Genomic DNA, 143,518 nt, shown 5'->3' on the forward strand with positions numbered 1-143,518 from the left:
GAGGAGGTTGACTGAGAGAAGCGAACTTGTTTTGTATGCCAAGTGGTAAACGTGCAGTTTACAATGCTCAAAGAATATTCGTTTCGGGAGACACGTGCTTCGCAGCGCGCCTTGAAGCTTTTAGTGTTTCATTGTTTAATAATTAAATTATTTTGATATTTTTGGCATCTTATTTTCTTTTTCCATTTTATGCAATTAGGGAAATGGCTCTAATGTTGGCCTATGGATCTAATATTGGGCCCATCGTTAAAATTCTGCTATTTATCAATTTTATATAGATGAACGGTAATAATGGATATTTTTGGTCGCTATTGAAAATTTAGTCGATTGCTGAATTTATGTATGGGTTCAAATTAGAGGCCTTTAGGCCGACATTACATCCATTTCCCCTATGGGATCGATACAAATATTATTGTGCTTAGAAAACAAAGCTCGTTCAGTTAAGGTATGAAAATCGGTATGATTATCGAAATTAAACAACCCTGAATAAGTATTTTTTAGCTGAAGATGCATATTTTTCCTGGATAAGCTATTTTTCTGCTTGCAATGTTTGTTGGGCATTTCAGATACTCTACCAAACATGGTTCTAAGTCCACGCGTCATTCGAAAACTCCCCAATGCTTGCAGGTCCTCCTCGAGCGTCGTCAATGTCTCGTGACCGTACACTCAAAAAATATTGAAAGCTAAATAGTATAAAATTTACGCTAATTCGCAACTCTCCGTGCCCACGCAAAGGTCAGTATAAAGGAAGAGAATTCAGACTTAGTATAAAAATGATTTATGCCTGCCATAGTAATAAAATATACTTGCAATGCAAACATACGATTTATTCGAGGGAATGTATGTTCTGCTTCTTTTTCGTTTCATGATTAATATTATTGTTTTCAAATCAATATTCAAATTTGCCTTAGGAAGTTTTCTTAATTATTTTCATTTTATAAATATTTATTATTATGAAAAATACGTTCGTTTTTGAAATGTTGACCGGATGATTCGTCGGGCGGCAACGTTCCGAGCGAAGGCAGAAAATTCGATCTTAACGGAAATTCAGAAATATTATTCATGTTAAAAGGTAAAGGTGTAAATTCATTTTGAATAAGTATACTCATTGTCGATCTTCTTTGTTTTCTTTCGATTTGATCTTCTTAAAATTGGCGAATGTAGTGCAACTGTATCTGGAACGGGTTTTAATACTCTGGGATGCAGTTCGCTACTTGAAGGCAAAGGTGGATATGGGCTAGGCGTAAATCCTAAAAATTCATCATCGCTGTTTTCCAATTCTTCGAATCTTCTCTTCTTTCCACGTCCAAGGGTTTCACTCCTCTCCACTGAACCTGGTACCGAGTTTGAATTACCATGTACGTAATTATCCTTCTGCGACTGGAGCGTCAAATTACGCCTTCGTCCCGTCTGACTCCGTATCTTCACCTGCCCCTTGTGGGCCGAGACGAGGATTGACCGCACGGCGATCTGTAATACATTTTGAGAAATTCTTTTAATAAAAATTGCTTCATGCCATTTTTCAATATCTTTAGGGTTATGATTCTTGTAATAAACCTTATCACCCAACTTCAAATTAGCATAAGGATCCTTTGTATCATCTTGATTATATTCATATTTCAATGCCAATGGTTCGGCTAACTGCCGTTTGTAGCTATTTCTAGGATTGACCAGTTTTTGGCTTAAAGCTCAAAATATTCTCGGAAGGATACTTTCCCCCTTCAGACAAGCAAGTATTTCTGTAGTTGAAAAGAAAATAATTTATTTTATCCTGAAGGTCCATATTTCTCGTCGCTGGGTCCAAAAGAAATTTTTTTAATACATCCTTCGATACTCTAACCAAACGTTCCGCTTGGCCATTGCTTTGAGGGTGGTATGGTGGACTTTTAAAAACCTGAATACCTTGTCGTTCCAAAAAAATTATGAAATATTTCGAATTGAATGGAGGACCATTGTCTGTTACCACTACATCCGGAAGTCCAAAGCGAGCAAACAAACCGATAAATTATTTAACTACCTTCTCTGCATCGGTACCATACTTCATCCAAATGATTTCTAACCATTTTAAAAAGCTGTCCACTATTAAAAGGCAGGTACGCCTTTCAAAATAAAAAAAAATCAGCATGAACTCTGCTTAAAGGCCGTGTTGTGCCAATCCATTCCGATGTTTCTTTTTCATTCGACGCTACAGATGTTTTTACACATACTTCACAATTTTTGACAAATGATTCTATGTCACCATTGATTCCAAACCAATAAATACTTCTTCTAAAGGGTGATACGGTCAAAATTCGGTCAAGGGAAAACGCGTGTAAATCGGTGAAATCGTTTATTTAAAAAATCAAATTAAATTTCTTTTTCAAGTTCAATTAGTATAAAATTCAGGAAAAATATTCAGTTAGGCTTCCGCTTTTCCAAATCCGAATTGCCGGGCCTTACGCTTGACCCCTGCCATCAGATTTTGTACAGCCACCTTGTCCACCTTTTTCGCCGCAGAAAGCCAGTTTGCCTTGAACTGCTGCTCACCCTTAGCAGTTTTTTTGGTCTTCTTTAGGTTCCGCTTGACAATAGCCCAATATTTCTCAATTGGGCGGAGCTCTGGCGTGTTGGGAGGGTTCTTGTCCTTGGGAACCACCTGCACGTTGTTGGCGGCGTACCACTCCATGGCCTTTTTACCGTAATGGCAAGATGCCAAATCCGACCAAAACAGTACGGAACAACCGTGTTTCTTCAGGAAAGGCAGCAGACGTTTATTCAAACACTCTTTCACGTAAATTTCTTGGTTGACAGTCCCGGAAGCTATGAAAATGCTGCTTTTCAAGCCACAGGTACAGATGGCTTGCCAAACCAGATATTTCTTTGCGAACTTTGACAGTTTCATGTGCTTGAAAACATCTGCTACCTTTCCCCTTCCTTTTGCCGTATAAAACTCCTGTCCATGAAGCTGCTTGTAGTCGGCTTTGACGTAGGTTTCGTCGTCCATTACCACGCAGTCAATCTTTGTCAGCATCGTCGTGTACAGCCTCCGGGATCGCGCTTTGGCCGTCGTATTTTGTTTATCATCGCGATTTGGAGTCACTACCTTCTTGTAAGTCGATAGTCCGGCTCGTTTTTTGGCTCGATGCACGGTTGTAGACGATACACCCAGCTTATTTGCGGCATCTCGGAGAGAGAGGTTAGGGTTTCGCTTGAAACTACCGGCAACTCTCTTTGTCGTCTCAGCGGCTTCCGGTTTTCGATTTCCCCCGATCCAGACTTCCTGGTTGTCGACAAACGTTCCCCAAACACATTTGTAACGGTTGATTTGGCAACTTTTAGCGATTTTGCCAACTTTGCGTGCGAGTAGCTCGGATTTTCGCGATGCGCGAGCAAAATTTTGATACGCTGCTCTTCTTGCTTGGACGGCATTTTGACAACTGAAGAGTGAATTCCAAAATCAAAATAGGAGCAACATTCTACACACACACACCTTCAAAATGAGGGGTGTTCAGGTTTTTTAAATGCAAAATTGAAAGAAATACGTCAAATTGATATTGACCAAATTTTGACCGTATCACCCTTTAGCTTGTTGTTTCATCTTTACAATGCCGGTGTGGTTTGCATGAAGGATTTGCAAAACCTTCTTCTGTAAAGAAACAGGAATAATCACTCTATCTTGAAATAGCAAACACCCATCAATGTCTTCAATATCTTGATGTTGCGAATAAATATTTTTAAAACATTGATCAACTCGTTCTGGCCAACCATTTTTCATAAACAATATAATTTGTTGCAAATAAAAATCATTTACAGTTTCTCTTGCAATATCAGTAAAATCCAAAGGTAAATCTTGAGAAAAATTCAAATTCTTGACATATTGCTTCTCTAAGCTTCTGAGAACTTCTATTTCCAAAGGGAAACGTGAACAAAAATCAGCATTAGCCATCTTGTTTGCTGGTCTGTATTCAATATTATAGTCATAAATGGCTAACTCCATAACATAACGCTGAATTCTTGTTACTGAAATTGAATTTCGACCTGCTTTTCCCAATATTCCTAATAAAGGTTTGTGGTCTGTAAAAATAGTAAAATTTTGACCAAATAAAAATTTGTGAAACTTTTTTACTGTTGATACCACTGCTAACGCTTCCAGATGAAGTATGGGATAACTTTTTTGCGCCTGATTGAGCGAAAATGATGTGAACCAGATTGGTTTTTCCATTCCCTCTATAACATGTGAAATAACTCCACCAAGACCATAAGAGGAAGCGTCAGTACTAACCACAATGGGCTTTTTTGGATCATAAAATGTCAAAATATTTGCATTTAGTAGTTTTTCTTTGCAACCCTTAAAAGCTTCTTCACATTTAAAATCCCACAAAAACCTAACCTCCTTTTTCAGCAAATGGTACAAAGGACTTAGAACTGTTGATAAATTTGGCAAAAACTTTCCGTAGTAATTTATTAACCCCAAGAAAGCTTTCAATTCAGTAGTAGTTTTGGGTATTTGTGCCGAATTAATAGTTGAAACCTTCTCTGGATCAGGTAAAAGTCCATTGTCTGTTATAATATGTCCTAAGTATGGCAACTTATTCACAAAAAAATTACATTTTTTTAAGTTAACTTTAACATTTACATCAGATAATCTGTCTAGCACTAAAATCATTCGTCTGTAACAATCGTCAAAGTTTTTTCCAGCAATGAGAACATCGTCAAGATAACAATAGACGTATTCAATTCCCTGTAAAATAGTTTCCATTATTTGTTGAAATATGGCTGCGCTTGAAGATGCGCCCTGAGGGAGCCGATTGTATGTGAAAAGTCCCTTTATTGTATTGATAACCACAATTTTTTTTTGAATTTTCAGACAACTGCAGTTGTGTATAAGCCAAATCCAGTGAACAAAAAACCTTACAGCCAGCCAGGGATGCAAACAAATCCTGAGCTGTTGGCAAAGGATAGGTGTTAGCTATCAAAACCTTGTTTAGAGATACTTTGCAGTCTATAACTAGCCTGATATCGACATCTTTTTTGATGATCACCACAACTGGGGAAGCCCATAAACTGGTTTTGATGGGAGTAATTATTTTGTCTTTTTCTAGCAAAGTCAAATGGTCCAACACTTTATCTCTTAGTCGGTAAGGTACTTCATACGGTTTTCTAAAAATTGGTTGATAATTTTTTAATACCAACTCCGCTTCAAAACCAATGATAGGCGTCGAAAAATCTCTGTTGAAAATGTTGGAATAACGATGTTTTATGATGCTCAAAGTATGTTCTTGATATTCCCCAATACTGTTTACTCCACACGAGCTGAAAGACTTTGACCGTCCGTTTTATTTAAGCATTCCGCTAACAACCCAATTTCATTACTTCATTATGATGGCTACCAAGCCTTTGGGATTTTCCTTATTAGAGAGTTGAATAGATTTTTCTCCTTTAGCTTACTTAAATCTTTGGTTTTAATTAGTTAGGTAGGTTCCGATTCAACACATTGTAGTTTCATTTATATACCTGTGATCTTGACTTTTATACCTAGGGGATGAGTAATTAAGGGGGTTAGATTTTGATAAGTTCTTTAGTGGGAATGACACTGATGAAGACTGCACATTGTAGTCGAAATACGTATCTGTCATGGATACCAAAATTAATTAAGTGGAATTAAATGGAAGATAACCTTTTTTGCTGTTTTACTTTGATAATCCTTTCTGCAGATCGTAAATTGAGGTCCTCTTCATTTAATAAACGTTTTTTGTAATTCCCTATTGTACACTCCGAAAACCAACTGATCGCGAATAGCAGAATCACGAAATGCGCCAAACTCACAAGATTCGGCCAAAAGCTTTACCGCTAAACGAAATTTTCACCACTCTCAGTAGGATTTTGTTTTCTACAACGAAATTTGTATCGTAACATTATTTCCGAATCGATTTTGTCAAAGCTTCTCTTAAGCGTTTTCGTTATGTCCACATACTTTAATGTCTTTAGATCTGTAGCCGGGTATAAAAGCTTTAACTCCTCAAAAACCGTTAGTCCTGCACAGCTCATAAAAATATCTTTTTTTTTTGTCTTCCGCAATATCATTTGAAGAAAAGAAATATTCAATCAACTCTACATAATTTGAGAAACTGGTGCCGGGCACATACGGATCGATTGTGCCAATCAACGCCATTTTAGCTGCACCGAATCAAAAAATTATGTGCGCACTTTTAATCACCAATTTTTTTTTTTAATAGTGAAGGAAAAAAAATCACATACCTTGAATTTTACTGCAACAACTTCCTCTAGATCCGCCCGATACAATCCAATAGCAATCAGGAATTGTCCGTTTACCTTGCTGCAGCCGGCTACCAGCTAGTCTCTCCATTGGGACTCCGAAATTAACCTAGGCAAATAATTTCACCAACTCAAACTTCTATTTTTCAAACACTATCTTTCACAATGTCTACAATAATACATCGGCGTCCTTATTGGCGTCGCTTCTATCGACCGGCACTGTAGAAAACGGCAATCCACTCTTGTTTTACGGATCCCTTCTGATCCCGCGTTCAATAAATAACGACAGTCCTAATTTTCTTCTTACCACCAATCGCAAATTGCCAACTTTTAGGCCACTAATCCGCACGCAACCTTTAACTACTTTCTCCTCGTCGTCAAATTGTTGTGATCACTACTTGTTTAAATAACTTGAAACAGGACTGTTTACGGTTGCCACTGGTATCCAACTGAACTCAGTGGTCTTTATTTCAGGAACTATATATTATTATAGCAGATCATAACAATAAACAACATTCAATAATCATCTGTTCTTTGTTTGTTATATACTATCACCACAATATATTCATAATTCGATCGGCGCCGCCGCCGGCTATGTTCACTTGCTTCTGACACTGAAACGAATGTAACCAAGAATGTTACACTATCCTGGTATACAAGTCAAGCTATGCAAAAGAGCAGGATTGGAAATTAACCACTTCATTCGAGCAGATAAAATGACGTTTACTACCACTCGAACTTTGAAATGAAACATTATTTTGAGATTTTTGATTTTGAAAATTTGTGCGTTTCACAAAAAAAATAGAAATTAGTTGGTCCAGTTTTGTGAAATCGCTGGTAGAAAGTCACGCCAAAACTGCTTAACAAAGTGGTCAATTGGCAAACAGTTATAATTGTAATTGTATTTATATAAAACCAGGGGGACCATATCCCTGTCAACTACATACAGATGCACCATAGCTCACTTGATTTTGACATTTTTGGACAATCTGACACTTTTGGGCATTCTGACAGTGGTAAAACTAACGTAGGTACGACAGAACAAAACAGCTTACTCTTTCACACTTGCATCACAGTGCTGAATGCTAGAAAGAGTAGTCTGTTGCAGACATCCTCACCCACTATATTCATCACATTGATGTGAGCTTCGCCGAAAATCGTTATTGTTGCCCCCGTGTATAAAACACTAAACGCACGGCACCAACGCGAAATAATAGCAACAACAAAATAAATACGAACTGAAAAACAAAATTTTCAGTATACAGTGACCGAATTCCACTCCGAGACTCAGATTTAGTATAATTTTGAAGAAATTTTTAATCGTAACAATATATAAATTTCGATTAACCATAAAATACATAAAGTTTAATCATTATTCGTTTTGTAATATTTTGGAGTGAAGAGAACTACTGGTCCTATCAGCATTTTGTAGATAAATGTAATCATGGTATATTTAGGGTTGGGCTGATTTTTCATAGCTCCGTGACATGTGTTCTCATGCGAAAAAATATTATTGGGACTAATTAATGCATCTATAACAACAATATACACTTATCGAGTGTTACCCCAGAGAATTTTATTAGATTTACTGATGAACAATTCAAAAGGTCCTATCTCCTTTGATCGATTATCTTAATCAACTTTCTCTTTTGATAACCACAGCTTTAAAAACAGATTTCACGCTATTTATGCAACATAGTTTGATGAAAGATGATGATGATGGTCCCACCTCTTACCCCTACAAAGGTTTGAGCTGGACGATTTATCTTTAAGATAATTATATATGACATTTTAACCAGGTTGGCAAACAAAATCGAACTGATTTCAGTTACAGATATAAATTCCCTCTAGAGTTTACAGTTGCTTCACAACGATATAAATGTGGAAAAGCTCAGGCGTTCACCTCTTAGTTCGCCTTTTTGTCCACCTAAATTATTCATAAGTATTACAAGCAATCAAGAGTTAATGAACAATCAACAAAGCATCCTATTACACTAGCAACCCAGCAATCTGATGCTATCATAATTTTCAGCAATGTCAGGAATGCTCACGAACCCCCAAAATTTGCCAGAAAACAAGGTATCTTCCAAATAAGCTTCAAAATTGCATTTTTTTTATCAGATGTTAAATTCAGTCCTCTATATCCGTAATACGCACGCGAGACTCAAACCTTTGTAGACTACTTTTTTAAATTAATCTACTATTAAATCAAATATTAAAATTCCATCATCACCATCGTGGCGAACAGAAATAGTTTTTGCAGTGCTACAATAATTATTAAAAAAAAAATGTCGTTATGACAGCTATCTATCTAAAATAATCCGTTAGAGATAACTTCGTCAAGATACATAATTTGTCAATTCATAAAAAAAAATCACTGGATAACTGTTCAAAATACAGTTTTGACGTGTGAAATACAGTGTCTTTTAAATTCTGTAAGTGTTGCTGATCGTTTGATATGTCTAGGCATCGAATTGAAAACATTTATTCCTTTATAATATAATGAATTTTGTGAAGCACAAGTCAAGAAATGTGGTGTTCTTATTTCAACCGCGTGTCTAGTATTATATCTATGAAAATCACTTCCTCTTTCAATTCGATCACACAAATATCGAGGCAGCAAACCGTTAACTATTTTAAAAATGAACACCATAGTCAAATATACAATTCTTTGCTTCACCGACAACCATTGTAAGGCGTCTAGCATCAAAGTTGAGGAAGTGAATCTATTACATCTCAAAATCATACGCATTATTTTCTCTGCAAGCGCTGTAATCTCGATATCTGTGGTGCATTGGCCAGAAATAAAATGGAAGGGCAAAAGTCAAGATGAGGAGAGATGATTGATTTGTATAGCTGTATTTTACTGGCAATAGTTAAATCGTTTTTCAGTCGACATAGGATTCCATACTTCTTAGCAATTTTCTTGATGACATTGTCAATGTGAGAGTTGAACTTAAGTGTGTCATCAATAATCACGCCAAGATATTTAATCTCCCGAACGCGATCAATAGTCTCATCATCAATTACAACAGAGACGTTCTTATTTACTCGAATCCGCGAAATCACAATAAATTTAGTTTTACTTGTATTCAATTTCAACTGCTTATACTTCAACCATCTACTTAGAGAACGCAAATCTTCATTCAAGTGTAAAACGGCATCATCTAAGTCCTTAGCTGCAATGAATAACACAGTATCATCTGCAAAAAGATTAATGTCGCAAAATCGTAAAACACATCGCAAGTCATTAATATACATAATAAATAACAGGGGCCCTAATACACTTCCCTGGGGAAGAAAACAGAATCATTAAAAACAGTCAGTTCAAACCATTTATATGCAGTACTCGTAATTCCAAAGCGCTTGATTGATCTTAACAATAAGAAATTGTTTCAAAAGCGCGTTTAAGATCCAAAAAAAACAGCAACAATCGTATCTTTACACTCTAAGTTATTTTTCCACTTCGTTAATACCAAATTCAACGCGGTTTCACACCTTCCCGATATCCCAATTTTGACTTTCCCGATATCCCGATTGTTCTGGTATCAACAAACTATTACTAATTTACATACTCCAACAGCTGGCCTTAAACAACAAGTTCTAAAATTTTCTCTAATGTGTGCAACATGTTGATGGGACGAAACTCTTCGGCTTTAATCGTTCAAGCAACTTTTTCAATAGGAACCACTAAGGATTCCTTTCAAATTTGTGGCACATGTCCAGTTTGTAATGATTCATTAATAAGGTTCAGCAACATGTGGTCAATGACATGAAAGCAATCTTGAATAACTCTAGCATTAACATTATCTACTCCAGCCGATTTTCCTAATGAAAAACAAATAACTCTAAGTTCATCTAATGTAATTGGGTGAAAAACTTCAAATGTAAAACTACTATTAACTGGCTGTTTTATTTCGTCATGTTCATCGACCAATTCAATGGATTGATTAATCAATCAAACACTGTCTACAAAATAATCATTAAACTTAGCTGCAATCACTTGTTCTGACTGTTCTAACGTGCCATTAAAAGTTATGGACCGCGGTTTGCAATTACTAGGTTTTATTAAAGATTTCAAAATTTTCCATAACTCTTTGCTGTTGTTTTGATGCTGATCAATCTTGCCTTGAACATATTTACAACGAGTTTTCTTTATCGATTACTTATTACGTGCGATTGTGTACCTTTCCCAATGATTGTCATTATTTGTTATTCAAAACTTTTTGTACCATTTGTCTCTTTTCCGTTTAAGACGCAAAATATTCAAATTGTACCAGCTGTTCGAGCTCTTCAAAGAAACAAACTTTTGCTCAACTAGTTGATTAGTACACGTTTTTAAAGCGTTATTAAGAAAAGCTGTAGATTCATCTAAGTTACCGGCCGCGAATGGAAAATCCACGCTCCTCTCAACAAGATTCGAAACAGTTTGCTTCGAATATTTCCTCCAGTACTTCAATTTTACAAAATTTACGTTATCGTTAGCATGGTCTAAGACATTAATCACTAAGGTCTCATAATCGGTTATTTTCAAATCAGTATCCGTAACTGAACTGATTCTTTGACATAAATAGCAACACCGCCAGTGTATCTAGAATGTGATAAACAAGCAGCAACAATATATCCCGGAATACTATACTGATCAAAAGATTCGTTTTCTACAATATGAGTTTCAGATAATAAAACTAAAAGAGGACGTTTTTCCTCAACAATCTGACGTAATGCTACGTAGTTTGTTGACAACCCCGCAACATTAAAATATTAAAAATCGAATTGATTCACATTCCTGGAACTTGGCTGCTATTTATTGAAACGCAAGCTGTTTTTTTTTCGGATCAACAAGTCTTTTATAGAGCAAACATTCCGAGCTAAATGCGGCATGGTTGACGTCCAAGTTCATTTGACGGTCTTTATTCATTTTCAAACAATTAATACATTTCAATACAGTTGTCGTACACTCCGACGTTTTGTGTTGTTGGCTGCACCTAGAGCATCTATCACAATTTTTGCAATCCATGCTCTTGTGCCCAAATTATCCACATTTGAAGCACCTCAACACATTAATCGCGGGAACTATCGAGCACCGATCAAACCCTACATTTACTTTTTTCGCACATAACAAACATTTAAACGTATCGACATCGACTTCAATTACAACACTAAACTTGTTATAAGTGAAGCGTGGAATTTTAAACATGTTAACTACTTTTACATCATTTATAGCGATGTCTTCATTTTGACTTTTTAAGTAGTCAATGAAGACATCGGAGGAAAACTGATCGCTCATGCCCACTATTTTCAATCTTGGCACCGAAGTGGGAACAACAGCACTATATTTTTCACCCAGATTTCTTTCAATACCATTTTTCACATCATTTAGATTAGCTCCTGTTGCACACTCAACAATAATGGAGCCATTTTTACCATTCCTGAAATTACTGATTTTGTGTGTTTTTGGATCTAACTGTGTTTTCAAAAAATATACGAGTATCTTCGCAAGCTTGTTAGGACTCTTTTGGTTTGATCACAAAGAGATTTTCATCAAGTGTCCAGAACATCAAATTGAACAGGGAATATTTTAGTAGCTGAGTTATTAACGAAAGAGAAAGTCCATGGAGAGAATCGATCAAAGCAAATAGGACCTTTTGAGTTGTTTGTCTAGATTTCTAAGGAGAATTCTTTCAGTATTTTCAAGAGAATAATCCAAACTAATGTTCAAAACTTTTACATCATTAGAAACCACAGTAATCTAATGTTTGGCTTCAAATTACATGAGAAAAGTTTAACGCGACGATTCGAATTAATATATTTTTTCTTAGTAGAGTAGCGACAGTTAAAAATTTGAAAAATTTGAAATCCAAATATGAGAAATCAGTTTAGAAGGGACTGGTCCCTTGAGCTTAGGTTTTCAGATCATGCTCCACGCATACCTACGAGCGTATAGGACAGCGGCGAGCATGCTGAGCATGGAGAACCGCGGTCTGCAAAACACTGTCCCAAGGTACCTTAATTATCTACTAAACGAATTTAATGAACAGTCTCACTTACTTCCCAAGTGAATTTTGGAAGCAAGCGAAACTGTCCATTAAATTCGTTTAGTACAGTATTAAGGTTCCCTAGGTCCCACTAAACTTATTTCTCATTTTTGGACTAATTCATGCCCTTTAAAGATCCACAAGATTTGCTTTGTTGCTACAAAGTGAAGCTGTTGATCGACTTAAAGTCGGTAAGGTATTGCAAAAATTCAACACACAATTCAAATTCAGCTAAATTTCATCCATCCTTTGTCTCTCGATTGCGACCCGGAGGGCTCAACACAAATTGCCATTTACCACTTTCATTGATGAATGGAACACCCGAAGGGCCACAAATACCACAGCGAAAACGAACTTCAGAACCACACAGTCGCCCTTCTCCGCACTATCCTTATCAAAGGCCATAAATCTAACCCTGTGTGAAACCGCACTCGGTAAGTACAATCTATTTATTGCTGCATCCTACTGTAGCAGACCGTCACAGCGCTGTGGTAACAGAGGACGCAGAAGAACTCATGTAAGTTGGTATATACCGACTCGGTAAGTAAATTTATTGATTTAGGACCACCGCACAATTGTACTGACATTCCCTTTGCTCTAAAGGTCCATGCATCACAGAAGTAGAAGGATGCTCTTTCTATGCACAAGCGATTTTCCGTCCTACCACATGACAGGACGATCCCAATCAACTGACTCGCATGTCCTTTCAACAGTGTTTTTTTTTCGTCTTGCGTCCATTCCTCTCTATAAATAGCTCACAACATAGAAAAAGCAAAGTTTATCCACCCTGTTTGATGGTCTTTTCTCGACAGACTCATACAGTGTCATCATCTTGAGCAGCACACTCTCAAACACACCCGACATTACATTCCAATCTACTCCACTCCTGATGACAACGCGGCGTCCCATATGTGCATTGTATAACCATAACCGACTCTCTTGAAGAAGCTCATAGGGCTGAAAGTAAAAGCTCCGTCCGAGAGGCAGAAAAATAACAGTTTTCTCACTCTGCCAATTGTGCAGCTGTTTTCCTTCCTCTAGGAGTTTTTTTTTTCCTTTTCACCTTTGTTCTCGTTCCACACGCAAAGACCCAAGCGCGGGGCCCGTGGACCGTAAAGCCCTGCTGTGATTCATTGTTATGCATTTCCGGTTTTTCACATGGTTGGCTTGAGCTGCCTATATAGGGTAAGTTGGCCTTTTATGGATCCTTTATGGACCACTACTGAACCGATCGACGTGAAAATTTTTATGCAGGGGTTTTGGGGCCGGGAAAGGTTCTTATGATGGTTCGAACCCCTCCCCCTCTGTAAGGGGGGGCTCCGATACAAATGAAACAGATAAATATAGCATGCTTTATTTTAATCGGCGCATAAACTCAAGCTAATATTGAATCCCGAGTAAGGCTGGGCACACTCAGCTAGTGTAATATAAAAATGAAGCGATTTACCGGTAAATTCCACCGGATAACACCTTTTACAACTATAACGAGCTGCATCGCATCCTTGGAAAATATCAAATCGAACCATCAGGACCTGCGCCATGAGCTGTCAAATAAATAATTGTTCAAAATTAGGGCACAAACATTGAATGCTACCTTTTAGTGGACGATTTGTTTTCAATGAAATTTTAGTAAAATGGTTTTGTGGATTAAATTAAATGTAATCCAACAACACTATTGTCTCCACCTTGAATAAAAGCACAATTTTTAAGTGGAATGTGAATTTATTCTAGACGGTCCATCATTCGTTGCAAACAATCCTATAATGGACCCCAGGTAAAGATAACATCAACTTGTAGTGCAGATTTTCTTGGATAAAATTAAGACTTTGCTCATTTACTTATTGTTAGTATCAGTCATACTAAGTAACTTGGACTTAATTGAAAAACATTGCTGATACAATAATTGAAAGGTTGTGAATTTAGTGTTAATGGCTAAAACAGCTACTAGGGGGTCCATAATTGGCCAATTTGCCCTATAGTATGGTGGTTTGTTTGTTGTTTGCTTGCTACCCGCCAAACGATAGGTATTCAGCAGAAGAACCGGAAAATATGGCGCGGATTCAGAGTAGCGATTACGGGAAGCCATTTGAGGATGAACGACAGTATCTGTTAATCTTAAGTAGAAAATTGGTTGGCTCGCTTTACGGTAAAGTTCATAGCGGAACATCAGAGATTTGCTGGATCACTGGACTGCGTCAAGCATTTTTAAGGTGCAACGCACATTTACGTAGTACTGCTGTTGACAGCAACATAATTTGCAATGTTTCGTGATATGAACAGATTCTGTACTGTGGTCGCCGGAAGGTTTTTGAAATTTTGTTATTTCTATTAATGGATTATTTTTCGAACCAAGTTTCGAACAAAGTTTGTTTCCCCAAATTCATTGCGTCTAGAAAATCATCTGGAGAAGGTTCCAAAATATGCGAGCTTTTACGCTGTAGTTCATTGCAAGAACTGCCATTACATTTGTTGTATGAAATATATGCAGAGGATTTAATAAATTCAACATTATATTGGATGTAAGAGAAATTTGTTTTGCGTGTGCAGAAAGTATTGATGATGCCTTCGCTGGTCACATTCCTGCTTTGGTGGAGCTTCCAGTAGATTATATACTCTTGCGTTCGTACATCTACTCCCCCAATAGGGCAGTAGCAGTGAAATCTCCTCCGATGTCGATCGGTCTCCGTCCAATGAGCTCTTCGGTTAGTCCATCCAGCTTAACTGCTTCATTGTCCATTTTAATGAAGTGAAGTTTGTTTTTTAATTTGGAACCATTTTATAAATCAACCACAGTTCTTCTTGGTATTCTTTTGCAATTCACCTAAGAAAGTATTTTGATTTTTTTTCTTCTGAAGAATTAAATTGGAATTTGCCTGGAACTTATTGATTCATTTTCATAAAATCGGTGGTAGAAGGTCGCACCAAATTTTCAATTTTCAATTGCTACTTTCCACTAGTCTATTGCTCATTTTCAATAGCTTTTTACTCCTGACCAAGCAGGATTATTGGAAATTTCACATTAAACTATTGGAGTTTTCCCACCGACAAACCGACATGACACTTAATTCTGACTTATGCCCGAAAATCGTAAACGTCCGATTTAAATGTGCAGTGATCCGAACTGTCAAAACCATATGATTTTTTGATCTAGATAAAAATAATGTGTCCAGAATACATCAGACACTAACCAAGTCATAACTTTTGCATGCGGGTTCATGGCTTAGCTAAATATTTCCCGCGAACACGGAGCCAGATGTCAGTAGTGTGCTTTGGTCAGACATTTTATTGGTTTTGCTATGGTCATTCATGTCGGTTTGTCGGTGGTTTTCCCTTCTTTTAGTGAGCGTTTAATAAAATTCCACTCCTTTATCCTCAGAAATTCTGTTAAACTCTCTAAGATTTTTTTTTAATGATTTTAAATTGGAATTCCTATAGAATAAATACTCAGGTCGGCCATGAATATTCCGATAGATTCTTTTCACAATTTCCAAAGAATTCTCCTCAAAATTTATTTAGGATTTTAAACAGAACTTTTTTGGAATCTTTTTTTTCTCCATTATAGTCACTTTAACGCTCTTGGGTCATTTGTGATTTGTCCGGGGGTGAGATTTGAACTCGTGACTTTGGCGTGAGAGATATGGATGCTAACCTGTACGCCGGGGTCGCCCCCTCTTGGAATCTTCTTCTGCATTTCTTTGAAATTTTTCTCAAATTTAATTTGGAATTCTCTCCAGGATACTCTCCCAAAATTGGAGCTCATATGGATGTGAACTCATACTGCACTGGCCCTCTGAAGTCTATATGGAAATTAGTTTGGGAAAACTGAACTATTTGTTCTCATCGTATTAGCACTTAGCACTGCAGACCACTTTTTGATTAGACATCAAGGTAATTAGTTATGAATTGATTTAGAAGCCGATAACTTTGCCGATATGATAAATTGACTGCTTTCAGGGCAACACTGCATCTAGCACTTACGACATAGTAGCCTGGATTTTTGTCCTATTGTTCGTGCCAAGCACACTAATGCTACCTGATGAGCAGTTGATGAAGCATGTCAGAAGAATATAAGCTTCCTAAGTAACTATTAGCTAATGACTAATGATCCTGACTTTCAAACAAAATGCGGTTATAGCTGAGAAAATTTCTCATCAAACTTTTTCGTAGATCATTACAGCAAAAGGCTAGAACAATGAGAACAAAAAGTTCACTTTTCCCATAGTAATTCCCATATAAACTTCAAAGCGTCAGTGTAGTATAAGCTCGCATTCAAATTAGCTCAAATTTTGGAAGAATTACCATGACCCGATTTAAAATCGATTTTGAACATGTTTGTATGGTGAATCACAACTCTCTGCTACCCACTGCTCTTTCGATCTGTATTGAGGTCTCCAAAAACTTTGCTTGATTTGAATGAAATTGGTTACGATTTGGATATGCATAACAAACCGCTGTCAAATCCATTTTGACCGATCGAATTACATACATTTTGAGGTTGGCATTAGGAAAATAATAAACAACTTTACACGGTGATGGATCCCCCTTAGTGTGCGTGCGTAAAACGTCACTAGTCTCTATTGGTGATTAATCAATGATGTCAATAGACTGCCATCTAGGAAGATGACTTCCACACCTTGACCCGATCGTATCAATACGTGGCCCAGGACCAACAATTTTATTTCCCTTCCGAAAGAAGACGTGACCAGAGATTTGTTCGCCTCAGTAGAATCCCAACGACCTCTGCTAGGATTGCAACCAGACATACTGGGGTGAAAAAGCAGTCACGCTTACCACTCAACCATCAGCGCCGACTTGTATGGGGAAATTAATGGGAAACGTAGCATTTGATTGTAACTTTTCTGTGACTTCTGTGTGAAATGTAGTCAATCTTTTACTTTAGGCCAAGTTCTCAGGGAATACCTACGTGCTTATATGTACGCCTGAAGTTATGCGCGAAAGAACTTGACCTAAAGTAAAAGATTGTTAGCTTTTTAGAGAGAAGTCGAATTGATTTGAAATTCTCAACAAAGTTTTTCCAATCCAAGTATCAATAGTTTGCATAGTTTTTCCAATCCAACTATCAATGTTTGATTTAGTTTCAATAAAATTAATCATATTGATTAATTTTATTGAAATCAGATCATAACCCAATTCGTTCAAATTTGGCACAGTTGTTGAGGACCTCAATGCAGATCGAAAGAACAGTGGAAGCAGGGGGTTGTCAAGTTGACGCACTATAATATATACATGGAGCATGGAGCAGTTCCACGCCAAATGACGAATTGGAAAAACTTGACCTTGCTCGATTTGCAGGAAACTTTGCATAATCGTTTGTTATGGACCATGATTTACACTTATAGAGAACTAGAGCTTTTGGTTACATTATTGAACTTTTTGTTAAAATTAATTTTTATTTAATTTATGTTCAGAAATCAATGTACGAGGCATTTTAAATAATTTACTATTTAAACATAGCAGCTATGCATATGCTAACAAAAAGTTCAACATAGTTGGAGATGTGATGCATATCAGATTTAAAGTGGACATTTTATACGATAGATGAGGAGATGAAAGTATAGAGTTGATAGTTCTGTTATAGTATGGCATAGAGAGTGTCTAGTATAAGAGATGGGTGGACTTGTTGGTTATGAGTAAACGAACTGTCAAAGCCAGAGCAACGCCTAGAAATCACCTAGGCATAGGTTGCCATGGCAGTTTGTTTTGAATCCGCTCCTCTCTAATAGCGAATTCGTTTATTATCGGGGTTGGAACCAGTTCCAACCCGTGCGAACCCGAACTTTTTGTCAGTGTGAACCTCGACCCGTGCCAGGTTTTAAAAACAAACGATAAAACTGACGTTTGCTAGAAAACAAGCAGACCCAATCTTGATACCCCATCCAGGTTGGAACTGAATAATAAACGAATTCGCTATAATACAAAATCCTCTCTAATACTAGATCCTCTCTAGTATGGCAGTGTGAAAATTGTATATTGAGAGTAGAAAGCGAGCAAACGTCAATTTTAAGGAAGGCACTAATCGGGTTGATTTTCTGCTACACCAAACTCCCCTGTTGGAGAGGGATGGTGAGGGTTATCTTCCCCTGCCAACACAAAAAAATGATGCAAATTTTATTTTTATTTTATGTCACTCCCCTCCTTTACAAAATCATATAATATTGAAGGGGAAAAATTGTTAGCCCTACTCAAAAATGTCATTGTGTGCGCTTTTTCCTAAAACAACACATTTTTTAAAAATGTATTGTGCATTAATTTATTAAAGACCTACTGCTCGTCCCTTGAGATTTATTTTTAAGCGCCTTTTTAACCTATTTTTTAACCTTTTAAACCTAATTGAGCAATATTTGCATCAGCCTTATGCTTTGAATTCCGATTGAATTCTCTACCATTAATTACTATCTTAGTTCTTCTTAGAATTCCTTTGAATGTATCCTTAGAACATTCCATTAAATAATTTTCAGGACTCTAGTCAAGGACTATTCATAAACTAAGTAGACCGTTTTTGAGAGATTTTAGACCACCTCCCCACGTGTAGACAATTTTACAAGCATATTTTTGAAAATTTGTATGAACCGTAGACAATCGCAAACCCTCCCCCCCATCCCCTAAAATGGGTCCATAGTTTATGAACAATTGGAATGCCGCGTTGTGAATTGGAACGCTGTAAACCAGAACGCACTGTCTGTCGCATTATGGGAGACTTCGAACCAAACTTGGGAAAACACCCACCGGCACTGCGAGCCGTGCAAGAATATTGCTCCCCGTTCAAAGCCACCGATACGAACAAGAAACCTGAACGCGGAGCCGATTTATTCGGCTTGGTGCCGCGCTATGGTTATTCGGTGCGCTCCGTGCCAGGGTCCGGTGCCAGACAGAATACCGTGCTTCTTCTTCTTTTTTTTTTCTAAAATCGCAGTCTACCTTTTTTTCGTTCCTTTTCTGATTGACCTTTCCGGCGATACTGTACCTCTTTACTCCTATAGGAAAACCCTACAAACAACTGTCATTCTATGTGTGAAGCAAGGCGGGCTGTTCCGTACTCTGTCGCTCAAATGAAAAATCTCAAACGGGCTGTTCATTAACTACGTATACAGTTTTTTGGGATTCTGGTTCCTGTCGAGAGAAATGACAGACGCAATTAAGAACGCGTTTTAAGTTTGCTTCGCACCATGGATTCTTATGTAAAGGGAAAACCTGCTTGCCCATTTTTCTAAACTATGTCAGAACAAATTTCTTGAGTTGATCGAGTATGATGAAACTATGAGCTACTTGCTACCACTTCCATTCAAAAACTCAGTTTTGACAGAAACGCAAATGGGACCGAGTATAGCGCATCACCAACAACGAACGATACGAAATCCGTGCCGCATGGTGGCGACCCTAAGCCCGTAGCACCGCGTTCGGGTTTCTCTTTTGGTTCGGTGGCGTGCCAACATGTTGCACCGACACCAGGTGCTTTATCGAAGAAACCCAGTGGTGTGCATACATGAGTAGGTTGCCACCGAGCCGCACCGAGCGGTGTTTTTACCAAGTCTCGCGAGCTGTTTCCCGCCATCAACGTCGTTCTGGACCTGCGGTGGTGGGGTCTCCCAACCATCGTCTTCATTCAAGTATACGTTAGTTAGAGTAATTTTCCTGATCAGCCTCAATTTTCAAGCATATGCCCTCTGTTTCCAGTTGAGAAGCACTTCTGATACTGCTCATTTACAACATCCGCTTTACTGTTCGAACAATTCTAAATAATCTCCGGACGCACAACCCGAGCAGGAACCGATAGCTAATCGATAACAAATGAATATCTTAATGTGGATGATATCAGATTTTGGTATGCTTGTGGTATAAAACCTTGTTTTGATATTATTCAGCTATCGAAATATTTTGTAAAATATCAAATGAATACCAACATACCAAAATGTGATCTTTCAGTTTTTAGACAATAACACCTAAAAGAGTTATTGAATTGGTATTAGAAGACCATCTAAAATCAGCGTCAGCGTCTGTTATCCGTTTGTTATTGTAATAACTAAATTATTTATTAGTTCGTTATTCGTAGAATATTTTTGAGGTATTATTTTTGGTATTTTACCTCTTATGTCAGCCTCACTAATACCATATTTAGGTTGCCAGTTATGCTATTTTCATACCTGAATTTGGTATTAATATGTTATTTTTTCCTGCTCGGGAATAGACCGCTCTTTGGAAGCTCCTGGTTCCTCCAGCCCAGTCGTGCCGATTCCTGTCAGCGCTCAGCATAGTCATCCTGGACCTGTGACTGGATATGAATCAGGAGTCTTCCACCTTGTTTCGAGAGGCAAGTACAAGCAATGTATTGACTATTCACTGCCTGATGCCGATCAAATTTTCAACAATTCGGACTCTGAAAAAGAAAAGAAAATTAAAACACAAAACTCTACTTTAAACACAAGTCAGTACTTTTTAAAAATGCGTAAATTAATCTCATAAAATCGAGATCACGGCAAACCAGAACGTCTCTAATTGGTATATTAGGTTGTTTTCCTCGGGCCCTGAGGGATTCAAGAAGTTTGGATCTCGCCACATGATGTGAGGTGCAGGACCAGACAACATGATCGATGTCGTGGTAGTCGTTTCCACAGGCACACAAACTGCTGTTTACCAGCTCTATGCGGTAGAGGTGTGCGCTTAACGAGTTTGGACAAGAGACTGGACATTACCCGGATAAAATCGCGATCCACGTCCAATCCCTTGAACCAGGGTTTGATCGACACCTGTGAGAGGATTGAATGTAACCATCTTCCCAGATCACCATCATTCCACTTTTGTTGCCAGTTTATGAGGACTTGCTGACGAGCAATTGTGAAAAATTCATTGTAGGCGATTTGTCACTCGTAAATAACGTCTTAGCCAGCGAGTCCACTGGCATTGCAAGCACTCAGTGACGATCGTATGTCGTCCAGATAACGGCGCCGGTGGTGTAGTGGTAAGCGTGATTACCTCTCACCCCAGTATGCCTGGGTTCAGTCGGCGCCGCTGGGATGTTCTTGAGGTAAAATATCTCTGATCATGCCTTCCTTCGGATGGGAAGTAAAGCCGTTGGTCCCCGGTTCATGAGTTGATGGGTCGATAGGTAGGGTCCAGGTGTGGGAGCTGCCTTCCTGGCACGTCGGTAGCATTGGTGCTCAGCACGGAAAACAAGATCGACGGAAAAAACAAACCAAAGGTATGTCGTCCAGGAAATACGTTGAGTTCTTCATCGGCCTTATTGAAAGCATAGTCTCCAGAGAACTTAGACTATCCGAAAAAATGAAATAGTTATCAGGGGGAAGTGAGGAAATCTGCTCTAACGCATACAATATATGTAGCTACTAGTTCCGCAACGTATACCGAACATGGTTTTTGAAGCTGATATGAGGCGCTGTGAAGATCATTGAATACATCAAAACCAGTGGACGCATTTATTGTGGACCCATCAGTGAAAAATCTCTTCTCGGCATTGACGTGGCGATATTTGTTCGCAAAGATGGATGGTACAATCAGGGAACGATGGGGCTTTGGTATTCCTTGAATTTCCTCCCTCATTGTGAGATCGAATCTTACGGAAGAACAACTGAAATCGTGGGATACTTCATTGGTATTGAACGAGGAGCGGCTGATTTCCAGAGTCATGTACTCGTAGTACAAGCTCATGAATCGTGTTTTCGGATTTCGATCAAGCAGCTTCTCAAAATTCTCGATCACCAACGGGTTCATGACTTCACAGCGGATAAGGAATCAATCAGATTTGATGATGGTCAATTATTGCCTGATGATTGTCAGAGAAAACAGTCGTTCGATTCCTTGCCGCAAGCAGGACATCGTCATCTTCTACCAAAACTCCGGTGGAATGATTTATGATGTTGAAGAGTACCGCCTAGCTGTATCGGATCGTTGCTACGATGTAATTGTCCTGTGCAAAACGATGCTACGATGTAATTGTACTGTGTCTTTGTAGCTGTCCATGGAGGGTTTGAGGCAAAGACCATCGAGAACGATTCATGGAACTATGTGGAGCAGTTTTGGGTAGCCATCAATCTGGGTGATCGCACACTATTTCTATGTATACACTCTGTACATTCCACCTGATCGAGTCTGGGACAATGAACTATTTGATACTCACTGTCGGTCAGTTTTCACCGTTATCGAAAGTGCTACTCTAGAGATATTCATTTCTGGTGACTTCAATCTGCCAAGCGTTTCGAGGAGTCCATCTTATAGCGGATTCCTGTATCCAGATCCTAAAAGCTTCACATTTCATGCAGGAGCTATTAGCCTTCTTGTTAACGAAAATAATCGTAATTTAGACCTCTGCTTCTTGAGCACTCATGAAAGGGCTCCTTTAATTTCCTCGGCTCCTTGCGCACTAACTAAGCTAGTTTCACATCACCCTCCTCTTATTGTCACAGTTGAGGACAAACTCGTGCGTGATTTCGACGATTATCCTGCTGCGGTAGCACCGTAGCATCATAGATGTATTGTCTAGCATGGTATGTGAAATTTGCGCACAAATTTGTCCACAAAAAGGGAAGAAAACGAGATGTGGATAACTATCGAGGAATTACATATTCGAGGGAAGGACAGATTACGATTTCTTACTATAGTTGATAATGTTAACACCATTGGGACTTGATCGATTGATGTAAATGATGTAAAACAACAATAAACAATAAACAGCCTCTCAAAACTACCTAGGAATTCTCCTTAGTTTATCACTAGAATTCTATTTAAGTTTTCCCATAATTTATTGGGAATTCTCATCAAAATTATCATGAAAATATTCTATATTCACTTGTTTTTTTTTGAGTTTCCACCCAATTCCAATTAAACACATTTCTAGGATATTTTTTAAAAATCCTTTAAAGCTTATTATAACATGCGGATTTTGTAGTTTTCTAGATGGATAAATAAAAAATCTGTTCAGAAATGACGGAGTTATGATAGTTTAAGCATTTTCAGTATCAGGCGTTGGGGGTTTGAGAGTTATGTGCCATGTAATTTGTTTTCTTATGATGATGATGATGATATGGAACTACCAGTCACTGTATCAAGGCAACTGTCAATAGACTGTGGACTATCCTTGCTGTTCGACTTAATCAAGTTTAATAACCTCTAATTGTACTCAGTATACCATTGTATTAAGGGTAAAAAATGGTTTAGGTGAATGCATGGGCAACATCGCCTACGTGCATCCACGGGATAAATGAGAATCTCCTTCCAACAAAAGGATCATACAATCGGTCAAAAAACAGCTCATCCAACAGGAGAATGCCCCAGTGAGTGGGGAGAAGAGTCCGCCCTCTATTGAAAAAATGTTAAAGGCAGGGAGTTGGCATTTCCACTCTCCCCATCCACTTCGCTTCAATCGGAATGAAAGGAAAGATCTCATCCAATATGTTGAAAAGGAATCCACGGCATCACGATGATTTCGAAGAGCTATCATAGATATGCTGCCGCTACTTCTTCAACCGGTGTTAAAAAAGCACTCTCGCCTTTTCTTCCTCACACAGCAGCGGAAACCCCCATCAACCATGAATCACATTCTAGCTGATCCGACTAGAGGGATCCCAGCAGAGAAAAAAAGGATTGCAACCACTTTCCATCACGAATCACTCGCGACACAACGGCTTCAGGTCACCAGTCTAGAAGATGCAGCGCCAACTCGCGACCACCGCCGAAATCAGAACCGACAACTCTAGCGACCGAAAATAAACACGTCTGTGCCTTGCAATTTTTTGAAAGGTCCAAAATCATGTTTTTTTTTTAAATCTAGAATTATGAAAAAAAATCAACAATCTTTGTTGCAGAAAATCGTGAATTGTAAAAATTTGTCAAAATACCTCTTTTATTCATTCGCCTCTCCTCTGGCACCTCTCCTTAATGAACTTATTAAGACAGTTTTTCACAATTGAATCACCAAGTTTACCAGCAGCGATACCACCATATACTTACTTTACAAATCTTCAATAATCGTTCTCGTCATCATTGTCGCTATAGTGCTGCAATTTTTATAATAATCCCGCAAAAATTACCAAAGCATTTGTTAAACCAGTCCACTTTATCAACCCTACCCCTCCGGAAAATTACTTTATCAACTATTGCTCATCTATAAGCAGCAATGCATCGAAGCCCAGAGAAGAACCCTTTCACGCTGATCAAACTCGAAGGAAGATTGAAAAACTTTTCCTCACGCAGCCGCTGGTGTTTCCGTGTAATGTTTGCCAAGCACGCTCAATAGATGTCGCAGCAGCACTAGGAAGTGATGAACTACCGGCACCTTTTCCGTCCTAAGGAAGCGACTCATCGCGGATAAAGTATGATGATGATATAAGGAAAAAAATAAGCTAGATACTCTGCAGCAACTACCAAACTCGAAGTGCTAGCAGACTATTAAAAAACTTGTTAAAAGTTACTGAAAAATTCATAGCAGTTTGGATGATTGAATTGCAGAAGAAACTAAACATTTGCCGTGGCTTGTTGTTTTCAGTTCGGTTATGTCGCCGGAAAATTGGAGCAACAAGTTTTATTAGCATTCTCACTCTGTACTTGGGCAAAACTTTTATATTTCCACAAAATAACTGTCGTTTCAACTCGGGAGTAATTGCCAATTTTCTTTTGTTATAATGTTCACCCAAATTCTTTTTTTCTCAAGTGGATCAAATAATTGCATATTTGTAGCACACTCAACGGTCCATTAGCAAGCGAATTGACCGCTCCGTCATCGATTGGCATCCCCACGGTGGGGAATTTGCGTCTCTTTAAAGGGCCATTTGGACCCACAAAAAAAAAATCACACCCCCAGCCCCAGCAACAAAAAAGAAACTGTTGTCGCAAGATTTAGCCCATAAAAGTTGATGTCCTTTGAACCAAGTCGCGCACGCGAGATGAAGGACAAAAGCAGTCAAACGCAACCTAGAAAAAAAAAAAACCGAATCCCCAAAACCCATTTTGGTCATCGCATTAGGGGACGACGTTCAAGAACCCAAAACACCCGATTGGAATCATGTTGGGAAACCGATGTTGCATAAATCCACCCAACATCCATCCCTTGAGGACACCCGGGGGAGAAAGTGGGTTTAGGGAACTCGTACCCACCCGAGGATGGATGGTGATAAACATAAAAATCATCGTCCCACGCGTGTGCACATACAGTCAGTGCCTCCAGACGGCGATGAATGGTTGAAGGATGGGGGCTTTGGCCGCAAAAATAAAACGTTACGACAAGCGATATGACTGCCTTCCTTCATGTGAATGACGGGAAAGATGCCATCATCATCATTGTCGTCGTCGTCGTCGTTTTCGTCGTCTTGGTCGTCGATTGCCATGTTTGCCCCATATTTATGTTCGATGCTGTGTATGCTGCGCTAGACAAAAGGCAAAGTGGTACTTCTTGTTGCGATGTGCATCTAAAACACCAAACAGATGCCTGGAGGGGGAATGGGCTGAATGGTGGAAATGGAGAAGGGGTGCGTTATCTCGTACATTAGATATCGATTTGTCACCAGAGATATGGGTTAAGTCTTTAAGGACTGGTAGACGGTTATGGGCGGGATTTGTGTAGTTTGCCAGTCATTCATCAGGATGCTTGGCGAGGTTGTTGGGATAGAATGTTGCAGCCGGAGGGCAACAAACGGATACGGGGTATGGATCTGATGAAGTGTGAACAAAGTTTCTTTGTTTTGACTGAATAGTTAATCGTTACCGGAAGGAAACATTTATCTTCCCATGAAGCCATTAGTAAGACTAATATACGTCAGTCGAAATGTGAAATATTATTGTGTGTGTCTGATACTCAAACATGCTAAAATGCTAGTAAATATAGAATTAAAGAAAAACTTATGAAAAAAAAAACTTTTCAAGTTTACATTTTTAATTAAATGTTGTTAAATTCTATAGATTTTTCATAAATGCATAGCAATGATAGAATATTTCTTTTGACAAATTTACTTAAGTATTCTAGCTGGCAGCAATCAACTTCGCATTGAGGATGATTCCAAACATGAATTTTGTCCTGAAAACTGCTGCAGCTGTTTCTGTGGTTGCTGATTGTTGAGCTGAGGGGCTGGAGATGCTAAAACAGTGACTGATGACGCATTATCATTCGCCTTGCAGTAATTTCCGTTGGTTTTGTCAGCTGAAATAATCAACGATCAGCAAATACATCCCTACGGATCAAATTGAAAAAGAAACCTACCGCTCTTAGTCCGCATCGTGCTCTCTTGCCGTGTGGATCTATTTGAATTTTGCTGAAGGAAGTGTTATTGTTACCTAAATTTCGGCTGTAATTAATGGACTTAAAAAGTAGATAATGTATTTAAAGCAGAGGTTAGCGGAATTAACTTAAATACATTAGTGGCCTGCGTCAGACTTAAAGGTTATTGCGTGCTCCTAGGCAATACCGGAAGGTCGATATTTTGTGGTATTTTTTGTCCAACACTAACCAAATGTTTTTGCACGTAAATTATGAGAATGTGATTTTTTTTTAAATTTTTGAAATCTTTTTCCAATATTTAAAAAAAAAATCAAAACGCAATTATTTTTTCGTAGTGGTGAACCTCTCCTGGTAAAATTTGGATCACTTATTCTGAAAAAAAAAACCAAGAAACTTGCTCCCATATCTTCAGTTTAGGTCTCACTAGTCCTATAAGGTAAGGTTAATAATAAGGTTGCTCAGGATTATCTGAATATTTTTTCTCGAGAACATATTTTTGATGATTCCTGGGGGAAGTCTTTTTTACACGGTTTTTTTACGCGGTTTTTTTTTAACGGTCATTTTTACACGGTTTTTCGCGATTTACACGGTACGTTTTTAACGATTTCTTGACAACGATACAACCTATCAACTTGATTCCAATCACATTATCCGTTTCAAGCTATAGGTAATCGAATGACATACTTAGAAAAAAAAATCACAATTTTTGGTGTGAATACAGAAATTTTTAAAATATGTCTATATGGACCATAGCATGCTATAATTACAAATGGCATCAAAATCCGATTTTTTAAAAACATTTAAGCATGTAAAAAATCAAAATCTCGTAGGTTTTTTTTACACAGTTTTTTTACACGGTACGTATCCCCCGTGTAAAAAAAGACCTGAGTGTATGTAACTAAAAAAGTAAGAGGTTGTATCCAAGACACGTAGGACGTAGGATTACAAGCTCGCTATCAATATTCGGCGACTGTGTTAGGGAAACCACTTTTTCCCATCACGGAAACGCATTTTCGTGCACAAAACGCACGGAGTTTTTGGATTATTCAATCTATATATACATATTAAAATGAATTTCTGTCTGTCTGGCCTTTATAGACTCGGAAACTACTGAACCGATCGGCGTGAAAATTTATATGCAGGAGTTTTTGGGGCAGGGAAAAGTTCTTTTGATGGTTCGAGATCCCTCTTTCATCTGTAAGGGGGGCTCCCATACAAATGAAACAGAAATTTCTGCATAACTCGAGAACTAATCAAGCAAATGGAACACAATTTGGCATGTGGAGGACATAGGGGGTAGCCCCTTAGATAAGAGGGGGGGGAGCTACATACAATATAGTATGCTTTTTTGATTGGCGCATAAACTCAAGCTAATATTGAATCCCGAGCAAGGCCGGGCACACTCAGCTAGTAGATAATTAATAAAAAGCAAAAATGGATTACAGGAATTTCTTGCTTAAATTTTCCAATCGCTAGATATTCGCAATCAATAATATAAATTCGAGATTTTTTTGCCTTTTTCTAGCGTCCTGGATAAAATGTTACCTTAACTCGAAGTGTTTCTGGTTAACTGACAACCCAACTAACAATTTTAGCTGCAGATTAGTTTATACAGCTGAAAATCTGCTTATACAGCTAATTTTTGCCTGTATAAGCTAGTCTGCAGCTAAAATTGTTTGTTGGGAAGGTCATGCGGTATTCGATCATTGGGAGAATTTTTTGGTAAAAACTTCAATACTGTTACGCATTTGATCACAAACTTTTGGTTTCTGAGTACATTATCAAGCTTTGGGGGCGATGTGGCTAACAGCAATTCTTAAACCACAATAATTTATTATGGTCCTGAAAAGAACCGTTTTGTCGTGATGGTTGAGTAAAGCTGAGCTATTAGGGTGTTCAACACGGATGAGGCTGGCGAGCTGTATGTTGTTTGGAACGAGGGTGACGTGCTTGACATAGATGACCCACAGCGGCTCCCGAAGAGTTACTGAATCCGATCAGTAGCGGTGCGGCTTCTTCCTCCTTCTTCGGTGCATGGACGCTCATGTGGACTGCAGCTCGCTGCAGAACAATGTTCAAAGCCATGCGCTGAAAGCACTGCTGCTACTGCTGTTGGCGATTGAGCGGACACCCGCCCACATGATGATTAAATAAGCACCGTTCGGTGAGATCGGATGGAATTTGATTTTGAAATCTGTGTTAGGGAAAACGCTTCTTGAAGGCAATCGGTGATAATTTTGAATAGTGACCTGATAAGATTTGTATAAAAAATTCCAATCGATTGGCTTGTTTAGAATTAAAATCCATCCGAACATCCAAAACATTTCCTCCCAAGACAACATACCTGTAAAATGCATTATTTCAATGCACACCATTTTTTTTGTAACGCAATTCCAAGCTTTAGATTTCGTTTTCCTAAGCAATCAACTGACTTTTGCATGTATCTGTGCGTAAGCATGCTCCAGGTTTAAGAACAATGTGATGTGGAACCCTCGCACAAAACAGAGAAGCGAAAAAAAGCCACACGACGGGGCGATCCATGAATGAATTAGCAAGAAAAACCATCAGCACCGTCAGCAGGATCAAGCTCGCGCTTGACGTTTTCCATTCGCAATAATTGATGCATGTGGTAAGATATCTATTGGTATTTCAATTGACCACTTTGTCAAGCAGTTTTGGTGTGACTTTCTACCAGCGATTTCACAAAACTGGACGAACTAATTTCAATTTTTTTATGAAACGCACAAATTTTAGCTACTTTTCAAAAAATCTCAAAATAATGTTTTATTTCAAAGTTCGAGTGGTAGGAAACGTCATTTTAACTGCTCGAATGAAGTGGTTAATTCGAAATATTTTGCCAAAACTATCGATTATTGAAAACGGATGCTATTCGTCGATATCGCAAGAGCTCAATTATGAAAAAGCTTGAAAATAAATAGTAAAAATATTTCTAAATTGAGAGTATTTCTAAGTCGTGTTGGAAACGCGTGTATTTGTGAAATAATAATAATAAAAAAAAAATCAAGTGTGTGTATGTGTAACCTAATTGAAGGATACTCTGTGAATGTTTCAGCCTATTTGATGGAGGTTTTCTGATATATCTGGATATTTTTAAAGATAAATGGAACTATTTTAGAAATCACCCGCCTTTGCTATTACTAAATGAAGTATTTTTCAAATCAAAAGGTTCTTCAATTTTCACATGTTGTTTCAAAAGTATTTGAGGATATTCTGCGAAAATTTCAGCCTATTTAATGAAGGTATTCTGTTATTTCATGGTATTTTTTAAGATAATTAGATAAATTGAACTATATCTTCAAATATTGTAGAAATCATCCACCTTTGCCAATGATCAATAAAATATTTTTAAACCAATTTGATCTTCAAATTTAACAAGTTATAACACAAGCAGGGTTAACTATCCCATTTCCGGCCTATTATGCACAAATTGCACTTAGTAATAATACTTAATCAAGCGCAGCATAGCACCAAACAGAATGTTATTTTTACTGATGGCTTCCAAATTTATTTACATTTCCGTACGTACCGTAAGATTTGATAAAGAGAAACCAATCGTTGAGATATTGTCAATCTAACACTGCTTCTTGACGCCAAACTTGGCCTACGGATTCTAAACTTGGCCTAACGCATTGAAACGCCATTGAAACGCCAATGAATTCACTTCGGCCTATCGGATGAAGATAAAAATTGATTCGGTCGGAGCGCTTCTTATGTTTTTGAGAATAATGGGAGCAAACCTTCATATCACGCGTTCTCATTGACTTCGTTCGGTAGCTTATTAGCTAAAGTATCGTAGCAAACGCATAATTGACTTGATAACTCTGAAATCATGGATTTATTTGAACTTTTCTGCGCCATAGGCTCGAAATAGGCGATTAGGCCGAAGTAGTGAGTATATTTTGTAAAAATTTCGGCCTTTTTGGATGAAGGTATTCTGATATATCTTGGTATTTTTAAAGATAATTAGATAATTCCACGAACTTCGGCATAACTTCGCTGAACTTCGGCAGAACTTTCCTGAACTTCAGCAGAACTTTTTTGAACTTCGGCAGGACTTCGCTGAACTTCAGCAGGAGTTCCCTGAACTTTGACAGGCCTTCCCTGAACTATGGCAGGACTTCCCTGAGGTTCGGCAGGCCTTCCCTGAACTTCAGCAGAGTTCCCTGAACTTCATCAGGACTTTCCTGATTTACGAGAATTGAAATTTAAGGACTTCTCTGAACTTCAGCAGCCCTTCCCTGAACTTCGGCAAAACTTTCCTGAACTTCGGCAGAACTTCTCTGAATTTCGGCAGGACTTCCCTGAACTTCAGCAGGACTTCTCTGAACTTCAGCAGCCCTTCCCTGAACTTCGGCATAACTTCTCTGAACTTCGGCAAGACTTCCCTGAACTTCAGTAGGACTTCCCTGAACTTCGGTAGAACTTCTCTGAAGTTTGGCAGGAGTTCCCTGAGCATTGGTACGACTTCCCCCCTTCGAAAAAACTTCCCTGAACATCGGCAGAATTTCCATGAATTTCAACAGAACTTCTCTGAATTTCCATAGAACTTCCCTGAACTTCAGCAAGACTTCCCTGATTTACGGCAAGACTTCCCTGAGCATTAGTAGGGCTACCTTGAACTAGGAATCTTGGAATTAAAGTTGTCATTTCAGTAGTAGAATTATTTTAACTATACAATAATATTTTGTTTACGAACATGTTCAAAATTTCAATACTTTGCATTTTTCTTATTTGCAATGCTTGTTGGTATTGGTGTATTTCAAATTTGGGTGTGGTTTGAACGGGTTAGGATTCAGTATCAACGGAAAAGCATTAACTTTCACCTTAAGAGTTACCAATTTAATTCGTTCAAACCAATCTGAAGGCTGCTCAACTGGAGTTGCTCTTCTAGACATGGAAAAAGCATTCGACAGTGTTTGGCATGAAGGTTTGTATTCCATGTCCCACTATTATATGTTTCATACGTTTTCACATACTTTAACTCGCGTTTACTAAACTCATGCCCGCGTTGCGACGAGGTGAAAGTAACCGACGGAGACCTTGAGTCGTGCAGCGATGTTAGCACCCTGGAAGCCACCAATTCTCTCACCACAGTCGAGGCATTAGTGCCACCGTTCTGCAGTCGTCCCGGACCTGTGTGTGAGTTGAAAAGGTGGTCTTCCAGTCTGTTACGTCAGGCAAGTATCATCTGTTTCTCGACTAGTACCACTCCTGATTCGTTCATTGCAGCGCATTATCAGTCATCAATCATCCGTCACCTACCGGTCGCCTAAGAACTCTGAGATGCATTGAAGTTGGCACTGCGGAAGCCCCTTCTTCTCCCGCCACAGTCGAGTCATTCCAGTCATCGTTCCGCAGTCGTCCCGGACCTGTGTGTGGGCTTGGAGAAGGGGTCTTCCAACCTGAAATTCAAGGCAAGTATGATCGTGTCATGATCAGTCCCGCTCATGATTCGTCCTGATTCGTCCATTGGTACTACCAAAATGTACGGGATATTCAGACAAAAATTGATGATCGAAGTGCATACGACAGATGGCGGTAGGGTTTACAATGATAAATGTTGAATGTGTTGTGTCTATTTGTCTGTGATATAACATTGAGGTAACATTAGGATAAAATCAAAACATTGAGAAATATAACGCATCACTTTAAGAAATACTTCAATTCTAACCGATGAACCATTCTGACGGCCATATGAGTACCCAAGTAACCATAGAGTCGCAATATAGCTTGAGTATGGTTAGTTGGGGAATCTGATGAAACTGTCTCGTCTTGAAATGCGACCAGCGACTTTGGACGTGAGCCTCGTCCCAGATCACCATGGCAATTCAGTGACAGATGGTGGACATGGTGGAATCATGTTAGCACCAACCAAGGACGATCTACGAAGGAAATTGCCGGTGAAGCACGGAATGCAATACGAAGCGTTAGAGAAAAAGTCCAAGGGATTTCAAATGAAGCAATTTACTGCGGCGGAAGAGCAAAATATGGTAAGAGCTGTCCAATTATTATTTATAAATTAAACATCAAAATTAAACTAAATACGCGCTAGGTTTGAAAAGAATATTATCGAACCTGGAAGCGTGTATATATAACCAATATCCATTTGATAACGGTGATGCATACAAGCGGGGCTTATTGTGAGTTAAAGTAACCTCGGAATGGGCGTGAGTCCCCAAACATTCTGAAATGGGTTGCTGGATCTGCAATAGAGCTATCACCTTCTAACACCCGGACTAAAGCTGTCTACAATGACTATAAATGTGACATTGTAGAGAGAGTTGTTCCTTAATAACAATGCCCACTAGCGGGGGTTAGAGGGAATACACACATACACACACAAAGTGGTTTTTTTTTTAATTTTTTGAACATAAATTGATGATACTTAAAGGTACGTCAATCATTTGACAAATCTTTCTATTTGGTTTAAAAAATAATCGATTGAAGAATCACCTAAAAACAAGGAAAACAATCATGTTATTTCTGAAAAACGTGATCATTTTGCCCCATATTTTTCAATTCCACATAATTTTATCACGTGTGATAAACTTCAAACAAGCTAATGCTTACTCTTCTCGTTTCAAAAGTAATTTTGAAAGCAAATATTCACTACCTCTTGAAACACCTCTTTCGCGAAAACACTATATAAGTAGCCGCCTTCATTATGAACCCAAATAGTTTATCTAAACCAATATCATTTAGTTCTGCACCATTTTGCCTTCGCCTATGAAAATGTTAACCATGTTTGTGTAAACAGAGGCACAAAGTCAAATATTTGCCTAGCCACCATCGCGTAGCCGGGCGCCTCTGGCTGGTCGGAAGTCAAAATGAATGCGCTTTAATTTACATCAGATAACGACGAACGAGAGTATGGGTCTCTAAAGTTTTTAGATGAAACGTGCCCGCCATATCGAGAGGCAATTGTTTGTTTTCTTTTCTTGAGAGAGCGGAGGATATTGTTGGGCGCCAGGCTGGGACGGAACTGTTCGCCTCTACCGCCGTGGCATAATCGTGGTCATTTTAAAAGAAATTAATTGTACCAAAAACGTGCACATCCTTTGCACGCTTGGCTGAGGTAGAGCTCGTAGGTACTAGTAGCCAGGCTAAGCGCGCAGGGGGAGGTGGGGGAAAGAGTTGGATATTTGACCAGGGAACGACGACGAGCGCGATTTTCCCCGCGGGAAGAAGCTTATCAAAAATTAAATACTAAACGAGCTCCGGAGTACGGTGGACGCTGGATGTTGGCAATGGAATACAAGTATGGTATGTACATAACGACCAGCTCCCAGCTAAGGATAACGACCAACATTGGTGAGGAAGAAAGCGGAAAGAATAAATTTTTAGCACCTGGAACATAATGTAAACGATACTCTGTTGTAGTGGTTTGCGCTCTGTTTATGCACGCTGAGCGACTGAATTCGATGTTATTCTGCGCGTGATTGCACTTCGGTGGTAATATTTACAGACATTTGTGGTCATTTGCTACACACCAGTTCTGGAATGGAAAATTAATTTCCAAAGTAGATACAGGATAGATTCATCAGCGTTTCGGTCTCATTTGGAGAAAAACTGACGCGGTGATTTTGTGGCGAAAAGCTTCTGAAATAAGAAACTAATTACAAGATGTTAATTAAAAGATATTCAGCTGATTTTTTTCGTGGGATTATAGAGAAAAGAACCATCGAAGCTGAAGTTAATTCAAACATGCTTACCTTAGCAAACATCGCCAGTTCTCACGTGGGTTTTGATTGTTCTTTTTATTGCTCGCAGACACTCTGCCAATGAGGCAGATAACCGCCAAAAACTCTCTTCTTTCTCGTATGTTTATGTTACCCGTATGAATTTGGGGGAGCTCCCCCCAGGAGCATCAAATTAAGGTGTTTGCCAAACCTCCAACTTTTCGTAACCGAGTTCGCTTGTTCATCTCGCACCTCCCACAGTGGCGTGTACCTTTCCTCGGTACTTGAAGAGAGGTTAATTCCTTGGAGAGCAATAGATAAAGTTGAAAGCGAGAAATCAGCTCTTCTTCCTGGCAAAGTCAGCACCTGAATTGGCCTTTTTTCACCTGTGTGTAGGAATGTAGTTTCCTTGGTGTTACCTCTCGCTCTCTAAAACTTTTACCTTTTTTGCCAGTCAAACTTTGACTTGGGTAGGGAGAATGTTTGCAGTTTGAATCGACGGCAAAAAAAAAGGAAACATCGCAACATATGCAGGTAATGCTCTTGGCATAAAGTAATGCACTTGTAGCAAAATGTATGAGATTTAATCCGTTCTTACATGTAACGGCTTTCATGGTTAGTGGCAGTGTGAATTGAAAGAGTGAGAGTTGTCTGATAAAAGTGGAAACTTTTGCAACACACAGAAGTTGACAGGCTTTTACTTTTGGGACTTCTCTTTGCAGGTGTGGCATTACCTAGGAAATGTATTCAGTATGTACAACTTTAAGGATTAGAGTCAGAGTTGCCCAAGAGGCTACTGTCGATGGGTTGTCTATGAGATGGAATTATTTTGTATGCAAGGATTCTCATTACAAGGGTAGGATAGTTGGCTGGAAGCTGATAGGTGTGAATGTGTTGAATTGACTTGATAATCTTTCGAACTAGTTTTGCTGGATGAGCAAGAGTTAGAGTGGATTGGAATCTTAGATCCACAAATTGATTTTAATTTCTGGGTGCAGGTACGTATTTACGGTAGGGCTAAGATGGACTTAAGCCAGACCCCTTAGTAGGAGGGGTGCCCAAACGGCTGACACATGAGACATGATCCTAGTATCATCAATTTTAAAGTAATTTTAAGCATTCTACCTAATCGAATGTTGCAATTATTGAAAGTACAAATGTCTTAATATAATTTTTTGATACATGTTCAGTTATAACTTAACGGTTGTTCTGAGTAATTTCTAATATAATTTGCAGCAGAGCACTGCTAAGCGTAGGTGATAGTGGAAAGTTGAGGAGGTTTTTTTAATGATGGCTAAGTGTGGTTCAGGTTATATTGAACTAGCTCAAAACACCTCAGTACAACAGTACAAGATTTGGACCCGTAAATGGTTATAAGTTATGGATTATGTTTAACGATTGATAGTAATAGGATGCTTTGTTGATTTTTCATTAACTCTTGATTGCTTGTAATACTTATGAATATTTTAGGTGGACAAAAAGGCGAACTAAGAGGTGGACGCCTGAGCTTTTCAACATTTATATCGCTGTGAAGCAACTATAAACTCTAGAGGGAACTTATATCTGTAACTGAAACCAGTTCGATTTTGTTTGCCAACCTGGTTAAAATGTCATATTTATTTTTCTTAAAGATAAATCGTCTAGCTCAAACCTTTGTAGGGGTAAGAGGTGGGACCATCATCATCATCATCATCATCATCATTGATTGAGATTGAATCTGTATCGAACAAGCGGCTAAACCGTAACTGCCTCAGACCGCTACAATTTATTCAAATCATGTTCCTCCGAATCTCATAGGATAACTCTAGATAGAGCTGGAATTAGGGCCTAACAGCTTTTGTAAACAATGACTTCTCTCGGTAATTTCTCGAAAGCCATGGCTCTCACTGGCAAATCGACATCACCATCGAGTAGGGGAAGAATTTCCCTACCCGATGGATATGTTGGTTTGTGTAGGCGTGCCTTGAATTTCTAGAAATCAACGAGAGAATTCATTGTTTACAAAGGCTGTTACGCCCTAATTCCAGCTCTATCTAGAACTGGTTGATCAGCAATAATTCCAAAGACCTTCAGATGATGCAATACCTTCATAAAGTCCTGTTCGTATTTTTCAAGTGTGCATATGGTACAGACAGGATTTGTTTGGAGAAGGGGCTTATAAAAATAGCTTGATAAAAAAAAACCAAAATATCAAATCACTTTTCAAATCATCAAAAATCACTTTTTCAAATTCTAAGAAATCTAGTATAGATATTTTCTGGAAAACAGTTAAAAAGACGTACTAAAGCTTGAGTCATTTAAAATTTGGACGCAGAAAAACGGATGTATCTCGGAACCATCTTAATGAATTAAAAATGTTGAGTTCTCAATGATCTTCATCATGTATAGCACTTTAAAAGAAAAAAAGCAAACAAAATTATTCCGATTTATGTTTGATGATATCTGGAAATTTTTTTCGTATACCACTCATGATATTTTGGACACTCTGTTGGCTAACTTGAGCGGCCGTTTTGTTCCACTATCTCATCATCTCTATCACATCCCGAGTCACCTTTCCACTCTTCTTGAACTTCTGTTTGACAACGACCCGATATTGCTCAATTGGGTGGGATTGAGGGTAGTTGGATGGATTGATGTCCTTTTCGAAGAAATCTACCCCGTTGTCTCGTTACCAATTTAGAGCTTCTCCGCTGTAGTGGAAGTTTGCCAAATCAGGCCACAACTTTACAGGTCCATTGTGAGCCTTAATGTACGGAAGAATACGGCACTCCTGCTTGTACATTTTTGGAATCCATAGTCTTGTTTGTCACGAAAACCTTGGGACATCACCTCGACCAGTGGCTTTATAGAATTTTTGTCCGGGAAGCTGCCTATAATCCATTTCCACGTACGTTTCGTTGTCCATGAGGATGCATCCTTCGTACTTTGTAAGAACCTCATTATACAACTTCCAGGCACGTTTTTTGGCCAATAGATTCTGCTTCGGTGTCCTGTTTGGATGCTAACTGGCCCAAAAAGATCGAAATCCTTCTCGCTGACGAATACTTCTGACGGTGCTTTGGCTGGCATTTAATTTCATGGCGATATCACTATCCGACAGCCCTGGGTTTGCCCTAACCGTTCTAAACACCTTCAAATGCAGCTTCCGATCCTTAGTTCAGCTACGACGCTTGCTATTTTCCTGACGATCGACAGTATGCCATTCACGGAAACGTATGAGAGCACTGTACACGGTCGATTTAGCCAATTTCAACGACTTCGTGATTTTTGAACCTGGCCTAGTTCGGCCTCTCTTAGTTCAGTCGCTAAAGGCGCAGCTACAAAGCAAGACCTTGCTGGAGGTGGCTGGGTTTGATTCCCGGTCCGGTCTAGGAATTTTTCGGGTTGGAAAATTTCTCGACTTCCCTGGGCATAGAAGTATGATTGGACTTGCCACACAATTATAACAATGCAAAAATGGTACAGGCATCGAAAGCTCTCAATTAATAACTGTTGAAGTGCGTCTAGCACACTTAGTTGAGAGCACGCAATAAGCTTATATGCGACATGCAATAAACTTGAAATGCGAAGAAGAAGAAGAAGAAGAAGAAGAAGAAGAAGAAGAAGAAGAAGAAGAAGAAAAAGAAGAAGTTAGATTTTCCAAGTTTTTTTCCAAAATTAATTTTAGGGTCGCGGCTTCGATCAAGGATAACTTGTTTTAAACAAAATGAATCGTAATGAACTTTTCAGCACTGAAAAAGGAAATATTTAAAAACAAACTGCTGTCAAAACAATCCAAATCCGACCGCTAGGAGCACTGCAGTAGAAAGTAACTTTGTGTAAATTTCCAGCGGAAACTTATGAAAATAAATGGAGAGGTTGGGAAGAACTTGGAAGTCGGAAGAAACTTCCAGAGCAAGTCTGAATGAGCATTCGGGGGAAGTCATATGAAACTTTCAGATGAACTTCCAGAGATAGTCTGCAGACACTTTCGGAGCCGTCAGCAAGACTTATGGTGTGAGTAGGAAGGAGCAAGAATTGTAAGGAAGTCTGAAAAAAAAATATGGAGAAAGTGAAATAGGGTTTATTTCAAAGATTTTTAGGCGATAAAAATCTTCATGAAGTTATTTTTTTTTAAATTTTTCGAAACATAAGGTTGATCAAATATTATTCTAAAAATCTTCATATCGGAAAATTTATCGTTAGCCGTAAAATATCCGTGCTAAAAATATCTTTTAATTGTTTTAAAAATCTGGATGAATCGCTGAAATGATATTTGGCTCAGTATTCACGCCCAGCAAGTATCTGTACAAGATAACTAGGATCTCTTTGAAGAATACCTCCTTGAAATTATAAAATAAAATTCAAACATCTGTTTTGATTTTTTCTCTCTTCTCTTTTTGTTGACAAAATAAAAAGAGAAGAGAGAAAAAATCAAAACATCAAATGATCAATGTAATATTTTGAAAAATAAAAAAATAAAAAAAGGATTTCATGATGATCTTTGATCATTGGAATAATCCCTGATATACACGCTATTTTCTGAAAATATCTAGGAAACATTGTTTAAATTCCTGAACATTTGAAGGTATTCGGAATAATACCTGGTCAACCTGAAGTCTTGAAAAAAATGCTGAGAACTTTAATAATATATTTTATCCCCTAAAGGTATTTGTAATTATCTGATCAATCTTCGAAGTTCTGAGAATATCTAAAAAGCATGATTTGAATTCTTGGACATTTGAAGATTTTCAGAACGATACGTGATCAGCCAATGCACAATGGTCCAGAATGCAGATTTAGGTGGAATGATATGTTTTGAGCCTGAAATTGAAACTTTAGACTAAAAGTCTCTTCTACAAAGTTGTTCCTTATAGCTAGGCCTTCATTTTTATGACAATGAATTCTAGGGTGGTTCTTCTTCTTCTTCTTCCTCTTCTTCTTCTTCTTCTTCTTCTTCTTCTTCTTCTTCTTCTTCTTATTCTTCGCTTTTTAAGCTTATTGCATATGTGTGTGTTCTAGATGCACTTCCACAGTTATTAATTGAGAGCTTTCGATGCCTGTACCATTTTTGCATTGTTATAATTGTGTGGCAAGTCCAATCATACTTCTATGCCCAGGGAAGTCGAGACATTTTCCAACCCGACAAAATCCTAGACCGGACCGGGAATTGAAACCAGCCACGTCCAGCATGGTCTTGCTTTGTAGCTGCGCCTTTAACGACTGAGCTAAGGGAGGGCCCTAGGGTGGTTCTTATTATCATTAAAATCAAAAATCTAACTTTTTGTTTGAATAAATTAAGGTATACATTCTTCGGCGAAGTTATAGCTTAGCTGATTTTAAGCAACTTCGTTGTTTCAAATTTCTCATGAAAGTCATCTTCAGGAAACTTTTAAAACTCCTTAAGACAAATGTTTTATATCGAGATTTGTTGTCTGTATCTCTTCTAATAAAAAAGATATACCCAAAGATAGTAAAAAATATCAATTTATTCCAATTGATTTTATACGAGTTAAAAAAATAAAATACCTGAAATTTTTTCATAATATTTAGAATTAAATACGCCCTTTCAAATGCTGTAAAAATACTTTTTTTTTGTTTGCCCCTACTAGGGATATTAACATTTGAAAAGTGCATATTTTTAGTAGAAAAACGTCAATAACTCCTGATCGGCGAAAGATATTGACAAGCTTTTTGCGGCAATTATTTGCGCCTTCTAAAGATCTAAAAGTTATTACAAGACACCTTTGCTGAGAAATTTGAAATAAGAAAACTAGAGCAAAACAACTGTTTTTTTAGAGCCACCCTAACTCAATTCAAGAAAATAGCTCTAAATCGGCCAATACAAAGCCAAGATACAAAAAAGTTGTGTTTTAGAGCCACCCTAACTCAATTCAAGAAAATAGCTCTAAATCGGCCAATTTAAGAGATAAAAAAAATGATTTCTACAAAGTTGCTTGAAATTAGCTCAGCTATAACTTTGCCGAAGAATTCATACCTTAATTTATTCAAACAAAAAAGTTAGATTTTTGATTTTAATGATAATAAGAACCACCCTAGATTTCAATGTCATAACAATGAGGGCCTAACTATAAGGAACAACTTTGTAGAAGAGACTTTTATTCTAAAGTCTCAATTTCAGGGTCAAAACATATCATTCCACCTAAATCTGCATTCTGGACCACTGTGCAATGTAATATCTGATCAATCTGCTATTTTACGAGAATATCTGAGAAACATTAATAGAATTGTTGCACAATTGAAGATCTTTAGAATGATATCTGGTCAATCAGCTGTCTAGGAAAAAAACAAATCCAGAGGGCTTTATAGGGATATTTGCGATGGTCTTCGGAATAATTCTTGATCTACCTTCAATCTTCTGGATAATTTCAAAGTCTGCAGGTCGACTAAATATTATTCTGAAGATCTTCAACTGTTCACCAATTCTAATTATGTTTCTCATACATTCTCGAAAGATAGCACGAAGAACAGCAACTATTCAAAAGACGTTCAGGTGTTAACATATCTTGATAAAGTCATAATTATTATTATTATTATTATATTGAAGACCTTCAATTGCCTAAAAATTCAAATAATGTGTTCCAGATATTTTCAGAAGATAGAAAGTGAATCGGGAGTTATTCAGGTGTTTAAAATCGTCTTAAATTTCCATAAATATTTTTTCAAGACTTCAAGTTGATCACGTATTATTGTGATGTGAATGCACCTGAATTCAAATATTGTTTCACATATGTTCTCAGAAGAAAGATCTCCATAAAGCCTTTTCGGATTTTTTAAAGTCTTTACGTTGATTACGTTATTCTGAAGACATTCAAATGTCCATGATTTCAAATCTTGTTTATCAGATATTCTCAGAAGATAGAAGGTAGAACAGGAGTTATCCCGAAGACCTTCAGGCGATCAAAGATCTCCATAAAATCATCTGGATTTTTTTTCAAGAATGCAGATTGACCAGATCGTATTCTGAAGATATTAAACCAGGCCTGCCCAACCTTCCAAAACTTGTTTTTTAAATGGCTGTCTCTATTTTCGATGAACATGTTTCTAGCTTTATTTTGTTTCTTTCTCATTTATGCTGGGCTGAAATTTATAATGATGAATAAAATTGGATTAAAATTATGCCATTTCTGAGATCATTTTTGTTTTTCAAAACTTTAGCTTGATGAAGTATTATTCAGTAGATTAATTAATCATCAGTCGTCATATCTTATTGCCCAAATATCTTTTGATGATATTCCTGACTATGCTGAATGAATCAATGACATTATATTGTGCTCAATATTTCCATTCCGTAAAGTTTTGTCCCCTTTGCTATCGGTGATAGACAGCGGCAGTTGCAGCAATACAAATTATCACCCTTTTAAAGATTGGACACACGATAACTTCCATACTCTTCTCCGGTAATAGCTTCTCTCCCAAAATCTTGGTTTCCGTACCGGACGTAAGTAGGGTAGAGAACTTCTTCGGCTAATCGTCCATTTTGGGCCTATCGAGCAGAAAACTTCAAATAAATCCATAACTTCAGAGTTAACAAGTAAATTATGCGTTTAGTACTATACTTTAGTTAATAAGCTACGGAACGAAGTCAATAAGAACGCGTGATATGATGGTTTGCACCCATTATTCCCAAAAACAAAACAAGCGCTCCGACCGAATCATGTTTTATCTTCATCCGATAGGCCGAAGTGAATTCATTGGCGTTTCAATGCGTTAGGCCGAGTTCAGAATCCGTAGGCCGAGTTTGGCGTCAAGAAGCAGTGTTAGATTTTTGACAATATCTCAACGATTGGTTTCTCTTTATCAAATCTTAAGGTTCATACAGAAAGGCAAATAATTTGGAAGCCGTCAGTAATAATAACATTCCGTTGGGTGCTAAACTGCGCTAGATTAAGAAAGACTTAGTGCGGAATGTGCTTAATTTTCCGGAAATGGGGTACTTAACCCTATATAACATAGCGATTCTATTATTATTATTTTTTTTCGATTTGTTTTCCGTACTGAGTACCAATGTTACCGACGCCAGGCCAGGGAAGCAGTTTCCACACCTGGACCCTACCTATCAACTCATGAACCGGGGACCAACGGCTTTACTTCCCCTCCGAAGGAAGACGTGATCAGAGATTTCATGGCTCAGAAAATCCCGGCGGCGCCGACTGGGATTGAACCCAGGGGTGAGAAGTAATCACACTTACCACTACACACCCGGCGCCGCTACTTCTATAATCTTACACCTAAATTGATCTTGCCTTTTTCGACAACCTTGTTCGGTTAATTAGGGACTACTGGATGCTGAACAAACCAGATGGATATCACCAGTTGTTACTGATTTCTTCTCTTCGTCGTCCACCCACTAGATCACCCACGCTCACTTGTCCCGTCTGCATGAGCACTTCCAAGCAGCCGAATACCATTGGCTGCTCAATTGTACGCCAAGTTTTCATCTACTCTTTTCTCTGAGTGCCCAGTTGACTCTTCTGGCCCATGACCGTCCGTTCTTATTCTATAATACCACTTTCGGAAACACCCACTGCTCTGGGCTCAAGCTATTCTTGCTGGATCTTCAAGCTGTCGTGTGCTGAATCACCGTCATAGTTTCTCATTCCAGAACTGAAAACGATCGATCCCAACCAGCCCGCTAATCGCCCTTTATAATGCGACTTTAAAGCACTGAAACCCTATATTAACCTTATATAGCAAAAAGCAGTGTCAACATTTCAAAGGGGTGTAATTGCTTTTGTAAACAATGGCTTCAGACGTCGATTTCTTGCAAATAAACGCTCACCCCTCCAAGTTAACAATGCTAGATAGTAAAGGAAATATTCCTCTACCTGTTGGCTTTATTATTTTTTATAAGTGAGCATTTATTCGCGAGAAACTAAAGACTAAAGCCATTGTTTACAAATACAATTACGCACCTTTGAAATGTTGGCTCTGAAAGGGTGATTATCGGGTAGTTAGTAGGCTTGGCGATTACTTGGGCTGGTCATCGACTAGAAGGTGAGACGCAAAATCGCAATGCATTTATTTCGAACATCAAAAAGACTCCGTCTCCATCTTCGGATGATAAAGATGTGGTCGATTTGATTCTCGCTATGTCTATTACGGGAAACCAACGTAATTTTGTGCACCATTTTTGCGTCATAGACATTTATCATCGTACAAACTATGCCGAATTTGGGCCTTTTAATCTAATGATGACTATGTACAATAAACATTGCGATACTATTGACTTTTGTAACCAGTTGGTTACAATCCGTGGGTTTTCGTCTGTAAGAGTTGTTATTGTTTGGAAAATTCACGTATTTTAATAACAAACCCAGGAGGCGCACACAGTGGAGAATGAAACAACCTTCAAATGAGGAGGCGTCCATGTAGACCAGTTGAGTGTGAAGTGCAGTGCAAATAGAATACAACCCCTTTGGGTTTGGGCTGGAAAGCCTGCCTCCGTTTAGGACCTCGTACCGTAAAATAAAACGGTCTCACACGGCTCGGCTCGGAAGTCAAGATGGCTTCCGCGCCTAATCGGTAATGATCCTCGATCGTCGCTTAGGCCGCTGGCCTTCATTGCTAAGGAGGGTCCCGTCTTGGCTCGACCAAGGTGGCCTTGCCACGGTCAGCCGATGTTGTCACAACGGAAGATGCCTGCCAGCCAAACGAGCCAGCAACGCTTGCTGAGCCGTGTGTGGCTGATGTTTTGCCACCAGATCCGCCATTCCCCAAAGCAGCAATAACATTGTTTGCAGCTCGCGCCGCAAGTTTCCGGCCTCACGGTAGTGCAGGAGCAGCCGTGTGGGCCAGCGCCAGCGTCGCGACGCCGTAGTAGATTCCACTGCAGCAATGAGTACTAAATTTTAGACCCTCGCAAACACGCCACATGAGATCAAAATCAACTTTATATTTATTTTGGATAGACCGAATGCTCGACAAAGTTTGAAGAATTGGAGAATTTATATGAAGTAACTTTGCTGAATAAACCAATTTACTATCTCTAATAATTCATGATTTATACATTTTTCAAATAAATAATAGAGGTTTAAAGTTAGCTATCTAATCATTGATTTCTTCTGCATGATTTTTCTATCTATTTTTATAACTTCCATGGCGCATACTTGGTTGAGGCAACTTGGTTGCAATCTAAATTTTGTACCAAAGTTAAAAACGATTGCATAAAAAATAAGCCCTTTTCACAAGTTAATTAACTGAGTTAAAAAATACCTCCATTCACGAATGAAAGTACGTTATAACAGTGCGGGGTAAGATCGTCAAGCTTATGGGGTAAGACAGGCACTCTTTACCAAACGAGCTTCTTGCATACTAAAATTTGATTAAATTATATGTTTTGCGGGGCTTAGTGAATCATGATGGTATTCATAATGATTAAGAAAGCATTCATTAGAATCATCGTCGCTGGCTCGCTAACCTTATATACGTTTGTAGGTATGTGCATACAACTTGATTCATATATATTCAGCTTAATTGGTTAGCTTACTTTTTGCACAGTAGTTGAATTGATTGGCAGTGTTCAAAAAAGTTATTGCATGGGTTGCCCAATCTAAATCTCAAACATATCTAATGTTGAGAAAAGTGTGAGTTTGTGACAAGCAAATGCATATTTTCATTTCATTTCCCTTTATGTTCACATGTTATTTTTAATTTCAGATCGCAAACCAAATGCCTTCAAATTTTGCACAGCTGTTGGCGGCTTCAATACAAATTGAAAACGCCATTGAGAGTGAATATTTGTGACCCACCCTTACACCGAAAACTCCAAATAGGGTGACGGTCTTACCTCACTTAACGAATGACGGTCTTACCCCTATTGAAATTTCTCCAAAACTGCCTACGTAGTATATGGATAGCTCCTTTGGACACAAACTGACATGATCCAAAACCTAGGAAATGACACACGAAATGACAGTATTTAATATTGAGTAACCAGATCCACAACGATATCATGCCAAAAAAAGCTCACTGCAGATTAGAGCATTTTGGCCGAGTTTAAGTAAGTAAGAATTGTCAGATCTGACCTTGGATCACGGCCACGGTGAGTTGGTCCACTTACAAAGAACAATGTTCCTTACTTTGACATATTTTCCACGGCTTCAACCTCTCCTGTGCGCTCGAATATGCACTCGGACAATTTGCAACACTTATGCTAGTAAACGGATTCTGCTCTCCGAATGGCGGCCTAGATTTGGTCTTGTAGTCTAAAAACAAAGCCTTTCGTTAACTATTTATAGGACCACTTTTTTTTTGAAACGATGTTGTTTCATTTCTATTTTCAAACAACACCATGGACACTGAATCTGATATTCGAATTACCAGTATAATATTATTATTCCTGCGACCCTGACGGTGTCAGTGACCCATTTTCAGCCACCACCCAACCACCCCTGTCCGAGTGAACTGAGGCATCGTTTTCATGCATTTGACCAAATTATGTACGCCTCTCCTCCTTTTCCGTTCTGTCTTGCTAGACACAGCTATTTTAGTGCCAATCCGGAGTGGATGCATTATTTAGTTCTAACTTGGATGATGCCGTCAGTTGCCTCACACTTGAGAGCAAAGCAGTAAATCATACATTCGTCGATCCGTCTGGAAAATATGCGCATATGGAGATGTAGAATTGACTACGGAACGGACAGAGCCCCATTGTTGTATTCTAGTTTGTTCCTTCTTTCCTTGGTCTGTGTATTTGTCGCAAGAAAGTAACTTTTCAGTGAAACCATATTCATTCAGTCCTATTTTCAGCGAAACCGACGACACAAAAACCAACGCTCTGCTCTACAACAGAGTAAGTGATAACTTTTCCACAAATTTGGCATTGACTCCATGAATTTTCTTGCAATCAAGAAGAAAACCATGAGAAATATGTTGGCACGTTTCGTATTTCCTGCCAGTTGATAAATTTCCTACCCCTTCATCTGAGTCCCCCTTTCCTTTTAAGGGAAGTAGAATACTTTTCTTTTTCCAGCTGAAAGATTTTCATTGTACTTCGCTCTACCTAACCTAGAATGCTCTGACTCTTCGCGCTTGATTCACCAACACCTAGGAAGCGGAGAAAAATCAGTTGCACAACAAATTTCTCAGTTTGCCCTCTCGGCTGACGAATCCTGCTGTGTTGAACCCAATGCAGTTAAGAAGAGATTCTACTTCTCTAAGTCGGAGACGAGTGCGTCACTTCATGTAGGGCAAGCAAGGCATGGAGAAGGTGAACAGAAAAAAAATGTATGTACATATTTGAGAGATATCTGCTTGGAAGTGGGTTCTAATTATCATAAAGCAAACATCGGCTATATATTGGCCTCCACGGGTTAAATCTGGTGACAGTGGCTTGCCAAGAGCGTTCAGTGCTTGAGGATCGTTCGTCGCGGTAACACAGTGGATTGGAGGTGGATCTCCAGCTTAGGTTAGATCCAAATTGTTGGAAGTTTCTAGTTGGTGAATTGGTGAAATGAGAAGTGATTGATGTTTTTTTGGAATATAAAAGTGAAATGTATTGTGCTTAGAACTATTAAACGGTGAAGTGAAAAGAATTTTCCTGCTAAATGAAGTGGAAGCTTTTGAGCCTTGAAAACACGTAATCTCTTTTGTGAGGGTTTCAGCTTGTGTTTCTAGTGGTGTTCAATATTTCTTGCATGGTGCTGCTTCTTGGTTCAGAATATTTTCTAGTCTGTTAATTCATTCACTGATTTGATAACAGTGACGTCCGTAATGTTCATTTAAACATTTTTAAAATTTTGCCCAGATGTAGGAAGTTTATGAACAACTTTCTATTAGAAATAATAAAATAATCGTTAATTTTCGTTTCGAACATAAAAGTAGGAAATCTTAAGGTATCGCTCTTGAATATGGAAGCTAGCAATTTTTTATTTGCTTCGTTAACCGACGTAGATTAGTTGACATACATATTCAGTTTCTGTTTTAAATATATAAAAGTACAATTTTGTCTTAATACTATAAAAAATAAAGAATTGAATAAAAACTAAGCAGCGTCTGCTCTCCTTTTTTTTCTTCTTATGAGTTATGATTCCGTATGGAGGTAAAATATTGTTTTAGTTTATGCCGAGATGTTGTACAGTCAATGGTTTCGCAGAATTTATTGCAAGAGGCCATCATGCAATTGAATGGCCCATATTTTGCATAATTTGTGTGATGATGGTTGTTCATTTCGATTTCGATTTCGGAGTTAGTTTCAATAAAAATTCTGTTGCGTTAATGCGTTGCGATACGATATCGTTTTCTATTTGAACCCTTTGTAGAATTACGAATTTTGAACACTCGTCGTTGAGGTGGATTAAAAAAGAGCGTACGTAAATTTCGTTCAATTTATTAGTGTGTGGATAAACAATAAATGAAATTAGATGGTTTTTATATTTATTTTATTAATTAAATTTAATATATTTCTAGATAGAGCTGGAATTAGGGCGTAACAGCTTTTGTAAACAATGACTTCTCTCGTTGATTTCTAGGCATTAAAGGAACGCCTGTACAAACAAACTGCACCACCGGGTAGGGGAACTCTTCCTCTAGTCGATCGTGACGTCGATTTGCCAGGGAGAGCCATGACTTATGAAAAATTATCGAGAGAAGTCATTGTTTACAAAAGCTGATTCGCCCTAATTCCAGCTCTATCTAGATTTGATTACTGAATGGATTCAGCTGACTGCATTGAACATTGTTGTTGAACAGAGTAAAAGGCATTGATTTGTCAGTTTATTGGTTTTCGTCTTTCTCGTACACCGAAAGGCTATTGAAAAAAAAAACAATTTTGATCTAAGGCTCGGAGGGTCAAATGACTCAGCACAACAAGTATCTACGAGAAGAGTAGAGTAAATGGAACCTATGAACGCAAAATTTTCACCAAACCATGCCCTGAAATGTGATGCATACTCATACAAAAAATAAGGGCTTATGGCCTTCATTCATTGCCGATAATAGGCAAAGGTATTGAGGTGCGCCAACAATTGCAAATATTTAAAACCTGTGCCCAATGGTTTCAATGGAATTTCATTTTAAAATTGAACTAATTGTCCAGATGATGTCAAAATTGACTTCATTGCTATTCCTATGATATAGTCGGAGACGAGCCAGCCAACGGCTGAAAGTCTCCTTAATAAAGATATATAAAAAAAAAAAAAAATATTCCTATGATTTTATGATATTGATCCACAAGTTCACACTTTTGTTCCTTTCAATTGGACAGGAATCGTTCATATTATTTGAAATAAAATTAGGGTATTTGATTCTGGTTGGACCTATCCAAAAACTGATGATGGTTGGACCTATTTTTTCAATCGCTAGTTTAGTCAATCTTCGCTAATTTTTTTTTCAAAGATCACTTTACTATCATAAAAACTCTTTTTCTTCAAATTGCATGGGTGTTTTATTGAAAAAACTTCAAAACAATTGAGTTTCAATGTGTTTTCAAAACAGTTCACTTTCCACGCATTAGCTCGTCATCATGCCTTACTTTCAAACATACAAAAAAGGAATATTTTTTACATTTATTTTTATTTTCATGCAGTAAAATACTGCTTTAAGGTGTAAACAACACTCTAGTACGCCATTTATTCATTGGTTTCACTAAAATGTTTGAATAATTGACGAAATTCGAATAGATAAATATGATCATGGTTGGACCTACGTATGATGATGGTTGGACCTATGTGTTTCCTAAGACGGCCGCTAGGTGCGCTTAGGTTTGTCTACATCCTTCATGCGCAGCTGATTTGAAATACGATTTCGTTTTGGCCGAGTGATCAGTTTCTGAAGTTGAAAAAATGGCTAAAGAAAAGAGTTATACGGTTGGCCAAGGCACTCAATTTTGTAATTGATCTTGTTATAAAATTTGGAAGTAATGTGTCGCAAGTGTCGCATGATAGGTTTTATTCCTTCCGTGTCAAAATTGGGACCATGTTCCATATACCCTGAAACTTGTTCCGGCCATATCTCCGGAACCAGTTGACCGATTCCAAAAATATTCGATAGCTTTCAATGGGAGCACAATACCTATAGTTTGACGTTAAAAATTTTCCAAATCGGGTCAATGATTTCCGAGAAAATGAGCCATGATGAATAGCTAATGCGTGGAAAGAGAACTTTTTTTAAAAACGAAGTTAAACTCAAATTTCTTGATTTTTTTAAATAGCAAATTCATAAAAAAAAATGTATAAAAAGGGTTTTTTTTCATGATACCAATAATTCTAAACAAGTTTTTGAACAAATGCTAAACTAGCATTTGCAAAAATAGGTTCAACCATCATCATTTTTTAGGTCCAACCATGATCATAATTCTTTGCTGAATAAAATCGTTTTATAAAATCATTTGTTCATAATATTTAACTTTTTATGTTTTTATTAGAAACAAGGAAGGTAGATCTTTCCCCTAATCACGCATTTTTCATAATTATATGTTGAATTCATAAAAAAATACGACATGAATGTTGACGTCGTGTGAAACTGGCCCAAATAGGTCCAACCAACATCAGTTACCCTATTTGTTTGTTCAGTGTTCACTCGGCTGTCGACAGAAGCAGACCACTCTCAATGTGTGGCATGCGATCGTCTGTTTACTCGGCAGCAACCATTGTGTGGTCCTCCTCATTGTTCTTCATCAGCAGTTCTTTCGGTCGATGCGTCGTTGACTTTGGAAAGCAACCGTTTCGTGATAAGTGTGAGTGCTGACCACGTTTTGCGTCCTTTGCTACAATGGAACCGCTCTGAATAAAATTATTTGGTGGTTGTTAGAAAGATTTTCAAACTTAAAAATGTTCTGTTGTTGATAACATGCAATAAGGTACTGTTCTGTTTTTGGCTACACGCTTCTCGTTTTTTAATTGTGAAAAATGGAATAATTTTTGCATTTTGAATATTTTGTATTAATTGACTGCACTGAGCAGATCATGGTGAGGCCGAATACTATTAGGCCGGAAGTCATTAAGTCGAATGGGTTACTAAGCCGAATGGATAATTAGGCCATTATTTTAATAGTTGTTGGCTTTTCATAGTACCCCTAATAAACTAGTACCACACACGAACCATACCGAAGAGGTGATTAGGCGCATCTTATGGTTATTTTCTTTGCGGGACGGCTTTAATATTGTTCCAGTATGAGAAAAGAATGAGTAGCGTACAAAGGCAACATTATGTTGATGAACAGTTTATCCAAGATGTCAAAAACCATTACCAAAATATGCTCGAAAACAATTGCTAATTATTAGAATAATGAAAAATGCACTATTGAAAATCTTAAACTAGATGTATCCTGAGATGACATTTATTGAAACTCGGAAGAATTGCTCATATATAAATGAAAGAAAAATCAGCTTTGAAATTTTCTAAACTTGAAATGTCTTCAGATTTAGAAATATTCTTCACTTTGTTAATTTAAAATTGAGCATTCGGCATATTTAAGATTAGAATGTTCATATTCTGGTCGTTTGGCTGTTGACTGTTGGCAGTTGTTCATGTTTCAAAGAAGGAGAAATCCTCTAAGAAAAATCATAGGCTAAACATTACTTAGCTGGAAATAAACGAGATCTTGAAAAATGTTCCAATTATATGTTCTTAAAACATTTTAAATTCACTTTAATTCATTTTTCATCATGTTTATCGAAGTCCTAGAATCCAGGAAAATTTAATAAGTCGGAAATCTTAGTGCTAAGCTCGTACTCAAAATTTAATTATGAGTGAAATTCGATTTTTTTTTCCTAGGTCAAGAGTATGTAATGTCTCAGGCAGCGATCTATGTTAAATTCATAAAGTCCTAGAGTTTTGGAAATTCTCTGAAGAAATAGTCTTAGTTCAAACTTTGATTTTTCTAAATTCGGCCTAACATCTTTTAGATATTGATCACACAGGGGAAATTGCGCTAATGTTGGCCTATGGATCTAAGATTGGGCCCATCGCTAAAAATCTGCTATTCATCAATTGTATCTAGATGAACGCGTCATTGGGACGGTACTAATGGATATTTTTGGTTGCTATTGAAAATTTAGTCGATTGCTGACTTTATGTATGGGCCAAAATTAGGGACACTTAGGCCGACATTACATACATAAAACAACATACTACGTTAGTTGGTTTTATTTTTATCTGTGATTTTTAATTGTTTAAAATTGTGACGAAATAGTGTCAGGTTTTGAACGCTTATAAAATGGTACTTTCTGAATGAGTTTCAATTTTAATTACACTATTTGATTCAGATTGAATGTAAGATATGTTTGGTATACAGATGATAGTTGTTGGTCAATGGTTATCTTTCGAAAATTGATCGAACTTTTTAGCGGTAATCAACCAATCACGTGCTCGCTCGCTATGACTCTCGATAGAACAAAGAGACGAGCAGATGGCGCGAGGTTATAAAAAAGCGTATCAGGATGTTTTGTATCAGTTAGTCTGCGGATGAAACGGAGGACACTCGACGCATCGCTTGACATTATTGTATTTATTTTGTACTCAGATCTCAGCAATACTCTCGTTTATTAGCTGAATATCGGCATGTTTTTACTGAGGCCCAATAAAATAAAATGCCGAACTACACTACAATATAAACTATGTGTATACATTCTTCTAGCGGTGGATTGTCAAAACATTGGAATTCAGGCACAAAATCTACAATTAATAAGCATGAGCATGAGCACCCGTGGTTTGCTACTCCGTTATTGCCAGATCAGCTGTAATTAAACATAGAACCAATAGACATTGCTACTAGTTGTCAGTATTCATACTCAATGGGTAAAAATTGGTGATCTCAGCACCGGCCATGTTCGAATGCAGATCAATAAAGGAATTGGTAGGAATGTATTGACACTCGATTAGATGGAACCCTAATTAACAAATACCATAAATTGACGATAAAATAAATAGTAGAACTATTCCAAAAATGGTTTGGATGTGACCAAAGTGACATTTTAGATGAATCGACACTAGGTAGCACTAGTTCAAATTACATGCTTAACATGACTTCTCGATTAAATTGAAGGCGTGTTAGGAAAAATTGTTCAAATGAATAGTAATGTTTGGATGAAGAGCATCTCAGTTCAGAATTCGCTCACCAGCCAGTGCTAGTGTACCATTTAGATTCAAGTTGTTTGCGTATCTTGACATCTTGGCTAGAAAAAAAGTGATTCAGATTCATAAGGCCTATGGGATAGTCATAACTTGTGTAAAATTTGCATCAATTTCCATTTGATTCTAAAGGCTTGCTTAAGCAGTCTTCATTTCGGCTAGATAGGGGGTTGCTTTCTTTAGAAAGTTACTCAAATGGATAAGACCTATTGTATACCGGGCAAGTCCGATCAGTATTCTCATATATGTCAGCGCTTATGTACTATTTGACTTCTGATTACTTGCTTTAACTTGGCTGCTCTGCTACTTAGAACGTTGCTGTCTTTGGAAAAGTTGTTCAGATGAATACAAGAAATTCCGAATTATTGCTACGTTCCTGCCTGGAATTATGCCTCTGTCTTCAACTTTTCATTATATTTGCTGTTCCCAACAAACAATTTGACTTGATTAACAGCTGAATAAGCAATTTTTTAGCTGAAAAAGGTTATTGTTGCCTGAATAAGCTCTTATTCTACATTCAATGTTTGTTGGGTTATTTAGGAAATGGTGACAACATAACCACAAATAATATTGTCTTGTCAATATCTCACGATGTATGCAATTTGCTTGGAAATCTTTCTCAAAGGCAAGAGGACAAATAATCATGAAAATTATGAAAACTATACTTATAACTAGAACTAAATGTTGTATGTATGGGGTTTTATTCATTCGATTGGGAGTTTAATATGCTACAATGAAACAAGCATTTTGACATTCCATTTACAACGTTTGATATTTTATAGATTTTTAATTGAGCTCAAAAATAAGTTAAATAAGTTTCAGTTCTGAAACTATAAGATTTGTGATGTAAGGTCAAGGGGTGGGTCACTTCGCACACCAATCGGATTGGGGATGACGCGGGAAGTGGCGGGTATGTGAAATTTTGGTGTTTTGTGTTCGTAGGATAATAAAAGTCGTATTTTTTAGGGTTTTATAATGCCCTCAAAGGCAGACCAGAAACCTAGTCTTTCGGGATGGGAAAAACAACGGTCTATCAGCGGCTGGAAAGAGTTAGAACCGGTGGGGAACACCGTTGGAGACCATTTATAGAGGATGATGAATACACTTCTGTAGTATGTTTTGTGTGATTTGCAGCATTATTTGAATTAAGGGTACTAATAGGGTCTGATTAACTGTCTCTTTCTCTTGAGCCCATTCTAGAACCTATTTCGTATTTCGATCTATAAGTGAACTGCTGGTCTGAGTTCATCTGGTACAATCAATTAGAGGATGTTCCTGAATATACAGTCAAACAAAACGTAATTTTGTGAATAACATCAATGACAGTTGTCCAGCAGTGCTCCCATTTTATTTACAACAATCCAACGCCTACGATATTGTGCCGAAGGTGTGCCGATGGATGTGCACAAGCTGTGCCGAATCTAATTTTAGAACCATGTGCTGAGTGACTTACTAAGGTGCACTTTGATTTCTAAAGTTGATTTGTCATGACAATTAGTAAGTTTACGTGGTAAGGTTGGGTGAACATGTTTGGAACCTAATTATGAATAATAAATGAACTGTTTGCCTTAAGTTAACTTTTGATATTAATATATTATTGAATGGAGCAGCAAAAATAATCTATGTCAACCATGTGGTCGTGCTTTGGATACAACCATTAGGTTTTTAAAGTTATTTTCTTGTGAGAAATGCTTTAAATATATATTTAAATTTTCCGTCATATACGTAATGGAACCTCTGTAGAGCACCATCTGCACACTTAAAAAAATTCATGTAAATTTAGGTGCTCTGAGACTGACATATACGAGCGTCATTTTTGACATAAAATTATGTCGTAATAGACGCAAAACTCAGCTCAATCAAACGTACTTTTCGTCGAGTACCGAACTTTTCAGTCTCGGAGCACTTAATTTTACATGAAATGTGTGTTTACGTCTCATCCTTTATGTCAAAGATGAATTCCGTCACATGTAAAATTAGGTATTTCTAAGTGTGTGGCTATGCAGTCCTCACGTTTATTCCGCGGTATTGTTACTATTTTTTGACTTAATTGAATCAAAATAAGCTATCTCACTCACGTCAGTCCACATCCATGATAGCTTATAACAAAAACCTCAAGTTCATGGAAAATATACATCTCTCACATCTTTCTAAAATGCGCAAACATTAATTCGATACTTATACCAAATCAATTTCATCGACCACACTCTATTTTTTGACAATCGGAAGTAATCTAAAGTTTGTTATAAATGAAAAATAAAATATGGTTAAAAAAATCTTTTTTATTTGAAAATTTTGGAAGAAAAACATTAAAAAATTATTAAAATACCTTGCAAAAATGATTAAAATTTAAACGCAGTGATGAGTTGTCGAACTTTTCCAAAAAAATAATGAATTTCAATCATTTTTGGTGAGATTTCAATGGCTATATGAGTGCAACACAGAATAAGCTGTCAAGAATTGTAAGTTAAGTTAAGTTAAGTTTTCTTTATTAGGGAGGCTTTGAGCCTGATACTGGTTCGCCTCCAAAGAATTGTAAGTTCTATTAAGAGGCCATCAAGGTATTCAGAGGTTATCATTTGGCACAGTCCGATACAGCGAAATTTTTTAATCAGCTGGTATTTTCAGTGAACTTAACGATTGCAATTAAAAACTCAGAAAGCCTCAGAAGACATGTACAATAGACCAATATCAGAAAATTCATGCTTTAATAGTTTCACTTCTTCTATTCCATGGACATTTATTAAACTATGGAAGATTTCGGATACTGCTATCAATACGTATTCTCCAGAATAACCTTCATATCTGCATAAAGGCACTTTATTAAAAAAAAAAACAAAGTGATTAATTTCTGATAGACCACCCATCTGTTCGAAACATAACCAATTTTTAAACAGGTTCATATTTTGAGATTATGAATCGAACTGAAGTGTGGCCGATCAGAAATCCATCTTAAAATAAATTGGAAAAAATCCATAAAATTTATTGAAAAAAAAACCAATGTGTCAAAAGTGTGTCACTCAGTCACTCACTACCCAAGTAACAACCAGGTCCACTAATCGTCCTTTTTTTTTGCAATTTTAGGCTAATGTAGGGCTTCCAAACTTTCTATTAATTCCTGATGAATGTGGGCGTCTTAGTGGAATACCTGTATAGAGAAAGGGAGAAGGATTAGTAATTTCCATTTTACTCCTCTACCTTCAAAGTGAGTTTTTGCTACTTCACAAGTGAAGTTTACGATTTTCAGTGTTGGAAAGAAACGCTATAATAATATCAACATTAAGCTTTAGTCCGATAATTTATTAGCTAAAGAAAGTTCTGAAGAGGATAGGTTGATAGTTCCACTAGGATACAGCGTGCAGTGTGAAAGCTGAAATTGAGCGAAAGGCCGACCGTACTAGCCAAACGCACACTCCCTTACCTTTTTTTTCCTATGTTGGGGACATAATACCACCGCGACCATTACTTTGATCTATTGTGGTGTATCCTCTTTTTATTTATGCCATAACGTAGCGGTAAGCCACTATTGTTTGAGTAACTACCACTACTGTTGTAAGCAATCATCCCAAGCAGGTAATACATTCCTTATGAAATTTATTACCTGATTGGGAGCAGCAGCCCAGATTTCCCAAGGTCTCATCAGACCCTTATCAAGATATCTGCATCGTTTATGAAATAGTGCAACACAGTCACACAGCAAATGTTCAGAGCTTTCACTCTTTAAAGCGTTATTTATCTTCATGAAGTTTACCAATGATTTTCAGGTGATATTTACAAGGACAGTGTCCTGTTATCAAACCAGTGTATGTACTCAAATCTTTTTTTGAAAGATTAAGTAACTTTTGTGTATGAAAAGCGTTCGGCTTTATAAAACGTTTAGATTGCCGAGAATTTAAGGTACTGGTCCAGTTGTACTGTACCTTTGTTTTTTCCCATTTTTTTAGCTCCATTTTTAAAGCACAAAAAGAAAGTCCAAAGAATGGTTCAGGACCGATGAATTTCGTGGATGACCCTATTTTTGCCAATTGATCAACTTTTTCGTTTCCTTCGATTCCACAATGACCAGGAACCCAATAAAGGTTAACCGTATTTCGACAGGACAGTTGCTGTAATAGTTTAGTACATTCCCACACCAGTTTTGACGTGTACGTTTTTGATTTCAAAGCATTCAGCGCCGCTTGACTATCTGAAAAAATGCATATATTCGGATTTTTATAGTTTCTTTTTATGCAAATCGCTCCACATTCTAAGATGGCATATATTTCAGCCTGAAATACAGGGCCGGTAATATCATCATATCATATTATCTTGTTTCGAGCCATCTGTATAAAAGATTAATGATCCAGGACTAATATTCAGTCTTCCTGCATCCCAGTCAACGCGAGTCACACCAGGAACTTGGAAATTATGGTTGAAATAATGTCGCTTTAGCATGCAATCTTCGTTCATCAATATTAATGGACTTCACAGCAAAAAAATAATTTTGATATCACATCAAAGTGAATGCACTACAATCATGTCGAAAATTTCATGTAATTTTTTATGACCACATAAATAAACAAATGCAGAAAAAGCAGCGTAATGTCAGTTCATGCATTGTATTAATGATAATTTTGTCCTTTTTAGCAAGTAATATTACACCATATTTTCGACATGATTGTAGTGCATCCACTTTGACGTGATATCAAAATTATTTTTTTGCTGTGTTATCTTAAACTCTTTTAGAATGCTCAAATGTCCAATAAGATCTCCATCGTAGAAATTCATGGACCGTTTGAGCCTTAGAGCACTTTTCTCTGCATCCAGTTGAATAAATTGATGAAGAGGAAGGATATTGAGTAAAGCATCCAAGGCTGTAGAGGGAGTACTACGCATTGCTCCAGTTATGGAAATAGTAGCAAGCCTTTGTAGCTTGTTTAGTATGACTTGTGCCGTTTGTTGCTTAGTTTTCGGCCACCATATAAGTGAGGCGTAGGTAATCCTGGGTTTAACTATAGCCGAGTATATCCAGTGTATCATATTTGGCTTCAGACCCCATTTTTTTCCAAACGTTCTTTTGCAGGTCCAAAAAACATTTGTTGCTTTTCCTATTTGTTGATCAATATGTTTGTTCCAGCAGAGTTTACTATCTAAAGTTACTCCTAAAAACTTTACTTCTAAAGATAGTGACAGCTTTACGTCTCCTAGTTTAAGATCATTGATAGAGATTTTACGTCTTTTAGTAAAAGGTACAATAGTTGTTTTTGTAGGATTGATATTCAATCCCTCATCTTTGCACCACGATAGTGTGAATTTTAATGCTTTTTGCATTCTTTCGGAAACAACTTTATCGAATTTTCCACGGACTATAATGACAATGTCATCCGCAAACCCAATTATTTCGAATCCTTGGTGCTTTAGTTTTATAAGAAGGTCATCAACAACTAGGGACCACAGAAGGGGAGAAAGAACACCTCCTTGAGGACAGCCTTTTACAGCTGTTACTTTCACTACTGAATCTCCTAGATTAGCTGATATTTCTCTTTTGGATAGCATTTCTACAACCCAGTTGATTATGTTTTTATTAAAACCACGATTTCTCATGGCGCTTATCATCGACGTGAAAGATGCATTATCAAATGCACCTTCAATATCAAGAAACGTTGCTAGTAGAATGTCCTTAGCTGCAAAGGATTTTTCTATTTTATTAATAAGAGTATGAAGAGCTGTTATTGTTGACTTGCCTGGCTGGTAAGCAAATTGTGTCTTACATAATGGTTCCTTGCTTACCTTGCTCATACATTAGTTGATGAGGGGACTCGAGGTATTTCCTCAAATTCACAGGCAAAAGAGTGCACGTTTGACTTCCTCATATACTGCTCATTGTAGGCGAAATGTGCGTATCTGTAAAGGATAAGCAAATAAGGTAGTGGAATTAAATGGAAATCACGGACCCTTGCCTGAAGCATTCCGAATCTAATCATCTAATCACAAAGTACAATGTACCCAATAAAGTCCCCGAACCCCGTTCATAATTGTTGTTTATTAATTTATTTGATAAGGCTCATTCGAATTAACTTTATAGAGCCGAGATTTCTTGTTCGCTATACATTAAGGCTCCTCCATCAGAACGGGATTGAATGGCAGTATCGTCAACGAGGGGCAGAGTAGGGTAGGATGGTGCAAAATGCACCCTTTAAGGAAAATCGTCAATGGCTGGCGAATGGAAGCTAAAATCAAGAAGAAAGTAATGGCGTTTGGTTCATTACCGTGTTTTCTACAAAGATCGAGTTATTTAGAACTACAAAAGGATGATTTTCCATGACTTTCAAGGTATTTTCTAAATTGCTTCCAAAATGATAGCGGGGCAAAACGCCTGATTCATGATGCAATATGCACCACAACATTGGGACAAGACGCACGACAACAATGGCCAAAACGCACCACAACATTGGGGTAAAATTCACCCCATGGTAAACAAACCTTAACCCCTGCAAGTAGATAATGCAAAGGGTGCGGTATTTCAAATGATTATTTCTTTATGTTACATCAGAAATAAGGTCTCAAAATCTCAATAGAATGTTAAACTGTGATTCATCAAGTAAAATATCTAAAAAATATACGAAACGTAAATTTGTTATTTTTTTTTTTGTGATATATGATGTTAAAAGCTTAATTTACAGTCGATGATTTTAACAACTGTGTCCTGTTTTGAACAAAATGTAATTTTTTAAGGAATCAGCAGGTGATTTTATTTTATTGTCATGATTTTATGATCAAGAATTATTTGTGAAACCTCCAGTTGAAAACAATCACAAACCGTTACCCGGAAAATGCATCTGAGGAAAAGTTATCGCTGTTTTTCTAAAAGGGGGCATTTTACCCCAGGGGTGCATTATGGGCTGTTCTCCCTTACTTCCATTGCAGCAATGGACGCAAAACGTGGTCAACACTCACACTTATCACGAAACGGTTGCTTGCTGCTGATGAAGAACAATGAGGAGGACCACACAATGGTTGCTGCCGAGTAAACAGACGATCGCGTGACACACATTGATAGTGGCCTGCTTCTGTCGACAGCCGAGTGAATACTGATACCCGTCCATAAACTCTTCCAGAAATTTTGTAATCGGATATCACTGAATTCCAGATCCTTTTTTCTTATACTCAATACTGTTTTTATTTGGAATTCATTTTTTTTTTAATTTGGTCCTTATGCAGGGTGAGTTCATACATTTCAGTTGAAATAGTTTTCGTTGAGTTTTTTTTTTTCTGATTTATCGAAACAAATAGCACTAAATTTATATATTTAAATTTTCTAATAACCAGGGCATCACAATATCAGCTTCAATCGACAAAATCGATGCGAAGATGAAACTGCTAGCTTTCTTATTCTGTTGAAGTCGATCAGCATCGCAACATTATAGCACCTCAGTTGGCGTCTACAAACAAATTTTCAATCGTTTGTCTCTCATTCTCCCGTCACTTCATTTGTATTTCTATTAAGCTTCGATGAAGCGGACTAGCGAAAGAGCGCTCGATTTTGATCTGTTCCTCTTTCATAAAACATATAAACCGAGATGAATTAGCCTGAGGCTGAAAATCTCGGTAATAAAGTTATAACTAAAAAAAAAAAAAAAAAGGCTCAGTCCTTCAGATATTTGCTCCCAATGTAAGGTTTTGAAGGATTTTTTTTTCTGCGTACTGGAGAGGGTTCAGTGTCGCAATGTCCTGAAAATGCAAATTTTGTTTATAACCAGATATCACTATCATTCCAAGATGCTTAAAGATATCACTATCATTCCAAGATGCCCAATAGATTAAATTTACCCACTACATCATACTAGGTGGGGTGAAAAGTAGCCTCCTTGAGGATGAAAACCATATTTTATTCAATATAGTCCCCTTTTAGGTCGATACACTTATTCGAGCGATTTTCCAACTTCATGATCCCGTCCGAAAAGTAATTTTCCGGAAAGTTTGCAAAATACTCCTCCGCGGCGTCAATGATTTCCTCACGTGAGCTGTTTTTATTTTTTATTGATGAGGTTTGGGAAGAGATAATAGTCTAAGGGAGCCAAATTGGGCGAATACGGTGGATGCGGAAGCAATTGGAGCCCTAAGTCATTGATTTTAGCTATGGTTGCGATGCTCTTGTGCGCCGGCGCATTGTCTTGCAAAAACAATTTTTTTTTCGCATCATTTTGTAGTAATTTAGGCCTTCAATCGCTCCAATAATACACAGTAATACTCGCTGTTGTTGGTTTTGACATAGGACTACGTCTTTGATTTCTATATGGGGGTACACTTTGTGAAAACCGAAAATGGAACATGTAACAAATTAAGAAAGATTTTGAACGTTAATAATTCAGCTACCCCTGGTCCAATTTCAATAATTTTACCACCAATCGATCAGAAATATGGTTACGCATTGATAACAATGCTTCCGAATGTTGATTTTCAACAAGAAACTATTGAAAAACTGGTAAATGATCAGCATTGTCCAAAAGCGTCGAATTAACTAACAAATCCACCATTTACCTACATGCATATGCTGCTTCCCCACCACAGTCGTCAGAGAGTAGTAAGTAGACGAAACAAGTCGAAGTGGCATTCGCCTCCGATCCTCGGGCGCGTGTGAATAGGGAGGATCGAATTGCGTAATATTTTACACACTCATCGCCATGTTCAGAACCAAACGCAAATTCTTCGAGATAACCACCATCCGTCGTCTGGCTCGCCGTGGCGGTGTCTGACTTATCTCCGGTTTGATTTACGAGGTGTGCTGAAGGTGTTCCTGAAAAATGAGATCTGTGATGCTGTCACCTACACTAAACACGCCAAGCGTAAGCGGCCATGGATGTCATCTACGTTTTTGAAGTGACAGAGACGCACTCTGTTTGGTTTCAGAGGTTAAATCATCACCAACATTGGAAACAAAACGGCTCTTTTCAGGGCCACCAAGCTTATTACAGTAAAGAGTAGGAATAGAATTCATCTGCCTGTTTGTCCATATTCAGAACCACCGACCACACAAAATGCTCATGTGATCAAACTGGAAGCAGGGATACAAATTGTTTTGATCAACCTTGATCAACTTTGAATCGCCACGGCCGGATATTTTCGATGGAAGAAGCAACAATCTAGCATCTAATTCGACGAAGACGGCAGGAAACATTTCTGGATCAACAATAGAATAGGGCCCATCAGCATTTGTAAACAAACCGTTCCAAAGCCTCACAAATCGAAGGCCGCTCACACAAACCAACACCAACATCTTGTAGGTAGAAGTTTCCCCTATCCGATCATGGTGTTGGTTTGTGTGGGTGGCCTTCGCTTTGTGAGTAAACGGTTTGTTTACAAATGCTGATGGGCTCTTTTCTATTGTTGATCCAGATTTGTGAAGCCGAGTTATTTACGAAAGAGAGTGTCGATGAAGAGAATCGATCAATGTAGATAGGACCTATTGAAAAGTGACGCGAGATTTGTTTTCCGTACTGAGCTCCAATGCTACCGACGCCAGGGAGGCAGCTCCCAGAGATGTTATGCCTTAGAACATGCCGATGGCGCCGACTGAGATTGGGCCCAGGCCTGCTGAGGTGAGAGGTAATTACGCTAACCACCGGCGCCGATATCTATCACGGCGAATGAGAACGACCCGAATTTGAGTTTAGTTATCTCAGAAATAAGTACAGGACCTCAGCGATGAGTAAATATTCCTCATGTTTTCCCAGGTTTTTCCAGGATTTTCCAGGGAAAAATTCCCGAATTTGAGAAAAGTAAAGATTGGATTGACTCAGTATATTGGTAGTACTCCGAGACTGAATAAAATTTTCGTCAATTTCCTCATTTTCTGGCAGATTTTTTAGGTTTTCCACAGGAAATCATGAGACAAATTTACTCATCGCTGAGTTCCTACACTTTTGGCGATTATGAGTGAACTAAACTCAAATTTGGGTCGTTCTCATTCGCCGTGTACGCAAAAAGAAAATAGCCAGTGTCGCTACTTGATAGCAAACTACTCATAATGGGAGGAGTCTTTGTAGCTTTTATACCACTTGGTTGCACATCATTCTGCTTTAACCTGAAAAGATATAAAGCAGCGCTGCAGCGGAAGGACTACCATCGAGTCAACTGGGTCCAGTTTCGACGCGTGGTCGACCGCCACATCGACGACAACCCACCGCTCGATACAGTGGAGGACATCGACCGGGCCCTGGAGGGTCTCCATCAAGCCATATCCGTGGCTGACGAAGAGTGCGTTCGACGAGTTCCTGTGAGGGGTAAGTTTCAAGCAATTGATTCCCACACCAAACTCTTGATTCGGCTCAGAAATGTTCGTAGACGCCAGTTTCAGCGGACTGGGGATCTGCAGCGTAAATACGAAATGGTCGATCTGAATCGGCAGATCGCTTCCAGAATGGTCTCAATCCGGAACGAGAGTTTCGGGCGGCTCGTTCAGAACCTGGACGACCGTTCCAGACCATTCTGGAAGGTTGCCAAGGTGCTGAAGTCTCACCCCAAGCCCATTCCACCACTTAGAGTCAATGACGAACGGCTTATCACCAACGAAGAGAAAGCCAATGCGATTGGGGAGCACATTGCCCAGTCGCATTTGCTTGGCTCCAAAATCCCAAGTCCACTCGAGAACCAGGTTGCGCAGTGCGTCCAGACGTTAGATGCCTCCCCTTGTGCCGTCCCTCCAGAAGAACGGATTACAGAGGAACAAATTTGCTCAGCGCTGAAATATAGTAAAAACATGAAGGCTCCCGGGTTTGACGGAATATTCAACCTAGAGTTGAAAAATCTCAGCGCGAGGGTGCACTCGCTGCTGGCTGCCATCCTCAACAGATGCTTGGAGCTGCACTACTTTCCAAGCATCTGGAAGGTGGCAAAAATCATCCCAATCCGCAAACCTGGGAAAGACCCTTCACTACCGTCAAGCTACAGACCGATTAGCCTGCTCTCAGCGCTGAGCAAGCTGTTCGAAAAATTGATCCTCAGCCGACTAAACAAGTTTGTGGAGGAACATGACATTCTTCTTCTGGAACAGTTCGGGTTCCGCAAGGGGCATTCCACCAATCATCAGCTAGTGCGGGTGATGAATAACATCCGAAGTAACAAAGCTGTATCCAAGTCCACAGCCATGGCCTTGTTAGACGTCGAAAAGGCGTTTGACAATGTCTGGCACGACGGACTTATATACAAGCTTTGTAACTCTAACTTTCCACCATACCTTGTGAAAATCACCCGTAACTATCTCCAGCAAAGGTCGTTCAGGGTGTCGTTGAATAGTTCCCTTTCGGGACAATTTTCGATCCCAGCAGGTGTTCCGCAAGGGAGTCTGCTGGGACCACTGCTTTACAGCATCTACACGTCGGACATCCCTCCTCTAGGAGACGGTTGCGTGTTCTTTCTGTTTGCAGATGACACCGCGATAGCCGTCAAGGGTAGGATGCCTCGTGAAATTACGAACAAGCTCCAACGATGCCTTGACACCTTTACTGATTATGCCACCACGTGGAAAATCAAAATCAACGCCTTGAAAACCCAAGCGATCATGTTCCTTCACAGACAATCATTAAAACTTAAACCGTCTCCCTCCTGTACCGTAATAATGGATGGTACAAGGGTCGAGTGGTCCACTGATGTTACTTATCTCGGGATGTTGTTCGATGAGAAGCTCCTGTTCCGCTCGCACATAGAGAAAACCCTAGTTAAGTGCTCCGCCTTGGTTAGGTGTTTGTATCCGCTCATTTGCCGCAGATCCCGCCTCTCAAGGCAAAACAAACTGGCTGTTTACAAACAGATCATAGCCCCCGCGATCTTCTATGCCGCCCCGGTGTGGGAATCGTGCGCTCAGACCCACAGGAACAAAATCCAGGTTGCACAGAATAGAGTGTTGAGGATGATCCTAGATCGTCCATTCGACACAAGAATAGCAGACCTCCATCAAGAGGCAGAAATTCCCAAAGTAGATTCCAAAATTGATGATATGACAACTAAATTTATTCAAAAATGCAATCTTTCTGAACATGCTTTAATAAGCAATTTGTACATAGTAGGTTAAGTGTATATAGTAGAGTAGGTTAGTTGTAAGCTGTAAATAGTAGTATTAAGTAGTTTCTCTTCAAATTCTAAAAACAAAACAAACCAATCCCACCAAGGTGGTCGACCGTGTACTAAGTCTAGGACTAATTCTGTAAAACAAATTTTGAATTTTGCCCATACCTAAAGATGAAGAAAGCAATTAAATCACTTAGTAAAAATTTATATGGTAATCGTCCAAGTTAAACTAAAATAAAGATCATTTAAACTAAAACTGGTATCAGCTCATTTTCGCTTCGGACGGCGTGGTGAGCAATAGTAGCAGTAGGTCGTGGCAAAGGAGGTGCCAATCGTCATCGCAAATTCTTCGAGATAACCACCATCCGTCGTCTGGCTCGCCGTCGCAGTGTCTGACGTATCTCCGGTCTGATCTACGAGGTGTGCTGAAGGTGTTCGTGGAAAATGAGGTCCGTGATGCTGTCACCTACACTAAACACGCCAAGCGTAAGCGGCCATGGATGTCCTCTTCAATAAGACGGCCCTTTTCAGGGCCATCTAGCTTACATCAGTAAAGAGTTGGAATAGAATTTATCTATGCTTGTTTGTCCATATTCAGAACCACAAGCCCCAACGACCACACAAACTTGGAAGCAGGGGTGCAAGTGATTTTGATTGATTCAGGGTGGCCAGCAAACCGGGAAATCCGGGAATACCGGGAAATATCCGGGAATTTGGAAAGTAACCGGGAAAAACCCGTGAATTCTGCAAGAGAACCGGGAAAATAAATTAACCATATCATAGGAACAAATTTTTACATCAGAATTTCAGAATAAACCATTAAAACAGAGTGATCCTTTAGCAAATGAATGTCTTGTTCTATTTGTTGCATAATTTTCTTCAGTATACCGTCTTATTGTTTTTAGAATTTAATCACTCAGCAATATTGCAAATTGATTTTTGTCGTTTCAATTTCAGATGTAAAGTGCATGGTCCTCTAAAGAAAATATTGAAGATGCTGGAGTTTGGAAACAAATATTTGTAAAAACCGAAACTGAATTATTCTTTTCCGGGGTTTTAATTTTTCATTGTTCAAAATTCTCATGGTGAATTCCAGAATTAACTTGGAATTCTGCTCTGAATTATCTTGAAATTGTTCTGAAATAAACCAGAAAACACTCCGCGTAATAATTACCGTTGAATTCTTTTAGGAATTTTCTTCCAACCCCTTCTAAGAATTTATTGGAATCCTTCATATAATTCCCGTTCCCGCCTATCCGGAGACTTTGATTCCTTTAAAAATCTTTTCAAACATTTCTTTTAACTCTATTCAAAACAAAAGAAATCTTTCGAAAATTAATTTATAAACCCCTTGGAGTATTTTAAAGAATTTCTTTCTAATTATCAGCAAATTTTTTGGAATCAATTTTGTTTGGGTTATGTGATGAATCATTCGCACTAGGGTTGAAATTATTGCCAGAACATTTTAAGAACTCTGTTTCTTGTTGAATTCCGATCATAATTCTCTTGGAATTCTTCTTAAAATTCATCTGTCATGTTCCTCACAATGCCCATACAAATCTCATCAGAACCACGTAGGAATTTTCTGCAATGTTTTATTTTTATTTTCACAATTCTTTTTTAAATCTACTAAAATTACCTAACAGTTTAATTTAGAACTTGCATTCTTCTCCAAAGAAATCCTTCCAAATTCATCTAAAAATTTCTATGGATTTCATGTAAGAATAATTCTGGAAATCTGCTCTTCTCCTTCGAAAACTGTGTGGGAATCCTTCTCAATATTTGTTTTTAATCAACACTTTGAATTCTTTTAAATTTTACTAAAAATTCCAAGGTTTGTCCGCCAGATTCTACATATTGCTATGTAATTTGTTGTTACCCTTAAAATGCTTCCAAGTCTCAGAGCGTGACAATTATGACTCCACGACTCATAAGTATGATGTTTTTTTTTTATAAATCTGTGATCTTGAAAAAAAAATCAAAATTTCACTTTTTATTTATTGTTTCTCCAAATCCTGCATCACGAAGCATGTTATTAATCACAAATTTTGAAGAAAAGTTCTAGTTTCAGACTCTACACAAATTTCAAAGCTCCAGAATCTTGGGAATCTTCTTAAATCACATTTTTTTATCCTATCAGTAAATTTTGTTTTTTTTTTGTTGCATATTAACAACCGGGAATTTTTAAGATTTGAACCGGGAAAACCGGGAAAAAACCGGGATTTTCAAAATGAAAATTCACTGGCCACCCTGTTGATTTTCGTAATCAACTTTCTTTTTGAAAAAGATTACTACAAATTTGGATCGCCTACAATTCAAAACCGGAAAGAGTTGAGATAATAGATATTATTGATCAATTAACCACTTCATTCGAGCAGATAAAATGACGTTTACTACCACTCGAACTTTGAAATGAAACATTATTTTGAGATTTTTTCTTTTAGAGCCTCGAGAAAAGCAGCCAAAATTTATGCGTTTCATAAAAAAATAGAAATTAGTTGGTCCAGTTTTGTGAAATCGCTGGTAGAAAGTCACGCCAAAACTGCTTGACAAAGTGGTCAATTAAAAGAACTTAATGCTCTTCACATTTATTCCGACCACTAGCGTTCCTACGTCAAGCTTCCGTTTGTGCCCTAGGCACAGACCCTTCTACTTTTTTTCTTTTTCTAGGTAGTCCACGAAGAGTGTATGCCATGACAATCCCAGAAAACAGACGCCATAACCTTTCCGACCCATCGAACCTCCCTCGGTCGCTTCGAGGCGCTCGTGCCGGCTTCAGTCCATTGCCGGGCACTCATTCTGTTCTGTGGGGTGTAATAGTTTACCCAGGTTGTTACCAATCGACGCCAAAAGTTCGCCCGATCAGCATGTCCAAACACTCTTTCGAAGTGCTCTTGCGTTCGTGTTTTTGGTCAGGAGTGAGCTTGCGCGGCACCCAGTGGCAGGATAACTTTTTCATATGCAGAATCTCTCCCAAAATATGGCGTGTGCTCTTAGTACTTATCTTTGTGGTATCTTCTAGTTCGCGCACCTTCATTTTTCGGTCAGCCAAACCCATTTTATTTATTTTTTGACATTGTCCTCTGTAATCGCATCGGAGGGCCTGCCGCTGCGGACTTGATCGGTAGAGGAGTTGCGGCCACCACGAAACTCTCGAAACCAATATTTGACGGTGTAATCTGACAGAGCATTAGCCCCACAATATTTATCCAACTTTTCTTTTGTTTCCTTCGCCGTTTTGCCTCTCAAAATAATGTTTTAGGAGAGAACGAAAATCGTTTTTATCCATACTCAACATGATGTCAAACACGTCAACAACAATCAGCTGTCAAAACAAAACTAAAGACAGTATTGCACTGAAATTTGGCATTTCTGCCTAAATATGAACGGACAAGAAGGCACCATAGCCTTTTTGCAGTAGCAGCGCATTCTGGCGGTCAAGGATGTTACTTTTATCCCACCTATTATATACAGAGAGGTACCGTTGTTTACGGATGGAGTTTCAGCCGGTATTATTCTGTTCTGGATTCCTTGTTACTGGTTTGTGGTCAGTATTCTTACTACCAAATATCAGGCAGCTAGGAATTGGGAAAAAAGTAATACCGGCTGAAACTCCATCGCCAAACAACGGTACCTCTCTGAATCCTCATCCAACTACTGCTGCCACGCTACCTACTGGTTGAAGGATAAAATTTCAACAACCTATCGATTCAAGACGACGTACAAATTTTGATGAGCAAGTAGAATATCAAGATCGCTCCAGAATAATTTGGAAAACCAGAAAAACTATTTCATTGCAACTACATAACCCGCTGAATGATATGGGGACATCACGAAGCTCTACAGATTCATAAATTTAGTCAGGACAGTTCGTACTATCCTTCAACGAGTCTGTAGAACTCCTACAAAGATAAACAACTTTGTCATCCCTACCCAAACTGCAGTCTCTTTCCTATAGAACACGCAATGAAAAAGCAGCAGCCTGCGAAAACCGATAAATCCATTACAAGTGCAACTTTGCTTCATTTCACTGACCGACCCTAACTATGTAGGTACCTAGCTCCAAACATGAAAGGTAAAGAGCGCAGCATTTGCTAGTCGCCGGTATGGGTACATTGATTCCGCTTTTATAGAAAACTTTTTGTGCCCAGCGACTTACATCCTCGGGTTGTACGTGCTTTCCATTCCTCAACCTTGACCAAGTTTACGATAAATGGTCATGAGCTAGAATAAATATCACGAGCGAAGAATCGTTGGCAGAACACGCGATCCTCCTTCCAGCAGCAGTAGCATCATGTGTGGAAACTGTGAGTGTCGTTAGAAAGTGGCTCCTAATGGACGACTAAAGACCTGATTTTGGCGCTACATTCATGGGTCGGACGTTCGATTGAATTTTTAAAATTTTAGACGCAGGAAGGAATCGCCCGTGTTGTGCAGTGTGAAACCAAAAGGAGCAGAATCAAATTGTGGTTTCCCGGACGGAAAGCGAACTAAATGGGATTCCATTTCAGGACTGCTTATTGGATTATTGTAAATTGAATCCGGAGGACAGAGGCCAAAAGAAGCAGGAGCGAGAAGAACAGACAGCGTAGGATCAGAGCTGGACCGGCTGAAAGAGTTACATAATTGTGAAAAATGAGTGAGTTTTGAGACAAAAAAGGATTTTTCGTGGTGCTGATCACTGCTGATAGTGTAGTTTTTGTGCTTTTGTGTGGTAAAGTGACGAAGAGTGGAGGTGAAAAAATAATCTCGATAAAGAGTGCTTTCGCCACTCTGGGCTTATGCGGTGTGTTTGAAAATAGAATTTGGCTGGTGAAAGTGATTGTGACAAAAGGATTTAATCTGATTAGAGTTAACTGAAAAAAGCGAACCGTACTGGTTGAACGACGACAGCGATATGAAGGGGAGAATAACGGGATTGGTGCTGCTCATTTGCTACGTGGGATTGGTGCGGTCGGAAGGTGAGTTTTGATTGATTTTTGATATTTTCAGCTATTTTTAAACGAAAGTTCTGCAAAATCTACTAAATTCAATGTAAACACATTTCCGAATCCTATTTAAAGCGAAGCAATTATACATATACTAATCCACTTATCCACCCGTCCTGCTAGGATGGAGCTTGTAGCAGTGCTAATGATGCATGCTAAATGCACTGCAGCCTCTTCCCCCTGTTTCAGATCAAGCTTATACGGACACGTCCGCCGGGCAGTGAGCATATAATGAATTTTAATTTCTAAAATCCAGTCTCGTGTAGCAATTATTAATGAGTTCGTTTAAATTATTCATGAATACAAGAGTTCATGAATGATGCTGGGGCTGCGCGAGTGTTGAATGTACAATTGCCTTTATGTTATGTGGAGGCCTCGTCTCATATGTCACCATTCCACGGAAGAACCGCTATCAGAATAATCGTGGCGAGCCTCGAAGCATGCCATTTTCCAGGACGATGTGGATGTTGAAATTCTAATTCTGTTACCATATAATTAATGTCAAAACTCTCGCACAGCTGTGGCGGATCAACTCTGATTTTGCAATGGGAGGGCACGGATATATTTGGCGTAAGCTGTCAGATTTATAGGATAATTTAGCAAGGGTGCCACAGTAGGTGAATTACGAGGCCAATAAACTGATCGCAAATTTGGTGAGTGGAGCGGTCCATTAGGTTTGCGATTTGGGCAACTGCGTGCGGTTCAATGTTTGGCTAAATAGTCCGTTCGTCGTCGAGCATATACAAACATGTCGGCATTTTGTTTATAGGCTAGGGTGGTGAAATTTATGAAATTAATTATTTTTGTTCCGGGTAATTAATTATTCAGAGTTGTTTTTCATGGCACAAACATTAGGAATTGTTAGGACTGGTGGTGGGGGCAGAATCAAAAATGGTGTCGAGATTTATGAATGCAATCGATTTTCTGTCCTACTGTATAACAATTTAAATGAGAACAAACTAGAGTGTGCTTTGCATATCTAACTATTGCTGAGCGAAGGATTATTGGCGTCTTTGACGTCAGTTAAAGTAAATGTTTGCTTGTTGCCTTTTTGTACAAATTTGGCCAATTTAAAGTTTTCACGGTTTTGGCATTTTAAAGGTTTGTTTTAGAGTTTTTACAGCATTCGGATTATTTTGGCGGATCGAAATCCATTTTATCAATTTTATTTTTTATGTTTTGGCATTTTAAAGGCATTAGCCCTTTTAACCGTTATGTATCCGCGTATCAATCTCCCATTTGAATAACAGGGTCTAAAAAAATAATAAAAATCCAACCAACTAAGATCATTTCGTCTTTTAAAAGCCACGTGAAAAGCAATTTTGGTATTTTTGTTTGAACATATTCCCGTTTTAATTGATTTTTTTGTCCTTTCTAAGAATATACACCCTTGGAAAAATTTGGAACTTGGAAGTCGATAGAATCACGATTTTGACATAGAGGATACAATTATTTCAACGGCGCCGGTGGTGTAGTGGTAAGCGTGATTACCTCTCACCCCAGCAGGCCTGGGTTCAATCCCAATCGGCGCCGCCGGGATGTTCTGAGGCATAACATCTCTGATTACGCCTTCCTTCGGATGGGAAGTAAAGCCGTTGGTCCCCGGTTCATGAGTTGATGGGTCGATAGGTAGGGTCCAGGTGTGGGAGCTGCCTTCCTGGCACGTCGGTAGCATTGGTGCTCAGCACGGAAAACAAGATCGACGGAAAAAACAAACCAAAGGAAAAAAAAAAAGACAATCATTTTTCATGACTTTTCAATATTTCTCGAGGGAGGAGATTATGGTGCAGGGAAGCTTTTGTTTTACGGTCGTGAGATGCGCGCATGCTGAGTAGATATAAAGAAGATTGATGAGGTTTTTTTTTTAATTGCAAACTGGTGGAACACGATGTGAGTGTAGGTTTTAGATGCGATAAATGATACAAAATTTTTCGAAGTTGGGTTTTTCTCAAGAACAGTTGGATGAATAAACGAAGAGTGCTGTGCTTGTAGATGGAAGTGAATAATTTTCTTCCCGTCAAATTTTTGGTTTTTGCGTTGTTCCGGATTTTTATAACAGTAAAATGATGCTGGTGACGAACGGATACTTGAATTTCCTGAATCGGGTTCCACAGTATGCGGATTAAGTCGGATAGCCAAGAGGTGTTTCAAGACTACATTCGGGATATTCCGTGCAAGCTCTACGACAAACCGGATTACCCCGTGAAGCGAACAGTCTACAATTGCAACTTCCCCTCTAACACATCAGGCCAGCTTGTTGGGTTCACTTGGCCAGATTTGGTGAGTTCGTTCCATGTTGTCCTTTATAATAGTTTCATACTTAATTTCCGAGTACTAGTACTAGTACTAGTGATACTACAAACATTTCAAGACCAACAATTGAAAAGGCCTCAACTCCATTTCGTAAACAAACCTTATAAGGCCATTTTCTCGCGAACCGAAACCTACATTCGCAAACCTAAAACACAAACGGGTAGAAGGGAATTTCCCCTACCTGTTCATTTTTTTGATTTGCGTAGACGGACTTCGGTTCTCGACAAAATGGTTGTAAGGTTTGTTTACAAATTGGAGTTGAGGCCTTTTCAATTATTGATCTTGATTTCAAACTCATTAAATACGCGTCAATCAAGCAATGCAGCTTGATTGAAAGTTCCAGTACATTGTTAATGATTTTCACATTGAAATGTATTGGAGCGGGGTTTATCGTATACGAAAAAAGCTTAGGAATGCTTGCGTTCTTGAAATGGGATTTTGGAGTTTCTATAGAGCTGTCACATTCTAACTCCTGGATTTAAATTTCTTGCAATTAAATAAAACAGCAAAAAAGGTTATCTTCCATTTAATTCCACTTAATTAATTTTGGTATCCATGACAGATACGTGTTTCGACTACAATGTGCAGTCTTCATCAGTGTCATTCCCACTAAAGAACTTATCAAAATCTAACCCCCTTAAGTACTCATCCCCTAGGTAAAAAAAGTCAAGATCATAGGTATTATTAGAGAGTTGTATAGATTTTTCTCCTTTAGCTTACTTAAATCTTTGGTTTTTATTAGTTAATACATACCATACCATACATATCAATCTCTTTGAATCATCAACCTGAATTCTTGTCAACATTTTTAAAGTTTTGGGATTTTATCTAGTTTTCTCTTAACATTTCCTCGATAAATTCCTTGGAATGCTCTGCTGAAAACAGTAATTGATCAGTGGGGTGTAATTGTAACTAAACCTTACTGATCACTTGAACCCTGCTATACGGTATTTCACTCTTAAGTTATGTTTAATTACTTATGTATATTTACAAGAAACTTGCGTCAGAATTCCCTGAATATTTTCCATAAAACTTCTTTTGAAATTCTGTCAGAAAATCTATGAAATTCCCATTGTCAGATGTTACTTGAAATTGAAATTTGTATCAGGATACCTAGGGGCATCCCACTCTAAGCTTTGTATTTATTATGATGTACATCTTATTCTTCTTCTTCGCGTTTCAAGCTTATTGCATATCGCATATTAGCTTATTGCGTGCTCTCAACTTAGTGTTCTAGATACACTTCCACAGTTATTAATTGAGAGCTTTCGATGCCTGTACCATTTTTGCATTGATATAATTGTGTGGCAAGTCCAATCATACTTCTATGCCCAGGGAAGTCGAGAAATTTTCCAACCCGGAAAATTTCTAGACGGACCGGGAATCGAACCCAGCCACCTTCAGCATGGTCTTGCTTTGTAGCTGCGCCTTTACCGACTGAGCTAAGGGATGATGTACATAAAAACATTTTCAAGAATTTCACTTCTCATTTCTATTTCTGAGGAATAAGTAACGAATTTTTTCCTCATTTGGCACTGATTTAGGAAACGGATTGAGTATTGCGATGCTTTCGTATTTGCTATGTTATTTAATAAGTCAGGCGAACCGGAAATTTGAAGAATTTTCGCTCGATATGCTTTGAACCTTAAGCATTCAGAGTGTCACATATTGCAGCGTCGTAGCTACAAGTCAATCATATTTATCTCGAAGTAGACAAAACTTGCTCGAATTTGTAAACGTCAACGCTCTTCTACTAAATGGCTGGACATGGTTGAAATGACGGGGATTTTTTAATTTAATGCTGCAACTGTATTGTCATTGATTTTATCGTATGTCATAAATGGTTGTCTATTATTGAAACATAATTATTATGCATGCTGTTTATAAAACGGTTAGGGTAGAGAACTACTTCGGCCTAATCGCCCATTTTGGGCCTATCGAGCAGAAAACTTCAAATAAATCCATGATTTCAGAGTTAACAAGTTAATTATGGCGTTTGGCACGATACTTTAGTTGATAAGCTACCGAACGAAATCAATGAGAACGCGTGATATGAAGGTTTGCACCCATAACTCCCAAAAACAAAAGAAGCGCTCCCACCGAATCAATTTTTCAATTCATCCGATAGGCCGAAGAGAATTCATTGGCGTTTCAATGGCGTTTCAATGCGTTAGGCCGAGTTTAGAATCCGTAGGCCGAGTTTGGCGTCAAGAAGCAATATTAGATCTTTGACAATATCTCAATGATTGGTTCCTCTTTATGAAATCTTACGGTAGGTACGGAAAGGTACATACATTTGGAAGCCATCAGTAATAATAATATTCCGTTTGGTGCTAAGCTGCGCTAGATTAAGGAACACTAAGTGCGGTTTGTGCTTAATAGGCCGGAAATGGGGTATTTAACCCTACATCAATTTAAATTATTCAATGTGAGATTTGTATAAATACTTTCCAAAAGAGCAAAACGTTTCGGAACAATTATATTTTCCTTCTTGGCAATCTTGGTTTCTCCTTCTCCGTGCTACGCGTTTCATTTGGTTTCCTATCCTCAACCAGCAGCATCGCGTCCTTGGAGGTTCCGAATCCTTAAACTGGAAAATGCATATTGATGGGCAGGCATGGAAAATCATTTACATTCATTTGCCTCTAACTTTTTTCATAAACAGCATTCCGCAAAATGGTTGCCGAGAATACGTAAATTCCCCTAGTTCTGCCCGCTCTAATTCGTAATGCATAAGAGATACGGATTTGAGTTTTTTACAAAAGTTGTAGCTAATAATAAAACCTACAAAAGCTCCATACACCATTTTGCGGAACTCTGTTGATGAAAAAGTTAGGGGCGAATGAATGTAAATGAATGCAAATGATTTTCCATGCCTGTTGATGGGAAAAGAAACCTTTGGTTACTACTTAGAATGCCCGATTATCTTACCAGTCGAACGTAATCCAGCTCAAAATACGGCGTGAAACTCTTGCTGTAGCTGTACATTATTCGCTTCAAAAATCGTACCTCACTGGTAAATGACCATCGTAGCCACGATATCCTAGACTTGCATGATCATAGTTAAGAGCTTCTCCTTTTCACACTCATGCAGCTTACTGAATTTACGTCCTGCATAAGCTAGGTTTGTTTAGGTTGAACGGGTAGGTGAGAAATGCCAGTTTAATGTCCTTCAACGTCTCTGGCATCTGGCAATGACAAATTGTCTGTTCGACGATACCTTCATAAATACAAGCGTCCTCCATACGTTCTCCTACCTTGCATTCCAACTTAATTAAACAGCTCAAAACTAATGTCTCAATTCACCAGATCTTTTGACACTTGTTAAACATCTTGACTCTGTCACCTCGATGAATCGAAACCATCGGCAATTTGAATCGGATAAATTCTACGGTCTAACAGATACGCTGCCAACTGGTTCGCTAAAAAATATGTGTTACACTATTACATTAGGAGAACTGAAATACTGACTCAATGATATAATTACGGGCATCATTTCAATTATAATGTTTCAAAACTAAATATTTATTAAATTTGATGCGTGCCGAACAGTAAAAAATTGCCAGAGAATACAACAACAAACAAGTAGACTAGCAACCGCTCAGTATGATGGCGATAAGACAAGATTAAAAAATCTTAAAAATACTTAAGGATACTAATGAGATATTTAAAAATATTAATATAATATTAGAACCAATGTTGCTGATTGATGAGAGAAGCCGCGATTTGAAACCGACAATAATCTCCACGGGAGAGAACTACAAACCAAAACTGTCTCTGTTCATCAGTCACCTACCGCTTCAAGAGAAGAGCAAAAGAGTGCCCTTAAGGTTTACGCCTTTATCCGTTCATTCTATGAAACGCACAAATCCAAGCCGATACCGAGGAAACTCGGGCACTGAGTGAGTGCCGCTCGAGTTTCAGGTGGCTTGAATCACTGATTGACTGAGTCAATGGTTGAGCAAGATTTTACTGATTATTATGTACGGATACGGAGACACGACAAAGAGAGAGAAAGAAAGTTTCTTTTTCTCTCTGCCTGCCGCAGTCCGCGTTCTGTTTCATTGGTGAAACACCTAAATTTTGCTGCGGGGAGGCGAAATAGTTTGCAACAAATGGATGGTTTTGCGCTAACGAGGCAACTTGAGTTCAGTGAGGGAAAGATGGTCACTTTCTGTTTTAATTCAAAAAATAGTGTCGCATAAAATTGAATGTACTAAAATTAGTGCTTTAGCTCACGAAGTGCTCTGTTTTTAATTTATGAAATGTTGCCCACATGCAGAGTTTATAGTTACCGGAAATCCGTATATGTCACGATGCAAATCAGGGCTAGAGATTGTTTTTGGATTTATAAACAATATTAATTAAATAGGGGCTCTTCATTAACTACATGGACTGTTTTGGGGGTTCTACACAGTTAACGTTTTTAGTGCATATTTTTATTGAAAATTGTGTGAACTGTGGACATTTGCTATATCTCTTGTCCTATAGATAACTACAGTAGTCTGGGGGCAAATAGATCACCGGGGTAAAATTGATCACAATGAGATGTATTTTTGGTTAGCTTATAGCAACAATCAATACGAAACTAACGATTTTAAATTGGCTCACCACTTTAGTAGCCTATTGGTCCCAAGCAAACGATTAACGTACCCTATTCTAGTTGAAATTCTATTACTACACTATGTTTGTTTTGATTCGCTATGAAAGTTTGACAGATAACATCAGGGGTGTGTGGATTCATGCAGAACATGCAGGGGTGAGTGAAATAGCTTGGGACTGCTTGGGACCGTTGTTCTGGTACTGAGTGAGCCAAAAATAATAATGATTTTCTTCGGGACCCAGTGGTCTTAGAGTTACCTCTATGCTTATAGTATATTTTTGGTGGTAGATATCAAGACAATTCTGATAGCATTTCATTGTGAGACTCCAATAACTGCTTTGACGAGTTTTTCAAAACATACATGTTTTTCTGCATAAATTTCAGATTTATTGAAAAGATGTAAAAAATCATCAAATTTCATCACTCAAACAAGTACAATAGAAATTGATGCCACTGCACAGTGTTGCTTTTTGCCGTTTACGTGCGCTTTTTTAATAACTTCTCAAACATTGATTTAAGAGGTATAGATTGTTCAAAGATGTTTTTGCATATGTTAATCCACTTCTTTTGATGTAGACGGTTTGGTGATTAATCTACCTTGAAGTGAGATCAAAAAAATATTTTTTTATCTGCTTTAGATAGAGACTTAACGTCTTGCATAAAGTTGTAGCAAATGTTATTTTAAGCAACTTTGTTTAACACTCAAAATTTCTAGCTCTTATAAATTACGAGATAAAGGGCGAACACGAAATTATTGCGACACATTCAACAGGGCATAACTTTTTTGCCATTAGGTAAAAATCAACCAAATTTTGCATACTTTCTCATTGATGTGTATTGTGTACATGCTGTCAAACTCAAAGTCGTGTTTTTCGATTCAACGAAAATGGAGGTGAACCAACGCGAGTTGAGAGAACAAATTCTTTCCAAACACCTGGAATTTCCTGACCTGTCGCACCGGCAGTTGGGAAAAATGTTGAACATTCACCATTCAACCGTCTCCAGAGTGTTGAAGCGGTTCCAGGAGCGGTTGACGTTGGACGACGGCAAAGGAGCTGGAAGAAAACCGGGACCGGAGAACAAAAAGACGGAGGGAAATGTGAAGCGGATGATTAAAGCAAATCCCAACGTCTCAAGCCGTGATTTGGCTAAAAAGATCGGCATGTCGCAGAGCTACGTCCAGAATGCAAAGAAGAGAGCTGGACTACATACATACAAGATACAGAACTTCCCAAACCGCGATGAGCGGCAACAATCGACGGCTAAAACTCGGGCACGGAAGCTCTACGAGAAGATGCTGACAAAATATGGCTGCTGTGTGATGGACGACGAAACGTATATAAAAGCCGATTTTAAGCAAATTCCGGGGTTGGAGTTTTTCACCGGCAAGAGCAAGTTCGATGTGGACGACAAATTTAAGAAGAAGAAAATGTCGAAGTTCGCCTCCAAATATCTCATTTGGCAGGCCATCTGCTCTTGCGGACTGAGGAGTGAGCCTTTCGTGACAAAGGGCACAGTAAATGGCGAGATCTACAAATCTGAGTGCCTCGAGAAGCGCCTTTTGCCGTTCTTGCAGCAGCACGACGAAGCTCCGCTATTTTGGCCAGATTTGGCATCATGCCACTATTCTAAAAGTGTCCTGGAGTGGTATGAGGCCAATTCTGTCCATTTTGTTCCAAAGGACATGAATCCGCCAAACTGTCCGGAGCTGCACCCGGTGGAGCAGTACTGGGCAATAATGAAGCGGGAACTTCGGAAGAGCAAGAAGACAGTCAAAGACGAGAAGGACATGTTAAGAAAATGGAAAAAAAAACTGAGAAACTGGTACCGGATGACACTGTAAAGACTTTGATGGAGGGCATCAAGCGAAAATGCGTTCGATTTTACACTCAAGGCTCCATCGATTAACTTTTCTTTTGATTTTTGAAGTAAATATATGTATAAAACTACCCTAAAATTTTGGTTTGATTCTAAACATTATAAAAAAAATTGGCATAACATTTTCGGTGTCGCAATAATTTCGTGTTCGCCCTTTATGTATCATTTTTCGTGAAATGCGCCTTTAAATCATACTTTTTAATATAACTGATTTTCTAGGCATCCTACAATTTTAGTTTCTTCTACATTTATATTTTGCATGTTTAAACACATGCTTTTGCTGAACATTGTAAATAATTATCTCTTGAAACAAAAAAGGTTATTCTTGTATAATCGATATTTTTAGGGGTATTTGCTCCTCAAATAACTATTTCCGGCGCAAATTGGCGCAAAATTCTAGGAAGGATTCTGAATCTATACTTATTTTACTGCCGAAAAGTTTTAAAAACATGTGGCAGCACGTGATATTTTGAGTGTTTTTTAATAACTAAAAAACTCCTGCAAATGTCTAATTTTTGAATACACTGGAGTCGCTTTTTACGTGGTTTTTTTTACACGGTTTTTTTCACGCGGTTTTTTTTGCGGATTTCGGAATTAACACGGTTTTTTTTATCCGGATTTCTGAATTTACGCGTTTTTTTTGCGCGGATTTTGGTTTTTTTACGCCGATTTCAGAATTAACACGGTTTATCGTTATACACTAGAGTCGGTTTTTTTACACGGTTTTTTTACGCGGATTTCGGAATTTACGCGGTTTTTTTACGCGGATTCCGGAACTTACGCGTTTTTTTACGCGGTTTTTTTTACGCGGGACGTATCACCCGCGTAAAAAGCGACTCCAGTGTACATATTTTAATTTTAAAAGATAGCATGTAACAATGTTAAGCAAAAATATGTATTTTTTTTTCCTTTGGTTTGTTTTTTCCGTCGATCTTGTTTTCCGTGCTGAGCACCAATGCTACCGACGTGCCAGGAAGGCAGCTCCCACCCTACCCTATCGACCCATCAACTCATGAACCGGGGACCAACGGCTTTACTTCCCTTCCGAAGGAAGGCGTGATCAGAGATGTTATGCCTCAGAACATCCCGGCGGCGCCTACCGGTATTGAACCCAGGCCTGCTGGGGTGAGAGGTAATCACGCTTACCACTACACCACCGGCGCCGTTTGAATATGTATTTTTGTATGGCAAACAACTATGTAGAATATGTTAAATATTCAGTTTTCATTTCGGTGGCACTCTTGTTCCATCTGACCCTATTTTACCGGCCCCCTATGTAATAATAAGTAACGAAAAATCACCCTTTCCCTTCATACGTTACATAATTTGTAATGCAAATCATAAAAGATTTTTTTTTTCTTTTTCAGTTTTAAAAATAATTGTTTCTGTACCTACCCGAATGAATAATTTCAACATTCTCATTCTCATCCATGCATTGTGCGTTTATTGCAAAAATGTGGCGACCCCGACATGACACTGAATCTATTTTCAGGTTCAACAGTCGCCCCTATGCACGCTTACTATAAAGTTGTTTTATTTCCCTTGCCCCTTTATCAACGTACCCAGGTACATCTGCTTCAACGAACATGTAGACTCACTCTAACTCAATTTGTCTCTATCAGCACACTCTGACTCAGACCTCGAGTTAGAAGCATGGTGAATCAGAACGACTAAGCTCAATTACTGAGAGAGAGAAAGTCTGGTTAGATGAACACATTCTCAGCATTTGTCTGTTCTCCCACTGAGTTGAGTCGGAATATTTTTGTTATTGCCTCTGTCCTATTCGTAGTGAGAGCCTGGTTGGAAAGTGAACATTGTGAGTTGTATCTCTCAAATAATGGTACTGAGTTTTCATTGATGCGAAAATTTGCAACATTGATTAGAACTAACACTCTATGCTCCAATTCGCAACATTCCTAGACCGGACCGGGATTTGAACCCAGCCACCTCCAGCATCGTCTTGATTTGTAGCTGCGCCTTTATCGACTGAGCTAAGGGAGAGCAGTTTATTCTTCAGGGAAAGATTATATTTTCTGTTCGGCTATGATCACAATGTGTTTCATATGTATGGCTAAAGATCACGTATAACCCTCGTCTATCCACATTAAAGTGTGTTGAAACTTTTGTGGAATGTGGACATTTTTAGAAACGAAAACCTATTTAAATAAAACAACTGGTTAATGTTATCGACACTTTACTTCAGGAGTTCAAGAAACATATTTTAGTCATCATTTTCTGTATATTCAAGATATTTGCGTAACTTTTTTTTTAAATGTTGGTCCAATGTAACCTCGTCTTACGGCATTTGTTACATTTAGCATGAATGTCCTCAATATGATCTTTAATAGTTAATTTTTGATCAAGTACTATCCCAAGATATTTCACTTGACATGATCAAGAAATTGTAATTTCGTTCATAGTGACATTGTGAATACTACTAGGTTTCAAAAAGGAAGCTCTGGGCTTATGTGTAAAAATAATAAGTTGAACTTTGGAAGCGTTGGGAGAAATCTTCCATTTTTGTAAATAAGTAGAGAAAATATCTTAACTTTATTGCAGCCTTCTTTTTCTGATTCTCAATAAGACTAGTAAGACACAAATTGAAATTAAGGGGCATTTTTTACAATAATCTTTTGGCAGATGATATTGCAGCAAAAGATTTAGAAGATGACATTTCCCAATTGAATGAAGATTTACGTTCTATAAGAAGATTGTTGACTGAAATATCTTTCAATTTTCCTTATTTTTAAGAAAAAAATTCCTGGAAAATTGAGGAAAATTTTACTCACACACTGAGTAACACACATTTCACCGTTTAAGTTTTATAATTTAAAACATTGCTTTCAATTAGCCAGTATTCTTACTTTATTATGTGTAAATAAAGTGCAGTCCAATCCATGTCCGCCTTTCTTGAAACAGCTTATTTACTGATGCTGTCCTCACTGAATGAAGAGTGCAATATAATATAGTAACGTAGTACCCAATAATTCAATTTATGGATATTGAACATTTTCCACCTTGTCACGGGTAATAGCTTCCATCCCGATGAGAAACTATTACCGTGTTCAACAAGACGGAAACCGGAAAAGGAAAATAAAAAGCACCATCTGGAAAACGGCTTCAAGACACTCCCACACTACCTACACTGTGGGACATTCAGTGTTGCATCATCACCCTCGTCGTCAGTTCCATCTCGACAACCAATAAACCGGTTCCATTGATGGTGGAAGGTGGAAATTGGATTGTAATAAAACATTGTTCTATCTCACTTTTGGCTTCACCATTTTTTATCGGCCCAAGAAAAGATGACCTCGGCTTGATTCCGGATCGCGAAAAAGCCAATTGAGGCATCCATTTTATTGACACATATTTTCTGTTGCACTCCATTGCCATTACAACGAGCATCACCATTTCCATCCACTTATCAGTATATCCCTCATTCTTACGAGATTTAGGAAGTCGTAAAATAGTTCCATTTCGTAATAATGATGGCCTTATTACGACTTTCGAATGGAAATAGACATTAAAATGGAAATTACCATTCGTTCGGTGCCAAAAAGACAGGATATTCATAAACTCATCGACAGCTTTTTACGATTTAATGTTCATCCGTATATCTTGCTCCCTAAATCAACCCGATACAGAACATATTGTGAGAGGCGTTGATGGGAATAAAATTTCAACATCCTCAAAGTACCCTTGATGAATAAATATGAGCTTACTTAGGCGATAATTGGTACTAATGTGTTGGGCCGTGTTCAACATAAAAAAATAACGCTAGGATCATGTGTCGAGAGTAACCCAATCCACGCATAATTCACTGCAGCTGGCTTTAATCCGATTGACTCCCGCCAACACGCCAAAATTACCATATCCAATGAAGAATTAATTGGCCCGGGCCACAAGCAGCGATATGAGCAAATTGTTGATGTAAAATTTATTACCGACAAGAAGCGAAATCGGAAATCACATCGCCACGCTCCCACTCGTGTGACCGGATGATGGGAAAAAGCAAAAATTGATTAATTCACGCTGATGCATGGCATATTTCGGTTTTTGTTGTTGGTGGCAATCAATGGAACAACAGGGCAGACAACAAAAAATAAAACAATTTTCTGCTGACCCAAACCGCTCAAAATGAACCATTTTGTCGATGATGACATTTTGAGCAAAAACCAAATTCTATACAGCCAATTAACACGTTTTTTGGCGGTTGCATGCTGGCCGACATCTGGTGCACGTAGCGTGGCGTGACTGTATTCGACAAATTGTGCGGACACGGTTTGATTGTTGTAAATGTTGGCCTATGAATTGGGGAATTTTCAAAACTGTGCGAAATAGGGTGACCGGATTTGGTTGAAAAAATTGGAACCTAAACAGGATGAAAGTGTCAATAAAACTCAACGGTTAGGGGGTTACGACATTGTTCGAGTTCATTCCAGCGTCTGTTGGAATTGGTTCTGGTATCCTCCAAGTCGTGCAGCGATCATTTGACATCACGTAAATGGATAGCTGCACAGTAGGGTACTTCACTTTGAAAAAAGTGTTTGCAATCATTGCAGCCACAATTTAGTTTGATTCATTACCTTGGAATATTAGTCTGTGTGAAAATGGTAGAGGTTCATGAACGGTAAGAGGGGCGTAAAAATGGCAAGAAGGGGGTAAATTAGTAGGTTAATATGTGCCTGTCAACAGGATTGTCAACTATTGGTATTGAAACCGCTTACTCAAATTTGACAGCATTTGAAAAATCAGAGTGATATTAAAATCTCCCATAGTGATTCACTAAATTTTCCATTTTTAAACTTCAAAACTTTTGAGCAACCTCGTAAGTGATACGGTCTGGAAACCTTTGTCCTGATGCTACTCCGCATTTTCCGGAGTACCGTGAACGTCATAAAGAACCTCGTTTTTTTTTACTGCAAGCATTCTTTAGCATAGAGGAAGGATGCCATCACCAAGACAATTCTGCTACCGGTTGGCTCAAAATAGTCATCCAGATATTCAGACTGATCGGAAAAGTGGCCAATTTCGGGAAGTAGTCCTAAAGCTCCGTGTTTAAAATAATGTTCTACCGAATTCAGAGCAAATAAATTATAGATTTGTACCTTTAGTTAAGTGGAAAACTGATATCAATATCCCAACAAACAATTCAAAGTAAAAAATAAGCATACACATTGAATAAATGCTGTATAAGAGTGTACAATGCTGAATAAAACAGGATGTCAAATTATGTGCTGAAAAAAAGCTCATTGAGATCGATAGATGCGCATTTATTCCACTGTTTTCTCTGATCTGATTAATTTCCTCATAAAAAGCTGTAAAAGATTTAAATGTCTTCCCAATTCAACGCCAGAAGTTTGATCTAATAACAAACTGAATAAGTGTTATTTGTACATACATTGACACTTTAATTCGACTGTTTTCAATTGATTTAATAACATGCTTTATTAGACGTCTTTTAAATGTTCTCTAGCTCCATTTTTAGATTTCATTGCATTGCTTTAGAATATTGCGTTGGAGGCGAACCAGCCTCAGGCTGAAAGCCTACTTAATAAAGATAAATCAATCAATTACAATATTGCTGAATAAAGGTGAATACAGTCAGCATAATAGCTCTTATACCACTATGCGTCCATGTTGTAATCACATGATTTGTAAATGCTTTATAAACGACGTATTAGATTCATTATTCGACAACACTGATACAGTCTAACAACAAGACGAAATCAGTAGAGTAGTGGTTACCGTTTCCGCTTTCCAAGTAGAAGGTCTTGAGTTCAATCTCATGCTCAACCCTTATTTTGTTTGTGTTCTACGTTTGATTAATTTAAATTGTAATCATCGATCACATGACTCACGACAATGACTGCATTGATCTAGTTTAAAATATAACCGAGCATCTTTTCTTTCGACTTGGAGAGGTGAAGAGGTAACATCCCGAGGAGAAAATAACTAATGAATACCTTATTCTGACCTGATACCGAAATTTGGTATTGACCAGCATGACATAAGAGTTTAAATACCAAAGAATAATATCAAAAAAATTACATGCAAAATACTTTGTAAATACCATACTTATCCATACCAATTTAAGGTATCGAGATTTTCGTTCCTGCTCGTTATTGGTCTCATGTAAAACAACTCACATCTCCTTGAATTAGCTAGAGTTACGGCAGGTAGTGGTGATAGGTATCCAGATTCAAGCTTTTATTGCTTATTTAGCAGCCCTTATGCTGTATTCTAGGATAGCTCAGATGACACGGCAAGTGGCTGGTGATCGGAAGGTACATGGTTCGAATCCCATGCAACGACATGTGACATGTATAAGTATTTAAAAAAAAATCTAATATCTGTGTGGTGCGAGCCACGTCAGAAATAATGAAACCCATCACTTAAGAAACACACCCTTCACTGTCCCCGTCCCTATTATTTTCGGGTTAATTTTCCCACAGTTAATGTTCATTTATGTTCCCAATAAATGTATAATAATGTCTAATGAAACGTTACTTCACATGAGAATCAACCCAGATTCAGGATCTGTTTTACGATAATAATTTATTAAAAAATACAATTGTTGCCTTACATTGTTTAATTTATTTTGCGAATACTATACAATGTGTGATATAATACTTAATTGTACACAGTTTAAAAAAGAAGTGTAAATTTCTGTTCATTATGATGCACATAAATGGAGCGTCACATATCATATATAATTACATTATATATCATGTAAAGTTCTGACACATTTCATGCAATGTAGCAAATATTGTATACAAAAGCCCATATTTGTAAACAACATTGTTTGCAAGTTGCTCAGTTGCGTGAAATGAAATACAAGTGTAAGTGAATGATTGATTACATCACAATTAAAATTCAGATTTTTTTTTTGTAATATTTTGTGAAAATATGTGAGGTTTTTCCGCCATTTTGAATCAATTATGCCAACTTAGAAATGCTTTTCCCCGCCCCATATTTAATTTTAATTGTAATGAATAAATAAATTTATATACACCTCGATGTTATGTAAACTCAATTATGTTAATTGATTTGGGGTGTAATTGATCACTTTGACGAAAAGTTTTGATGAACCTACAACAAACAAATTGAACAAATTTTACATTCGTAGCATCACCAAGCAGATTTGAACATATTTATTTATTCATTTTCAAAAAAATTGTATAACTTCGATAACTTAGCTTCGATATAACGTACACCCAACCGGTGGATGTAAGATTCGCTTACAATTATGTGGGATTCATCATCAGAGGATGTAAGTGGAGACCGCATGGACCGAGGATGCGATATACCTAGCTGCGGTCCAATGCAATAAAATTGGAGACCGAAAAATCTAGAGTGTATTAGTGAGGTAAATTAGTTATGTCGAAAAAATAGGAATCCGATTGCCGACTGAACTCGAACCAAGAACGCTTCGATTATCAGACCTGTGCTTTCTTTACTACTCTCCATGCTCCTGAATATGGCTAGCCTAAAAGCAAACATGAAGCGCTCATTTTCTCGCATACTCGGCTTCGTATGCTTTTTCTGCTGGAGAGATTCGAGGCAAGTGTGTGCGTCGTTCTACAATGTTCTACAATGTGCGTCGTTCTACAAGCTTACTGGTATAGTCGAAAGCGTAGATAGAACACGAAATGAAAAAGACAAAAAAACATTACGGAACTAACATTCATTGTAATGGAGGCATTCGAGGGAAGTGTGTGCGTCGTTCTACAATGTTCTACAACGTGCGTCGTTCTACAATCTTACTGGTATAGTCGAAATATCCACGCTAACACGAAATAAAAAAAGACAAAAAACCATTACATCGCTTGCATGGTCAATTCCTAACATTCGTTGTGATGTTCATGAACAGAGGATGTTAGGAAACGGAACTAACATTTATTGTAATAGATTTTTGGTTTGAGTGTAGCAAATGAAAAATTGAGCTACTTTGTATCGAGGTATAAGTTTTTCTTCATCTTTGAATGGAATATATCATCAACATTAAGATTGTTCTGCTGGATGGCCAGAAAGTGGTTTGCTGTATTCACCGAAAAATTGCCATTTTTGAGAAGTGATTCTAGCGCTCTTTGTGTGTTTATAGAATGCATAGAAATCTGTTTAAAGTGGAGATATCTCAGAATCATATATCACCCCTCCAAATATTCAGATTCATCGAAAAAATGGTTCTTGGTCCTAGGACATGGCGTTTTTTTACAATATGTTTTGAATACTAAACATTTTGAATATTTATCAGCATACACATTAGGATGGTTCAAGTATGTATTGCGGATTAAAACTTTCTGCTCCCACCTGCGCTTTCAATCTGTTCTGTAGTCTTCATTAACTGTGCCAAGTTTGAATGTATTTTGTTGTGGCTTGATTTTGCAGGGGAGAATTCTAAATTTTGATAAGAAACATTCTAAGAATTCAATAATAGTTCAATTTTGGTCAATAATAATGATAATAAAATTGTGAAAGAAGTTCTGAATAAAATATAAATTTTGAAGTTATGGTCACATTATTTGAAAAAGAACTTTCTGGATTAATAAAAAAATGCCAAAAGTAAACCATAATAAACATAATTATTTTATAAACTCATCTTTTCAATATATCTTTTGGTATAATTATCAATTAAACAACAATGCAGATCGTAGATGAAGATGATAATTTCAAATAACAGACTAAAGTGGTAATTTTTATACGAAAGATGAGGAGATGAAAGTATAGAATTGATAGTTTCGTTAGAGTACGGCAGTGTGAAAATTGCATATAGAGAGTAGAAAAATTGCATATAGAGAGTAGAAAGCGAGCAAAGACAACTTCAGGAAGGTACAAATCGGTTTGATCATCTCTCTTTACCAAACTCCCCCGTTGGAGAGGGATGGTGAGGGGTATTCCCCCCACCACCACTGGCAAAAAGAGATGATCGCTAACTCACCCATGTACCGACGATGTGTTTGAAACAATGCAGATATCTGGATGACTGTTTTCCAGCAACCGAATCAGATTCCAGAATCGATATTTCGAGATTTTGGCATATTTCCTCTATGCTCAAGATTGGCTGCAATACTGAAAAAAAAATCAAGCTATGTTTATTTTCAGGGGTTGAACATTTTTCCAGTGATTCCGAATATCCACAGAACCGTTTCCCAAACACTCGATAGCAATGGAAATGTTAATAGCTTATTTTCCTCTATACTCATGATTGTATGCAGTTTAGTAAAAATCTCGGATTTCCAGGTCTACTCTAAATTGAACATTTTCCCGATGATTCGGGATATCCAGAGGACCATTTGCTGGCCATCCGGTAGAATAATCGATATGGTGATGGCATATTTCTTATATGTACATGATTCTATGAAATTAAGAAAAAAACGTGAATCTCTTGGTCTACATTCATGAATTGGCCACCCGGCAACGGAATCAATATGCTGATGGCAATTCACAAAAAATCGTGGATTTTATCGGTTATTCCGGATTTGTTGATGGCATATTTCTTATATACTCATGATTTTATGCAATCAAAAAAATCGCGGTCTCTAGGACTACTTTCAGAAATTGATCATTTTACTAGTGATTCCAGAATGGCTACCATTTTTGGCTACCCGGCAAAGGAATGATAGCACATTTTCAATATTCTCATGATTGCATGCAATTTAGAGAAAAAAAATAACGGATCTCTAGGTCTACTTTCTAGAACTGACCATTTTCCTGGTGATTCCGGATATCCACAGGACCGTTTTCTGGCCACTCGTTAGTAGAATCTTTATGTAGATTGTATATTCCTTTATGCTCATTATTGTATGTAATTTATAAAAATCACGGATTTCTAGGTCTATTTTCATGAATTGACCATTTTTCCGGTGATTCCGGATACTCATAGAACAATTTTTTGGCCACCCGGCAAATAAATTGATGTGGTGATGGCACATATTCAATATACTCATGATTGTATGCCATTTAGAAAAAAAATCACGGATCTCTAGGTCTCCTTTCAAGAATTGACCATTTTCCTGGTGATTCCAAATATCCACAGGACCGTTTTCTGGTCGCTCGTTAGTAAAATCTTGTTATGGAAATGCTTACACCTTCATTATCATTTACCTTGGCTTTTATAAATGAGTTTGTTTCACCCTTCACTATATGTATCTTGACATGAATAAAACTCAGTCATTGTTAACCCGTCCATCTGACTACATTACTACTGCGTAACATGGTGTCAGAATAAAAAGCTACTACGCAATTAGCAAATCGGTCGGGAAAATAAGTCGAAAAAAAAATACATTTCGGTCGCCGCGAAGATAGTATTTTCGCGAAACGCAGCGTGTTTTTGGTGGAGCAACAGTTTTAAACACAGCAACTAGCACAGCAAGCAGCGAACATGAGCTTGCCTCCAAATCCGGATCCAGCGCCGGTACCGGCGGTGATTGCGGCAGCACCCGCAATGAACAGCAACATCCCGTTCCCGGAACAACTGAAGCTTACAGGGAACATGAAGGAGAACGTGGATAATTTCAAGGATTCGTTCGAAATTTACCTCATCGCGTCTGGGCTCGAGTTGCAAGAGGAACGAGTCAAAATCGCAACTTTCAAGGCAGCGCTCGGGTTGGAGGCCAGAAAAATTTTCAATTTGTGGCCACTGCAACCGGAGGAGCAAAACACAGTAGCAGCCTGTCTGGTATCTTTTTCCCAGTACATGGTTCCACAGAGGGACGTGAAATTGGCACGGTATGAGTTCTACCAGTGTCAGCAGCAGTCTTACAGCGACACCGGCGAAGAAGAAAGTATGTCGCACTTCATAAACCGAGCACGGGAGCTCGTCAAAGACTGCAATTTCGGCGCATTGGAGGACGAAATGTTGCGTGACAAAATCATCACCGGAATCCTCGACGTGAACCTCAAGAAGCGGTTTATTGGAGAACAAAACCTTACGTCTGCGATGGTTATCAACCAGTGTCGAACAGAGGAGGCCACGAAAGCAGAGATGGAGCGCCAACACTTGCTGCAACCGGGCCCATCAACACAAACCATAAACAAGGTGGGTAACATCCAAAAACGAAGCAGGAAGTGTACATTTTGTGGTAAATCATATCACCAGAAGCTGACGGACTGCCCGGCCCGCGGAGTGGTTTGTAATTACTGCAAGCAAAAAAACCTTTACGCCGCTGTGTGCAGGAAGAAGCAGGAGGATCAAAGTGAGCAGCGATCAAGCACAAAGTCGTCGGGTCGCAGAGCAAAGCAGGTACACATTGTCAGCGAGAACCAAAGCGAACAAGAAGACAGAAGCGACGAAGAGTCAGTAACCACCGTGCAGTATCTCTACACTATCAAGCACAGTCAAGATCCGATGTTGAAGAGTAGCATTACTTTCTTCAATTTGGAAAAACAACCGGTGGCAGTCAGCTGCATCTTGGACTCCGCTGCATCATGTAACGTCATCGGGAAGAGGAACGCCATGCAAATTCTTGGAACGAGTCAGCTGCAGCTGGACAATCATCGAGCAGTGCTTAAGGCCTTTGGTGGAAGCTCATTGAACTCGCTGGGTCGAACAGTAATCGCCTGCACTCACGGTGGCGGGCAATACAAGTTAGTGTTCCACGTCGTCGATTTTGAACAACCTCCACTGCTATCCAAGAACACGTGTATGCAGCTTAAGTTGATTCAAGTTTGCTATACCGTCTGTAAGCAACAAGCATCGAATGCAGCTAGGCAGATTTTGAATTAGCACCCGGAAGTATTCGAAGGCCTCGGAAGATTGGAAGGAGATGTGCACTTGGAGATTGATAGCAGCATCAAGCCAGTGATTCAACAGCCGAGGAGAATTGCGGTAACTCTACGGGAGGAGCTTCGGCAAGCATTATCGCAAATGGAACAGCAAGGTATCATCGCAGAGCAGAAAGAACATACAGACTGGGTCAGCAACCTGGTCCTAGTAAAGCGGAATAACAAACTCCGGGTATGTATCGATCCAATCATCCTCAATAAAGCTTTGAAGCGTCCCCATTATCAAATGCCTACAATGGACGAGTTGTTGCCAGAGTTGGCAAAGGCAAAGGTGTGCACAACCGTGGACGCAAAGAGTGGTTTCTGGCAAATTTGCTTGGACGAGGAGAGCTCCAGATTAACCACTTTTTGGACGCCTTTTGGACGGTACAGATGGTTGCGTATGCCTTTCGGGATATCGCCTGCACCCGAAATATTCCAGAAAAAACTTCACGAAACGATTCACGGTCTTCGCAACGTTCGAGCTCTCGCAGATGATGTACTAATCTACGGCTGTGGCGAAACTGAACAGGAAGCAATGCGTGACCACAATGCAAATTTGAAAGCGTTTCTTCAGCGAATGCACGAGCGGGGAGTGAAGTTGAATAGCGAAAAGGTCAAGCTGTGTCAAGAAAACGTAAAATTTTTCGGACACATTCTCACTTCAGAGGGAGTGAAAGCAGATCCAGATAAAATTAACAGTATTTTGAAGATGGATCCGCCGAAAGACGTTCCATCCCTACTTCGTTTCCTTGGGATGATAACATATTTGACCAACTATTTACCCAGTTTGGCTTCCGTAGCAGAACCTCTACGTCGTCTAACCAACAAGGATGAACCATGGGCTTGGAATCAGGAACAAGAGGAATCCCATCAGCAGCTGAAGCGCATGGTTACGTCAGCGCCTGTTCTACGGTACTTCGATATTCAGAAAGACGTTGTTATCCAGTGTGACAGCAGTAGCGTTGGACTCGGCGCTGCACTGCTGCAAGAAGGGCATCCCGTGGTGTATGCTTCGAAGACTCTGAGTTCAACAGAGCGAAAGTATGCACAAATAGAGAAGGAGACGCTTGCAATCCTCTTTGCTTGTCGAAAATTTGAAATGTATATTATCGGGAAGCCAGTGACAGTTCAAACCGATCATCAGCCACTGATCAGGATTTTTCAGAAACCTTTGGTTGAAGCTCCCCTGAGAATCCAACGGATGCTTCTAGAACTTCAGCGGTACAACACTACTCTCCGGTTTACGCCTGGCAAGGAGGTCATCATAGCCGATATGCTTTCTCGAGCAGCAATCGCCGACGGCGATGATACAAGCAAGGAAATCTACGACGTTTACGCTTTGGAGTATATACCGATCTCCGACGATAGAATTCAGCAGATCAAAGTGGAATCGAAGCAGGATCCAGAGATACAAACTATCATCCAGTTTGTGATCGACGGTTGGCCGAGCAGGTCAGAGGTACCGGAGTCACTCCAGGTGTATTGGCCGTTCCGAGAAGAATTCAGCACACATAACGGATTAGTGTTCCGAAACGATCGAATCCTAGTTCCGAGAAGCCTCCAGAAAGAAATTCTGGAACGCTTGCATCAGTCACACTCTGGAATAGAGGCTACTACCAAGCTAGCTCGGGACACCGTGTTCTGGCCTGGTATCAACGACCAAATTCGTCAAAAGGTACAACAGTGTGACATTTGTACCAAGTTCTCGCCCAACCAACAGCCACAACCAATGCAAAGCCACCAGATACCAAGTTATCCATTCCAGAAGTTGAGTATGGACATATGTGAAATTGAACTAGGAGGAAGGAAAACCGTATATCTCATCACAGTTGACCATTTCTCCGACTATTTCGACATCGATGAGCTAACGTCGTTGAGCTCTGCAATGATCATCAAGGCATGCAAGAAGAACTTCGCTAGATTTGGAAGACCACAGATTGTTTCAACGGATAATGGGGTGCAGTTTGTCAGCGAGGAGTTTCAGCGGTTTGCATTGGATTGGGGATTTAAGCACACTGTGTCTGCACCGTATCACCAGCAAGCTAACGGCAAAGCTGAGTCCGCCGTGAAAATAGCAAAGCTGTTACTCAAAAAAGCGTACGAGTCAAAGAAGGATTTTTGGGACCTGCTGTTACAATGGCGAAACACTCCTAACAAGTGTGACAGCTCTCCTGTCCAACGTTTGCTGAACAGAAGAACGCGATTTGGTGTACCCATGTCAGAGAAGAAGTATCTACCCAAAATCGAAGAAGGTGTAGAGGAGAAGATAAAGAGAAACCGGCAGGAAGCGAAGCTGTATTATGACCGCAAAGCAAGCAGACTTCCACCGCTGGAAATTGGACAGCCAGTATTTGTGAAGCTGAGACCAGATGACAAGGAGTGGAAGAACGCAACAGTGATTGAACCTGTAACCGACCGCTCATCGATAGTTGCTGTTGGTGACAGGGAATATCGTCGTGACAATACGTTGATTAAACCAGCGCAACCAAACGCGATGATTGAAAGATCACCGCATCGTATCAAAGAAGAATCAACTCAGAATCGGTACCTATCACCAACAACTTCACCAATCGTTGAGGGACTCACGCGACCACGGCGTGCCATCCAGGCTCCGAAGAGATTTGAAGATTTTAAGATGTTCTAAGTTGCTTGAAGAAGAAGAAAAGGGAGATGTTATGGAAATGCTTACACCTTCATTATCATTTACCTTGGCTTTTATAAATGAGTTTGTTACACCCTTCACTATATGTATCTTGACATGAATAAAACTCAGTCATTGTTAACCCGTCCATCTGACTACATTACTACTGCGTAACAAATCTATAAAGAGATTGCATATTTCCCCTATGCACATGATTGTATGCAATTTAGAAAAAAAATCACGGATCTCTAGGTCTACTTTCATCAATTGACCATTCTTCCGGTGATTCCGGATACCCAAAGGACCATTTTTTGGCTACTCGGTATATGAATCGATATGGTGATGGTATTTTTCTTCTATGCTCATGATTGTATGTAATTCAAGAACAACATGTGAAAAGGGCATATACACTTTTTGTAAACAAACCTTCTTATGTCCTTTTCTCGCCACCCATATGACACCCACGCAAACCATCAATCTCATCGGGAAGAGGAAACTTTCCCTTCCCGATAATGTTGTTGGTTTGTGTGGAGGAACGTCGATTGGCGAGAAAAGGGCCTACAAATGTTTGTTTACAAAAAAGCTTGTATGCCCTTTTCACATGTGGCTCTTGAATTTAGAAGAAATCGCGGATCTCTAGGTCTACTTCCAGGAATTGACCAGTGTCCCAGTGATTCTGGATACTCAGAGGACCCTTTTCTGGTCATCTGGTAGTATAATCGATATGGTGAAGACATATTTCCTCTGTGCTCACGTTAGTATGCAAATTAGAAAAAAAAAAAAAAAATCGCGGATCTCCAGGTCTAGTGTCAGGAATTGACCATTTTGCCGAGGAATCCGGATATCCACAGGACCGTTTTGTGGCGACCCGATAGTAAAAACGATATGATGATGGCATTTTTCTTCTATGCTCATGATTGTAAAATTATCGCGGATCTCCAGGTTTACTTTCAGGAATTGACCATTTTCCCGGTGAATCCGAATTTCCGCAGAGCCACCTCTCACGGGTTTTCCTGTCCCGACTGGCTAACCACAGGTATAATCGAATTCTTGTCTGTTTCGGTCAAAAGTTAATAGTCTTACCTTTTAAATAGTGGCTCTATCATAAAATTTGGTATCCTAATTGCCGAAAATCAGTCATGTCAACTTGTATCGACACGCATTTTGCTCGGGACTTTTCCGGGTTTTTTTTCTGTTCCGGCTGGCCAATCACAGGTCCAATCGAATTTCTACCAGCTACATATGAAAGTAAATAGTCATATCTTTCAAACGGTGGCTGAATCATATCGATTGATCATTGCATTGTTGATAACCAGCCATTGCAACAATGAATCGACACGCATTTTGCAGCCTTGGCACTATGAGGAAGTTTCGATGGCTTGGGATTATGTCAGTTAAATGATGGATGATTTACACTACAGAATTGGTCATTTTCAGAATTTTATAACACAGACAAACAGGCGTAACTCTTCATACTGGATCATCGTTCGCGCATTTAACGACTGATTTGAATATTATCATTTCCGCGAACTACTCACCGCAGCGCTGGCTTTGGATCACTTTGACGTTTCTTTAAATTCGATTTACCTTGCATGCAACATTGTTTGCGACTTAGCGAGCTATAGCTTGTTTTCCGCGAGAAGCTCCAGAGATATCATTACTGAGGTATTATTTTTTTAGTAACAATATTTTCATGACAAACTTTTTCAAACAGTTACGTCTGTTTGCAAAATAGTATCTTTGAAATATTACAAAACGATTTTCAAGCGAATTGAAAACCAGCATTGGGTATACACTCAAGGTGAATGAAATTACGCGGAATTAGCTGCATTACTGAGCGGAATCAACAAACAACGCACAAATCAGTGCGTGGAATTGTGTGCATCGAACAACATTTTGCAAGGCAAAAATTGAAATTTTGGAACTAATTTTTTATATCTTATATTTTTTTATTTTAAAATACGATAAAAAATATAGATAATTATACATTAGACGATAAATTTTCTATTCTTCGAGTGTTTGTTCAAAGAAATACACAGGAGTCTCTTACAACGCGTTTTTTTGAACGTAGATTTGAAAATTTACGTGGTTTATTTACTTAGATTTCGAAATTAACGTGGTTTTTTACGTGGATTCCGGAATTTATGCGGTTTCTTTTACGTGGAATTTAGAAATAACGTGGTTTTATTACACGGCTCGCATTCCCATGTAAAAATCGACTTCTGTGTACTTTACTCTCACCTTAAGTGCGCGTAATAACCCACCTGTACAGTATAAATATCAGCTTCCAGAAAACATACATGAGCATGAGCATGAGCATGATTGACCGCCCACGTTTGCTACTCTGTTATTGCCAGACCAGCTGTAATTACACAGAGAACCAATAGACGATGCATGGGACTAGCAATCATCCTCAATGTGTAAAAACTGGTGATCTCAAACTAGGCAATACCAGCGCCGGCCGCGCCCGAACACAGGTCAATAAAGGAAGGGGTAGAAATGTGTTGACGTGACACTCGCTTTGATAGAAGCTGAGAACACCTCTGCACTTCCACGAGGAATCACTGGGATGTTGGGTAATAGGGTTGGGTTTGCAGCAGGGTACGTTTTGGTAAACGATAAGCTGAATTGATGTCCTAACAATCATATAACGCGAAGGAGCTTGGGATTGAACCCACGGTCTTCTGCTCAGTAAGCAAAAACGTTTGCCACTAGGCAGACGAGCTCCTTTTTAATCATCGAGTTGCTGTTATTACCATGTAGTGATGTTAACAAATAAAACGATTGACGAATCTTGAATGTGGATGGGCTTGAGATTAGACTCATGATGTTCTACTCAGTAAGCAAAACCGGTTGTGCTAACGCCACCGAGCCCCTCATATCACATTATAGCGTTACTCAAGTTTTTATGACTATTCAGACCCGGCACCGACGACAACGAAAAGTTTTACAAAATACACGATAAACAAGCGATCTAACCACAAATTTTTAATATGAAAGGATCTGGGACCGCGTTTTTCTGCTCAGTAAGCAAGGCACTGCAACTGACGATCTTTGAAATCCTTAAACTAAAAGCTACGAAAGACGCCTTTATTAAGATCCATTTTCACGCGACGTTGAATGTTTCGATTTTCTCTTTACGCATGGTTCAGGTAATCATAACAAGCTATGACCGACGTGACGATTATTTAAGACCTAGTTGAACAAGCTTTTCAAATGAAATTACGTTCTCGAATTTAACTTGGCATGTAATGAACAACAGAAATACGCGATAATTCATATTTTCAGCGGTTGGTGGTTAATTTTAAATATACTAACGGTACTGCCTACGACTACGACGGCGATTACGACAGCGACTACGACGGCACCTACGATAACGACAACAGCGAATTTGTAACTTACTATTTGTCTAGGATAAACACCTTTGCCCGGCACCTCCACTGGTTCTTCATGTCCGCTATCTGTCACTGTTTGCAAAATATCTAATAGCAATTACCTTCCAATACCAATACTTCCTGTATTGCCATTACTTCAGATTACTTACAATCAATACAAATTACAGGCACACTTACGCTAGTTACAAAAAAAAAAAAACACCCGTGAAAAGAAACGGATCAAATAAACGTCACTCTCGCGAAAGCACACCCGTCGTCGTCGAACGGCAAAAAAAGGAATCGGTGGGCAATTTTGTGATACGGATTTCCAAAATCAACCGGGAATGCACGAATTTCACCACACCCAACTACGAAACACGTTCAGATGCACTTTTGGTACACTTTCGTTCGAAAACACTTAATTTTTTTTCAAAATAGTTGCGAGCGAACTAAAATTAAAATTATCGCTCGCGATGTCACAAATTTCTGGACCGGGAGAAAAAATCCAACAGTGTGCCAGCGCTAATCCGGCAAATGCAGCCGAAAACTATGAAAGCTAACGCACGCACCAAACAGAGAAAAAACTTATGACACAACCGTATCCAAAGGCGTTCGAAACTCGACTCTGAATCCTTTTAATATCGCTGAATATCTCTGAAATTCATAGATCTTCTTTCTTTAACACCTCGCAAGATTTCTGAGCTTCACAGAGAACTTCTGAGAGGACTAGGAAGGTAATTGAAAGATGTGAAGCTTGGTGAACTTCTGAGAGGTTCGACGAACTACAGTGTGCAGGGAACTGATAAGTTCATGGTAGTTCTGAGAGGTTTTAGAGCTTTCAGAGGTTTGGACACTTCAGATAATTTCTGACAACTTTAGAAATGTTCCGAAAAAGGACCTTAGGGAGATTCCATGAAACACTGCGATCATAAAATTTACGGTTAAAATCTTTGTATACAGAAACATGTTTATTTGAAAATATGTCCTCGGAATGGAGTTTTTAATTAGTTTTAATTTAAACTAAGTTTAATTCATATTAAGTGGATGCAATCCGCGCCAGACCAAATGAGAGGAAAATCTGCACAAAATCCACGAAAATCTTGTAATCCTCGTAGTCGTAACAACCATGCTATTGTTGGTTTATAAATAATGGGTTAGTTTTCTATATGATTCCTAATCATCATTCGTTTCTCTCTAGTTTGAAATGGCTAAAACTAGGTTTTTTCCTTTAACGGCGCCGGTGGTGTAGTGGTAAGCGTGATTACCTCTCACCCCAGGAGGCCTGGGTTCAATCCCAGTCGGCGCCGCCGGGATGTTCTGAGGCATAACATCTCTGATCACGCCTTCCTTCGGATGGGAAGTAAAGCCGTTGGTCCCCGGTTCATGAGTTGATGGGTCGATAGGTAGGGTCCAGGTGTGGGAGCTGCCTTCCTGGCACGTCGGTAGCATTGGTGCTCAGCACGGAAAACAAGATCGACGGAAAAAACAAATCAAAGGAAAAAAAAAAGGTTTTTTCCTTTGTTCAGGATAGGTCCCAAAGAAACGAGCTCAACTTTTTGGTTCATCTCTGGTACTATCTTTGGTCCCAAACAAACCAAAGGAAAAAAAAAGGTTTTTTCCTTTGTTCAGGATAGGTCCCAAAGAAACGAGCTCAACTTTTTGGCTCATCTCTGGTACTATCTTTGGTCCCAAGCTAATCGATGCACCCCTCGAAACATAGAAAAATCCACGAACCCCTCATTTTATCTGTCAAACTTTCATAGCGAATCAAAACAAACATAATGTAATACTGGAATTCATACTAGAATGGGGTATTTTAATCGATTTATTTGGGACCAATAGGCTAGTCAAGTCGTTAGTTTCGTATTGATTGTTGGTATTACTCCATCACTATTGAGAAATGATGAAGTATTCGGTTTTGAAACAGTTGTTATTCTTGCCTTCATCGCAAGGAATCGATTCTAATTGAAAGATCCCGCTATTTATACTCTTCGAAAGTGAGAGCACCCTCCAAAGGCGCCCCCATTTGTTAGTCAAAATTGGATTCCTTAGCAATAAAATTAAGCAATGACACCGATAATGATCATCCTCAGAGGACAAAGCCGAGTCTTGTCACTATCAACAAACCATAAAAATAACAAAGACTAAGATGTCTTATCAGCTTCCAGAAAACATACACTGCTTCCCCTATATTTTCTGCGACGCAGTAAATATTAAGAAGCCAATTTTAAGATTAAAATCGCAAAAGTGTCCGAGATTTACTATTAAGAGCCAGTGATTTGTGACTGCTGTATCGTAAAAGACCACCCACACTAGGTCCGGATCTGACGCGTTACCACAAAGTTACAACTAAATCTATTGCCTAACTGTCAAATTTACGTCAACGCAACGCAAACGGATCTAAAGTAGGTGGCTCTCAACACCTTAAGCTGCCTTACACGGTAACCGCGAAATATCCAATAATGACTATAAAAGACTCAATATTGACTAAAAAGTAAGCATTTTCGAGGGAAACTGGGACTACCGATTAGATGAGTAAACATTAAACGGGTAACATTTTACTAATTTAATGGGTAGTCTCTGTTTCCCTCGAAAATGCTTACTTTTTAGTCAATATTGAGTATTTTGGGGTTACCGTGTAATCTCTACCATTTTAGCACAGGCTCATATATTGAATTTTTGATTCTAAAAACAAACATTACCATACTGCCACTATTCGCATAACAGTCCCATGTAGATAGGAAATCAATAGGACATGGGACTGTTATGCGAATAACGGCAGCATAGTGCATTTTTTTTTTCGAAAATGATGCATTCTAGTGGACAGTTGTTGAGAGATTTTAGACCCCTTCCATTTTTTGCCGATAGAAACAATCATCTACATTTTTCAAGTAAATTTTGATTACACTCGGCAGATTAAAAGATCTATTAAATTAAATCCCAGTAATGCCATTAAAACTTATTTCTGACGGATACTGCTTTAAATATCACGACTAACAAATTTGAATGGATCCCTTCTTTAATCATCCTTCTCATTGATTTTTCATTACCACGTTCATTTACTTTCACCGAACAAATCAAACAATCCTTTTCAACTTCAACGATCCGTGGAATTCGCTTGAATTCCCCTTTTCAATGGGAAGCAGAGTGACAGGCGGAACAGCAGAAGCAGCAAAATCCGTTACGTAACATTTCTTACTGTTGGTACTTATCCCTTTCGGTTCACAACACAGTTTCGCCTAGGGCCATTCTTAGCGCAATACCCACATCCATTCTTCTCTGGTTCTGGCTCTGGCCGGTAATGACTTTCACATCGCTCTGACTCTGTCGGGGTCACCCGCGCGCAGTACTTTTAGAGCGAAACTTTTATTCTTCAACCAGCGACATAGACAGAGGGCAGCATCCTTGCATCGCATCACCATTTTGCCGTCAAAGACAACCCCATCGGTAACTTTCTGCTGCTGTACGGAAAGATTGCGGTTGAACGTTTCCAGCGTTGCGGTTTCCTTGCTTGGGAAAAATAAAATTATGCTAATGAGGCTGGGCGTCCGGAAATGTGTGTGGGGGTGTGTGAGGAAGTGGGTGTATGTTTTGAAGAAAGATATATTTCTATTCTTACCACGACAGAACTTTGCAATGACAGAGTGGCAGTCGAAGCAGCAACAGCTATGGGTTTCCATCCGGCAGTGTGTCTACCAAGTGTTAAGGTCTTCCGCTTCCTCGACTTTCACAACTTGGCTAAACGGTGGAGCAGTGCAATTGGTGCATGAAGTCTATATTCAGAAGGTTTTGGTACCCAACATCTCGTAGTTGATTTTCTACGCAGAAATTCCAGTGATGGCGCTGGGCTCGGGGAGGATGACTAAACTTCTTTTCTATGATAACGCATTTCATTATAGAACATTTTTCGTCTGTAATCCGCGGTCTCACCGCATAAATTACCCATTGTGCTGAGAAATGGTGATTCGGCGGAAGCGCTTTTATTAACGTAACCAAAGAGCCGTTAAACGCTCGGCAGTGACTACTATTAAGCTTAAGATGCATGATCGTAACAATGTGATTTTTATGTTGAAATTTCCCCTTTTCCCATGATTTTTTTCAGCAATCGCCATGGAGCAGATATTGTCCCTCTGCTGCCAGGAAGGTGAAGGATGGGGTACCCAGCATAGGCTGTGCTCCAGTTTCAACAACACGCTGGAGATTGTACCGGGGGAGCTGCGGGGACTATGCTTATCGACCGTGGAAATTTGCTGCTCCAAGCAGCACAAGATTTACCAATGTACGGCAGGTCAAATTGCCGCCCGACAGGGTCTCAGCTGTTCACTGAAGGGTGATCACTCGGGGTCGGAATTTTATACAGTAAGTTTGAGAGGGTTTTCTGGGATTTTCCGCTTTGTTGATAACGATACCAGCATACTGGCAGGACTGCTGTGAAGCTTGCAAGATTGGGCTGGTCGTGGGATCCAGTTCGAACAAGTGCTCCGTGGAGCCATTTGCGTTCGGAAGCCCGTGGGATGATGTTTACGATGGGTGCTGCAAGGACATTAAGCAGGGAGACGATACGTTTATTCTGAACGAGGAGGATGAGAGTAAGTATTTGGCAGGTGGATTATTTGTTTGCACACGCTGTTTGCAATGTTTTTTGCATTCCTAGGTATTATAATCGAGTTATGAAGAGCAAAATTTAGTGACATAGTTTAGATTTTTTTCATTCACTCACACACTGGCACACTTCTTTCGAAGTCAGCATCACTCATCTTATCCTTTAAAAGTTATTTTCATTGCATTACAGTGCGCATTTCATCTCTCACTCTTGTATGAATTGGCGCTAACCAAACCTTTCAAAATCAAAGCTTTAAAAAGCTAAGTTTTATATTTTGAGCAGTTCTAAAACATCGCGGGAGATAGTTGGTATCCTTTTATCTCTCTAGGGGTAAAAGTTAGGCTTTAAATTTTGTTTTTCATAGTTGGCCATGAAGTCCTCTGAAGACACTTTCCCCCTCCCACTAAACAGTACACGTGGTATATGGACAGCCTGCAAGTGAACTCTAAGTAGTATTCCTAGATGATTCAGATAAGAATTTCGACGATTGAGTGGATCGTCTCCATCGTATTTGATAGACCAAATTTAATGAAAATTTTAAGAACAAATTGTTGCCTAAAGTAATCATTATTTAGGTTAAAGCACTTTTCACCATTCCCCTACAGACAACCTTTGCGGTCGTTTTGAGAATCTTTGCTCGCAGATTTGCGAAAACACCGAAGCCGGATCGTACATGTGCCGCTGTAATCCCGGCTACACTCTGCTTGATGATAGGAAAACCTGTGTCCAAATAACTTCGGAGGATGAGAACGAAATCATCACCGATGAACAACCTCGCTCGGAGTAAGTATCAAGCGCAATTTGGTTTCTAAAAGCAACTCTCAAAAAAATGCGTCAACATCCTTGTCCCGAACAACAGCTGTCGACTAGGTTATGAGAAAGATCAACGGACAGGTGAGTGCGTCGATGTGGACGAGTGTGAAATGGGTGAAGCGACATGTGACGCTAATAATCAGGTTTGTATGAATCTTGAAGGCACCTACCGTTGCCTGGACATACAGGACGTCAAGTGTGACGCCGGCTACCGGTACGACCGCAAAACAGTAAAATGTGAAGGTAAGTTGATGTGTGATTTTTTTTTTATCGTAAAGCAATGTTATCGCTGTTGAGTTTATGCTTGCACGTTTCTTTTCATAATGATATCTACGTCATTTTCATACAGAAAAATATGCTACACTATATCTCTCGCCACTCTCGTTTAGATATAAACGAATGCTTAGAGCGAACTGATGCTTGCAATAGGGAAACGCAGCACTGCTTGAATGGGCGCGGAAATTACACCTGCCAGAACAAGGCGGTAGAAACATGCTTGCCTGGGTACATCTACGACAGTGCCAGCAAGTTATGTGAAGGTTTGAACACTGCTTTTTTCCGTTTTACCCTTTTAACCACTCGCTATCATCGTTCCGTTTTTCCTGAAACTGTTGGCTTTTAAGTGCACTCTCAAGTTGTAACACCTCCCAGGAGAGGGTATTCATCACACTTTGTTATTTCGTTCGTTCTCGACTAGATATCGACGAGTGTGAGGATGATTCCGCTTGTGACGAGGGCTTCCAGTGTGTCAACATAAAGGGCTCGTACGATTGTATTGCCGTGGTGAAAAACTACCCACTGTAAGTAATGTCATGCTGGGTGGTTCGATCAGCTGTAGCAATTTAATTGATGAGGTTTTGTGAACCATTCTAGTCCGGCGAAGAAGAAGGTCGAGTCCTGTGCACCTGGATTCCGCCGTCATAACGACCAGTGTGTAGGTAAGCAACTAATGGCACGTGTGAAAGCTGACGAACTTTCACCTAGAATGCGATTTCCGGTTGCGATTCTGATTTAATTGATTGGCTTTTTCTGCATGCGTGTGTATGTGTGCTTATTTGCAGATATTGACGAATGTGCTGCCGATAAGTACGCCTGTGATAGTAATCAGGTTTGCACAAACGAAATTGGCGGTTTTCGGTGTGACTGCAAAATTGGCTTCATGCTTGACCAGGTTACGAACGCATGTGTTGGTAAGTTCAGAACGGATGGAGATTGAAAAGATTTGCAATCGTACAGCCGATATGTTACAAGCCGATGCCTATAACTCAATTTAAATTAATGTTTCACGCTAATTGAATTGCTCATCAAGACTTGATTTTTTTTTTTAAATTTTCATTCCACTGAACTCATATTGCAGATATCAACGAGTGTCAAATAAATGCACATGAATGCCTGGAGAGCCAACGGTGTGACAATACGATAGGGTCCTACACGTGCATCCGGTTGCAGAGCTGTGGAACAGGCTACACCCTGAATGCAGAAACCGGAAACTGTGACGGTGAGTGAATAGGTTACGTTACTACAGAAATCTCTACATTTATGCGGTGGGTAGTACCATCCACCCACAGCTATTTCTCGGTTGTCCTTCAACCAATTGAGCTCCTTTTTTTGTCGAGAGGTAGTTTATGGTTGACACTAATCACTTACAATAAATCAGCGTAATTGGTAGTAGTACAACCAAGAAATAGCAACGGGTGCATAGTTCCACCTACCTCATAAATTGAGGGATTACTTTAAATGAAACAGAGAGGGGGAGAAAGAGAAAAAACAACTCATTTAAATTATTCAATTCCATCCCGCACGACTCCAGACGATGACGAGTGTGCCCTTGGTCGGCATAATTGCGTGCCACCGTACGAGTGCTTCAATACCAAGGGTTCCTTCCGCTGTCGTCAGAGGTCAAGGTATGCACCGGCCGTAAGTAAGGTTACTAGTGCTAGTAGCACTAGCACTAGTACCAGTACCAGCACAACGACTACTACAACTGCACGACCTGTTTATTACACGCACACGACCAGGATTTCACGAAATTACCCGCCGCCGGTGTACCAAACGAACAATCAGGAAGTTGAATACAATCGGTATCTGGGCTCGTGTGGTTTTGGGTTCGAGAGGAATGCCCTCGGGGCCTGTGTCGGTAAGAAGATTTTTTTTAATTATAGCATACACGTCAGTATTAATTTATCTAACAATGGCCATCTTTTTATTTCTACTGCCTTCCTGGAAATGATAAGCTATAAACCTCTAAAACCCCATCTAAATGTTTCCATTTTCAGTTTTTATTTTATTTATTATGACTTTATAATTTCTTCCTTATCAATTAGATATCGATGAATGCTCCAGGGAAAATGCCTGTCGATCGAATCAGCGATGTGTGAATAGCAACGGTTCCTACCGCTGTCATGATATGCTAATTTGCCCGAATGGATTCGTATCCAACAGCGATGCAACTGAATGCTTAGGTATGTCCATGGTAACTATTTCTTGCAGAATAAAATAATGCGTTTGATTATGTGATGCAAAAGATTCTCTTTTTTAACTTTGATGCTAACGGGTGTTCAATAAAAAATGAGAATGATTTCAGTGCCGTCCAGCGCTCTTTTGAGAGCATCGCGACTAAGTTGCGTCGTACGGCTGACCAGGGTCCCTTCTCCAAAATTCATTGACGTTTTTTTTGAAGAATAAACATTATGTTTTTAATAAAAAATACTGAAATCGTTGAAAATTTTTTTTTTACTAGCTATATGACTGAAAAAATTCTCATTTTTTATTGAACACCCGTTAGACGCTTTTCAATTGTTGTCGGTGAAGCAATGAATAGTATGTTTGTTTTTAGCCCACTTTTTTTTCACTGTTCCGGACATAAAACCACTGCGACCAGTAAATTTGATCTATTGTAGTATATCCCGTGTCCTTAGTTTAGTGCATGTCGTATTACTCCATCACTATTGAGAAATGATGAAGTATTCGGTTTTGATACAGTTGTCATTCTTGCCTTCATCGCAAGGAATCGATTCTAATTGAACAGGTCCCGCTATTTATACCCTTTGGAGTGTTGAAACACCCTCCAAAGGCGCGCTCCTTTGTCAGTGAAAATTGGATTCCTTAGCAACAAAAACAAGCAATGACACCGATAAAGACCATGCATCAGAACCCTAGTCTTAACCACTTCAAACTAGGGAACTTTTGTCGGAAGACGGCATGGATGACCATTCATCTCAGAAAACTGATGATGTCATCCCTGGTTTGTCGTCTCAGTCTGTCAATGGGCAGGCTGAGAAAAGCACCAGATTGGCCCATGGGTTGTCTATTTTCAGCCCAAAAACAAACCCTTGAATGTTGTTCAGATATCTGATGATCTGACAAAGCGATTCTCTGCCGTGACCGAAATAAAGAAGGTTAGGCACAACAAACTTCGTGTGACCGTCGCTAACCTGAAACAGGCCAATGAAATTGCTGTTTCCCAGTTTTTCACACTGGAATATACTTGGAAAAAAATCCGTTCCCGAAAACGGGAACGGACCGTGAACTAAAAATCACGGCCAGCTATCCAGAACAAAATTTTCTCAAATATACACCGTGAACTATGGTTCACGGCTGTGGTTCACGAATATGGGAACTCTTTTTTCCCCGTGTAAGGTGTACATTCCAGCCTCTGATGTGGATATCGAAGGCGTGGTTACTGAGGCGAGTCTGAACCCCGAGATACTGGAGAAGCAAGCGGTTGGCCGATTCAAGAACCCCATGCTTCCTCCGGTAAAGATACTGGCCGTTCATAGAATGAAATCAGTATCGCTCAGCGAGGGTAAAAAGAGTTTTAACCCCACAGACTCGTTTTGGGTGACCTTTTTTGGATCTGCCCTTCCTCAATACATCGAGCTGGGAAAACTTCGTCTTCCTGTGCGGTTGTTTGTACCTCGGGTCATGAACTGCTAGAATTGTAAGCGGTTGGGACATACGGCCTCCCACTGCGGCAACAAGGCACGCTGCTCCACATGCGGGGAGAAGCATGAGGTTGGCGCCTGCGCAGTTACTGCACCAAAATGCGTGTACCGCAACGGAACTCCTCCTCATGCTCTCTCTTCGTGCCCGGCGTACAAACAGCTCGGGACAAAATGAAACGCTCCCTTAAGGAACGTTCCAGCGGTCTTTTGCAGAAATGCTTAAGACAGCCACGCCATCGACCAATGACAAAAATCCCTTTTCTCTTTTGTCAGATGACGAGACTGACTCTGACTTGGCTGAGGAGGGAGCTTCTTTCCGTTTTTCTGCACGGAAACGAAAACACATCCGTTCGCGGAAAGTTGACAATCAAGAACCCCAAATCAGCTTGCCCAAATTAAGCAATGGTGGAAAAAAGGAGACTGCTACTCCTCCTGAATTCCGCAGAACTGACTATACCCAGGATTTTCCACCTCTTCCGGGGACATCCAAAACCCCTGATAATTTTCCAAACGAGGTCAGGGATTTCATCACTGTTCTACAGTGGAATTGTCGAAGCCTTATTTCGAAATTAGATTCGTTCAAGTATTTAGTCCATAACAATAATTGCGATGCATTTGCCCTCTATGAAACATGGCTCTCTTCAGAAATTGATCTCCCTTTTTATGATTTTAACATTATTCGATTGGATCATGAGGATTCACGTGGAGGAGGGGTACTTTTGGGGATCAAAAAGTGCAATTCCTTCTATAGAGTGAATCTTCCCGAACTCCCCGGTATTGAAGTTGTCGCATGTCAGGCTACCATTAAAGGTAAGAGCCTTTGTATTGCTTCTGTATATATTGATCCTAGAGTCTCTGTTAATCACAAATAACTTTTCGACATATGTGCGGTACTTTTCGCTCCATGGTTGATCATGGGAGATTTTAACTCCCACGGTACAGGCTGGGGGGAGCTGTACGATGATAACCGTTCTACTATGATTTATGATCTCTGCGACAACTTCAACATGACAATACTTAACAATGGAGAAGTAACACGTTTGGCTGGTCCACCCTCGAATGGTAGCAGATTAGACCTCACCTTTTGCTCCAATTCACTATCGTTGGATTGCACTTGTACTTGTAGTGATCATCTGCCGATCAAAATTTCGAGTGCCAGTGGGTTCAACTCGTCAGAATCCGTTAACGTCGCGTATGATCTAACCCGTAACATCGATTGGACTAAGTTCCAATCCGCGATAGACGATACAGTATCGTCAGTGGAAGAGCTTCCGCCGTTGGAGGAATATAATTTCCTCTCTAATCTCATCGTCGACAGCGCACTTCAAGCTCAAACACGACCGGTGCCGCGATCGTCAATCCGTAAGAAAACACCATCGCTCTGGTGGGATCAACAATGCACGGAGGTTTACCGTAAAAAGTCCGACGCGGAAACGCGGAACACGCGAGCATTTCGACGCATACACATCTCTTGAACGCGAACTCAAGGTCAAAAAACGGGGTTACTTGCGGCAGTTTGTAGACGGATTGTCGCACGAAACGTCTATGAATACGCTTTGGAGTACGGCGCGAAGAATGCGTAACCGGTCTACTAACAACGAAAGCGAGGAATGCTCAGATCAATGGATTCTTAAATTCGCGCGAAAAGTGTGTCTGGATTCCGTGCCGTCGCAGTTGATTCCTCGCGAAACCGCAAATTCGGTAGACGAAATCAGTCAGCCTTTTTCAATGGTCGAACTTTCACTCGCTCTCCTTTCGTGTGGCAATTCTGCACCGGGATCTGATAGAATCAAGTTCAACTTGCTGAAAAACCTCCCAGACGTCGCTAAGAGGCGCATGTTGAACTTGTACAATCAGTTCTTGGAGCTCAATATTGTTCCCGACGATTGGAGACGAGTAAGGGTGATAGCCATTAAAAAGCCTGATAAACCCGCGTCGGATCACAATTCGTATCGGCCGATGCTGTCGTGTATTCGGAAATTGATGGAGAAAATGATCCTTTTTCGCCTCGACGAATGGGTTGAGACGAACCACCTTCTTTCAGATACTCAATTTGGTTTCCGTAGGGGTAAGGGAACGAACGACTGTCTCGCGTTGCTTTCCTCGGAAATTCAGTTGGCTTTTGCTGCTTCTGTGTTCTTGGGTATCAAGGGGGCTTTTGATTCAGTATCCGTTTAAGCTCTTTCAGAGAAACTCCACGCTTGTGGATTGTCTCCATTAATGAATAATTTTTGTACAATTTGCTGTCCGAAAAACATATGAGCTTTACTCATGGAAACTCTACAGCTTTTCGATTTAGCTACATGGGTCTCCCCCAAGGCTCATGTTTAAGCCCCCTGTTGTACAATTTCTACGTTAGAGAAATTGATGACTGTCTTAGTGACAATTGCACGTTGAGGCAACTTGCAGATGATGGCGTAGTGTCTATCACAGGGCCAAAAGAGGTTGACCTGCAAGGACCCTTACAGGATACCTTGGACAATTTGTCTACTTGGGCTATTCAGCTAGGTATCGAATTCTCCACGGAGAAAACTGAGTTGGTCGTTTTTTCTAGGAAGCATAGCCCAGCACAACCGAAGCTTCAACTTTTGGGTAAGCCGATCACTCATTCCATGTCTTTCAAATATCTCGGGGTCTGGTTCGATTCCAAATGCACCTGGAGATCCCACATTGAGTATCTGAGACGAAAATGCCAACTAAGGATCAATTTCCTTCGATCAATTACCGGAACGTGGTGGGGAGCCCATCCACAAGATCTTCTGACGTTGTACCGGACAACGATTTTATCGGTTCTAGAATATGGTAGTTTTTGTTTCCAGTCGGCAGCTAAAACGCACATCATCAAGCTGGAACGGATCCAGTATCGTTGTCTTCGTATCGCGTTAGGATGCATGCACTCGACTCATACTATGAGTCTCGAAGTGCTGGCGGGCATGTTGCCACTATCCGTCCGTTTTTCAGAATTATCTCTGAGGCTCCTCACCCGTTGCGAAGTAATGAACCCACTGGTGATCGAAAACTTTGAGAAGCTTCTGGAGCTAAATCCTCAAACATGTTTTATGACTTTGTACTACCTATATTTAACACAGGATGTCAGCCCTTCAAGAAATATTCTCAATCGTGTAGTCTTCTCCGATTTCGGCAATTCATTAAATTTTGATTTATCAATGACGCAGGAAATCCGTGGAATTCCAGAGCATCATCGCCCTATGATAGCTCCGTCATTATACGCTGCAAAATTTGGCCATGTTGATTATGCAAGAACGTTTTTCACAGATGGATCTCTAATAGAGGAGTCCGCTGGTTTTGGTGTATTTAATGAATTTCATAGCGCCTTTTACAATAGTTAGGGCGCGTTCTGCTAGGTTGGTCGAGGCAGATTTCATGTGTGAGTAAGTGATGAACATTGTTATGTGCAATTCAATTTAAAAGGTGCGTTTCATATTTCATCACATGTAGTTCCAAATAGCCTGAACGAAATGTGGCGCTTGAGAAGATCACTTGAAACTTTGATACTATTGGTATAAAACAAAAGTAAATTAGTTAAGATAACATATTGAAAAATGTGTTAATTGTTAGTGAACAAATGTCATGTTGCATTGAAATACTTTAAATCGTGTTAAATTTAAATGTTCCCTCATTTTACATCCGTTGAACCATTCTGAAAGGCCATCCCGTTGTGGTTATATCTTTTCCATGGAGTCAACAAAGTAAAAGTGAAAGAAGAGCTGCAAAATGGAGCACATGCCGTACAACAATGGAGCGATGCTCATTAAAAAATTACCTGGAGACACTGTCCATTGTCCGCATTGGTATTACGGTTTTATAAGACGCAACTAGGAACTCCAGATCTTAATACAAAGATTATGGACGTCGAAATATCGTAGAACACATCCGGAGCGATTTGAGATTTAGGCGTAATTGCATTTGTAAACAAACACGTCAATCACCGTTTTCTCGCGAGTAAAAGCTGAATCTCGAAAACTAATAAGACTATCAGGTAGAGGAATGACTTGCTATAGTTTATTTACGAGATTAAGCTTTTATTCACGAGAAATCGGCAATTGATGTGTTTGTTTACAAATGAAATTACGCCCAAATCTCAATTCACTCCGGACATCAGAAATAACATGCAGAGAAGGACAACGAGTTCACAAATAGGCACGAAAATTGGACAGCAGGGTGAAGAAACAGCGAAAATAGGTGAGCTCGTTTTAAATTTATAATTTTTATTATTGCTCAAATAGGTATACAAAACAATGCTGGAATTGGGAGGGACCATCAGGGCACCCCATTCAAGCGATTGGGATGTGGAGAGTGAAATTGTCAACTTCCTGTTGTTAACATCTCGTGGAAAAATGGCGGGCTATTCTCCACTCTCATTGGGGTACCCTTCTGTCGAACGGCTCGTTTTTTGACCATTTGTATGATCGGAAGGAGATTTTCTATCATCCCGTGGAGGCGTATAGGTGAATTCACCTATCGATCCACCAAATCCGTTTTTGGTCCTTCATACAGTGACATGTTGCGGACAATCAGAGGTTATTGAGCTTGATTTAATCAAACAGTGAGGAGCGCCAACTGCTCCGTGCTACATACAAATGTTACGCCTGAAATGTAATATGTTCAATGTAGATTCTAAAATATTTACTACGGAATGTTTACTATGTTATGGGTAATGTTGAATTTGTCATTCCAGAAATGAAATTTAAATGTTTCATATTAAATGATGGATACATGTTAAAAGGAAATTGTTTAAATGTTAAACTTTTAAAAGAATAAAATGTTATATCAAAGAACATGCGTATATTTTAACACTTAACATTAAAATTTTAACAAACTTAGAATTTATCATTTGAAATTCAAATAAAAAAAAAATAAGTTTCTTTTCAGTGCAGTCCAGTGCGGTAGAACTCTGTGGTTCAAACAACCACATTTATCGAATTGATCTTTTTAACCGCAATTGAAATATCTCACAAGTCTATCTCGCGTAACTTTTCAAATGGTCCTAAGTAACAAATGTAAACAAATCGAGTTAATCGATACAAATTATTGCTCTTCTTTCATGTATGTGATACAAAAACACCCATCCAAATTTACATTAATTTATTTAAGATAATCATAGGTAAAAAACTGTCCAATGTACAGTTTGAAATGATGGGTACGTTCTTGTTACTTCGGACATTTGGACTGCCTAACATGATTGGTGCTCTATTCTGAAATCTGTGAAAGGAAATCTAGTATCAAGTAGAACAAACTTCCAGTGTAACAATCATTGATTATGTCATTCAGAAAAATTGTTCAACGTAACATGTCCGATGTACAACTTGACTAGTCAAAACGTCCTATGTGTTTTTTTTTCTATGTAGAGGAAATGGATGTAATGTTGACCTAAATGCCTCTAATTTGGGCCTATACATAACTTCAGCAATCGACTAAATTAATAGTGACCAAAAATATCTTTTAGTACCGTCCCAATGACGCTTTCATCTAGATAAAATTGATAAATAGCAGATTTTTAGCGATGGGCCCAATCTAAGAGCCATTCTCCCTAGTAGCATGAAATTCAAAGTAAAATTGTGATTTAACAGTTTCCACTGAATTTTCAACGTTGACTACATTGACTAAAGTAAAAATGGTAGGGGAAATTGGGCCAATCGCTAAAAATCTGCTATTTATCAATTTTATCTAGATGAACGCGTCATTAGGACGATACTAATGGACAGTTTTGGATGCTATTGAAAATTTAGTCGACTGCTGAATTTATGTATGGGTCCAAATTAGGGGCATTGAGGCCCATTTCCCCTATTGCATATTGTTTCTAAACAGTTAAAATAATAATATGTCGAAATTCATCTTTGATTTTTTTTTAAATGGCGGACACGTTACATTGGTCTACTTGAAAAGTGACGCGAGAGTTGTCACTCTGCAAAATACACATGAATGGAACAGAGTTTTATCTTTAATACACTCAGCACGGATGAAAAATAAAATACTAATCCAATTGTCAATTCCCTTGCCTTTCCCCTCCACCAGACGTAGACGAATGCAGCACCGGCGAAGCCAAGTGCGGTCCCGATCAGGTATGCAAAAACAAACGTGGTGGCTACGTTTGCCTCTGTCCAGCGGGTCACATTATCGGCCGGAACCATCGGTGCGAGGATGTAAATGAGTGCGATCTGCATAAGGGCAAGGTGTGTCCGCACAACTCGGAATGCATCAATACGGTCGGCTCGTACAGGTGTGACTGCAAGGCTGGCTTCAAGAAATCCCGGCCGGAGGATCTCATCTGTACGGACGTGGACGAGTGCAGTGAGGTTCCCGGACTGTGCCATCAACGGTGTATCAATTACTACGGCTCGTATCGGTGCGGATGCGAACCGGGCTACAAACTTACAGTGAACAACCGCACCTGCGAGGATGTGGACGAGTGTGTCGAGTACAAGTCGAACAATTTGTGCGTGGGGATTTGCGAGAACAGCCCCGGTTCGTACGGTTGCCGTTGCCCACAGGGTTACCGGCTGGGGCACGATAACCGGAGCTGTATAGGTCAGTAACTGGCTAGGAGCTGTGTGCCTAATGGCAAACATACTTTTGAACATAAAAACCAATAAATGATCCATAAAATATTGCAAAACGTTCCATAAAAAACATCCAAATGATCCATAAAACTTCGGAGAAAATCCTTAAAAAAGTGTGAATGAACCATAAAAAATATAAATATGATCCATATTTAATGTAAAATTCAGCAACACAATTGTAAAAATGTTCCGCTAAATTTCTAAAGAATGAGCATTGAAATTGTACGAATTACCAATAAACATAAACAATTGATCCATAATACATTCAGCAGTGAACCTTAAAGTAAAGAAAGTGATCCATAGAAAATCATGTTTGCGCACTTAAAAATATAGCCATGTTCGTATTAATGAAAGCAACTTCCTCAGAGCAGTCTCGTTTTAGACAGCTTGAAGCTGAAATAGGTTTTATTAAACTAATATAAAATCAAAACCAATCTTAATGCTTATAATAAAACCTATTTCAGCTTCAAGCTGTCCAAAACGAGACTGCTCTGAGGAAGTTGCTTTCATTAATCCGAACATTCTTGAAGAACAACATCGAATATAACCTCAAAATGTCAGAGGGATCAACACCACCGTTGAGTGAAGAACAGAACAGCGATAGAAACTGTGCGCTTTGTGAAGGCCATGACCACGTAGATGATATGGTCCAGTGTGATGTCTGCGATTTCTGGACCCATTATAGTTGTGCTGGTAAGACAACAGCTGTAAAGGAGGTTCCGTAGACGTGCTCTAAGTGCACAAATATGCTGAAGGTGGCAAAAGGAACCAAGAAGTCTGTCCCAAAGAAACTACCTAGCAGAAATAATAGAGCGAGGAGTGATGCCGCAACCGAATCTGGAAAAGGAAGTAGGTCAACCTGGAAGAATCCCTAGACCAGCTGCTGCAGGAGAAAAGTGCAAATAAGAAAGCGCTGGAGGAAGAGAAAGATAGGAGGCTGAGCGGGAGATTTTCAAACCGAGAGTTATCTTCCGTCACTCTTTCAACAAAGATTTGGCTAGATTTAGCATTTAGGGATTCAATTATTATTTTAGTTAAGCACGGAATGCACGAATGAGCTACTTACTAGTTACTTAGGGTAAATCATGTATATAGCGTTTAGGAACAAATTGTAGGTTACCAGATTTTAGGATCAAATTGTAGTATCTAGATTAAGCAAATATAGGGTTATTAAATTCAATATTTGCACGAATTCCACCCTCAACTAACCTACTTCAGTAGCTACATAGAGACCAGACCAGAAGGTCCCGAAGAAATGTGCTCAACTTTTTGGCTAAGCTCTGGTACTATCTTCGGTCCCAAGCTTATCGATGCACCCCTATAAAACACGAGAAAATCCACGAACCCCTCATTTTACCTGTCAAACTTTCAAAGCGAATCAAAACAAACATTGTGTAGTACTAGAATTTTGACTAGAATGGGGTACGTTAATCGATTTGCTTGGGACCAATAGGCAAGTCAAGTAGTGAGCCAATTTAAAATCGTTAGTTTTGTATTGATTGTTGGTAGCTAGTTCACTACAAATAACTACAATTTAAATAAACGATAGGTATATTAACAAATTTAGGCAATTACAATAATTTAGCTGTAAAACGTTTTTTAGATGGTTTGGAATTGTATCTTCTTTTCCTCTTTTTTTCTCGTTCATACTCCGACCTATCAAAGGTTTGATTCAACGGAACTGTGAGTTCACAGTTCCGTTGAACCAACAATCAATACGAAACTAACGATTTTAAATTGGCTCACCACTTTAGTAGCCTATTGGTCCCAAGCAAACGATTAACGTACCCTATCCTAGTCAAAATTCTAGTACTACGCAATGTTTGTTTTGATTCGCTATGAAAGTTTGACAGATAAAATGAGGGGTTATTGGTTTTTCCTATGTTTCGAGGGGTGAATCGATTAGCTTGGGACCGAAGAGAGTACCAGAGCTGAGCCAAAAAGTTGAGCACGTTATTTCGGGACCTTCTAGTCTTAGAGTTACCTCTATGGTTGAACCAAACCTGACGTCTGTCATTTCTGGCAGCGACCGTTACCGTAGCTCTCTGAATCTCCCACAGGGTTGTCCATAACTTAGACGTATATAATTCACGTTTTGGACACTGTATTATTAATTTTGATTTATAAACCATGGAAAATTGCTCCATTACTGCTTAACTACTTAGATTTACTGTCCTGCCGTGTTTTTAGGTAGATGTGCGAGCGATGGTCAAGCGTCTAGAATTAGCTTCCAAAAGAAGCTTCTATAATAATCTATAAAAAATGAAAAATAAATGTTAATTTTATGGATCATACCTAGGGTAGGTGTTCCAGTTGTTGGTAGACGTGCTTATTTTGGTGTGTTCCAATTATAGTCTATATCGAGAGGAACGACACATCCAAATCTCAATTCTAGATGCTCAACAGATCTACCACTAGCGAATGAATCTTCGAAAAATATTCTTTCATTTCTCGCATCTACTTGCATCGCGCCTCATCTTTTTACAGGAAATCTTCAGAATCGTCATCAATCTTCTTTCTATCTACTCAGCGTGTGCGCAGCTAGCCGAAACAAAACACAATTTTTCCTGCATCGTAGCTAGAGTCGCTCCCCTCGGTCTATATACATATGTTTTTTTTTTTATTTGATCAATAAACCTTGGAAAATTGCTACATTACTGCGTAGCTACTCAGGTTTACTGTTCTGCCCGTTTTTTTTTTTCAGAAGAGCAGAACGATGGGCGAGCGTCTAGAATAAGCTTCTTAATTCTCGCTTGCCCGTCGCTTGACACATCTACCTTAAATACACGGGCAGGACAGTAAATCTAAGTAGATAAGCAGTGGAGCAATTTTTCAAGGTTTATGGATCAAAATCAAAAATAATAGTGTCCTAAACATGAATAAGATACGTCTAATTTATGGATCATGCCTTTATTTTTAAGTGTGCAAACTTGATTTTTTATGGATCACTTTCTTTAGTTTAAGGTTTATTGCTGAATGTTTTATGGATCAATTGCAATATGTTTATGGGTAATTCGTACAATTCCAATGCTCATTATATAGAAATTTAGTGGTACATTTTTACAATTGTGTTGCTAAATTTCATATAAAATATTGATAATATTGATGTTTTTTATGGATCATCCACACTTTTAAAGGGATTTTCTCCGATGTTTTATGGATCATTTGGATGTTTTTAATGGAAGGTTTTTCTATATTTTATGGATCGTTTTATCAATTCTAAAGGTACAAACTTGGGCTGCCGTGCCTAATTGTTTTATTTGTTTTCTAGTTATTGACCATTGTTGTATGTTGCAGATATCGACGAGTGCGAAACGAGAGACGTCTGTAACGGTCGAAATGAGATATGCACCAACATTCGGGGCAGTGTTCGATGCACCCGCATCGACTGTCCTTATGAATATGAAATCGATCCCGATCGGAATAAGTACGATATGTGTTTTCTTTATGTTTTTTTTTTCGGGAGGAAACGTAATGGGTGCATAAATGGAATAGTTTTGCATGAAAATAATGATAGCCTTTCTCGTTTATCTCTTATTGAGTTGTATCCCGATCGGATATTTGGCTCCGGAGATATGACCAAAATAGTAAAGTTTATGTCTACTATCTCGACGAAGGGAAGTGTAATTAATTTTGATTTTTAGCGGCAATTATGTTGAGATATTAAATAGTTTACATGTACAACGTTATAATGTTTGCAACTTATGAATAGTGTAATTAAAAGTAATATATCTTTATTGTCGATCTCCTTTGATCGGATCGATTGCGGTTCACTTTTGCAGCAGTTGAATATTAACATATAGTGGTTAAACTTGGGCCTCCTTTAGCTCAGTCGGTAAAGGTGCAGCTACAAAGCAAAACCATGCTGGAGGTGGCTGGGTTCGATTCCCGGAGTCTAGAAATTTTTCGGGTTAGAAAACTTCTCTTGTAATTTTTTTAGAGTCGGAAAACAAGTTTTTACACTTTTTTTTTATTTTTGATACATTTTTTCAATGTACAGTCAATTTTCCATATCTCGATATTGAAGGGACCATTGAGATATGTATATATGGAGATATAGAATAAGAATACCCTACAAGAACGATTGAATGGACCAATACTACGTGGTACGGAGTCACTTGAAATGGATGTCAAAAAAGCTTCCAACAGGTGCTGTCAAAAAATATCAAACGATCAGGACCAACACCAAGGCTTACGTTCCTTAAACAGATTCGTTCAAAAGATAAAGTATTTGGATCACACTCAAAATGTTATCATTAAATTAAATTGCAAAGTAATAAAACATGTGTATCTTTACAGACTGGCCACATTTATTCATACCAGTGAAAAAGTACGATTAATTCATTACAATACTCACTAAGGATTGCAAACATCCTCAACAAAGAAAACTTAAACATCAAAATAAATGGGTCTAACAGAAAGCATCAGTAAAAGCATATTCGACCGTTTGACTTGATATTGATCAGGTTTTTACTTGATAACCAGTTTAAAGCTTATTTTGAACTTTACAAAATATTGGCTCCTTCAAGCAATTGTAAAGAAATAATGAGAAAGTCACTAATGAGTTCTCATTTTTTCACTGGAAAAAAGGTACCACTTTGTGAGCGGTGTTGAAAGGATGTAAATTAAGGCAAGAAAATGAACATTTTTCAAGTAAAATAACTTGAAATTTGAAAGCGATCGACTCCGCACCACTCAGGACCGATATACCAATCGACATTTTGAAAAAAGAGGATCATCGAAGTATAGAGAATTAACTGTATTTAGAAAAAAAAAAAATCAAAATGTATATTTATATCGAAGCGGTAACCTTCCCGCTAATGTGCAAAGTTTAAAATGAATTTACATATTTACTGCAGAAAAGCAATGGATGGCGAGATAGTGCCAGTGTAAACGCGAAGTGGAGGAAATTCGTGAACCTTATCCGTAGTTCATATTAGTTAAGTAAGACATTTGCTGAAAAACTTTCCCGTTAGCACACCAGTTTTCCAAATAAATTGCTTTACTGACAGGTGAAGCGACAATATTTCTATTTGAAGGTTTATTGCATAGATGGTAACATTTCATTAGGGTGAAATTACTTTTGTAAACAATGATTTCAACAACTGTCGCGAGATATCGACGGATAAAGTAATTGTTTCCAAAAGCAGTTTCGCCCCTTTGCAATGTTGATGAAGACATGTATTTTTCATCAATTCCTAGCTTTTTAACGGAAAATTTACCACTTTATTGCACCCAACATTCTAACACAGCCGTACCATGTTGCAACTTTATTGCTACACAAGTGGTGAAATTAATTCAATTTAGCTGAATTTGCTCTTTTTGTCTTTCTCTTTCTATCTCTCACGTCCACAAATTTCTTCCTAATCAGTCGGTGCCGCCGGACGGTCCGATATTGCCAAAAGGACGACATCGAGTGCCAGAGGAAACCGTCATCGTACTCGTACAATTTCATAACCCTGACGTCGAACATGCCGGTGCCACCCTCTGGACGGGCGTTGTTCAATCTACGGGGACCCACCTGGTACGACGCGATTGACTTTGATATGAAGCTGATCCACGTCGATGCACCGCCGAATGTTCGTCCAGCGGATCAGCGCTTTTTCAGGTAATATCTAACAGAGCTGACTAGGTGCGGGTGCTCTTAATTCTTATTGCTCTCTCTATTTTTTGTCGTACAGCTTGAACAAATTGTCCAACGAAGTGCTGCTGAATCTGGTCAAGAGCATAGAAGGACCACAGGACATTGAGCTGGAGCTGAGCATGACAGTGTTCAAGGATGGACAACCATTTGGGTCAAACATCGCCAAGCTGTTCCTGTTGATTTCGGCGCATGAATTTTAATGAAGCAAGGTGAGGGAGCACGTCGAGTTTTTAGCTTTTACTGTGGAATTCATTTGCTTCAGTTTTTATCGTACAAATAAACTTCAATCTCCGGTAATCTCAACTGACAACGAGTGCTTGATTTAGAGAAAAAAAACACCTACCTGCAGATTAATTTCGGTGACAAACGATGTGCTTGGTTGACATACGATAAAATCACATCCGAGCTGCCGGAAGCTCAATCTACATCGTTGTAATTAAAACTGAATCGCATTAGAATATTCCTGTCTCTCTCTCTATCTGTCCCTAATAGAATATGCTTCCGGAATACCGTCACCATTATTGCTAAATAAATCCTCTCGACACTCTTGTGGGCAATAAAAATGCAACCGGTTAGTGAAGCCGACAGGCGTAATTAAATTGAGGGGATTGCACAAATCGTAAATAAACCCACGAGAGACCCATTTCAACTGGCGAGCCGAGAGCTTACGTGCCATCCGCTCGTTTTTCAATCCCGAAATAGCGTGAGGCTCACTTATTGCCTTATTCAGGAGAACACAAATGAAGACGTGTTTACTGCCTCTGTATGTTCCGTACCGCACAGCACAGCAGCAGCAGCTGTTGGTCGGGTTTGTTGAGTGAGATTCGCAAATGTGACATTTCGAAAATTTATATTTGATTTGATAAACTTGCGAGGAGATAAAATAATCTCCTTTTTCTCATTTCCTAAATTGTTTCCGTCCGCTCTGAGGATGGAAATATAAATTCTTGCGCTCATCGCCCGCGCTGCAACGAAGAATCCTTCTCCCGGCGACGAATCAAGCTCGAACAGCACCAACCCGGTCTCGGTGATGAATCGTTGAGCTTTTTATTACGAAATACGATGGCACTTGCTACTTCCCGAGTGAGATACGGCAAAGAAACTTGAAGGAATGTACAACATGCAACCGGAATCCTTTCTACTGACTGGGTACACAAAGTGTCCGACGTAAGCCACATTTGGTTTGCGTCATCTTGGATCTGGATGATGTTGGCTGCGTGAAATGAGGACCCAAGCCCATCGCCAAACCACGACACCACCGTACAAGTTGGGGCACCATAATAATCATCATCATCATCATCATCGCCAGCGTGTTTCTGTCTTTGGCCGTGTCGGACGGACGCGGTTGTCCTGTTCGTTGGGTTGCTCTTCTCGGAGTGCACCATGCCATGACATGAACGCTATGTGTTGAGCTGTGGCAGGCCAGAGATTTACTTAAGGCACAAGATGGAGTGTGCTGTAGCAGGCAATGTAAGCCAGTAATGGTTTTGGCTAAATACAAACACGGTATGGCAATTGTTGGTTTTCCTGGTAAAAATTAATTATGGAATTCCACAGCCGCAGACAGTATATGAACAAAGGCGGGCGTACACTTTTTTGCCTGTAGATTTATAGACATACTTCAAATCTCCGCATACCGTATGCGTGATAATGTTTGCACCATTAAGCAATGCCAAATTAAAAAAAAAATCTCAAAAATTTCGTTTTCGAGTTTTTTTTATTTATTCAAAGGGGGGATGTTTCTCAGAGTTTTAAACTATGTTAATCATCGTTCGAGTTTCCACTTGCTGCAATTACGGCCTCCACACGCTTCCAGAATGCACGGCAGGTTTTAGTAATGTAGCCTGGATCCATTTCTCTCCAGGTACGGGTCAATGTTTGTCTGAGGCTTGCTGTACTCGGGTGGCGTTTAGAACAGGCCTTGGCCTTCATGACGCGCCATATTGAGTAATCCAGCGGATTAAGATCGGGGCTGGATGGCGGCCACATATCCTTCGCCCAGAACGGAAGATGTTCCTGCAACCACTTCTGAGTGCGGTTCGAGGTGTGGCGCGGAGCCCCATCTTGTTGAAATACAACATTTGGCTTCGGACCGTACTGTTCTTTGATCCACGGAAGAACATACTTACTTAAAATCCCGATGTAGACCTCCGTGTTGACCTTGTCGCCTTCTGGAATGAACACCGGGTCCATTTTTCTGTAATCGGAAGCCACCAAACCAAACACCATAGCAGGATGCTTGGTCAGATACACATTCTTGTGCTCGTCGGCCACGTCTTTTACCGGAAGAGAACTAATATACCGGTCGGTTCTGGAATTTGATACGGGATCGACAGTAAAAATGCTCTCGTCGATGAACAGGATTACCGGATTTTTTCGCTTAAGGAAGTTCAAGATTTTCTTGCATCATTCGACTCGTAGCTCCCGGATGCGGTTGGTAATCATGTGAGTTTTTTTTTCCGTGCCTTCGACTTTGCCTCGCAATCTTCCTTTACGATCTTCCGTGCCGTAAAGTCACTGATTCCGTGTTCCTTTGCCATTTTCCTTATTGAACGCACTGGACTCACCCTCTGGATAACCCTCGGAACCCGAGCTGACCTCGGACGACCTGTGGCCACCTTCTTGGATAGATTCTTTTGGATTCTTTTCTCGGTCTAAAACCCTTATGTCGGTCTACCGGGACACTCCCACGGCGACTGAAATGTCTTTTTGCGACATTTGCGCGTGGGACAAATCACGAATACGCTGAAACTTCGTCATGGTGAAACTGTCAAACTAAGGAAATCATTTTATTTTATTCACAGCCTACTACGGTATGAGCTATAGGTTACGTGCATGCAAAGAAAACCAAGGCATTGTATGCACAGGTGAAACGGGAACCTTATTTGTACGATGGTGCAAACATTATCACGCATACGGTATATCGTACGGGTTAAACAAAGAAGTGTGCGTTTGACTTTGTACTGTCGCATTAATAAACTATCAAACTAAAGCTTCATGTTCGATAGCATATCCAACCAACTCAAAGAATGTCATAATTTGCTTTTATGATTTGCATGAGTAAAGAAAGTTGTAAAGTATTGAAAAAACTCTTCTCTATATTTCTGTGAGGGTATTTTGCATCACAATAGGATAAGGCGGGGTAATACGAGCCATGGGGTAATATGACCAACAGAACTTATTTATATGTTTTTCGAAACAAATTGAATGGGTTTCACCCAGAATCACTAGAAGAGCTACGGAACTATCATCTGGGAAACTATTTATATCAATTAGTCTGTGAATAGTACGAAAAAGTTCTGTTGGTCATATTACCCAGGGGCGCATATTACTCCACCTACTATCATTATTTTAACGTAAGATTACGTCTTTCAGTAACATATTAAGGGTGTAATTTCAAAAACCAAAATCAACCACGTTACGAAAAGTGGTCAGGTTTTGACCACTTATAACTCTGTCAATAGCGGATGGATTTTAATTCTATACAAGCCAATCGATTGGAAAATTGGTCACTATTGAAAATTTCACTAATGCCCAAATGTTACAATGGTGATCAAAATTATCACCAATTGCCTGCCGGAAGCGCGTTCCCTAACACAGACTTCAAAATCGAATTCCATCCGGTCTTGCCGAACGGTGCCTAATCAATCACCCTGTGTGGTGGTTTCCGGCCGGTCATCATCGTCAGCAGCAGCAACACTGCGCGTTGAACATTGTTCTCAAGTTTACAACGAAAGCCTGTCTGCAAGCATCAAGCTGTCCAATGGGTAATTTGAACGATTTCAATGATAATTTGATTTGCTGGTGGACATACTGCAAGAATTGAAATTCTGAACTTTTCTTTCCACAGTTAATCACGAATAACTTTTTAACGGCTCAAAATAAGGTTAACGTGTTTTGGGCAAAGTTTTTTTCCAATTTCTGATGCATTTGATTGATTATAGCGCATTGTTTGATACCCACTTTTGATGATTGAAGGCAGTGATGTACCAAAAAAAACATCATCTTAGATAATTTAAAAAATTGTAACTAACAAATTGGACACAGAACATGCCATAGCATTTTTTTCATCTTTTAGTTTTGACCCTTGGAAATCTACGAAAAATATAAAAGGGTGAGATTTTACTGAAATTTAACGAACTAAAAATATTTATTGGATAATAGCGATGAAAAATGGACTTTTTTCAAAAATCTCGGTGGGACGACCTCTAAACAACATTTCCCAGAGTTGCCGCCATACAAAAGTTTGCTATCCTTGCTACCCTTAGCTATCATTAAGTTAAGGAGGGTAAGTTCCCAGATTTACAGGCATAGTGCAATTTTGGAACACTCTACTGTCCATTCACCGACGAAGGAGGAAGAAGCCGCACCGCTACTGATCGGATTCAGTTGCTCTTTGTGAGTCGCTGTGGACCATCTATGCTAAGCGCGTCACCATCGTTCCAGCCTCATCTGTGTTGAACACCCTAATAGCTCAGCATTACTCAACCATCACGACAAAACGGTCCTTTTCAGGACCACCATAAATTTGTTAAAAAATATTTTCTGGACATTTGTTAAAGTCATCAATCGGATGTCAGTTCCCACTAGGGTGGTCTAACATATCGATTTTGCGCTATTAATTAATATTAACCGATTGTTAATAAGGTTCTGATCATTCTCCCAAAAGTTTAGTTTATTTGGATGCAAACTCATACTGCACTGCCCTTTCGAAGTTTGTATGGGAATTACTATGGGAAAAGTGAACTTTATGTTCTCATCGTTCTAGTTCTTCGCCATAATAATTTACGGAAAAGGTTGTTATCTGCTACGGGCCTCCCTGCTCAGTCGGTAAAGGCGCAGCTACAAAGCAAGACCATGTGGTTGGAATTTCCGGCAGAGCTTGACGTTAGTGGCTGGAAAACGTATACAAAGGGACAAAGCGCGAAGTTATTTCACGAAGAAAATTGTGTGGTTTGAGGACGATACCGAAAAGGTGGTTGTGAATGTTGTGCTTTGCAGGGCAAATGGAAAAAACATACAAAGTGGTCAGGATATTCAACTTGAAGCGGCATCTCGTCAATATTCATCGGGTGTTCTGGTGTTGCTAGATCACTGCTCCTTTCTCCATTTTCGCTGCAGCTGGTGACGGCATTCCAAGTGCCTTCCTCTCGACACATTTCATCGACGACATTTTCCACGTTAAGGACGGGCATCTCCCTTCGCACTGCCTCGAACCTTTGTCAGTCGAAGACCTCATGCTCTGGTGTTTCATCCACGTTGCCACATTCTGAACATAGGGGCGACACTGCGTGTCTGAACCGATGCAGGTACTTCCTGAAGCAGCCGTGCAGACAGGAACTGCGTTAGGTAGAAGTTGACGTCTCCGTGTTATCTGTTCACCCAGGTCGAAAAAATCTGTATTTGTCTACGTGTCCATCTACCGTTCTCCGCCGTGTTCCACTCCTGTTGCCACTTATCCAACGACTCCGCTCTCACAACTTTCCGTGCTCTTCCGGCTTCTCTCCGTCTGTAGCACTCACTGTCCTCCGCCAGGGTGATACTGCTTTGAGGTTATGGCATGCCCCCGACGGTGATATCTGCCCGCTGAACCGCTTTACAGTTACTGACCAATAACCCTTCCGTTTTGTGATGGATTATCTGCAGCTTCGCTCCTTGCATCGAGTTACCAATCATGTCGATCGCCTCGGTCGCCAACACTTCCACCTTTTCCAGTGTCTCGCCTGTTACCGTCAAGACGACGTCGTCCGCAAAGCCAACGATCTCAACTACTTTGGGCAGCTTCAGCGTTAGCACACCGTTGTACATCCCGGTCGAGAGCGTTGGACCTAGGATGGAGCCTTGTAGAACTCCCGCTGTGATCCTAATCGTTCTCTGTCCCATGTCCCATGACTAAACTGAAGCAAATTTCAATAATGGAGCAGTGAACCACTTCCCGTATTCGAATTTCCTAAAGGTGTATGTACATTATTATTTCACCAAATTTTAAAATAATTGTTACATACTGTACGTTAATAGAAAAAGAAACCTTTAAAAAATCTTTGTATGCAACAAACTAACAACCAAAGTCTTCACCGGGGTGATTCTCCCTGGTGTAGCAAACGAACTCTCTACGGTGCTCCCTAGTGATCACTCATACACTCCGGTGTGTTGACTGGTGGAGGTGCGAGGTCAGAAACTGTATTTGTTTGCGAAGTGTGCGATAGAAAGTGAAAACAAAATAAAGATCTCTCGGGTGAGTTTGCTTTTGTCATAGTGCAAGGTGTTTATTCAACTCATCACCCTGCTTACACTAGAGAGAATGGCATCCCTGTGCTGAACAGTTGGTAGAGCATGTCAGAAGAATACAATATTTTCCTAATAAATTAATAACTAATAACTAATTATCCTGACACTCAATCCAAATTACAGCTGAGAAAATTTCACATTAGTACATATAGCAAACTTTTTCGTAGATCATTACAGCGAAGGCTAGAACGATGAGCCAAAGTTTACTTTTCCCTTACAAAGTTCAAAGGTCCAGTGCAGTATGAGTTCGTATCCAAATCAGCTCAAATTTTGGAAGAATTATCAGGCAAATCATTTACATTCATTTACCTCTTACTTTTTCCATCAGCAGAATTCCGTGAAATGATGAATGAAGCTTTTGTAGGTTTTGATATCAGCTAAAACTTTAGCCGATAACTTAAATGTGTACCTCTTATGCATGACGAACTAGAGTGGGCAGAACTTGTTATTATTTTTCAGTGAATATAATTTACATTCACTGAAAAACAATGGTGGGTTCTGTTCACTCTTGTACATCATGCATAAGAGATACTGATTTGAGTTATTCTCAAAAGTTGTAGTTAATATCAAATCCTATACAATCTTTACACATAATTTTATACAATTCTGTTGATAAAAAAGTTATTTGCAAGTGAATGTAAATGAATGCATGAAATGAATATAAATGATTTGCCATGCCTTAGAGATTTTGACCCGCTATCGGGTTCACTGTCCCACTGTGCATAAGGGTAACGGTTGGCCCCGTAGCGTGGGTAGATCACCTTTTCGTGGTACGTTACGGGATGTAAGATCTACCACCGATTCCTAGTCTTGACTACTTCAAACTAGGGGAACAGGATTCTTCAGTAATCAAAGGAACACATCTTAGTCCTTGTTACTTTTTATGCCTTGTTGATAGTGATAAGTCCTCGGGTTGCCTGGACCGAGGATGATCTTGAAACAAGGAAAAAATGAGTTAGTTAGTCTTCACTTATGTGATTTCTAATTTTTCTATTCGTTGTTCTCTAGTTTGAAGGGGTTAAGACTAGGGTTCGGTGTCATTCCTTAATTTTGTTGCTAAGGAATCCAATTTTGACTGTCAAGGGTATTCGAACACTCCGAAGGGTATGAATAGCGGGACCTTTCAATTAGAGTTGGATCCTTGCGATAAATGCAAGAATGATAACTGTAAAAAAACCGAATACTTCATCATTTCTTAATAGTGATGGAGTAATACGACATGCACTAAACTAAGGATACATGATATACTACAATAGATCAAATTACTGGTCGCAGTGGTGTTGGGTCCCGAAAAAAAGGTAACTAATGTACTGATGAAATCCAAAAAGTTGGTAGCTTCCAATCTGCTGGGAATAAATCTGTGCTGGTCAGTTGATATTTAGTTCTTTAAGTGGCTCACAACAGTTTTGTTTTGGATGATCTCAAACAGTATGGACGCTGTTGAATGACTGGTTGCTCTTGATATTCCATTTATGGCCAGATTTGAAAAAAGGAAACATGACTGCTTCCACAAATTTTGAAATTTTACTTTCTCAAAAGATGCCCTAAATATGGCTACAGGTTCAGCTAAACCAGCTGAGCAAGAAAAACGCTAAGGTGGCAGAATGCCACTGCCAAAATTCCATCCGTGCCAGGATTTAAGTCTTCTTGCTGCTGAAAGTACCATATTTTGAGACTCAGCTTCAACTGAACTTGTTTGTTTGTTTATTAAATTATTTGATAAGGCTCAACCTTATTAACTTTACAGAGCCGAGGATTCTTGTTCACCATACAATACATCCTAAAACTATAGTCAAAAGGTACACACTACGAAAAAGGCATGTCAATTTATGCCCTGAGACCGACACATGCAAGCGGCCTATATGACAAAATAATCAGTTGAAAGAAAGAAGAAAATCAATTCAATCAAACGCACTTTTCGTCGAGCTGTGTATTGTCGGTTTCGGAACACTTAATTTTATATGATATGTTTGTTTACGTAGAATAATTTACGTCAAAGATGGATTACGTCTCGTGTAAAAATAGTTATTTCCAAGTGTGTACAACACAATAAACATTTTATATTCCGCTATCCAATAAGCCTCCTCCACCAGAACGGGAGCCACTTCCAGTGGTTTCATTGTATGGCAGATTCGCCAACGGGGGTCAGAGCGCTTCCATTGCAGCAATGGACGCAACACGTGGCACTCACACATTCATCACGAAACGGTTGCTTTTCAAAGTTGACGACGCATCGACTGAAAGAACTGCTGATGAAGAACAATGAGAAGGACCAAACAATGCATACTGCCGAGTTAACAGACGATCGCGTGACACACAGTGAAAGTGGACTGCTTCTGTCGACAGCCTAGTGAACACTGCAACTGAACTTGTTATTCGGAATCATCTTACCTACACGCTTCGTTAGGAGAAGTTGACCCATTCCCGTAGAAAAGCATTTCGGACTGAGTCAGTGGATCGCTCGAATGTTTCATTAGTTGTTGAGTAGTTCAAATAAAAATAAAGAAAAAATAATTATTAACTTGAACTTCTCCAATTTGTATGAAAATTTGTGCAATAGTTTGTTAGGGGATTGTAAAATGTTCTAACTGCCGTCTTTTAATTTTTTTAAAACAATGTAGCACGGAAACGGCATTTCTGATCGAAATATCGTCTGACACAGAGTTTTAGAGAAAAATAATGTTTTTCTGGGAAAAATATTTAAAAAACGTGAGTAGTCATTCAAGAAAGAATTCCACAAAGATAATAATAAGACAAATAACTCAAAATGTCAGTTCCCGTTTTTTTTAAAGCTCATGAAAAATATATACTTTTGGAACGCTCAAACCATGGTTATACTAAATACTGACAAAAATTGTAGATCAAAAACTTTTGGTCATATTTTTGAGCTTTTGGTTAGTACGTGGTAATGAATTTCTGAAGTAGCTAGCTTGCAGAGAATAACTATAAATATGAATAGCATAGATACACTCGGATGAATCTTGTAAAAAGAAAAGACGTCTGCTTCGATCGGGTTCCGTAAACTGAATAACCAGACCCTTTGTTTGCTTATTCTTATTTTCGTTTTCGAACATCGCAGTGTTGCGCGTTTTCGATGTTTCGATGTTTCGAGTGCACGTTAAAATGTGCTTACTCTATATCTATAAAATACATCCATTCGAATGCACGTTAAAGTGTTGCTACTCAACTTCTAATATACATCACGTGGCTTGATATATTTTTACACAGAAAGCGATTTAACAGCTCTTCAAGCGATTCTGGGTGAAACCATGCTTGGCATGCACAGTTATACACACCAACTGCTCATTTGTTGATAACTTTTCACTCAGTTGCTGAAATTTGTTTTTCTTTAAAGTATTTGATAGATTAGGATCATAGCTTACTACAGATATGCAAAGAGTAGAATCAACACCAATGAATTTTCACACTTTAAGTTCATGATGTGCTGCGAGCATTTCTAACTTGATTTTTACAATGCAAAAACAAATACAGTTTATTACTACAATTAAAATCTACTTTTTCGTACGTACTTATTACAAACCTAAACTTTATTCTATCTACTACTTCAAACAGAACTATGTTTTGTCAACTCTGTGCAAAGTTATTAACAAATGAGCAGTTCGTGACCAAAACTGTGCATGCCAAGCATGGTGAAAATTCATTAAATTTGTTTTGGAAATACGTAAATAAGCGCTGTTGGTCATATTACCCCATGGCACGTATAACCTTCCTCTATCTTTGTGACCCTGGGATTTATCCATCGCAATACAGGCGGCTTCACCAATAAATAGTCTTTAGAGTTTCTTCGTCGTCCTCGGTCATTTCTCGCTGTAATGCTAATGTTTTTACATTAGATACACTGTTTTCATAGCTTTCCGATCCCCAAGCAACACTTACAACATCTTGCATGAAAAATAAAAAAATAAAATCCAGTTGTAAATAAGTTATATATTAATTGCTTCTAAAACATCCTGTTTTAGACGCGTTGTATTGTTCTTCGTGAAGTATTCAACCTTTTTGACAAGCACTTGTTATCTTGAAGTTATAATTTGATATTGCATGTCTTAATTACCAGTTTATAACACATTTATAACTGATTGTATCTGGTGAAAACTGGCTAGCCTTATATACAACATGAATACATCAGAGATAGAACTTATTTATAACATGTTATTAATTAGTTATATTTCAGTTGCACTCATGTTTCCAAAAATTACATATGAAAACATGTTGTATATAAGGCTAGCAAGTTTTCATCAAACACAATCAGCTATAAAAGTGTTATAAATAGGCTATTGAGAGTTTCCATACCTAATTATAACTTCAATATACGATACAAGTAGTGTTCTTGTTTGTCGTGTTAAAAACATGTTTTGATAACAATTATGAAATTTCTCAATGCATTCTACAAGCTGCACTACAATATGGCTGACCAATGAAGCAATATATAGAATGAAGAAACATTTAATTTGTGCTTTCAACATCACATGTACGTTTTGTAACAGAGAAAAGCAAGATAATTGAAAAAGAAAGTTGATATTATATTTGTTTTTGTTTTTTGCAATGTTGGGGAATTTTATCCAGGATTTTTTTATGCAATTCAATTTATTAAATTAAGCTTTTTCTAAGAGCCGATGAGTTTTTTTAGAAGTAGAATGTATAGATTTACCATAAATTTGTAACCGCATAAATGTTTGCAGTACGGAATCTCAGTTTAGGCACTTAATTAATTAATTAATTAATTTAGATTTATTTAGGAGGCTTTCAGCCTTAGGCTGGTTCGCCTCCAATTAGTTTAGGCACTTTATATCCTCAGAAGAATAAGTTGTGTAAATTGATGAAAAACAAATTCCATTCGTAGGAAGGATGAAATCAATTTACAACATGTCCAATACAGGTTGCGTTATAAATAAGTTGCGCAAGTCAAACATATGTTATATATAGATCCCACATCTTGCGCTTTTTTCGGTATAAATAAGTTGTATATAAGTAACTAGACGTAAATGTTTACCGCTGATATTGTCATAAATAAGTTTTGTAAACCCATTTATGACAAATTGTGTTGCTTGGGGATTATCAATTTGTGAATTTAACGACCTACATTGCTAGTACAGTACTTAAACTTGCATTCTGGCATATAAAATCCCAGAATTAGTAACGGGAAAGCACCGAAAACCACGAGGAGCCATTTTATCCCAGGGGTGCATTATGGACTGTTCTCCCCTAGTTATCATTTAACAAGAAAGCAAATATGTTGATGCGGAAACATTAGCTGAATCATTTTCTTTTCATTGGGTTTAACACACATATGAGGGATGCAAAGATGTATCATTAAGCCCACGCTCTCAAGGCTCTGCACTGTTTGATTATTATCGTGCAGTGCAGTTTATCCGATTGTAAAGGTTTCTGGTTTGACTTTTGTGGAAAAAATTCATCACACAGAAAATGCAAAATCAAATCCCAGTTAAACACCCCGCACCAAAAGTGGTTCAACCGTCATCGGAAGATTGCACCCCGTTTCGGAGAGGAAACTATGGAAATGACTTTTGCTCTTCCTGTCCCATTTGCCACCAACCGCACCGTTGTTGATAGGGATAGCAGCAGCAACAGCGCGAGTAGGCAACAACCATGGAAAGGATGCTGGTGCCGTTTTGCTACGTGTCCGTCCGGTCATAGGGGCAAGAGGAGGAAAATAGCTCAAAAGAAATACCCTACGTGGGTCTCTCCAAAGTCGACTCGAGCAGGAACGAACCATCGAAACCGACACTCCCGCTACCTTGTATACTTCGCACTAGAACCAGATGAAGATGCTTTAGCAAACGAGTGCTTGATGCAGAAAAGCCATTTCATCAACCGACGACAACCAAAGTGGCAGATTTATCTGACTATAGCCGTGGTCGTCTTTCTCCCAGCAGGATGTAATTAGTTTACTTTAACGCAATCATGAGTGGTGGATTGTGCTTATTCTACATTTTACCCTTTCTGTACGGGGGTTGGCTGGCCCCGGAGGATGGATGTTAAACGGTATGCCAACGGATGATCACCTGTGCACAGGATTCTAGGATAGATTTCCTGCCTCTTGGAGGGCGGTCAGTGGAAAATCACATCCGCCCAGTAACATGGGAAACCGTCAGCAAACGGCAGAAAACAGAAATTAATGGCAATTTAATGAGATTGCTCTTCTACTTGCAGAAGGTGAAACCGGTCGGTGGTTGAGTGTTGGTCAATTGGAAGAAAATTGCCGGTTGAAGCGCCTGAGGTAAATTATATAAACTCCTGCTAGTTCAATTACGGTCAACCTTGCAGAATTTGATTAATTGAATGGATTTTAGAAATTTAATTATTCTTGTTACGCCGTATCACGCGTCTCCATTGAAAAGATATGATAAATGGAGATTTATCGAGAAATTTCCCGAAGTCGATTAGCCATAAGAAACGGTATAACCTCAATTTCCACTCAATTCTGATGGCTGTTCATCCGCAGTAATACCAGCCGTTCCCGTCAATCTATCTCAATTACCATAAACTCAGATAGTCTACGGATGTCCGATATTTAACGAGCACAAAAAAAAATGAGAGAAAACCACTGCCATGTCAGGTCGGGAAAAGGAGTAATTTGCGTTCGTCATTAATCAAGCTCGGATTTAATTAAATTAGTTCAATATTCAAAAGTTAAGCAAATAGTTCCGAGCAAAGTTTCTCTTCACTGGATCATCGTCGCGTCCCTCGCACCCCGGTCGGCACTTACATCAAAAAGCAGCATTCTTTCGGGCAGTGACAATGTTGATGAACCGGGTGATTGGTTGGTCGCCTGCGGTCCCCTTGGTTTTTCTCTTAGGGGAAAAGTTATGCTTTATCATCCATTCCCTCTGCTTAGCTACAGAATATGGCTCTACGGTAAACTGTGACGACAAAACAGCTCTTAAGCAATCCGGAAACAGCACGATTGATTTTTCCTAGTGTCCCATCGATGGTGATGGCGGTGGAGTGTGCTATGTAAGACAAAGTTTCCTCAGAAGGCTTTTTGTCACAATTGGTTTCCGGACTAATTTATATCTTTTCTCATGCTATAGGAGAAGTGGATGATTTGATCGTTGAATCGTTTGATTTGAGGTAGGGATACTTGGATAGAGTTGTCCGCTGAATATGCTGGATTCGATACTGGATTGAATTGTTCAGGTTGGTAATTGGAGTTCAAGTATTAGTGAAGCATGCGAGGAAAGGAGTGGAATGGTTGGAGGTAATTAATCGAGCATGTATAGGTCAATAAGCAAAAATAAATTAATTTATTACTCGAGCTGCTCCGATTTGTATGAAACTTTGCATAATTGTATGTTATGGTCAATAATTCACATTTGAGCCAATATTGTATTGTTTTGAATCTTGAATTAGATATTTTTCAACAAATCACAATTAGAAAACATGACTATTAGAATTGTAATCTGACACAAAGCTGCAGGAAAAAATTTAAACGGTAAATATATGAAATTGTTGGTGAGAACCAAAAAAGGGATTAAAATTTAAATATCAAAAAATTGCTGTCTTAAATTTTCTTTGATATTTTTGAGTTAAAAAACTTATGCAAACTTTTGTGAATTTTTCAAGTTGGACACTTAAAGATAACAAATAAATCATACAACAAAAACTTATTTAAAAATGTTAAATTTTTAGTTTATTATTTTTTTTTTAATTTTGCTCAGCGACCTAGTTTTTGGTACAAACAAAAGTTTCAAAATGGTGACATACAGTCATTGATCATTGATTTTTGTAATGTTTTATTTGTCTAACTTGAAAATTGCAGTATTTTTTCCTTGATTTGTTTTCCGCCGATCTTGTTTTCCGTCCTGGACACTAATTATAAACTAATTATACCGACGCCAGGGAGCCTAAACCCTACCTATCGATCCATCAACTCATGGACCGATGACCAACGGCTACTTTCCTCCTTCGAAGGAAGCCCAAGTAGCTTTGCAAGTTTTATTAAGGTTTTAAAGCACTCTATAAGTCTAAATCATGGTCTACAGAACCCTCATAAAACCAAAATTGTTACATGGGAGGCGTGATCAGAAATGTTTTGCTTCAGAACATCCTGGCGGCACCGACTGGGATTGAACCCAGGCCTGCTGGGATGAGAGGTAATCACGCTTACCACTAAAGACTGGTACGCGAAAAAAATTGATCGACAAAAAAAAAGTCGCTTCTTTCAGTCAAAATTCATATCACAAAAATCTTCTTATTTTTATTATGATAGTTCAATTCATATATTTAAAGGAAAAATATGTTTGTTTATTCTTTTGGTTTGTCAAATCCAAACTGCCGTGCCTTCTGCTTAACCCCTTCCATTAAATTTTGCACAGTGGTCTCATTGACCTTATTCGCCGCCGAACGCCAGTTAAATTTAAACTGCTGCTCGTTTTCCATGGCTTTATTAGTTTTTTTGAGATTCCGTTTGACCAAGGCCCAATACCGTTTGGTAGGGCGGAGTTCTGAGCTGTTGGGAGGGTTGTGGTTTTTGGGTACCACAACCACGTTGTTCGCGTCGTACCACTCGATTGCCTTTTTCCTATAGTGGCAGCTCGCCAAGTCCGGCCAGAACAGCACAGGTCTATTATGTTGCTTTAGGAATGGTAGCAGCCGCTTTTCCAGGCACTCCTGGATGTAGATCTCTTGATTGATGGTTCCCGTAGTAATGAAAATGCCGCTTTCTAGACCACACGTGCATATGGCCTGCCAGGCGAGTTATTTTTTTCGGGAACTTCGATAGTTTGATCGTTTTGAAAATGTCAGCCACCTTCCTTTTTCCTGATGCGGTATAAAACTCCTATCCCGGAAGCTGCTTGATGACGACACAATCGAATTTTGTGAGCAGATTAGTATACAGCTTTCGGGATCGCTGCTTTGCCGACGTGTTTTGTTTGTAATCTCGGTTCGCCACCTTCACCTTTTTAAACGTCGACAACCCGGCTCATTTTTTGGCCCGATGTACAGTAGTATGGGAGACACTGAGCTTGCCAGCGACGTCCCAGATGGAGAGGTAAGGATTCCGCTTATATTTTACCGCCACCTTCTTCGCCGTCGCTGCCACGTCCGGATTACGATTGCCGCCGCATCCAGGCTTCCTAGCGGTAGACAGACGCTCCCCGAACACTTTTAAAACGTTTGTCACGGTCGATTTGGCCAGCAATTTTGCCACACTTGGCGTGTGAGAACGTCGGATAAAAATTTTGACACGCTGCTCCTCTTGCTTGGACGTCATTTTGAAAACTGGAGAGCAAACGGTGAAAACTCATCATAGCAACCATTGTACACTCAACTTCCCAATGCAGCATTTCAGGATTTTTTAAATGCATTTTTAACAGAAATACACATTCCGTATCGAGCGCTGAGTCGGTTAACACGGCCCCGGTCTCTCACACGACATAAAGTATTAGTTGTGATTTTTTTCCACCCGCGTGGTTTTTTCGCATCACAGTGCAGTGTCCAGGTGATAAGCGCGCGTGTCTCGGAAGCACCGAAATTCGGCGAGCCCGTTTATTTCGAGTGTCCATCTCTACCCATCCCGGTGAAAGATCACCATCATCACGACGTCTCCATTGTATCGCAGTTATCGACGTCTCCATTGTATCGCCACCTGCAGCTGCAAGCAAGCAGTAGCAAACGGCATAAGTATAGTAGAATAGTTTTTTCGATTGCCTTGCTATTGTATAGCAAAGTTGCCTTGTGGCAGTGTGCTCTCCCTAATAGGGTGGGGCATTTTTGCAATTAGTAAAAAGTTATTTTTTTTTTGTATATAATTTTTTTTTGATAATATTTTTTTTTGTATGGTTGCATGGCAACGAAATATTAACAACTAGTAGTTAAGTAAATTAATTGGTGAAAGTTATTCTTAAGTTTTTTTTTTTTTTTTTCATTTTTAAGCGGTTGTGCACCGCTTTTGCGCAACACTTATGGCGTCTTCGGATGCCTACGTTGCGCGAACCAGATACTACCAACCGTCTTCGAAAGGACCATGGGTTGTCTTTTTTCGGCCCAAAAATAAACCTTTGAAAACTCTCGACATTACGAGAGATTTGCTGCGGAAGTATCCGGGAATCTTGGTACACAAGGAAAGATTCAACAAACTGCGGGTAGAAGCACCGACTTATGATGTGGCAAATAAAATTGCTGAACACGAGCTTTTTAGTGTTGAGTATAACATCTACATCCCTTCTCGAGATGTGGAGATAGAAGGCGTGGTCTCCGACGCGAGTCTGACTGTCGAGGACTTGAAACATGCCTCGGGAACTTTTAAAAACTCGACATTCGCTACCGCGCTAGTGAAGATACTGGATGTAAGGCAACTGCATTCAGCATCTTTGCTAGACGGTAAAAAAGTTTATCGGCATTCAGACTCGTTTCGCGTGACTTTCGCAGGTTCGGTTCTCCCAAACTTTGTTAAAATTGATGGTGCTTTTTTTCCGGTGCGGCTGTTTGTACAGAGGGTATACAATTGTACCAACTGCAAAAGGCTGGGACACTCGGCCAGCCATTGCGGCAACAAAACTCGTTGTGGCAAATGTGGTGAAAACCCAGAGAGGATTCTTGCCACAAAGAATCAGTAAAATGCGCTTATTGTGGCGAGAATCCTCACCCTTTGCAGGAGTGCCCGATGTACAAGCAGCACTCCGATAAAGTGCAGCGTTCAATCTCTGGACGCTCCAAGCAGACATATGCTCAAATGTTGAAGGCTGCATCAGCCGTCCAAGATGCAAACACATTTTCGATTTTGTCCGCTGAAGAATCGGACTCTGACTCATCCGATGAAGGTGATTCTACGGTGGTACACGCACCTTCAAAAATGGACGGATCCTCAAAAAGAAAATGCCCCTCCCCGAAAGTGCGCCGTAAGAAAACAAAAGTCACCTCCAGAAGATTGGCAAATTCCCAGGGTAATGGGGATGAAAAAACGAAACCGAAGGCTCCTGCTGAACCAATCCCTGGATGCAGCAGGAATTTTCCGCCATTGCCCAACAAAGATAAAAAAAATAAAAAAGCTGCTCCTCAAACTTCTCAAAAGAAATCCAAGTCCGAACGAGGTTTGCTAGCTTTTTCGGACATTGTGGAATTCATATTAAACATGTTCAACATACAAGACCCTCTAAGAAGCTTAGTTTCTGCCTTGCTTCCAACGTTAGAATCATATCTTAAGCAATTGACTGTTTCATGGCCCCTCCTTGCATCAATCATATCTTTCGATGGATAATTCGTCGAACGAGGTTGAAGATATGATCACTGTGCTACAGTGGAACTGCCGTAGTCTAGTGCCTAAACTAGATTCGTTCAAATTTTTACTTCACAATTCTGATTGTGATATATTTGCTCTCTGTGAAACATGGCTTTCTTCCGATAAAGAACTCAACTTCCACGATTTTAACATTATTCGCCTGGATAGAGACGATTCTTATGGAGGAGTACTTTTAGGGATCAAAAAGTGCTACCCTTTCTACAAAATTTCCCTTCCTGCTCTATCAGGCGTCGAAATCGTCGCTTGCCAAATAAATGTGAAGAACAAAGATCTTTGCATAGCTTCAGTATACGTTCCACCAAGAACCTCCATTAGCCGTAGTCAACTCTGGAATCTAGTTTCGATTCTTCCATCCCCAGTATTAATTCTGGGTGATATGAACTCCCATGGTACTGGGTGGGGCGATCTATATGACGACAATAGAGCGGCTATTTTTTACGATTTATGTGACGATTTCAATTTGACTATTTTGAACACTGGTGAAGCGACACGTATAGCAAAACCTCCGGCTCGAGAAAGCCGACTCGACCTATCTTTGTGTTCAAGATCGCTATCATTGGATTGTCAGTGGAAGGTTATCAATGATCCCCATGGTAGCGATCATTTGCCAATCATCATTTCAATAAAGTGTGGCCCTCACTCTGCAGAACCATCTCGGGTTCCATTTGATCTTACAAGGAACATCGACTGGCAGAAATATGCAACGGCGGTGACAATCGGTGTCGAATCAATAGATGCGCTTCCACCATTGGAAGAATATCGATTCCTAGCCGATTTGATTTACAAAAGCTCACTGGAAGCACAAAAAAGAAAAGTTCCAAGTGCACCCTTTAAAAGGAGACCAGCCACACCTGGTTGGGACGAAGAATGCACAAAATTGTATGTAGAAAAATCTGATGCTTTCAAAGCTTTTCGTAGACACAAAACCTCCACATACTTCGAGGAATATTCAAAGCTTGAGACAAAGCTGAAACAATTAATCAAAGCAAAAAAACGCGGTTATTGGCGCAATTTCGTCGAGGGACTCTCACGAGAAACCTCAATGAACACCTTGTGGAGGGTGGCTCGCAACATGCGTAACCGCTCATCTTTCAATGAGAGTGAAGAATACTCCAACCGATGGATATTCGATTTCGCTAAAAAGGTCTGTCCGGACTCAGTTCCAGCACAAAATATTCTTCGAGAAGCGTCTCCTAGCGGCGGCTCTCTGGATAGACCATTCTCAATGCTGGATTTCTCTATGGCTCTTCTTTCATCGAACAACTCCTCACCGGGAAGCGATATGATTAAATTCAATCTTCTGAAAAATCTCCCAGATATCGCTAAAAGACGCTTGCTAGATTTATTCAATTCCTTGCTAGAAAACAACATTGTACCGCCTGAATGGAGACAGGTCAAAGTAATAGCCATTAAAAAACCTGGCAAACCAGCGTCTGACCATAACTCATACCGTCCGATTGCTATGCTTTCGTGCATTAGGAAATTGTTGGAGAAAATGATCCTTCGGAGACTCGATCACTGGGTCGAATCAAATAACTTGCTATCAAATACACAGTTTGGGTTCCGCAAGAGCAAAGGAACAAACGATTGTCTAGCGCTGCTTTCCACAGATATTCAACTGGCCTTTGCGCACAAGGAGCAATTGGCTTCAGTATTCTTGGACATTAAGGGGGCTTTTGATTCAGTTTCCATTGAAATTCTGTCAGACAATCTGCACAGATGTGGACTTTCTGGAATTTTAAATAATTTCTTGTACAATTTGTTGTCAGAAAAGCAAATGAACTTTTCTCTTGGAAAACTGACAACTTCCAGAATTAGTTACATGGGCCTGCCCCAAGGTTCATGTCTCAGCCCTCTTCTTTATAACTTTTATGTCAAAGATATCGACAACTGTTTGGCAGAACAATGCACGCTAAGACAACTTGCAGATGACGGTGTGGTTTCCGTAAGAGGTCCACATGCCGTGGACTTGCAAGGACCATTGCAAAATTCCTTAGATAACTTGTCTTCTTGGGCTATGAATCTAGGGATCGAATTCTCGCCGCAGAAAACTGAACTGGTAGTGTTTACTCGAAAGCGGTACCCAGCCCAAATGCAGCTTAATCTTTTGGGCAGAAACATTACCCAATCATTGTCTTTCAAGTACCTTGGGGTCTGGTTTGATTCAAAGTGCACTTGGAATGCCCATATTACGTATTTGAAGCAAAAATGTCAGCAGAGGATCAACTTTCTCCGTTCAATTTGCGGCACATGGTGGGGTGGTCATCCGGGAGACCTCATAACGCTTTATAAAACAACTATTCTCTCTGTTCTAGAGTACGGCTCTTTCTGCTTTCTCTCGGCAAGAATAAGTCACCTAATAAAATTGGAACGAATTCAATATCGTTGTCTGCGTATTGCTCTAGGCTGTATGCACTCAACGCATAACATGAGTCTCGAGGTTCTGGCAGGAGTAACACCCCTCCAGAACCGTTTCTGGGAGCTCTCTCTCAGAATACTAATCAAATGCGGAGTGACAAACACACTTATAATTGCTAATTTTGAAGAAATTCTTGGGCTGAACACACAATCTCGATTTATGAGAATCTACCACCACTACATATCGTCGGATATGTGTCTTCCTTGTTATACTCCAGACCGTGTTCACTTCACCAATCGCAGTTCCTCAATTGAATATGATCTGACCATGAAACAAGCAACTCATGGGATTCCCGATCAACTTCGACCTATTATTATTCCGCGTATTTTTACTGAAAAGTACCAACAAGTCAATTGCATGAAAAGATATTTTACAGACGGGTCCCGTCTCAATGGATCCACTGGCTTCGGTGTCTTCAATGAAAACTCTAGCGCCTTCCGCAAACTTCAGGAACCTTGTTCCGTTTTTGTTGCTGAGCTGGCAGCAATCAACTTCGCATTGGGGATGATGTCCAACATGCCCGCAGACCATTACTTCATCTTCTCGGATAGTCTCAGTTCCATTGAGGCTATTCGGTCGATGAAACCAAGTAGGCACTCATCTTATTTCCTTTCAAAGGTAAGGGAGCAGATGTGTGTGCTGGTCGAAAGATCATATATGATTACCTTTGTATGGGTCCCCTCACATTGCTCAATCCCAGGCAATGAGAAGGCGGACTCTCTCGCAAAGGTGGGCGCGCAGGAAGGCGAATTGTATGACAGGCAAATTTCACACGATGAATTTTACCATTTAGTGCGTCAGAGTACCCTTTCGAGTTGGCAAACCGATTGGGACACTGGAAATCTTGGACGGTGGTTACATTCAATTATTCCTAATGTTTCTTCGAGAGCGTGGTTTAAAGGCTTGGGCTTAAGTCGTGACTTCATTCGCGTGATGAGTAGACTTATGTCCAACCACTACTCGCTAGATGCTCATCTCAATAGAATAAACCTCGTGGACAGCAACATCTGTCGGTGTGGAAACGGTTACGATGACATCGAACACGCAGTTTGGCAATGTACGGATAATGACGCCGCCAGAGAGCGACTTTTGAATACCCTCGAGGCCCAAGGAAGACAACCCTATGTTCCTATCAGAGACGTGTTGGCAACCCGTGATCTCTGCTATATGCAGTCCGTTTATGTCTTTCTTCAAATGTCTAGTATAAGAATTTAATTCCTTTTGTCTTTTGTCTCTCTTTATTAGTTTTTGTTTGTCTTGTCCCCCCGTCTCGATGAGTCTCATCGTCGCCCACTGGTCACCCACCATAGCCGGTCAAACTCCGGACGAAGCTAGAACAGCACTACCGTTCATACTGGCGACAACGCTCTGATGAGACAACGAAACCCTACCTCAAGCTCCTCCCCTGATCCTATCCTTCGAAAATGTACCCTTCTAACCTCGAGTAAGCCGCGAGTAATCGGCCCAACTCCTACTAGACATAGAATTAAGTGAATTTTGTTACACACAGTGAACAATGAATTATCGGCTCCGTAAAGCTAACGCGATTGAGCCTTCCAAATAAACGAACTATATAAAAAAAAAAAACAGAAATACACCAATTTGAAGTTGATCAATTTTTGGGTGTTCCAGAGTTAGTAACAACGCGACCCGCTTCACTATTTAACAGATTCCCACCATCACACCAGATCCCAAACAATAAACACTTTCATCGATTAGCCGAATCAGCTAATTGTATGCCAAGCCAGACGATAGTCAGATTGCATCACTTTCACTGGAATCACGACGATCACCGATAGCATAATGTCACCAGACCACCCAGCAGGAGAATCACCAGAACGCATTAGCAGCGTTTGCAGAAACAAATAAACACCCGCATTGTTCCCACACTCGATGCTAACCAAGAACTAACTTCGTAGCATAAGTCGAATTTGTAAATTAGTCTTAACCGATCACTGAATACAAGTGGAGCATAGCTCCAAGAATACATTTTTTTTGACTTCCTTAACTCCAGACTTTAAGAAGACCTTACACGATTGCTTTTATTGACAATAATTGTATTGTCAATACATTCTATATTGACGTCAATAAATCGGTATTGACAATATTTCAGTGTTCACATCATCAATATTATTGTCAATAATTCCCATTCCCGTCAATATATTGATACGTGTGGAGTTCGTTTTAAGTGGACCCTACACGATTGTTTTTATTGACAATAATCGTATTGTCAATACATTCTATGCTGACGTCAATACATCGGTATTGACAATAATTCTGTATTCACATCATCAATATAATTGTCAATAATTCCCCTCCGCGTCAATATATTGATACGTGTGGGGTTCGCTTTACACCACCAGCGCTGCTCTATGGAATGTTTCTGACTGAAGCTGCATATACAATTCAAACGGAAATCCAAATGAATGCTCTATACATTTTCAATATTTTGTAATGTTTTGCTGTTTAAATGATATTTCTTCAAGAATATACATAAGGGTGGGTCAACTTTACAACCTCCTGTTCCCCACTGCTCTTTTAATGGGTATTGATATCCTCAACATCTGTGCAAAAATTGAACGAATTTAATTATATTCTCGATTTACGGGAGTATTTTAAATGTTGTATGGTAGAATGTATGGGAAACCGATCCAATCCTATTGATTTGCTTACCAAGAATCCAAATATTGCAGAAATTTAACCAAATTTCGGACTAAGATTGAGAGTACTTCGAATACTGCAAATCGATACGCAGATAACGGTTTGCCGTTTTCAGTAAAAATGTGTAATTTTCAAAGCACTTACAACTTCGTAGAAAATTGATCACAATGAGAAAATTTAAATAAAAAAAGTTATGGTAAAAAAACGCATTTTAAGGGGATACTACCGTTTGTACTTCATTTTCATCTTATAACTTCGTTCAACTGAGATATAGACAATTTTTGTATTCCACAAAGTTTCTTAAAATACCTTTATCTACAATCATTCGACAGATGTGGATCAATTTTAACAAGCTTTAATTTTTTTTTATCTGAGAATTTTCACTACTCAAATAAAGTACTTAAAAAATGAAAAAAAAAAAAAAAAAAAAATAGTTTCGTCACAAATAGCCAAGTTCCAATTTTTTTGATTTCGTCCCACTGTGCGCTGGTTCCGTGGACTTCATTTAGAATCTTTTGGATGTGTGGCCACAATATCGAACTCTTCTCACAAAGACGAGGAGCAGCGACCGGGACACATTTATCGAAAAATCGTTAATTGTGAGTTGATTCTTAACCGGAAATAAGCGTACCACGTGGACCGCCAGCTAGAACCAAGTGTTGCGTCCAGGATTGATCAGGCCCTAGGTTCCGTTGTGTTGATTTTTAACCAATGGCTCGTGGATAACTTATATTATCTTATCTTTCTTTATTAAAGAGACTTTAACCCATCGGCTGGTTCATCACTGGGAACCCCAGAAATAGGTGCTCCAAATAACAGGGTTGAGTATTTGAGGCCCCAGAAGGGGGTCCCCGACAGGAAGGCGGGCCACGTAAGGAGGTTTGCCTAATACAGAGCTTTTTTACAGAGTAGGGGGCTCATGAGGGAGGTCCTCAAATACAGAGTAGTTCAAACAAAAGTACACGTATAATAGCTGAGTAGTGTCACAGTTGCTATCATTACTGGGCCATATCGAGTTCCTCTCGATAACGGTAACTGGGTGGCGGATAGAGCAGGAATGGCGGTCATACAAGTCATGGGCAGGTTTTCCCATTCAAAAAGTGTTGGTGGACTCATACGAAGGTTTCGTGATCGCCAAAATCAATGGAATCTATGTGTGTAGTTGCTACGCACCCCCGAGATAGACAATTGAGCAGTTCTACCAGATGCTAGGTGGGCTCACCGGAGAGCTCATTGGATGGAAACCAGTCGTCATCGTAGGAGATTTCAATGCTTGGGCAGTGGATTGGGGGAGCAGGTGCACCAATGCAAGAGGGTATAGCCTGCTGGAAGCTCTGGCAAAGTTGAACGTCAGTCTAGCCAACTTAGGAACCATCAGCACCTTCCGCAAAGATGTGCTACCGGTTGGCACCATTGGATTCAATTGGTGTAAGAGTAGGGTCAGTGTTGTGAAGAGAGATAGCTCCATAACGTCACTTCTAAAGTGACCGATAAGGTAGGGCGATGATGGAGGTGTTTTGCTGCATGGGCGAAGCGACCACTGTCCATTGAACCACCACCGACCTGTCATAGCGTAGTGAGAGACGGAAACTAGCTACGGCGAAGCTGAGAGTCGATGAGGAGGAGAGAGAAGGTTCGACTGAGAGAGAGGGAGGATAGGGAGTGTGCCACCACCATCCGGCCACCACCATCCAGCCACTGCTCTCTGGCTGTTCCACTCCTCCATCGGGACAGCCCCCGCCGACTCGCACACTAGAACCGATAGATCCACCCAATAAACATCACCAAGGTAAATTAATTCATTGCAATATTTAGGACAGCTTACACCGAAAATTCCCCCTCGCCGACAAATCCTGGGACCCGGGAACAAAAGAGGCCTTTGGTGCCCACCCCAGTGGCTGCCAACAGGCTTAGACCAGCAACTAGGGGTCTAGGCACGTCCCCTTCTGGGACGGCGCATAATCTCCCGGGGTCCAACAAATAAAGAGTTTCAGATGGGGGGAATCCATTATCGACGTCACTTTCTGCAGTACGTCGCTAATGGCAACTATCAACTGGAGAGTGTGCGAAAAGTACACCCATAGTGACCATCAGGCGATCCGGTACAATATCGGCGAACGGACACCGGTGGAAATGCGGAGGGCGAAAGTAAGCGAGCGGAAGTGGAAGACGAAGGTATTCAATTAGGATCTCTTCATCGAAGCTCTAAGGGTAGACTGCAGCGTCACGGGCCTAAGCGCGAACGAGTTGACCGAATCATTAGCAAGGGCATGTGACACAACTATGCCGAGAAAACTGGAGCCAACGAACAGGCGGCGGCCAGCTTACTGGTGGAACGAGGAAATAAGCACCCTCCGTGCTACATGTCTTCTAGCCAGAAGGCGCGCTCAGAGAGCAAGAACGGAAGCAGACAGAGAGGAGCGCAGGGTGGTGTTCCGAGAGGTCATGGCTGCACTGAAACGAAAGATAAAGCTGAGCAAGTCAAATAGTTTCAAGGAGCTGTGCCGCGATGCCGATGCCAACCCCTGGGGCAACGCATACCGAGTCGCGATGGCGAAGATCAGAGGTCCAACGATGCCGGTTGAAATGTGTCCCAACAAGCAGAAAGTCATCGTGGAGGGACTTTTCCCACAGCATGACCCAACGACCTGGCCACCTACACCATATGGCGAGGAAGATGAAGACAACGTTGAACAAGTCTCCAACGAGGAACTCATAGCAGCAGCGAAAGGGTTGAAGGCGAATAAAGCTCCCGGCCCGGATGGAATTCCCAACGTGGCGTTGAAGGCGACTATCCAGACGTTCCCGGACATGTTCAGGATGGTGCTGCAGAACCGAGCCCTGATCTACGCGACCGACACGGGGCAGAATTCGCTTAGAATCACGGTGGGTTTTCCACAAGGTTCCATTCTATATCTCACGCTGTGGAACGGAATGTACAATGTCGTACTGACGCTCAAGCTGCCCAAAGGAGTTGAGATCGTTGGCTTTGCGGATGATGTCGTCTTGACGGTAACCGGTGAGACGCTGGAAGAAGTGGAAATGCTGGCGGCCAAGGCGATAGATGCGATTGGTAACTGGATGCAAGGAGCGAAGCTGCAGATAGCCCACCACAAAACAGAAGTGATGGTGGTCAGTAACTGCAAAGCAGTGCAGCGGGCAGAAATCACCGTTGTAGAGCACACCATTGTTTTGAAGCGCATGCTGAAGTATCTGGGCGTGATGATCGACGACCGGCTAAACTTTAACAGCCACATCGAATATGCTTGCGAGAAGGCGGCGAAGGTCATCAACACAATAGCCAGAATCATGCCGAACAATTCTGGTCCAAGCAGCAGCAACAGGCGTCTTCTGGCCAGTGTGTCC

The 143,518-nt window shown here is 39.4% G+C and overlaps 1 protein-coding gene across 4 annotated transcripts; it reads left to right on the forward strand.

The window, feature by feature from the left end:
* Positions 1 to 46,622: 46,622 nt before the first annotated feature.
* Positions 46,623 to 117,803, forward strand: LOC135710927 (fibulin-1). Of its 4 annotated transcripts, none has more exons than XM_065233635.1 (17): positions 46,623 to 46,641; positions 68,757 to 69,310; positions 100,018 to 100,274; positions 100,339 to 100,504; positions 101,124 to 101,301; positions 101,378 to 101,574; positions 101,721 to 101,870; positions 102,029 to 102,131; positions 102,205 to 102,269; positions 102,393 to 102,521; positions 102,689 to 102,829; positions 103,142 to 103,468; positions 103,656 to 103,793; positions 111,312 to 111,824; positions 115,154 to 115,283; positions 117,228 to 117,464; positions 117,538 to 117,803. In XM_065233635.1, the coding sequence occupies exons 2-17, from the start codon at positions 69,247 to 69,249 to the stop codon at positions 117,698 to 117,700; spliced, it is 2,958 nt and encodes a 985-aa protein (XP_065089707.1). In that variant the 5' UTR covers positions 46,623 to 46,641; positions 68,757 to 69,246; the 3' UTR covers positions 117,701 to 117,803. The 4 variants fall into 4 exon arrangements, with proteins under 4 accessions (XP_065089707.1, XP_065089706.1, XP_065089705.1 ...); XM_065233634.1 differs by lacking the exon at positions 46,623 to 46,641 and adding an exon at positions 46,678 to 46,693; XM_065233633.1 differs by lacking the exon at positions 46,623 to 46,641 and adding an exon at positions 46,742 to 46,812.
* The last annotated feature ends 25,715 nt before the right edge of the window (positions 117,804 to 143,518 follow it).

Source organism: Ochlerotatus camptorhynchus, unplaced genomic scaffold (assembly GCF_037179485.1).
Source record: "Ochlerotatus camptorhynchus isolate MF236.1 unplaced genomic scaffold, CSIRO-AGI_Acam_v1.1 ptg000406l, whole genome shotgun sequence".
In the NCBI taxonomy this organism is placed as follows: Eukaryota; Metazoa; Arthropoda; class Insecta; order Diptera; family Culicidae; genus Ochlerotatus; species Ochlerotatus camptorhynchus.

Excerpts from the sequence above, each read along its gene's own strand:
- LOC135710927 (XM_065233635.1), top strand. The coding sequence starts at position 69,247 with ATGAAGGGGAGAATAACGGGATTGGTGCTGCTCATTTGCTACGTGGGA. Across the intron at positions 100,275-100,338 it reads CGGGGTCGGAATTTTATACA|GACTGCTGTGAAGCTTGCAA; the intron begins GTAAGTTTGAGA and ends GCATACTGGCAG. Across the intron at positions 111,825-115,153 it reads CGATAACCGGAGCTGTATAG|ATATCGACGAGTGCGAAACG; the intron begins GTCAGTAACTGG and ends TGTATGTTGCAG.